Source organism: Neomonachus schauinslandi, chromosome 5 (assembly GCF_002201575.2).
Source record: "Neomonachus schauinslandi chromosome 5, ASM220157v2, whole genome shotgun sequence".
NCBI lineage: Eukaryota > Metazoa > Chordata > Mammalia > Carnivora > Phocidae > Neomonachus > Neomonachus schauinslandi.
This window is the reverse complement of record NC_058407.1, coordinates 20464959-20609137: the sequence shown is the minus strand read 5'-3', so window position 1 is coordinate 20609137 and position 144179 is coordinate 20464959. Positions and strand designations below refer to the sequence as shown.

General features: G+C 37.7%; 2 protein-coding genes across 2 annotated transcripts in view; one reads left to right on the top strand and one right to left on the bottom strand.

Moving 5' to 3' along the window:
• Positions 1–40067, top strand: part of ANO4 (anoctamin 4) — a 207167-nt gene extending 167100 nt beyond the window's left edge. The window contains exons 22-27 of the mRNA XM_044914740.1: positions 10208–10360; positions 11306–11453; positions 17849–17968; positions 28825–28930; positions 30347–30542; positions 39919–40067. Coding sequence (XP_044770675.1) covers positions 10208–10360; positions 11306–11453; positions 17849–17968; positions 28825–28930; positions 30347–30538 — 719 coding nt within the window. The 3' untranslated portion in view covers positions 30539–30542; positions 39919–40067. The remainder of the gene's footprint in view (positions 1–10207; positions 10361–11305; positions 11454–17848; positions 17969–28824; positions 28931–30346; positions 30543–39918) is intronic.
• A 25247-nt stretch (positions 40068–65314) lies between these two features.
• On the bottom strand, positions 65315–134497 carry SLC5A8 (solute carrier family 5 member 8). The gene is made up of 15 exons (XM_021687557.1): positions 134147–134497; positions 128440–128505; positions 126916–126967; positions 120553–120620; positions 119384–119538; positions 110666–110806; positions 107580–107709; positions 104306–104394; positions 103322–103434; positions 99354–99421; positions 79343–79429; positions 76011–76216; positions 69344–69447; positions 66003–66079; positions 65315–65744 (listed from the first exon to the last, which is right to left on the bottom strand). The coding sequence occupies exons 1-15, from the start codon at positions 134495–134497 to the stop codon at positions 65619–65621; spliced, it is 1833 nt and encodes a 610-aa protein (XP_021543232.1). The 3' UTR covers positions 65315–65618.
• Between the last annotated feature and the right edge of the window lie 9682 nt (positions 134498–144179).

Sequence of the window (144179 nt, the reverse complement as noted above, 5' to 3'; positions counted from 1 at the left end):
TATTCTGTTCCATGGATCTATATGCCTATTTTTGTGCCGGTACCATACTGTTCTGATTACTATAGCTTAGTAGTATATCCTGAAATCTGGGATTGTGATGCCTTCAGTTTTGTTCTTCTGTTTCAAGATTGCTTTAGTTATTCAAGGTCTTTTGTGGTTCCATACACATATTTGGATTATTTTAGTTCTGTGAAAAATGCTTTTGGTATTTTGATGGAGATTTCGTTAAATCTGTAGATTGCCCTGGGGAGAATGGACATTTTAACAATATTCATTCTCCCAATCTATGAGCATGGAATAAATTTCCATTTGTTTGTGTCATCTTCAGTTTCTTTGATCAATGTTTTATAGTTTTACAGTATAGGTTTTTCACCTCCTTGGTTAAGTTTATTCCTAGGTATTTTATTATTTTGGGTACAATTGTAAATGGAATTGTTTTCCTAATTTCTCTTTCTTCTACTTCATTATTAGTGTATAGAAATGTAACATATTTCTCTGTATATTGATATGACATCCCACAACTTTACTGAATTCATTTATCAGTTTGGGTAGTTTCTTTGGTGAAGTCTTTAGGGTCTTCTGTATATGGTATCACGTCATCTACAAATAATGTTTTACTTCTTCCTTAGCAATTTGGATGCCTTTTATTTCTTTTTCTTGTCTGTTGCTGTGTCTAGGACCTCCAGTACCATGTTGAATAAAAGTGGTGAGAATGGATATCCTTGTCTTGTTCCTGACCATAGGGAAAAAGCTCTGTTTCCACAATTAAGTGTGATGTTAGCTGTGAGTTTTTCATATATGGCCTTATTATATTGAGATACATTCCCTCTAAACCTACTTTGTGGTGGTTTTTTTTAAATCATGAATGGGTGTTTTATTTGTTGAATGCTTTTTCTGCATCTACTGAAATGATCTATTTATCCTTTTTCTTACTGACATGATGAATCATGTTGATTGATTTATGAATATTGAACCACCTTTATATCCCAGGAATCCCACTTGATCATGGTGATTGATTTTTTTATGTATTGCTGGGTTTTGCTAATATTTTGTTGAGGATTTTTACACTATCTTCATCAGAGCTACTGGCTTGTAGTTCTCTTTTTTTGTAGTGTCTTTATCTGGTTTTGGTATCAGGGAAATGCTGGCCTCATAGAATGATTTTGAAAGTTTTCCTTCCTCTTCTGTTTTTTGGAATAGTTTAATTAAAATTCTCTTCCTTATATGTTTAGTAGAATTAATCTGTGAAGCTGTCTGGTCCTGAACTTATGTTTGAGAGTTTTTTGATTACTGATGCAATTTCATTGCTGGTAATCAGTCTGTTCAAATTTTCTGTTTCTTCCTGATTCAGTTTACAAGCGTATATATTTCTAGGAATTATTCATTTCTTCTAGGTTGTCTCATTTGTTGGTATATAATTTTTTATAGTATTTTCATATAATCCTTTGTTACTTCTGTGATATTGGTTGTTATTTCTCCTTTTTCATTTCTGATTTTGTCTATTTGAGTCTTTTTTTTTTTTGATGAGTCTGGCTAAAAGCTTATCATTATGTTGATCTTTTCAAAGAACCACCTCCTGGTTTCATTGATGTGTTCTAGTATTTTTTTTAATTTTATATCTATTTCTGCTCTAATCTTTATTACTTTTTTCCTTCTACTGGTTTGGGGTTTTGTTCTTTTTCTAGCTCCTTTAAGTATAAGGCTAGGTCATTTATTTGAGTTTTTCTTGCTTCATGAGTTAAGTCTGTATTGCTATAATCTTCCCTCTTAGAACAGCTTTTGCTGCATTCCAAAGATTTAGGACCATTGTGTTTTCATTTTCATTTCATCTTTGATTTCTTGGTTGACTCATTTATTGTTTAGTAGCATGTTATTAACCTCCATATATTTGTGTTCTTTCCAGATTTTTTTCTTGTGGTTGATTTCTAGTTTCATGGCATTGTGGTCAGAAAGGAGGCATAATATGATTTCAGTCTTTTGAATTTGTTGAGTTTGTTTTGTGGCCTAACATGATCTATTCTGGATAATGTTCCATATACACTTGAATTTCAGAATGTGTATTCTGTTTTAGGATGGAATGTTCTGAATATACCTGTTAAATCCATCTGTTCCAATGTGTCATTCAAAGCCACTGTTTCCTTGTTGATTTTCTGTTTGGACGATCTATCCATTGATATAAATGGGGTGGTAAATTTTTCTACTATTTTATTATTATTGATTACTTCCTTTATGTTAATAGCTGCTTTATGTATTTTGGTGCTCCCATGTTAGGTGCATAAATATTTACAATTATATCTTCTTATTGAATTATTCCCTTTATAATATGTAGTGTCCTTTTTTGTCTCGTTACAGTCTTTGTTTTAAAGTCTATTTTGTCTGATACAAATATTGCTACCCAGCTTACTTTTCACTTCCATTTGCATGATAAATGTTTTTCCCTTTACTTTCAATCTGCATGTGCCTTTTCATCTGAAATGAGTCTTTTGTAGGCAGCAAATGGATGGGTCTTGCTTTTTTATTCTTTCAGTCACCCTATGTCTTTTGATTGTAGTGTTTAGTCCATGTACATTCAAAGTGATTATTGATATTTTGGTACTTATTGCAATTTTGTTACTGGTCTTATGGTTGTTTTGTAGTTCTTCTCTGTTCCTTTCTTTACTAGCTCTCTTTCATAGATTGATGGCTTTCTGTAGTGATATACTTGTATTTCAATTTTTTATATCTATTACTGATTTTTTATTTGTGGTTACCATTAGGTTTATATATAACATCTTATGCACATAGCAGTCTATATTAAGTTGATGGTTGGTTAAGTTTGAACCCATTCCAAAAGCACGAAATATTTTCCCCTCTCCCCCACCACATTTTAGGTATATTGTGTCATACTTTACATCATTCTATTTTGTGAATCCTTTGATTTTTACAGATATACTTAATTTTACTGCTTTTGTGCTTCCTACTTTTACTCTTGCTTATGGTCTTTCCTTTCCATTCAAACAGTCCCCTTTAACATTTCTTTTAAGACTGATTTAGTGGTAATGAATTCCTGTAACTTTTTATTTTTAAGATTTTATTTGACAGAGAGAGAGCGCATAGCAGCAGAGGAGAGGGAAAAGCAGACTCCCTGCTGATCAGGGAACCTGACACAGGACTCGATCCCAGGACCCGGGAATCATGACCTGAGCCAAAGGCAGACAGTTAAACAACTGAGCTGCCTAGGCACCCTGTCTTGGAAATTCTTTCTCTCTCCTATTTTGAATGATAACCTTGCTGGATAGAGTATTATTGGTCATAGGTTTTCCTTTCAGCACTTTGAGTAGATCATGCCTCTCTCTTCTGGCCTGCAAAGTTTCTGTTGAAAATCAGCTGATAGTCTTATGGGGTTTCCTTTATATGTAATGGTTTTCTTTCCTCTTGCTTTTAAAATTTTGTCTTTATCACTACTTTTTGCCATTTGATTATTATGTGTCTTTTTGTGGACCTCCTTGGGTTAATTTTGTTGGGGTCTCTCTGTGCCTCCTAGATCTGGATTTCTACTTCCTTCCCCAGATTTGGGAAGTTTTCAGTTATCATTTCTCATATTTTCTGCACCCTTTACTCTCCTTTCTCCTTCTGGGATCCCTATGATGAGACTGTTATGCTTCATGGTGTTGCTGAGTTCCCTTAATCTATTCTCATTTTTTTTAATATTCTTTTTCCTATTCAGTTTGGTTGCTTTCTAGTACGCTGTCCTCCAGGTTGCTGAGTTGTTCTTCTGCTTCCTTTAGTCTACTGTTTATCTCCTCTAGTTTATTTTTAATTTCAGTTACTGAGTTCTTCATCTCTGATTGGTCATTTTTTATATTTTCTTTCTTTCTTGAGGGTGTCACTGAGATCCTCCACTTTTAAGTCCAGTGAGTATATTTATGACCATTACTTTAAATTCTTTATCAGGCATATTGCTTATCTCTGTTTTGTGTAGCTCTTTTGCTGTGATTTTCTTCTGTCCTTTCATTTGGGACATACTCTTCTGTCTCATTTTGTCTAACTCTGTATCTGTTTCTATGCGTTAAGAAAGTCAACTACATCTCCCGGTCTTGAAAGTAGTGGCCTTTTGAAGAAGAGATCCTGTACTGACCTGCAGTGCAATGTTCCCTGTTCACCAGAACTGGGCACTTCAGGAGTATCTCCTATGTGTGTTGTGTGTGCCATACTGTTGGGGCTGAACCATGTTTGTCTTCAGTCCAATCATCTTCAGTGCCTCTCTTTGACTATTGTGGGGATCATTTAGTCCCTATGTTGTTAGTGGGCCAGTTTGGGGCCACCTTGGACTTGAGTGAGTCAGACTAGGCATTTGCCACAGTTGTAGTTGCACCAAACTGCAGGTTTACTCCTCTGTTGTCCCCTGAGAGGCTTTGTGGGCAGGGCCTGCAGTCAGACCAGATGTCTGCCCCAAGACCACTGCTGGGGTGGCAGTTGGACTGGTAAGTGTGGTTTAATCTTCCCTCTTCCCAGGGAATGAGTCACTTTGGAGTGCTGCTGGCCACTGTGGGTGCTGCTTGCACAATGCCACTGCTTTCGATGGACTCCTGCCAAAGGTGGATTGGATGGGGTGGGTTCATAGGAGAGCACAGGGGCAGGGTGAGTTGTTAGCAAGCTAGGTGGAGGGTGTTCATGCTGATTTTCACAGGTGTCCATGTATCTAGGCTAGGGGACAGGGAGAGAAATGGCACCCGCCAGTTCTTTTGTTCTTGGAGAAGTCTCCTAAAGATCCCTGCCCTTCCAGCACACATTTTGAGATAAGTAAATAAGTCTTCCCATATACCCCAGGTGTTTTTAAAACTGCTGTTTCTATGCTAGATCTGTGGGGTTGTTTGTTGTGCTGTCTCTTTAAGGGCAAGGACTGAGTTTCCTATCACCCTCTAACTCTCCCAGAGCTGAGCTGCTCATTTTTAAAAGTTCCAGATGTTAGACCCCACTGATTGAAAACCACAGGCATTTAACTTAATGAGTTTTTAGAAAGCCAAATGTTATGGGGATTCATTTCCCAAAGCTGGTCCACCATTCCTGGGATGCCTCATGTAAGGTCTCCTCTTCTCCCTTCTCTATACCTGTGATGTCACTCCCTCCAGTGGACAATCTCACAGGTCAGTTTGGTTACCAATTGTGTCTTCACTCTTCCTACCATTTTTGATGTAGCCTCTCCTATAGGATTAGCTGTGGAGAGTGTTCTTTCCATCTTTGGGTCATTTTCTGGGTTACTTACACTGATGTGGGTGTTAACTAGGTATATCTAGGAACAAGGTGATCTTAGGATCTTCTTACTCTGCCATCATTCCCAGAAGTAATAAACACAGTTTTTGAGAATAAAGTTTATAGCAATAAATGCATGTATTAAGAAATTTAAAAGATCTCAAATATCCTAACTTTATACTTCAAGGAACGAGAAAAAAAAAAAACTATGCCCAAAGTTACTAGAAGGAAGGAAATAAAGATGAGAGCAGAAATAAATGAAATAGAGACCAGAAAAATAGATAAGATCAACAAAACAGAGCTGCTTTGTTGAAAAAATAAAATTGACAAACCTTTAGCTAGACTAAGAAAAAAGAGAAGACTCAAAATTAGAAATGAAAAAGGAGATAATACAATAGACACTACAGAAATACGTAGCTTTATAAGACGCTATAATGAACAATTACATGCCAACAAATTAGGTAACCTAGAAGAAATGGATAAATTTCTAAAACTGTACAGCCTACAAGAGTGAATCAGGAAGGAATAGAAAATCTGAACAGACCACAAACAAAGAGATTAAGTCAGTAATAAAAAATATCCCACCACAGCAAACCTGGGGCCATATGGCTTCACTGGTGAATTCTGCCAAACATTTAAAGAAGAATTAATACAAACCCTTCTCAAACTATTCCAAAAAACAGAAGGAGAGAAAACACTTTCAGACTCATTTTGCAAGGCCAAAATTACCTTGATACCAAAGCCAGGTAAGGACACTACAAGAAAACTATGAGCAAATATCCTGGATGAATATAAATGCAAAAATTCTCAACAAAATATTAGTAAACTAATCATTTTAATGTCTTCTTGAATTCAAACACCATGACCAAATGGGATTTATCCCTGGGATGTAGACTGGTTGAAAATAGGCAAGTCGAGGGGCGCCTGGGTGGCTCAGATGGTTAAGCGTCTGCCTTCAGCTCAGGTCATGATCCCGGGGTCCTGGGATCGAGTCCCGCATCGGGCTCCCTGCTCCTTGGGAGCCTGCTTCTCCCTCTGCCTCTCTCTCTCTGTCTCTCATGAATAAATAAAATCTTTAAAAAAAAAAAAAAAGAAAATAGGCAAGTCGAATGTAATACATCAGTAGAACGAGAAATAAAAATCATATGATAGTATCAATAGACTCAGAGAAAGCATTTGATAAAATACAACTTCCTTTCATTATAAAAACCCTCAACAAATTGGATATAGAAGGAACATACTTCAACATAATAAAGGCCATAGATGATAAACCCACAGCTAATATACTCAGTGGAAAAAAACTGAAACCTTTTCCTCTAAGATCAAGAACAAGACAAGGATGCCCACTCTCCCTACTCTTATTCAATATAGTACTGGAATTCCCAGCTAGAACAATTAGGTAAGACCAAAAAAAAAAAAAGGCATCCAAATCAAAAAAGAAGTAAAATTTATCACTATTTGCAGATGAAATGATTTTATATATAGAAAATCTCAAAGACTCAACCAAAAAAAACCGTCAGCACTAATTAATAATTTCAGTAAAGTTGCAGGATATACTGTACATTAAGAATGAAACATCTGAAAGAGAAAGAGAGCTATTCCATCTTGAATAGCATCAAAATCAATACCTAGAAATAAATTTAACCAAGAAAGTGAAAGATCTGTATAAATGGAACCTACACGACTTTGCTTAATGAAACTGAAAAGACACAAATGGAAAGAAATTCTTCTAATCCATGAACAGAAGATGAATGTTAAAATGTCCATACTCCCCGAAGTCGTCTGTAGATTCAATGCAATCCCCATTAAAATACCAATGGCATTCTTCACAGAAGCAGAAAAACAACAACAAACAAACAAAAAACCAGGGTGCCTGGGTGGCTTAGTTTAGCAGGTGCCTTCAGCTCAGGTCATGATCTCAGGCCCTGGATTTGAGCCCTGCATCAGGCTCCCTGATTAGTGGGGAGTCTGTCTCTCTCCCTCTCTCAAATAAATAAAATCTTTAACCAAAAAATGTAAAAGAAAAACCTAAAATTTGTGTGGAACCACAGAAGAACTCAAATAGCCAACACAGTCCAGAGGAAAAAGAACAAAGTTGGAGATATCACACTTCCTGATTTCAAACCATATTATAATCTGTAGTAACAAAACAGTATCTTTCTGGAGTAAAATTAAACACACAGGCCAATGGAATAGGATAGAAAAGCCAGAATTAAACTCCTTCATGTATGGTCAAATAATATTCAACAAGAGAACCAAGAATACTTAATGGGGAAAGGGTAGTCTCCAACAAATGGTGTTGGGAAAACTGGATAAACACATGCAGAAAAATTAAATTGGACCCCTGTCTTATATCGCTCACTAAAATTAACTCAAAATGGATCAAAGACTTAAACATAAGAGTCAGTACCATACAGGGAAAGAGCCATAAAATCAAGACAAAGTAAGTTCTCCAATATAAGTAGAGTTGCAGAAGCTACTGAGGAAGCAGTAATTACGAGAGGTTCCAGCAGAGGCCACATCAAGCTTACCCTTGAAGGAAGAATAGAATTTCACCAGAGTATGAATAAAAACACTAAGTATATGACATGACCCCATAAAACCAGAAGTCTCATGTGGCCAAAGTAGAGGATTGTTTGGAAAGCTTGTCTAGGCATGAGGTAATTTTGGACATGAGGCTTGGAAGATCCTTGAATGGCACAGTGAAAAGTTGGGGATTTAGTCTATAGGCAATGAGAACCTTCTGAAACATTTGGAATAGGGAAATGATTAATGATTGATTACGGGCTTTAACCAATATTGACAGCAGTGAGATGGCGGAGGGAGGTGAAAGTCTGAAGCAGAGAAGTCAGTTAGAACATGAGTCTGAACTCCAGTGGGGAGAGTGGAGACTTGGAGGCTAATGGTCATGAAAAGTGAGCTAGAGGAGACCTGGTTTTTTTGCAAGACAAATCTGAAGGGAAGGAAGACATGAAAGGAGGAACAGATTGAAGGATGAGAGATTGAGGTTTAAAATTGAATCAGGGTTTGGACAGTGCGGCTTCTGTAGCATAATAGCAGACAACTAGAAATTTCCTGATAAGATTCAGAGTAAGAGATAGGGAATTGAGAATCCTTATCAGAGAGATAATAATGAAGTCATGAGAGTAGATGGACTGACCTAAGGAAAGAAGAAAGTCAGCAGAAAGAGGAAGCCAAGGGGAAAACTAAGGGAGATGCTTGTGTCTGTTGGTGGGTGAAGGGCCAGCAGCATAGGCATAGAGTATGAATGTGACCAAAGACAGGTGACACCCTGGAGGTGGCAGTGCCAAAGAGATGAGGTAAATGGACTGACTCTTCAGGACTCTTGAACCACATTACCCACATTAGCAATTGCTTCTTAGTTGTGTGTCAGCAAGTTACCTGACCTCTTAGTGCCTACAATAGGGTAATTGTGAAAACTAAATGAGCTAATATATGTGAAGTAATTAGAACAGTGGCTGTTACATAGAAATGGAATATGTGTTAGTCATTATTTTGTTACTTTCTAAAATAGTCTAAAAAAGCAAAAACAAACTATGTAGTCATCCATTTAGCCAAGTACTTTTTTGCAGTCCACAATGCCCAATAAATTGTATTTTTAAATTTTCTATTATGCTCTCTGGTTGCTTTGCATCAGGGACTGCCTTTTTCTTTCTTTTTTTGTTGTTTCGGTTTGTTTTTAACATTCTATTTTGCAAAGTTGCAAAATACGGAGCTCCCATATAGTCTTCACCTTGTTTCCCCTAATGTTAATATGTTATATATTTATTAAAACCAGAAAATAAACATTAATACAACACTATTAACTAATCACAGACCTTATTTTAATATTACCAGGGTTTTTTGTACTTTTTATTGTCCTTGACTGTCCAGGATCCAACATTGCATTTAAATGTTGTGTCTCCTTAGTTTCTTCCAATCTATGACAGTTCTTTGTTTTTCATGATCTTGATACATTTGAAGAGTACTGGTTTAGAGTTCAGTAGAAGGTCCTTCAATTTGGGTTTATCTAACGTTTTCTCATGATGCCTTTTTGGCAAGATCACCACAGAAATGATGTATCCTCAGTACATCATATCAGGGGCATGAGATGTTGTCAATATGTCTTATTATAAGTAATATTTACTTGGTGAAGGTGATGGCTACCAGGTTTTTCCACTATAAAGATAATGTTTTTTTCTTTGTAATTACTATCATGTATGGAGATACTTTGAGAATATATAAATGTCCTATTTTTTTTTTTACTATAATTCCCCCTACTAATTTTAGCATTCTTTGATGGTTCTTGTCTGCAATAATTACTGTGATGTTGTTGACCAATGGTAATTTTCTACCTTTACCATTCTTTTTACATTTATTTTTATGCATTTATTTTCTAATTTGTTAATTAAAATTCTACCATAGGGAGGAGCTATCCCTTCTCCTCCATTTATTCAGTTATTTATATAAGCATTTATATCAGTATGGACTTAGATATTTAGTCTTTGGATTTAACCCAATACTATCATTATTTATTTTGTTGTATATATTGTTTCAGGTTTTGCCATTGGTAGCTCCTTCAAGTTTGTCCTGTGTCCTACTGATATGCTCCCCATTTGATTTCAAGGACTTCCTAACTTTCTGGCATCATGAGATATTCCAGCTTCCCCTTGTATTTTCCCTGCAATGGCTGTGGAATCAAACATTTTTTCAAGGAGCCCTGTTATTAGAGAATGGTAGTTAGAAAACAAGATCTGGATCCTAGGTATGATCATTGCTAGGATGTCATTCCTTCCAGGCCCAGGTAGTACCTCTTTTTCCAGTGTCCTGGCTATCTTTCTGGAAGAGATATTTCCTGGGCTTCTATATTGGAAAAAATATGGGCGAAGACAAGGACACATTAAGATTATTATCCTTTTGAAAATAGTAATGGAAAACCAATATTCTTTGTTCTTTTTCCTTTTTTCTTCCCTAGTTCTTCAGTTTGGATTCACAACTATCTTTGTGGCAGCTTTTCCCCTAGCACCACTTCTGGCCTTACTGAATAACATAATTGAAATTCGACTTGATGCGTACAAATTTGTCACACAGTGGAGGCGACCTTTAGCTTCAAGGGCCAAAGACATAGGTAAGTTGGATTTGAAATTTTTTTAAGATATTAACCATCTGGTGGATAAAATAAAAACAAACATCAACTTTAGATTTTTACTATGGTTTCCATGTAAGATGACTTAACTTATTCTTGCAGAAGAATAATTATGTTAGCTTTAAATAATATGAGACAAGAAGTAAAGCTGTCTATTTGGAAATTTATAATTTCCAGTACTAGAGAATTTGTGCTTAAATAGATTCTCGATTTTATTTGAACTTGGAATCTAGAATTTTGATTATCACTTATTTTCCTTTTTAAAGTAATCTTCCATTTGCTTTACTTTGTTTTGCCCAAATGTTTCCCTGAGTCACAGGGAAAGACAGAGATGGCCTTTGGTCTTTGACAAGAGAGGCTGAGTCGAACCAGGTGCAGCCTCTTGTGCACCACCTGAGATCAGAGACCATCTTTTATTCATTTCTGCATCAAATGCTTAGAACAGAGCCAGCAGGTGCTCAGTGTGTATAGAAGAGAATTGAATATGGATGTACTTGACTCACAGCGGTCTTTAACCTCCCTATGAAACAAACCCACATTCAGTGAGTACCTACCCTAGGTCAGTGCAGCAGGGACTGGGCCCGCCCAGAGGTCAGCACCCTTCAGGAGCTCCCAGCCTGGTAGTGGTTTAACAGTGTGAGCGCTCATCTTATTGGATAATGTATCAGTGCCTTATCGCTGACCAGAACTCTCTGACTTAAGTCTGATCCTGACTGAGTCATTAAGTCATGAGCATTGGCACTTTCCCAGAAACTCCTCTAATGCCAAGGTGTTTGCAAGTACAAATTCTTACTCTTGGTTACAAGTGTATTTGGGAATTTGAAAGGACCCATGGAAAGGACTATTGAAATGAGTTACCCCAGTTGTTTTTGTACCATTATCTCTGCTGTTGTGTCTGGAACTAATATAACACTTCTCTTTGAATAGGAATTTGGTATGGCATCCTTGAAGGCATTGGAATTCTCTCGGTTATTACAAATGCATTTGTCATAGCGATAACATCTGACTTTATCCCTCGCTTGGTGTATGCCTATAAGTATGGACCTTGTGCAGGCCAAGGAGAAGCTGGACAAAAGTAAGTTTGTCATAAAACTATCATGAAATCCCTACTCCCTATGCACTGTATGATGCTGGTACACTCAGACAGAAGCTCCTGCATTGGAGCAACCCAGGATGAGAAGGATGGTAGTGGGAGAGGTAGAATTATGAGGACGCTTTCAGCCAAAGAAAACACATCATGATCTACTGAAGAGATGGGGTTCAATATAAGTAACACAAGTTTTAGGTGGAATTAATCATTTCCCCTACCCCTGAGCCCTGCCCACTATGAATTCAGAAATGTATGGTATGCTAATGTGCGTAGCCCAAAAAAGTAGCACATGATATACAGTTATGCCATTTTTATGAGTTTGTAAGAGGAACAGTTAGAATCTGATTCCTCTTGTGACATCATATGGAGACTCTGCAAATTCTGCATGGGAAATATGCAACCATGCGTTAAGTACCCTGTTAGGTACTCAATAAATATTTGTGGAATAAATAACTGAATGATTCTTTCCTGGCTATTGACCTGACCAATGTACATATTACCCCAGGCAAATTCAATTCTGTGGCATCACCTAAGTGATTCCCAAAAGCCAGGGCTTTCTGGGTATTTCTGGTCAGGTAAAGTCCAGGCAAAATTATAACACATCGCCTAGATTTCCTTCCTATACCCTTGGAAAGAGACAAGAAATTTAACCTACTTTAATGGGAGAAAAATCCTTGTTTGGCTAAAGTAAAAATAATCCAATTCTAATTGTGGGATTTAGAGGTCTGTAGGTCAGAGTGGAGTATGTTTTGGGAGACTTTTCAATGCCCCAGAAATCACCCCATGTGGGCTAGGACTACTCACACAGGCGGCCCTACCTCCTGGTTTACTAGTCAGAACTAAACTAATCTGTATAACCACTGTAGTTCAATTAGCCCCAAGGAATAAAGTGCTACCAAATCAAGTCAGCCAAATTCATGCACCCCTGGCCTAGCTCCAATTTCATTATTAATCCTACATTACTGCTCTAAGGCATGGATGGTTGAATGCAATAAAGCTTACAATCCAGGTATTTGAAGAGGCTTCTATAAAGTTCTTTACTATAATAACCATGTGGCCATTAGACACTAATTATCAAGCAACTTTAAGTGAACCTACCATCCCATTTTAAGAGATTTAAAGGCTTATGTTGTACTACTCACATATTGTTTCTGACTGTAGCCAACAGTCTCTGCTTGACTGAGCCTAGAAAAGCTTGCCTTTGTTTAAACCACTTTCCCACCGTTTTGCATTTGATTCTAAAAACAACCCCCCGGCAGTGGGACATGCATTATTACCCTCACTTTGAAGAGCAGAAAAAGATTGAGAGGTTAAATCCAGAATCACAAGGCAGAGTAACTGATAGAATCCACATGAAGGCAAAGCCTAGAGCCATACAGTGCTCTCCATCCTGAACCACACAGCCCTGGGGGCCATTGTCAGTAAATGTTTATCCAGCTCATCTAACAGGAGAGAACTCCCCGAGGGTTTAAGTCCCAATGGTTATTTAAATTCTTTCTGGACCGCAAATATAATGAAACCTGTTTTGGTTTGGGGGGAGCCCAAAAATAAAATGGGAACATTTATGTGCAGTTGATAGTGAATCAAAGCTTTAGAATGTAGGGGCGCCTGGGTGACTCAGTCAGTTAAACATCTGCCTTTGGCTCAGGTCATAATCCCAGAGTCCTGGGATAGAGCCCCGCATCGGGCTCCCTGCTCAGTGGGGAGTCTGCTTCTCCCACTCCTGCTTGTGTTCCCTCTCTCGCTGTGTCTCTCTCTCAAATAAATAAAATCTTAAAAAAAAAATTAAAATTAAAAATTAAAAAAAAAGCTTTAGAATGTTGACAGATTTAAGACAATATTCAGAGATTAAAATTTAACAGTCTCCTTAATTTAGGTTTATTGGGCTCCCCTGGGCTATTTTTTATGTATAACCTTTCATGTAAGAGCCTTCTGCCACTTTGAATATTTATAGATCTGCCTTCTATCTTCTAATCCATTGGTCATTTTCCTTGTTTTCAAATAGTTGCATTTGTATAAGTTTCTTCATGAATCTTATTTTCTGCCCCACCAGCTACTCTATTATCCCTTTTAAGGGTTTTTTTTTTTCCCCCCAATTTGGAAATGCTTTAGAAATGATTTCATAGAGGAGCAACGTTGTCAAATTTTAGAATGTTACAGGCTTTTGAGGTAGTATGTGCATAGTCAAATTCCACTTATTATGATTTAGTTCACCTGTAGAAATGCCTCATTTCAATTGAAGCTGACTCTAAATCAAAAGTACTCCAACCAAACCAACCTCCAAAACCCCAGACTACCTCAGGGCCTCCTTCTTACCATTTTTTCAGCTTTCCCTGACTTCTCCAAAGATGAGAATTTCATGCATATATCCAGTCACTCAGTTCCCATGACCATTATATCTATGACAAGATGTGTCAGCCATTCCTGGCTGTGCCTTCCAACCAGCGTCCCTACTATCATGAGTGTTCAGTGAATGCATCTTCAGGGGCATAGAGGGGAGGACGTTCTCATTTTCCAGCCAGATCTGAACATGGGAGGAATACTGTGAGTTAAGGCAATGTACTCCACACAGTGGGTACACAGGCAGTTTTCAAGTGTTTCATTTTTCCTCTTAAGACATTTCTTCTTTTTGGCTGCAGCCTGCCTAGGTAGATTCCTGGACCAATGCCCATGCTCAGATTGTTCATTGTTTGCAAAATGAAATCACTTCCTCTTTCAAGTGATTTTCATATGAGCCCTCTAGAAAAGTGCTTAGAGAACTAAAATCACCTCTGGATATGCATTAGGAGACAAATTATGAAGCAAAATTGAAGGTGTATACTATGAAATTTAACTCTGACAGAATAGTTTTAATCGATAAATTATTTTTCAAATAGCACAAAAAATCATTTTGAGCCCCCCCCCATCCATTGAATGTTTTAATAAACTAATTACTTCGTTATCAGGCTAGAGATGTGGAACATTCCTTAAGAATATGTGCAGGCCTTAGGATTATTGTAAGGTATATAGCTGGTTTTCATGTAGAAATAGTGAAATATAAGGACTTAGAGACTTGATCAAGGACACATGCTCAAACTGTCACAGAATGAACCACAAATATCTTAATAAAGTAATATATTTTTGCAAATTGTAAGTCAGTAGATCACCAACATAACCAATTGCAAAGTTTCATTTAAAAACATAAAGCCAACTGTACAGAGATTTAATCTTTCTTTTTTCATAATGTCTGGCATTTTTATTGCAATAAGTCAGAAGTCCACTTTCCACTTTCTTCTGTTATCTCATTAGCCTAATTATAAATTTATAAATTTGTCATTTATTATCTATAAGGCACATTTGACTTTAAATGCATAAACCAGATCTTATTTCTTCTAGCTTTTTCATCATTTGAGCCCTATCCGTATTCTGTTTGTGTCACTATATCTAAAACCTCAAAGGCAAATTTAATAGCAAAATTCAAAGACACTGCACAATAAGTTTGATCTGGAATCTACAAACTCAAAAGTCAACTTCAGGTTCTTTTCTTTTCCTTAAAGTTGATTACTAATGATCACTAGTTCATCTTTTTCATTAAAGGATTAAAACAGTAAGTCATGAATGGTTTTAAAACCAGAATTCTCAAATTTAAATGAATATGGTCTTTACAGAAGTTACTTGGAAAAGGCATGCATCCTAATTCAAACTTTCTGAATCTCCTTTTTTGGAAATGCCTTCAGAAGCCATCTACCAGTCCCTTAAGAAAATTAACATTTTTTATATTTACAGAAACCCTTCCTTTGTCTGATACTTTTCTCTCTCTCTCTCTCTCTCTGTCTGTCTGCCTCATCATCAGTATAGCTTCATCTTTCCTCTAACTTGGAGCTGGTGGTGTGCCACATTGAGGGTATAGTGATCTCCTGCCAGCAAATAGGGATGGACATGGGATCTACTGCTGCCTATGGCCTCCGAATTCACACATGAATGCCATTGGCTGAACTTCATACAGGGAACTGTGGGAAATCTCATTTCCCTGACTTGATGAGTGCCTCCACTATTTATTGTGGGCAATAGATAAGATTCTACCACAGTGAAAAGACTTTGAGAAATGCCCAGACAGTTGAGTTTAGCAGTCCCTCTTCTTCCCTGATTATGGAAAGGATATGGAAGGAAGACTTACACAGCTGATAACTATGTATACATGTCTTATGTCCATGTGTGATGCTTTGTACGCAGGAGTATAGAACCACCAAAGGCACATTTTTAACTTGGATTTATGACTGACATTACATGAATATGCTTAATAAATAGTTCAGAGATACATCCTCTTTACTTTGAAAGTAGAGTGTTGTCCATGAGACTGATATTTTATTTAAATTTAGATTTTTCTCAATTGAGTTTTTGGACAGGACAGCCATTAGGCCACAGCTTTAATTTCAATAAAGCCGCAGGGCTGCTTTGGGAGATGAGTGCGGGAGGGGTTGTGAATACTTCATTTCAATGTTGGGCCTGTTTTCTGCCAGTTTCCAGAGCACCTTTCCTTTCCCACTGTTTGGCTCCTGAGAAAACTCTGCCACATTCTATAGTTCACAAAAACTGGCTCCTTCTCTATGACAGCTAATAATCAAAGCACTAATTTGCTTTCATGTCATGTTCTAGGCAGTTCAAAGAGGAGGGAGACATTATTCCAAATTACCCTTCCAAGGAGTGGTAGGGGAGACCTGCTGCCAGTTGGATTAAGGCATATTACATACCCACTGACCATCTGTTTCCCCCCTAAGTGGCTTGACAAATGGGTCCTTCTGCTTGGTTCATTTTTTTAAGGCCATGATAAAACCTCAGTGATTTGTCTTGATCAAGACAGCACACAGAACTCATGTTCTCTCAGAACTGCGTTTGTGTCCTCATTTTGGTTTGGTGTTCAGCAGCTTGGAATAATCATGCCAGACAAGTTAATGAAGAGAATTTGAAAGCTATGATTTATTCATTAAATCACTAATTATTTATTGACCTTCTGCAAGGTACAAGAAATTAATGATAGCCACTCACATTTAATTAAGATCTTCCTATAGGCTAGGCACTCTCACTCACTTTACATGTATCATTTCATTTAATCCCCACAATGACTCTATGAGGTAGGCACTTTCGTTGCTTAAAGAAGTTACATAACTTGTAAAATTTGCATGGCTAGAAAGCAGAAGAGCTACAATTTGACCCTCAAACCCAAGTTTTTAGTATTTTAATACACGGACTCCTAGTACAGAATAGAAGCTATGTCCTCAAGAAGCTTATTAGCCCTGGGCGCCTGGGTGGCTCAGTTGGTTAAGCGACTGCCTTCGGCTGAGACCATGATCCTGGAGTTCCTGGATCGAGTCCCGCATCGGGCTCCCTGCTCGGCAGGGAGCCTGCTTCTGCCTCTGACCCTCCCCCCTCTCATGTGCTCTCTCTCTCATTCTGTCTCAAATAAATAAATAAAATCTTTAAAAAAAAAAAAAGAACTATTTAAAAGAAGCTTATTAGCCCTGGGGTATGGAGGCAATAGTTTTATTCTTGGTCCATGCTTAAGACCTTGATAGAATCTCTGATGCTTTAGTTTTCCTCAAATAAAATCAATTGAATTTGATATTTAATGGATTCCTACACTACACAAGACATAAAAAATACTTATAACACCTGTTCTGCTCCAAAAACAACTACAGTCTAAAGAAGACCTTCATCTATGCAGGTAACTCTAGCACAAGCTGTATGGTAATGTACCTAATGTATTAGGTACAGCAGCACCATACAGAAGAGGGAATGAGTTTTTTTCTGGGGGGATTAGGACATCTTCCCAGAAGGGGTGCCATTTCAGTTGGTCATTGAAAAATGAGCACTATTTCTACTTAGAAGGAAATGAATAGGGAATCCCAATAGAAAAGACAACCTGAACAGAGGCACGAGAGCATATGGTATATGTAAGGAATATAGTCTAGCATGACTATAGCAAGGGATGTGAGTTTGGAGGAAGGTCATAGTAACACCAGTCACATTCAGGGCATTATGAGAGAATATAGATATTCGTTAATAAAGGAATGTGTGTGTGCATGTGTGTTTACATCATCAAGGAAAGAAACAGTGATTTGCCTACTAATAATGCAATGCTGTCTCTCCCCTATTTCACTGAAGTATTGATTGGGGTAGTGATGTTCTGTATGATGGTTCTGAACAAGAAGAACTAGAATAAAAGAATGACTTGTTTCTGATTCCACATACCCAGGGTTTTTCAGTATATCCTAACTTGAGTGCTTATGACAAGGCGGAGCCAGCTAAAGGCATTTACAAGTGCAAGAGCTTCTAGGAAGTAAAACCTTTAGTGAACTGGATGCAGAGGTGATCAGAGATCTAGTTATAGAATTCTTTTTCAGGTGCATGGTTGGCTATGTAAATGCCAGCTTATCTGTGTTTCAAATTTCTGACTTTGAGAACCGATCTGAGCCTGAGTCTGATGGCAGTGAGTTCTCGGGGACTCCTCTCAAGTACTGCAGGTGAGTATGGCACTCTTAGCCAAACCTGGGCTGGCTCTGCCATGGGGAAGTTTTGCCCTTTCTGACTGAGTGGTTTTAAAGCAGTGGTTCTCAACCTTGATCATGCATTAAAATCCACTGGAGAATTTTAAAATCTCCTCTTGACCAAGCTATGACCTAGAAAATTAAAACAGAATCTCTGGGGTGGAACCCAGACATCCAGATCCAGGGAGCCAAATAAGAGTAACCCAAAGAGAATTACACCAAGACATTATAATCAGAAGTTATAGGAATATTAAAAGCAGCAAGAGAAAAACAACTTGTTACGTACAAGGGGAACCCCTCCCACACACGTAAAACTACAGATTTCTCAGTAGAAAACTTATAGGCCAGAAGGAAGTGGCATGATTTATTCAAAGTGCTGAAAGGAAAAAAACAAAACAAAACTGCCAACCAAGAATATTCTGCCCAACAACAGTGTCCTTCAAAATTGAAGGGAAGATGAAGAGTTTTCCAGACAAGCAAAAGCTAAAGGAGTTCATCACTACTTGACCAGCCTAACAAGAAATGTTAAAGGGACTTCTTTAAGTTGAAATAAAGGGGCACTAATTAGTAACAAGAAAACAGATGAAAGTATAAATTTTACTGGTAAATATATAGAAAAGAAGTGGAAATGATCACTTAAAGTTAGTATGAGCTTAAAAGACAAAAGTAGTAAAAATCATTATAACCACAATAATTAGTTAAGGGATACACAAAATTTGGAAATTATGACATAAAAACTAAATGTTGGAGGGAGAGTAAAAGTATAGAGCTTGAGAATGTGATCAAAAATAATTATCAACTTAGACAGTTGTTATATGTAAGCCTTCTAATAACTACAAAGCAAAAAACCTATAGTAGATATATGAAAGAGAAAGGAATCTAAGCCCACCACTGAAGAAAGCCATCAAATCATAAAAGGAGAGATCAAGAAATGAATCGAGAGGAACTCCAAAACAGCCAGAAAATAATTAACAAATGGTGGTAAGTACATACCTATCAGTAACAACTTTAAATGTAAATAAAACAAATTCTTCAATCAAAAGACAGAGTAGCTGAAGGGATAAAAAGACAAAACTGATCTATTTGCTACCTAGGAGACTCAATTCTGATATAAGAATATAAATAGACTGAAAATAAAGTGATTGAAAAAGATATTCCATGCAAATAAAAAACCTAAGGAAAGCTGGGAAAACTATATTGCCTGCTTTAAATATAGATTTTTAAATAGATTTTTTTTTTAAAAAAATGTAATAAACAAAGAAGATCATTATATAATGATAAAGGGGTCAGTCAATCCAACAACTTTCCCAAACATACCCAACATGGGCACCTGGTATATAAAACAAATATTAATAGACCTAAGGGAGAAATAGATAGCAAGACACTTATAGTAGAGAACTTTAATACCCCACTTACATCAACGGATAAATCATCCTGACAGAAAAATAACATTGGCCTATACAGCATGTTATAGATATATACAAAACATTCCATCCAAAAGCAACAGAATACATAATTCTCAAGTGCACATGAAACATTCTCCAGAATACAAATCAAAACCACAATGAGATACCACCTCACACCAGTCAGAACGGCTAAAATTAACAAGTCAAGAAACAACAGATGTTGGTGAGGATGAGGAGAAAGGGGAATCATCCTACACTGTTTGCAGGAATGCAAGCTGGTGCAGCCACTCTGGAAGACAGTGTGGAAGTTCCTCAAAAAGTTAAAAATATGGCTACCCTAAGATCCAGCAATTGCACCACTAGGTATTTACCTAAAGGATACAAACATAGTAATCTGAAGGGAGACCTGCACCCCAATGTTTATAGCAGCAATGTCCACAATAGCCAAACTATGGAAAGAGCCCAGATGTCCATGGACAGATGAATGGATAAAGAAGATGTGGTGTATATATATACAATGCAATGTTACTCAGCCATCAAAAAAATGAAATCTTACCATTTGCAACGATGTGGTTGGAACTAGAGGGTATTATGTTAAGCGAAATAATTCAACCAGAGGAAGATAATTATATGATCTCATGCATATGTGGAATTTAAGAAACAAAACAGAGGATCATATGGGAAGGGGGGGGGAAATAAGATGAAATAGGAAGGGAGACAAACCATGAGACTCTTAACTCTGGGAAACAAACTGAGGGTTGCTGGAGGGTAGGTGGGTTGGGGGGGTTGGGGTAACTGGGTGATGGGCATTAAGGAGGGCACTTGATGTAATGAGCACTGGGTGTTATATGCAACTGATTAATCACTAAACTCTACCTCTGAAACTAAAATACACTATATGTTAACTAAATTGGATTTAAATTAAAAAAAAAAAAATTTCCAGGATAGATCATGTTCTGCCACAAAACAAGTCTTAATAAATTTAAGAAGATTGAAATCACAGGGCGTGTGGGTGGCTCCATCATTTAAGCGTCTGCCTTTGGCTCAGGTCATGATCTTCAGGTCCTGGGATCGAGCCCCACATCGGGCTTCCTGCTCAGCAGGGAGTCTGCTTCTCTCTCTCACTCTCTCTTTCTCTCCCTCTGCCCCTCCCCACTGCTTGTTCTCTCTCTCTCTCTCTCTCTCTCAAATAAATAAATCTTAAAAGATTGAAATCACATGAAGCATCTTTTCTGACCCCAATGGTATAAGATGAGAAATTACAAAAATAAAACTGGAAAAATTCACATATATGTGGAGATTAAACATGCTACTGAACATCCAGTGGGTCAAAGGAGAAATAAGACCTAGCTTGAGACATTCGGAAATAGAAATACAATGTACCAAAACGTATGGGATAAAGCAAAAGCAATCCTAAGAGGGAAGTTCATAGTAATAAATGCCTACCTCAAGAAACAAGAAAAATCTCAACCTAACTTTATACCTCAAAGAAGAAAACAAAATGAAAAAGAACAAATGAAGTTAGTAGAAGGAAAAAAGTAACAAAGATCAGAGCAGAAATAAGAGTAAAAACAAATAGAAAAGATCAATGAAACTAGGAGGTGGTTCTTCTTTGAAAAGATAAATAAATTACAAACCGTTAGCTAGACTCTCCAAGAAAAAAAGATTGGAATGAATGAGAAATGAAAGAGGATACATTATAACTGACACCACAGAAGAACAAAGGATAAGAAACTAGTGAACAATTATATAGCAAAAACTTGACAACCTAGGGGGTGCCTGCGTGGCTCAGTTGGTTAAGCATCTGCCTTCGGCTCAGGTCATGATCTCAGGGTCCTGGGATTGAGCCCCACATCGGACTGCCTGCTCAGTGGGGAGCCTACTTCTCCCTCTGCCTGCTGTTCTCTCTCTGTCTCTGACAAATAAAGTCTTAAAAAAGAAAAAGAAAAAAACTTGACAACCTAGAAGAAATGGATAAATTCCTTGAAACATACAAATTACCAAGACCAAATCAGGAAGAAACAGGAAATCAGAACAGAGCAATTACTAGTAAAGAGATTGAATCAGTAATCAAAAACCTCCCAACAGGGGCTCCTGGGTGGCTCATCCGATTAAGCATCTGACTCATGATTTCAGCTCAGGGCATGATCTTAGAGATGGATCCCAAGTGGGCCTCCACACTGGGCATGGAACTTGCTTAAGATTTTCTGTCTCCCTCTGCGCCGCCTCCCAACTCTCTCTCCCTTTCTAAACAAACAAACAAACAAAAACTCCCAACAAACAAAAGTCCAGGACCAGACAGTTTCACTGGTGAGTTCTACCACACATCCAAAGAATTGATACCAATTCTTCTCAGAATCTTCCAAACAATAGAAGAGGAGTGAATACTTCCTAACTCATTTTACATTGCCCTAACTCCAAAACCAGACAAGGACACCACAAGAAAAGAAATTACAGGCTAACATCCTTGGTGGTGTTACTTAGGACAGCATGGATGAATCTTAGTAGCATGGTAGCAAAAGAAAAAAAAAAAAAAAACTCAGAAGAGTACATACAGTATAATATCCTTTCTATAAAGTTCAAAACCAAAACTAAACAGTATAATATTCAGACAAATGAATATTGATACAAACATTTGTTAATAATAAAAATTAAATTCAAGATAAGGAAAGCAAGAGGATGAGAAGGAAGAGCACAGAGGGTAAGGTATAAATTCTTGAATAATGTTTTAATGCTTATGTTACATGGTAGATATGAGAGTTCATCATATTAAGTATTAAATAAATATAAAGGTTAGAGAAAAGAACACGAATGGATCAATGAGGTTAAAAAAATTAAATATAATTAGGCCAATTCTGTGTACCTGAGGTTGAAGATAATGTTATATGGAAATGCCAAGGATGAGAATAGTCAAGATACTTTTGAAGAATAATAAAGTGGAGATTTACCTTACATTAGAATTAGTATAAAATTAAAATAGTCTAGTGGTGTCACTGGATCAAATAAACAGAAAATGGAATAGATTTGAGAATTTAAAAATTGCATATTAAAGATGTAATAAAAAATAACATATAATATGATTTAATTTATATAGAGTTCAAAGCAGACAAAACTAAGCACTGTTTTATTCAGGAACACTTGTATAAGTAGTATAACAATAGAGAAAAGCAGAAAATTAAATAGTAATTAACTTTTGGGTATCTGGGATTGCCAGTGAGGCATTTCTAAGTTACTGACCATGTTCTATGTCTTAACTTGGATGGTGGTTATGTGAAGTTCAGTATCATTCTTTTAAAAGTACACATACTTTTAGATCTTTAAAAATGGGAATGAATTAACTATACTTGGCACTGGAAAAAAATGTTTGCAAGCCAATAATCCATTTCCTGAGAAACAAAAGCAGCTTTAGAGAATGCACTAACTTAAGTCAAGTGGGAACGTCCTGCCTTTCCTTCATGTAAAATTGAAGCCAAGAAACTACAAGTGTTACTTTCTGAAAACAACTCTGACTCACTTGAAAAAATTTCTCCAAACATTAATGCCACTGGACCACTTAGTTTCTTTGAAGATAGTAAGATGAGAGGAGTAAAATGTTGATTCAGTTAGCTTTGAAACTGGTCTTTCTGTCTCTTTCTATAGCAGGACCAGGGAAGTGTTTTCTTTGCACAAGTAAACATGTAGCCAGTCATTTGGCAAATAAATAGCACTGCATCAAAAACAGACACATAGGGCACAAATGACATCTGAGCACCTCTCAAACCTCTGCCTCATTTGAAAAGGCCAGTGGGATCAGGAGTAGGCTGGCACATCAACTGAGAGCTCCACCTCAAAATTCATCTGCAAACTCAAAGAAGAAAAGAGAGTCCAAAATTATAGAGCCTGGTGACATGGAGAGACCTTAATTGTCTTACTAGGGAAAACTGATGTCCAGAGAAGCTTCATGAATTACCTAAGATCATAAAGTCAGGTAGACCCCAAATTTGGTTTCAGCGTGCTTTCCAGTGCATAGTTCTGGAGACAGCTGAGGGCAGTGAAGCAGATGACAGCCAAACTCATTAGCACCACTGCAATTTAATTGCCTTAGGGTAGCAGTAAGGAGTTTTCTAGAGAGAAACTTGACTTTATGATACAATAGCTTAAGAGAGTAGGAAGGCCAGAAACCTGCTGCTTCTGAAAACTGAAACTTCTTAAAAATTTCATAGATTCTGAGAACAAGAATCAGAAGTGCCAATGTTAGACACATTGCATTCCTTTGTGCACAAATTAGCAGAACTCTGTGATAGACCCACAAATGGATGTATACTATACAGAGGCTGAACAAATAGATGCATATTCTCAGCAACTGGATCTCTGTATATTAATTATCTGATATATTGTCAACTCACCATAGCTATGAATAGAAGTGCTTTCTAACTATTAAAAATGTAAAGAATGTTAATTTTTTATTATGTTAATCACCATACATTACATCATTAGTGTTTGATGTAGTATTCCATGATTCATTGTTTGTGTGTAACACCCAGGGCTCCATTCAGTATGTGCCCTCTTTAACACCCATCACCAGGCTGACCCATTCCCCCACACCCCTCCCCTCTAGAACCCTCAGTTTGTTTCTCAGAGTCCATAGTTTCTCATGGTTCGTCTCCCTCTCCGATATCCCCCCCCCTTCATTTTTCCCTTCCTCCTATCTTCTTTTTTTCTTTAACATGTATTATTTGTTTCAGAGGTACAGGTCTGTGATTCAACAGTCTTACACAATTCACAGCACTCACCATAGCACACACCCTCCCCAGTGTCTATCACCCAGCCACACCATCCCTCCCACGCCCCACCACTCCAGCAACCCTCAGTTTGTTTCCTGAGATTAAGAATTCCTCATATCAGTGAGATGTGATACATGTCTTTCTCTGATTGACTTATTTCGCTCAGCATAATACCATCCAGTTCCATCCACGTCATTGCAAATGGCAAGATTTCATTCCTTTTGATGGCTGCATAATATTCCATTATATATATACTACATCATCTTTACCCATTCATCTGTCAATGGACATCTTGGCTCTTTCCATAGTTTGGCTATTGTGGACATTGCTGCTATAAACATTGGGGTGCACGTACCCCTTCGGATCCCTACATTTGTATCTTTGGTGTAAATACCCAGTAGTGCAATTGCTGGGTCGTATGGTAGCTCTATTTTCAACTTAAGAATGTTAATTCTAAAAATATATAAAAATCATTAATTAAAATGTAAGATCACCACCTAAAAACAAGTGTTTTCATATTTGCATAATTCAGTAGTCCTCTCTTATCTGCAGGGGATCATTCCAAGACCCCAGTGGATGCCTGAAACTGTGGGTGGTACCAGACCCTATATATACTGTGTTTTTCCTATACGTACTTACATAATAAAGTTTAATTTATAAATTAGGCACAATAAGAGATTAGCAACAATGTAACAATTATACTGTAGGAAAAGTTATGTGCTATCTCTCAAAATATCTTCTAGTACTGTACTCACCCTTCTTTTGATGATGTAAGATGATAAAATGCCTACATGATGAAACGAAGCATGGCGAATGACATAGGCATTGTGACCTTGCATTAGGCTACTATTGACATTGTGACAACAGACAGAGGATCATCTGCCTCCTGACTGGTAGGGAGGGTGCGGTAACTGAAACCACATAAAGCCAAACAGCGAGATAGGGGTGGGGGGCAAACTACTAGTCATATATGTACAATTTGACAAATAGAGTCACGTTTGATAATCTGTTTCATCATTGGATCATAAAAAGTATTTCATCTTTCTAGTCTTCATACTTTTATTTAATGAATGCTTATGTTTGATATATAAATGAATTCATTTATTTGCTACAAATTTGTAGCAGAAATTTAAGAATGATACATCTATATTGTGTCTTTGGAAACAGTCAAGGAAAAACCATGATTTTCTACCCAGTGAATTTAGAAGGGATCTAGGGAGGGAGAGACTTACTAACATTCTTCAAATGAAAAGCTGAACAAGGTCTAAGAAGCTAAGAGATGGAGCAGTCACAATGAAGGCTAAAAGAGCAGAGCTGAGGCATAGTAGGAAAGGAGCAGTAGGTTCCAAAAGGAATTTTCTGTTTTAATGAATGCTGTCATGTAAAAAGTTTAAGAAGTTAATGAGGGTAACTCTTGAAACAATTTTTATAAATTGTTCTTTATAAATATACTTTGGTCTAATAATCATATGTATAATAAAAAGCATACTGCCATTTTTTTTCTAGAATGTTTACTCAGACTATATTTGAAGTATAGCTAAAGACAAACACAGGAATCACATTTATTATCTTAATTGCAGAAAACACAGTTCCTGATTCTTGACTAGTGCTCTGCAAAAAGTAAAAGAAAGAATAGTTCATGTAAACTTTTAGTCCTAAATAAATTGGACCTTTGACAGGAACCATTTATGTAACCATATATTAGAATAAAAGTGTTCTAGACAGTTACCTAATCCTCATCATTATAAATAGAACCAACAGCTTGAAGGTAGCTCTATTTTCAACTTAAGAATGTTAATTCTAAAAATATATAAAAATCATTAATTAAAATGTAAGATCACCACCTAAAAACAAGTGTTTTCATAGCTTAATTCTTAATTTCAGTACCAGATATGCATCATAAATATAATTTTACTGACAAAATAGATAATTATCATTAATACTTAAAGTATATAATGAATTAAGATGATGATTGTGATGATAATAGTGACAACTCATTCCTATAGTACTTGATACTTTTCAAAGATGCTCTGCTTAGGAGAAAAATTGACCTATAGGCCAATGGAATAGGATAGACAGCCCAGAAATAAACCCACACCTATATGGTCAATTAATCTATGAAAAAGGTAACGCATACAGTTGAGAAAAGACAGTCTTTTTAACAGATGGTGTTGGGAAAACTGGACAGCTATATGCAAAAGAATGAAACTGGACCACTTTCTTATAACCATATACAAAAATAAAGTCAGAATGGACTAAAGTCCTAAATGTGAGACCTGAAACCATAAAATTCCTAGAAGAAAACATGGGCAATATAATCTCTTGGACATCAGCCTCAGCAAAATATTTATGGGTAGGTGTTCTCAAGCAAGGGAAACAAAAGCAAAAATAAACTATTGGGACTACATCAAAAGAAAAAACTTTTGCACAGCAAAGGAAATCATCAACAAAACAAAATGGCATCCTAGTAAATGAGAGTATATATTTGCAATTGATACATCTGATAAGGGGTTTATATCCAAAATATATAAAGAACTTAAATAACTCAACACCAAAAAAGAAAATATTAGGGGTGTCTGGGTGGCTCAGTTGTTAAGTGTCTGCCTTCAGCTCAGGTCATGATCCCAGGGTCCTGGGATCGAGCCCCTCATCGGGCTCCCCGTTTGGTGAGAAGCCTGCTTCTCCCTCTGCCTGCCACTCCCCCTGCTTGTGTTCCTTCTCTTGCTGTGTCTGTCAAATAAGTAAATAAAATCTTTAAAAAAAAGAAAATATCAGATTAAAAAATAGGCAGAGGATCTGAATAGACATCTTCCCAAAGAAGACATACAGATGGCCAACAGACACATAAAAAGGTGCTCAACATCACTAACCATCAGGGAAATACAACTCAAAACCACAAAGAGATATCACCTTACACCAGCCAGAATGGCTAGTATCAAAAAGACAAGAAATAAGTGTTGGTGAGGATGTGGAGAAAAGGGAATCCTTGTGCACTATTAGTGGGAATATAAATTGGTGTAACCACTGTGGAAGACATTATGGAAGTTACTCAAAAAATTAGAAATACCATATAATCCAACAATTCTACTACTGAGTATTTACCCAAAGAAAATGAGAACAAAAATTCAAAAAGATACATGCACCCTTATGTTTATTGAAGCATTATTTATAATAGCTAAGGTATGGAAGCAACCTCAGTGTTCATTGATAGATGAATGGATAAAGAAGAGGTAGTTTATATTCATACAATGAAATATTACTCAGCCATTAAAAAGAATGAGATCTTGACATTTGTGACAATATGGATGGACCTAGAGAGTATTATGCTATGTGAAATAAGTCAGGGAAAAACAAATACTATATGATTTCACTTATATGTGGACTCTAAAAAACAAATCAAATGAACAAAAAACCAGACTCTTAAACACAGAGAACAAAGTGGTGATTGTCAGAGGGGAGGTGGGTAGGGGGATAGGCTAAATAGACAATGGGAATTGCAGATCTCCAGTTTTAAAATAAGTCTCAGGATGAAAAGTACAGCATAAGGAATATAGTCAATATTGTAATAATGTTGTATGATGACAGATGGTGACGATACTTATTGTGATGAACACTAATGTATAGAATTGTCAAATCAATATGTTCTACACATGAAACTAATAGGACATTGTATGTCAAATACACATAATTAAAAAAGGATACTCGGCATAGGAGTTATCTTGTATCCTCATACACAAATTAGTGCTGACCTTGAGGTTAGGTACTATCTTACATGAGAGCCTGGGTAATCATAACTTTTCCTCAGATAAGGGAATTTGGTATGTTTACACATAGAACTGGAAATTAGCATTTCCAGACCTTTCCTCATTTCTGGGGTTATTGAAAAGAATACTGGGCTCAAGACACATGAAAACTCTGTAATACTGAGAGTCATTTTTCAATTTGCCCACCTGTAGTAATAGTAATGATAATGGCAAAGATAAAATGGAGCCAAATGATTTTAGGTTCCTAGGACAGGTGCCTGGTTCCTAATAGGTATTTAACAAATATTTATGGAATTTGATGCTGACTCAAAAGTTATAGTGGGAACATATATTAGGAAGGACTCCTTAGTGGCAGAAATCCAGTATAAATGGACTTAAAAAGAAATTAATTGGTTCCGGTAACTGGGAGATTGGCAGGATGATACTAACACTACTAATGGCTGGATCTCAAGCTTCCAGCAGTGTCAGCAAGACAGTGCCTCTCTACTGGCTCTGTGTTCAGATGACTTCCTTTTCAAGCAATCTCTCTCTACACTGTCTGTAATGGCCAGCAGGAGCTCCAGGCTTTTACCTTCTGTGGACTTAGTTATAATTCAGTAAATGATCATTTTAGCAGAAGTCCTGGTGAGGGGTCTCACTGATCAGGTCTGACTCATCTTTTGAACTGGGGGGGGGGGGGGGGGCGGTGAACCCTGCCTAACTCACATGGACAATTCCCCAGAGAAGAGATATTCTTTTATAAGAAGAAGAAATCATGGACAAGTGACAAATGTCTAGGATAGAGAAACTTTTTAAACTATCTATCATGAATGAGGACTACATAGTGGGAATGGATGAGATTTGGGAGTCGGGAAAATCATGGTTTGGAATGTAACATTCATTCTCCTGTATATTTATAGATACCGAGACTACCGTGACCCTCCTCATTCACTGGTGCCCTATGGCTACACACTGCAGTTTTGGCACGTCCTAGCAGCTCGATTGGCTTTTATCATTGTGTTTGAGGTAAGTTCTCTTAACCAATTCCTTTGCCATAATTAAGTAACTAAGAATAATACATAAATGTAAGTGTGAGAACTTTCAATGTGACTATGTCCAGAAGTATTATAGTGATATTATACACCCTCTTTTTAAAATCTTTTTCTTCCCCTTGAGTTGTCCAATAAACAATTGAAACTCCATTGTTGAATGTTAATGGATAAGTCAGAAATCATCAGTCCTAATGTTCTAGGGCCATTGTTCTTCAACTTTAAGAAAATTGCAGTTTTCATCACTACTCCTAGAGACTCAGATACATCATGTCTGTAATTCGCTTTTCACAAGCCCTCCAAGATGATTCTTTCTGATGTAGGTGTTCAAGGACTGTAGTTTGGGAAACACTAAACTGACTATTGTACAAGTGGTAGCCTCTGGTTGTGTGTCATCATGACATTACTCATACTCAAGACACAAATAAGTGTTATCTTAGACTCAAAATTGACTTTTAATTTACCTACCTATTACCTATATTCTTTTAGTCTTTAAGAAAATTGCTACTAAAAATCATTTGCATTTCTAGGACTGTACTTATAAATGGAAATTTCATCTCCCGTCACATATATTAAAGCCAGATTAATGCAAACCAGGACTGCTTCTTGGCTTGGACTAGACATTTCCTGTACCTCTTCCTCCATTGTTTTTTTCCTTCATTCCAGGTAATCAAGAGAAGACAAGCTGTTCTTCCCTGGGAATTCACTTATTTAATACTTTAGAATAATGAGCACCTTTAAATTATCATCTGGTACTTTCCTGGTCATCATCATATAGACAAACAGAAATGACAGTGTTTCTAGAGTTTCAGCTGTTACTAAGTCAGGTAAAAAATTTGTGGCAGTTTACCAGAAAAAAAGTTTCTTCCTGAAATGATCACTTCCTTTAGGCCTCCTGATCATTCTTGCAATAAAAATTTGCAAAGCAAATTTAGCAATCTGCAAAGCATTTTGAAACATTTTCTTATAATTTTCACAATAATGCCCAGTTTATACATAAGCAAATTGAAGCTCAGAGTGACTTATTCCCAGGTAAGCAGACAGCTCTTTAGTGGTAAAAACTACAGAACCAGGATTTAACCCTGGGTTTCCTGACTCCATGGTATAGGTACTTCTGGCTCTCCTTTGCATTCTCTGACCACTCCTTCTCCACATTCTTACCTGATTCCTTTTCTCATTCCCTGTGAAGTGTCATCAGACCAAGTTCAGTCCTCGCCTATCCCTGCGATTTATCCTCACATACCTTCCCTGGCCTCCTTCCACTTTCTAGACACTCAAGAGGCTCCATATCCCTGGAGTGAGAGGAGTTCTTGCACCAAGTTCCAGAGCTCTTTCCAGCTGAGGGTGGGCAATAGACCTAACTTGTTGTATTCATTCTCCTTTATGTTTTTAGCATCTCGTGTTTTGTATAAAGCACCTCATTTCATATCTGATCCCAGACCTCCCAAAAGATCTAAGGGATCGAATGAGAAGAGAGAAGTACTTGATTCAGGAGATGATGTATGAAGCAGAACTGGAGCGTCTCCAGAAGGAACGAAAGGAGAGGAAGAAAAATGGAAAAGCACACCACAATGAGTGGCCATGACCAGGTAGGTGAGAGGTGTGCTCATGGTCTAAAACCTCTCCTTGGGTTGAAGGGTGAGCTTTAAGTTCACTGAATCAAAGCTTGTCATTGTCCTACTGATAGAAATCAAACTCCTTAGAAGCTTCCCAAACCAGCTTATTTCTTAATTGCACAATTGAACTTTATCTTCCCTTTGCACATAATTTCTGCAACTCTTCTCTACCTCCATGCCACTCTTGGCCTGACAGTCAAGGTCTTTAGGAGTTGGTCTCGGTGTTCCCTGAAATAAACCTTCCTCTCTCCCTTCCAGTCTGGCAATTCTCTTTAAACAGAAAGAAGAATCATGTTGCCTTGGGGATATTAAAGTCACCTTTTTATCTCACCCAAGATTGCCTTCCCTTCATCACCCATTTATTGTTCCCTCCCAGGCTGGTGCATGTCACATCATACCCTCTAAGAAGTTTTCCCCAGACTCATCAGCCCACTGAGACTCATTTCTTATAAACTTCTCTGGTTATTTCATCAGTGCTACATGTATTGACATATATATGGATCTGTATCGTTAATTTATGATTTTCAAATAGTTATCAGGCTTCCCCAGCACAATTTTAAGCATCTTCAGGAAAGTCTTTATGGATGGTAATTTTATTCTTCCAGCTAGTTAGCATAGTGTTAACTACATGGCACTCATTAAATGCAATTGTTAATAAAAGTTAGGTGGATTAAGGCTAAAAATATTGTAGGAAAGTTTCATAATGTTCCCACATATCTTATCAGATAGTTTTTCTGAAATCTCTCTGGCAGGTCTATTTGCTGTGTGTCCTTGGGCAAGTCAGTTAACCTCTAGGCCTCCATTGCTTCAGTGATAAAATAATTAGATGAGTTCTCCATTTTGGTGTTCTGTGAATCTAGCATTATAGCATTTCTTTTGCCTTCCTCACCCTTCATTTCTCTTTCTCCACTTAATTGAAGACTAACTTTGAAAACATTGTTCAAAATTTGGTCTCCAAAAGAAAAATGAGATATACAGGGGCAAAAAGTTATGTTTTTCATTTTTTGTATTGGTTAAGATGTAACAGATATCTGCAGAGATGTTTGTTAAGTTAGTGAATTAGTGTCACCCCTTATCTGTGTAAAGAGTCCAGGAAGCTACCATGAGTTGGATATGAGGGTAGACTGGGAGGAAATCACCCAGACCCCAGACCCACAGGGATAATGGTGGTATATAGATATTGAATGATGCCCCAACCCTCAATTCCAAAGTAGGCCTTGGTTTCATAAAGGCAAGACATTTTTTGCAACATAATAATTTTGCCATTTCCCAGATCTGCCATTTGGCTCTGTGATTTGGGGGAAATTGCCTAATTTTTCTGAGCCTGCTTGTTTGGCAGAACTAATATGCAGCTCAAATAAGGCAAGACACATATGAAACAATAAAGTGCTATAGAATACTCTAGGGGAGGGGGAGGAGCAAGATGGTGGAGGAGTAGGAGACCTAAATTTTGTCTGGTCCCAGGAATTCAGATAGTTAGGGATCAAACCATTCTGAACACCTACAGACTCAACAGGAGATCAAAGAAAAGAATAGCAGCAACTCTGAACAGAAAAGCGACCACTTTCTGGAAGGCAGGACGTGTAGAGAAGTGAATCCAAGGCAATATTCAGGAAGATAGAAGGCGGGGGAGGGGGCCTCTGTCAGCTGTTACCAGCAAGTGATAGAGCAGCAGAGCACAAAATTGGAACTTTTAGAAGTCGGCTCTGCTGAGGGATGTCACTCCAGTGGCTAAGCAGGGGGGGTGGAACCCTCGCTGGGACAGTGTGGTCGCAGGACCCTCGGGGTCACAGAAAGACCGGGGGTGCCTGAGTGTGGCAGAGCTCCCAGGTATCAGAGCAGGGAAGCTGGCTGCAGAGACGGAGCCGAGGAGTGGGCTCTCAGCTCAGGGTTGCCATAAACCGTGATCCGCGGCACAGTCGGGCCACTGTTCCTCCAGCAGGGACCCAACAAGCAGCAGATCCAGGGAGACTCCCCTTCCTCCCCCAGGAGGAGTGGTGCGGGAGCTCACTGCAGGGATCTGCTGGGTTTGGAGACTCTACACGGGGTCATGTGCCAGAGATAGAAACACTCGGTCACAGGCCAGGTGAGCACTGAGTGAGGCCAGAGACCAGGGAGACAGGAGTGACTGACTGCTTTTTTCTGGGGGCTCACTGAGGAGTGGGGCCCCGAGTTCTAGGCTCCTCTGGGGTGGAGATTGGGAAGCCGCCATTTTCACTCTCGGCCTCCAAAGCTGTACGGAAAGCTTGCAGGGAACAAAAGCTCCGGAGAGCAAACCTGAGCAGATTACTTAGCCTGGACTGGGCAAGGGCGGTGCAGTTCCGCCTCCAGCAAAGACATTTGGGAACCACGGCAACAGTCCCCTCCCTCAGAAGATCAGCAAGAACAGCCAGCCAAGACCAAGTTTACTGATCAATGAGAACGGCAGAACTCCAGAACTAAGGGAATACATCACATAGAATTCATGGCTTATTTTCCCATGATTCTTTAGTCTTTCAAAGTTAATTTTTTTAATTTTCTTTTTTTTTGAATTTTTCTTTTTCCCTTTTCAACCAACATCTTATCAATCGCTTTTTTAAAAAATCGCTTTTTATTTTTCATTTTTAGGGTCATATTCTAACCCTTCGTTGTAGTTAACCTTATTTTTTGTATATATATAAGTTGTTCTCTCTTTAAAATTTTGGGATACAGTTTCTTCTAACAGACCAAAATATACCCTAAATCTCTATAGTGTATGGCTTTGTTCTAGTCTCCTGCCTGATCACATTCTCCCCCCCCTTTTTTTTAAATCTTCTTTTTTCAACCAACTTCTTATCAATTCCTTTTATAAAATCTTTTCTAATTTTCATCTTTACAGGCATATTCCATCCCTTCATCATATTTACCTTTATTTTTGTACATATATAAGTTTTTCTTTCTTTAAAATTTTGGGAGGCACTTTCTTCTAACAGACCAACATACGCCCAAAATCTGTGGCACTGATCTATGCACCAGCCTGATCATATTTGATCATATGCTGTTTTTTTGTTTGTTTTTTCTTTTTCCTTTTTTCTTTCTTTCCCTTTCATTTCCCCTGGTTTCAGGTCTCTTCTGATATGTTTAGTGTATATTTTTCTGGGGTCATTGTACCCTTTTAGCATTTTGTTCTCTCATTCATCTATTCTCCTCTGGACAAAATGACAAGACGGAAAAAATCAAAAAAAAGAACAAGAGGTGGTACCGACTGCCAGGGACCTAATCAACACGGACATTAGTACATTCTGAACTAGAGTTCAGAATGACGATTTTAAAGATACTAGCTGGGCTTGAAAAAAGCATGGAAGATATAGAGAAACCCTTTCTGGAGAAATGAACTAAAATCTAAGCAAGTTGAAATCAAAAAGGCTATTAATGAGGTGCAATCAAAATTGGAGGCTCTAACTGCTAGGATAAGCGAGGCAGAAGAGAGAATTGGTGATATAGAAGACCAAATGATGGAAAATAAAGAAGCTGAGAAAAAGAAAAACAACTACTGGATCACGAGGGCAGAATTCGAGAAATAAGTGATACCATAAGATGAAACAATATTAGAATGATTGGGATGCCAGAAGAAGAAGAGAGGGGCAGAAGGTATATTGGAGCAAATTATAGCAGAGAACTTCCCTAATTTGGGGGGGGGGGAACCGGCATCAAAATCCAGGAGGCACAGACCCCCTTCAAAGTCAATAAAAATAGATCAACACCCTGACATCTAATAGTAAAACTTACAGGACTCAGAGACAAAGAGAATATCCTGAAAGCAGCTCGGGAGAAGAGAGATGTAACCTACAATGGTAGAAACATTAGATTGGCAGCAGAACTATCCACAGAGACCTGGCAGGCCAGAAAGGACTGGCAGGATATATTCAGAGCACTAAATGAGAAAAATATGCAGCCAAAAATACTATATCCAGCTAGGCTGTCATTGAAAATAGAAGGAGAGATCAAAAGCTTCCAGGACAAACAAAAACTAAAGGAATTTGCAAACACAAAACCAGCCCTACAGAAAATATTGAAAGGGGTCCTCTAAGCAAAGAGAGAGCCTAAAAGTAACATAGACCAGAAAGGAATAGAGATAATATACAGTAACGGTCACCTTACAGGCAATACAGTGGCACTAAATTCATATCTTTCAGTAGTTACCCTGAATGTAAATGGGCTAAATGCCCCAATCAAAAGACACAGGCTATCAGATTGGATAAAAAAACAAGACCCATTGATATGCTGTCTGCAAGAGACTCCTTTTAGACCCAAAGACACCCCCAGATTGAAAGTGAGGGGGTGGAAAACCATGTACCATGCTAATGGACACCAAAAGAAAGCTGAGGTGGCAATCCTTATGTCAGACAAATTAGATTTTAAACCAAAGACTGTAATAAGAGATGAGGAAGGACACTACAAAATGGTCTATCCAACAAGAAGATCTAACAATTTTTTTTTTTTTTATGTTTTATTTATTTATTCATGAGAGTCAGAGAGAGAGAGAGAGAGGCAGAGGCAGTGGGAGAAGCAGGCTCCCCGCCTAGCAGGGAGCCCGATGCGGGACTCGATCCCAGGAACCCGGGATCATGACCTGAGCCGAAGGCAGACGCTTAACCATCTGAGCCACCCAGGCGCCCAAATCTAACAATTTTAAATATCTATGCCCCTAACATGGGAGCAGCCAATTATATAAGCCAATTAATAACAAAAGCAAAGACACACATTGACAACAATACAATAATAGTGGGGGACTTTAACACCCCCCTCACCACTGAAATGGACAGATCATCTAAGCAAAAGATCAACAAGGAAATAAAGACTTTAAATGACACACTGGACCAAATGGACTTCACAGATATAATCAGAACATTCCATCCCAAAGCAACAGAATACACATTCTTCTCTAGTGCCCATGGAACATTCTCCAGAATAGATCACATCCTAGGTCACAAATCAGGTCTCAACTGGTACCAAAAGATTGGGATCATTCCCTGCATATTTTCGGACCACAATGCTTTGAAACTAGAACTCAATCACAAGAGGAAAGTTGGAAAGAACTCATATACATGGAGGCTAAAAAGCATTCTATTAAAGAATGAATGGGTCAACCAGGAAATTAAAGAATTAAAAAAATTCATGGAAATAAATGAAAATGAAAACACAACTGTTCAAAATCTTTGGGATGCAGCAAAGGCAGTCCTAAGAGGAAAGTATATAGCAATACAAGCCTTTCTCAAGAAACAAGAAAGGTCTCAAATACACAGCCTAACCCTGCACCTAAAGGAGCTGGAGAAAGAATAGCAAATAAAGCCTAAGCCCAGCAGGAGAAGAGAAATAATAAAGATCAGAGCAGAAATCAATGAAATAAAAACCAAAGAAGAGTAGATCAATGAAACTAGGAGCTGGTTCTTTGAAAGAATTAACAAGATTGATAAACCCCTGGCCAGACTTATCAAAAAAAAAAAAAGAGAGAGAAATGACCCAAATAAACAAAATCATGAATGAAAGAGGAGAGATCACAACCAACACCAAAGAAATACAAACAATTATAAGAACATATTATGAGCAACTCTATGCCAGCAAATTAGATAATCTGGAAGAAATGGATGCATTCCTAGAGACGTATCAACTACCAAAACTGAACCAGGAAGAAATAGAAAACCTGAACAGACCTATAACCATTAAGGAAATTGAAGCAGTCATCAAAAATCTCCCAGCAAACAAGAGCCCAGGGCCAGATGGCTTCCCAGGGGAATTCTACCAAAATTTAAAGAATTAATACCTATTCTTCTGAAACTGTTCCAAAAAATGGAAATGGAAGGAAAACTTCCAAACTCGTTTTATGAGGCCACCATTACCTTGATCCCCAAACCAAAGACCCCATCAGAAAGGAGAACTACAGACCAATATCCTTGATGAACATGGATGCAAAAATTCTCACCAAAATACTAGCCAGTAGGATCCAACAGTACATTAAAAGGATTATTCACCACAACCAAGTGGGATTTATCCCTGGGCTGCAAGGTTGGTTCAACAACTGCAAATCAATCAGTGTGACACAATACATTAATAAAAGAAAGAACAAGAACCATATGATCCTCTCAATAGATGCAGAAAAAGCATTTGACAAAGTACAGCATCCTTTCTTGATCAAAACTCTTCAGAGTATAGGGATAGAGGGGGCATACCTCAATATCATAAAAGGCATCTATGAAAAACTGACAGCAAATATCATTCTCAATGGGGAAAAACTGAGAGCTTTCCCCCTAAGGTCAGGAACGGGGCAGGGATGTCCACTATCACCACTGCTATTCAACATAGTATTAGAAGTCCTAGCCACAGCAATCGGACAACAAAAAGAAATAAAAGGCATCCAAATCTGCAAAGAAGTCAAACTCTCACTGTTTGCAGATGATATGATACTTTATGTGGAAAACCCAAAAGATTCCACCCCAAAACTGCTAGAACTCATACAGGAATCCAGTAAAGTGGCAGGATATAAAATCAATGCAGAGAAATCAGTTGCATTCTTATACACCAACAACAAGACAGAAGAAAGAGAAATTAAGGAGTCGATCCCATTTACAATTGCACTCAAAACCGTAAGATACCTAGGAATAAATCTAATCAGAGAGGTAAAGAATCTGTACTCAGAAAACTATAAAATACTCATGAAAGAAATTGAGGAAGACACAAAGAAATGGAAAACGTTCCATGCTCATGGATTGGAAGAACAAATATTGTGAAGATGTCAAGGCTACCTAGAGCAATCTACACATTTAATGCAATCCCTATCAAAATACTATCAACTTTTTTCAAAGAAATGGAACAAATAATCCTAAAATTTGTATGGAACCAGAAAAGACCCCAAATAGCCAGAGGAATGTTGAAAAAGAAAAGCAAAGCTGGTGGCATCACAATTCCAGACTTCAAACTCTATACAAAGCTGTCATCATCAAGACAGTATGGTCCTGGCACAAAAACAGACACATAGATCAATGGAACAGAAGAGAGAGCCCAGAAATGGACCCTCAACTCTGTGGTCAACTCATCTTTGACAAAGCAGGAAAGAATGTCCAATGGAAAAAAGACAGTCTCTTCAACAAATGGTGTTGGAAAAATTGGACAGTCACCTGCAGAAGAATGAAACTGAGCCATTTCCTTACACCACACACAAAAATAGACTCCAAATGGTTGAAAGACCTCAATGTGAGACAGGAGTCCATCAAAATCCTAAAGGAGAGCACAGGCAGAAACCTCTTCGTCCTCAGCCGCAGCGAATTCTTCCTAGAAACATTGCCAAAGACAAGGGAAGCAAGGGCAAAAATGAACTATTGGGACTTCATCAAGATAAAAAGCTTTTGCACAGCAAAAGAAATAGTCAACCAAACCAAAAGACAACCGACAGAATGGGAGAAGATATTTGCAAATGACATATCAGATAAAGGGCTAGTATCCAAAATCTATAAAGAACTTATCAAACTCAACACCCAAAGAACAAATGATCCAATCAAGAAATGGGCAGAAGACATGAACATTTTTCCAAAGAAGACATCCAAATGGCCAACAGACACATGAAAAAGTGCTCAACATTGCTCGGCATCAGGGAAATCCAAATCAAAACCTCAATGAGATACCACCTCACACCAGTCAGAATGGCTAAAATTAACAAGTCAGGAAATGACAGATGTTGGCAGGGATGCGGAGAAAGGGAAACCCTCCTACACTGTTGGTGGGAATGCAAGCTGGTGCAACCACTCTGGAAAACAGTATGGAGGTTCCTCAGTAAGTTGAAAATAGAGCTACCATACGACCCAGCAATTGCACTACTGGGTATTTACCACAAAGATACAAATGTAGGGATCCAAAGGGGTACATGCACCCTGATATTTATAGCAGCAATGTCCATAAGAGCCAAACTATGGAAAGAGCCGAGATGTCCATCGACAGATGAATGGAATAAGAAGATGTGGTATATATATACAATGTAATATTATGCAGCCATCAAAAGGAATGAAATCTTGCCATTTGCAACAATGTGGATGGAACTGGAGGGTATTATGCTGAGCAAAATAAGTCAATCAGAGAAAAACATGTATCATATGATCTCACTGATATGAGGAATTCTTAATCTCAGGAAAGTGAGTGTTGCTGGTGTGGGAGGGGTGGGAGGGATCGGGTGGCTGGGTGATAGACATTGGGGAGGGTATGTGCTATGGTCAGCACCGTGAATTGTGTAAGACTGTTGAATCACCTGTACCTCTGAAACAAATAATACATTATATGTTAAAAAAAAGAAAAAAGAAAGCAGGAATGGAAAAATGAAGTGGGGGAAATTGGAGGGGGATACTAACCATGAGAGACTATGGACTCTGAGAAACAAACTGAGGGTTCTAGAAGGGAGGTGGGTGGGAGGATGGGTTAGCCTGGTAATGGGTATTAAAGAGGGCACATTCTGCATGGAGCACTGGGTTTTATATGCAAACAATGAATCATGGAACACTACATCAAAAACTAATGATGTAATGTATGGTGATTAACATAACATAATAAAAAAATGAAAAAAAGAAACCTACGGTAAAAAAAAAAAAACTAATGATGTAATGTATGGTGTTTAATATAACATAATAAAAAGAAAAAGAATACTGTAGGGGATTTGTATTGTTAAACATTTTGTTACAGTCTGCCAGATACTAGACCTCGCTTTTCCATTCTCTATCTGTAGGATCTGGAATGGAATATTCATGTGGATTTGATTTCCACATTTGCAAAAGTAAAGTTGGACTGAACAAATCTTTAAGAGCCTATCCAGCTTTTAACCTTCTGGGATCCTAGAATTTGTTCCAAACCCCTGACCCCGACACCCATTCAAATCACCTCTTCTCTGGCTCTGGTCAGCTGTCAGAGGAGAAAGACTAACTATCCAAATGGCTTTGTTTGGGGGTAGGAGGCAGACATTAGTGAAGAGCACTGTTCCTAGGAGCTCTAGAAGCTAGAGACCAGGGTGCAGCCAGGGGCATTACCTACACCTAGGGGCTTCATTGTAGGGCTGGTAACCAATTGGGAGTTTCTTCTGGTCTCATCACCATTTCTGATTTTTGCTTGAAAGTATAGTGTTTGTCTGTCTCTATTCTGCCAACGGTTGGCAGGGTGTCACCTTGCTTCAGACTGCCTTTCTGACTCAGTCTTAAAGCAGGTACAATAATGTTTATACCATACCTGACTCAGTTTGGGGTTACAAATTCTTTGAATGCCTTTGATTCATGTGAGTACAAACCAGCCATTGCACACTGCGTTCTTAAGCCACTGTGTATACATAGGGTTTTAATGCCTTCTTTTCTCTTTCTAGGTAATAGTTCATTTCCAAGCCAAGGACCTGAATTCTATTTCCTTCTCCCAGCTGTGCAAAAGCACATTCAAGTGAATGACTAAAACGCAACCGCAGTGCATGTCGCAGACATTGGCAGCATCGGGGGGGTCAGCACCCTTAAAGGACTACCTGGGAAATCATGCTGCTGTGAAATCACATTGCAGCACATAATTGCTATCTATCCATAGACCATTCTTGACCAAGCAAGCATGCACGTCATGGGCAGTTACATTCTCAAGTTTTTAAAACCAAGGGGAACTTGTATACTGGGCCTGTTTTTCAGCCTGTTTGCTACCTTTTTTGCATTCTACCCCATGTGAATTTTACAGACACTGGGCTAATAATAGGTATTCAGACACCTGGACACACATTCCTAGAATGTCATCATATGGTCCTAATTCCATGTCACTGAACGATACAGACAAGACCCTGTTTACAACTTTTTCTTTTTTTTTAATTTCAGATCTTTCTGAGGAGATTATTATATATGACATATCTATAGCTATGTGTATGGCCATAGATGTATTTCTGTGTGTACATATGTATAGTCATGTATTCTTACATATGTACATACAAATACAGAGATATATAAAGTACATAGCAATTCCTTACTTGTAAATAGCCAAAGGGTACTGACATGAATGATAAATTTTCACGTTTAAATAGTCATCAACATGAAGCCATGTTTAATGCTTGTATAATGTGATGGAATAAAATTTAAAATAAATTTATGCACATGGAATATTTTCAGTTGGGTCTTCTGAAATTCTGTTGTATTTTTTTCTCCTAGAATAAGAGAAATCAGAGTGGGATCTTTAAAGAAAGCTTTATGGGCGCCTGGGTGGCTCAGTTGGTTAAGCGACTGCCTTCGGCTCAGGTCATGATCCTGGAGTCCCGGGATCGAGTCCCACATCAGGCTCCCTGATCAGCAGGGAGTCTGCTTCTCTCTCTGACCCTCCCCCCTCTCATGCTCTCTCTCTCATTCTCTCTCTCAAATAAATAAATTTTTAAAAATCTTTAAAAAAATAAAGAAAGAAAGAAAGCTTTATTACTCCTACATACTCCTGAGAAATCACTTCACCCTTCAGAGAGACTATATATATTTTTTCTAAATCCACCTTTTCCATCTTCTTTCTATGCTACCTTTTTAGAGTACCAAGCCACCTAATTAGAAATCTCACAGAAGAACTTGGAAAATGCCATTGACATACTTTGAAGAAGAAATATGAAATATAGCCAATGACACTTATGCTGTTTTGATTATCCAGCTTACTAGTGTGGTCTGCTAATCCTTGGAAGAAAACATACCCTGGGGGAAAAATTTTTTTTTCTAAGCATGCCTGTTGTGGTAACTTTTTCTGGAGATAGCAGAACCTGCCATTGAACAATGTTATCATCTTACCTGTGTCGGTTAGGGAGATGAGAGTGCTCCCATTACCGTATCTATCAAACACTATCCTCTTTCAGATGTGTGTTCTCTTAAGCTGATTGATTCCCAAAGACCTTAGATGTTTTCTTAGTCTGTATGGAAACAGGCAGTCAAGAGTGGCTTTGGGCAGGCCAGAACTTCAACCATTTCTTGGTTTTGTCTTTCCATGACCTAATGTTCTTAGGAATGAAATTCTAACCTTAGCAGGGCCTAAACTAAGGAGATGCACTTTATGGAAACTGAAGACAAAAGGACATTGAAGGAATTTTTTTTTCAGTCTTTGGCTAAGAAGTCTGTGAAGTACTTTGCAGTAGCCCCTGGGAGAGGAATTTCTATGAAAAGTCTCAAGAGATGAAATGCAAAGAGACATTCCAATAAGACAAAACTTGCTCTACTGACTCAGCTTGTAACTTTTGTTTGCTATGCCTCTCCAAGCTCCAAGCATCATGGCCCACTAAATCCTTGGGTCAGGGAAAGTAGCAGGGGCAAAGGAAAGAATTGCGAACCCCTCTTTGGGTCTGGGATGGGCCATGAACATTCAGAGCTAGGTAGAGGACTACCACACACACTGGTCGGGATAAAGAAGTAAACATTTAAGTACCACTTTCTACCTGGTCTGAGCATAAACTGAACTTAAGACAGCTCTATAGCCAGAATTGTTTTCTGCCTCTGGAATTCTGCCTTTGCTATTACAAGTGCTTCTGACAATCACAATTCCTGATACATTTCTGGCATACAATTCTCTTCCTCTCTTCCTCCTATACTCTCTCCCTCCCTCCCTCTTTCCTCCCACCGTCTTGCTTGCCCACTCTTCTTCCCTTCATTTCTTTCTACCACTACAGTGAATGTACTTATTTACTTTCCCTGTTTGGGGTACAAGGAAAATGTGGTGAACATCTTAAGGTGGTTTTAGGTTTGTTGAGGGGAGAAAGGCAAAGAAGGTTATAGAAGAGAATTTCTGATGTACTTTACAAGAAATCAAGTGTCAGGAGTAACATCACCAAGATGGAGACATAGGTTCCCGACTTTGCTCTTCCTCACAAAATGAAAACTAACAACTATTCATGGATAAGACCACTGAGAGAAACTTAGAATGCAGGGGTAATGCTGAAGTACCCTCTGTACCATGGAGACCAAAAAAGGACCACATTAGAAGAGTAAGAGGAGCAGCTACATGCTGACCACATTGCCCCTCCTCCAGGCTGGTACTGTGCTATGCCAAGAGGTCTTGCCTGAGCCTACAGTTCCTCCAGGGGAGGGAAAGAGAGCCCAGTGTGGACAACCAGCAATCCCAGTGCTGTGGGTCACTTTTCATGAATCCCCATTCCAATTTTGCCCCCAGGAATTGCAGGGGAATCTGCAGGACTTGACCACTGGGAATCTGATTGTGATGGAGAAGTGGGGAGGGGCTTGCAACAACCAGCAGTCAGATCTTGGAAAACTGAGTTCCTAGCTGCAATGCCCAAAAAGTAGTCCCAACCAGTGGCTTTATCTGCAGAGCCATGACCAGGGAACTCGGTGGGATGCAGATCTGCCTGATTCAGGTTCTTAAAACACATAGAATGGCTGAATGCATAAAAAAAAATCCAATGATATACTGCCTAAAAGACATACATAGACTGAGTGAAGAGATGGAAAAAGATATTTCAAATAAATGGTAACCAACAGAACAAAATCCAAGAGTAGCTATACTTCCGTTAGGCAAAATAAGTGTTAAGCTAAAATAGTAAAAAAGAGGCAAAGAAGGTCACTATGCAATGATAAAGGGGTTAATCCATCTAGAAAATGTAACAATTGTAAATATTTGCACCCAACATTCAGAACACTCAAATATATAAAGCAAAAGTAATGGAGCTAAAAGGAGAAATGAACAGCAATACAGCAATACAGTACTAGTTGGGGACTTCTGTACCCACTCTCAATAATGGAAAGATCATCCAGACAGAAAAATCAATAAGGAAATGGCAGATTTGAATAACACTATAAACCAAATGGACCTAACAGACATATAGAGAACATTCTATCTGACAACACCAGAATACACATTCTTCTCAAATGCACATGGAACATTTTCTAGGATAGACTATATGTTAGCAAATTCAGAAAGCCTGAAATCATAACAAGTATCTTCTCTGCCCATAATGGTATGAAACTAGACCTCAATAAAGGAAACTGGAAAATTCATGAATGCATGGAAGTTAAATAACAATCTCCTGAACGACCAATGGATCAAAAAAGAAATTATCTTGGGACAAATGAAAATTGAAACAAAATACTTATGGGATGCAGCAAAGCAGTTCTAAGAGAGAAGTTCATAACAGCAAATGCCTACATTAATAAACAAGAAATATCTCAAATAAATAACCTAACTCCACACCATAAGGAACTAGAAACAGAAGAAAAACTGAGCCCAAAGGTAGCAGAGAAAGGAAATAATAAATATTAGAGCAGAAATAACGAGAAAATTCAAAAGATTATCTTTTCATAAAACCAACTGTTAGTTTCGTTAAACAAAACTGACAAACCTTTAGCAGGACTAACCAAGGAAAAAGAGGACCTAAATCAACAAAATTATAAATGAAAAAGGAGACATTACAACTTAATCCACAGAAATAAGAAGATCCTAAGAGGCAACTAAGAACAACTACATGCCAACAAACTGGAATACCTAGAAGAAATGAAAAAATTCCTAGAAACATGCAACCTACCAAGACTGAATCAGGAAGAAATAGAAAAATCTAAACAGACTAATTTCTAGTAAGGTAATCAAATCAGTAATCAAAAATCTCCCAACGAAGAAAAGCTCCAGTCCAGATGGCTTCAATGGTCTATTTTACCAAATATTTAAGAATTAATGTCAATACTTCTCAAATCTCCACAAAAAAAGAAAAAGAAAAAGAAAAAAAAAATCAAAGAGGATGGAAGACTTCAAAACTCATTTTGCAAGGTCAGGATTAGTCTGATACCAAAACCAGAAAAGGACACTATAAAGAAAGAAAACTACAGGCCAATGTCCCCGATGAGTAAAAGCAAAAATTCTCAATAAGGTACTAGCAAGCTGAATTCAGCAGCACATTAAGAGGGTCATTTACAGGGGCACCTGGGTGACTCAGTCAGTTAAGCATCTGCATTTGGATCAGGTCATGATCCCAGAGTCCTGGGATCAAGCCCTGCGTTGGGCTCTGTGCTCAGCACAGAATCTGCTGGCCCCTCTTCCTGTGCCCCTCCCCCCTGCTCATGCTCCCTCTCAAATAAAATCTTTAAAAAAAAAAAAAAAAGAGGGTCATTCACCATGATCAAGTGGGATTTATCCCTGGGTGCAATGATGGTTCAACATACACAAATCAATATAGTGATACATCTCATCAATAGAATGAAAGAAAAAAATATGATTATTTCAATAGATGCACAGAAAGTTTTTGACAAAATTCAACATTTGTTCATAATAATAACTCCTAACAAATTACGTATAGAAGGAACATACTTCAACATAATAAAGGTCATATATGGCTATCCCACAGCTAACATCATACTCAATAGTGAAAAGCTGAAAGCTCTTCCTCTAAGAGCAAGAACAAAGATACCAACTCTCACCACTCCTATTCAACATAGTTCTTAAAGTCCTATCCAGAGCAATCAGACAAGAAATAAAAGACATCAGAAATGCAAAAGAAGTAAAATTGTTTCTATTTACAGATTTTTTATCGAGAAAATATATAAAGTCTGACTACAATTACTAAAAAAATCAATGAATTCAGTAAAGTTGTAGGAAACAAAATTAACATAAAAATCCATAGCATTCCTCATGGGTTGGAAGAACAAATATTGTTAAAATGTTCATACTACCCAAAGCAATTTACAGATTTAACGCAATCCCTATGAAAATACCAACAGCATTTTTCGCAGAACTAGAACAAACAATCCTAAAATTTGTATGGAACCACAAAGGCACTGAATAGCCAATGCAATCTTGAAAAAACAAAACAAAACTGGAGGTATCAGCTGGAGAGCCTTGGGAAGATGGTGAAGTAGGAGAACCCTAAGCTCACCTCATCCTGCGTTTACAACTAGATATCACTCACATCCAAGTAAATAAAATGGAGAGTGATCCAAAGACTGGCAGAACAAACTCCACAACTAAATGTATAGAAGCTGCACTGGGGAGGTTAGGAAGGGGAAGAACAGTGGTCAGGAGCTGCCTGCAGGAGGGAGAGAGCTGTAGTCTTGGAAAAGGGAAAGCACCAGAGAGCCCACATGGGGAAAATGAATCCCTATAATGTTGGCTTTGAAAACTAGAAGGGGCTAAATTCCATGAATTTGTATAACCACTGGGACTTGGAGCCTGGCACTTTAAGTCAACTGACTCAGCAATGGGAAGGTGAGTGATAGCCAGTCTCCTGGCTTAAAGAAACAACAGCCCAAGGAGAGGCAACATAGTTGGGAGGGAAATCTGTTTATACTGATTTTGGAGCATGTTGGTGGACTTCTTGGGGAACAAAGGAGCTGGCAGGTGACATTTTCCTGCACAATGGGAGGGAAATCTATTTATACTGATTTTGAAGCATGTTGGTGGACTTCTTGGGGAACAAAGGAGCTGGCAGGTGACATTTTCCTACCCGTGCCCCCCCTCCCCAGCATAAACACAGAACCATGTGTGGGAAGCAGCACTGCACAGACACTTGCTACCCAACCTGCTCACAGTGAGCCCAGCTCATGAGTTCTCCTGAGGATTCCAAGCCTGCTGGCCTTGGCACTGGGCTCAGTGTAAATTTTGTTAATGCCACATGTACCTCACCCAGCCACTGCCTATGTGTGCCATAGACCCATGGCCACCATACTTCAGGAGATCTGGCCTAGGACTGGTGCTCAGCACAAATTTTGCTAAATCCCACACAGCCTATGCAGCCACTGCATGCACAGGTGTTGCACACCCCAGCTGCACACTTCTTACCCAGTCATTGCTCACATAGACACGAGGAGCACAGATACCATACCCAGCCACTTCATGAACAGATGCTACAGGCCCCTGGCCACTTCAGCTACTGCATGCTGCACTCCCAGCAGCTACTGGGCTGTAGGGGATAGGGCCAGGACTAGCAACTCAGTGCACTTTGCTAACATCACCACCCAGAAAAAGCCCTTCTGCTGTCATGGCCTCTCAGAGGCAGCATGCCTGGGTCTCACTAACATCACAGAGAGCAAACACAGCCCACAAAAGGCAAAGAGTCAGTGAAGATGTCTGGACTGAAAGGTAAAGTGACTCAGATGCAATAGCAGAATGCAAGCAACAAACATAAGAGACTCCCCTGAAGAGCCAGGTTCTGGTAAACAGGGGACACTACACTGGAGGTCACTACAGGACCTCTTCTTCATGTGTCTTCTACTTTCAAGAGATTTTCCTAATACAGAAATAGATACAGAGTGGTAGACAAAATGAGACACAGAAATATGTCCCAAATGAAAGAACAGGACAAAAATCACAACAGGAGATAGAAGTGAAAGACGAAATAAGTAATATGTCTGATACAGAATTTAAAGTAATGACCATAAAGATACTCACAGGACTTCAGAAAAGGATGGAGAACATCAGTGAGACCCTTGACAAAAAGATAAAAAAATAACATATCTGAAATGAAGAATTTAATAAATGAAGAACTCAAAAAATACAATAGATAGAATAAATAGTAGGCTACAGGAAGCAGAGGAATGTATCAGTGATCTGGAAAATAGAGTAGTGGAAACTTACCAAGCTGAACAGGTGAGAGACAAATACTGCATAATAAGAATAGACTTAGAGAACTCAGTGACTCCCTCAAGCATAAAAATATTTGCATCATAGGGATTCCAGAAGGAGAAGAGAGGGAAAGGGGAGGAGAAAATGTATTTGAAAAAATAATAGCTGAAAACTTCCTAAATTTGGGGAGGGAGAGATCCAGATTCAGGAGATACAGAGAGCCCCCAACAAATTCAACCCAAGCAGCTCCACACCAAGACACATAGTAATTAAAATGGCAAAAATAATAGTGCTAAAGAAATAATTTTAAAGTTTGCAAGAGGAAAGAAGACAGTCACATACAAATGAAGCCCCATAAGGCTATCAGCTGATTTTTCAGCAGAAATTTTGCAGGCCAGAAGAAAGTGGCATGATGTATTCAAAGTGCTAAAAGGGGAAAAGCTGCAACCAAGAACACTTTCTCCAACAAGGCTATCATTCAGGATAGGAGAGATAAAGAGTTTCCCAAACAAAAGTGAAAAGTATTCATGACCACTAAGCCAGCCGTACAAGAAATGTTAAGTGTGACTGTGAGTGGAAAACAAAAACCATAAATAAGACTAAGAAAAATAAAAGGCACAAAAGCAAAAAAAAAAAAAAAAAAATTAAGTAAATCTATAAAAATCAGTCAAGAGAAGTACAAAAGGATGTAAAAGATGATACCAAACATCTGAAACATGGAGGGGAAAGGTGTAAAGAATGAGTTCAAAATTAAGCAACCATCAGCTTAATAAAGACTGCTATATGCAGAAAATGTTCTATATAAACTGAATGGTAACCACAAATCAAAAACCACTAATAGATATAATAGATACAATAAACCTAATCAAAGAGGTAAAAGACCTGTAGTCTATAAACATTGATGAAAGAAATTGAAGAGGACACAAAGAAATGGAAAGATATTCCATGTTTATGGATTGGAAGAACAAATATTCTTAAAATGTCTGTACTACCCAAAGCAATCTACACATTTAATTTAATTCCTATCAAAATACCACCAGCTTTGCTTTTCTTTTTCAAGCTTGCTTTGGCTATTCGGTATCTTTTGTGGTTCCATTTGAATTTTAGGATTGTTAGTTCTAGTTCTGTGAAAAATGCTGGTGGTATCACAATTCCAGACTTCAAGTTATATTACAAAGCTGTAGTAATCAAAACAGTATGGTACTGGCACAAAAATACATACATAGATCAATAGAACAGAATAGAAAATCCAGAAGTAAACCCACAATTCTGTGGTCAATTAATCAACAAAGCAGGAAATAATATGCAATGGGGAAAAAGACAATCTCTTCAACAAATGGTGTTGGGACAAAAAGAATAAAACTGGACCACTTTCTTACACCATACACAAAAATAAACTCAAAATGGATTAAAGTCCTGAATGTGAGACCTTAAACCATAAAAATCCTAGAAGAGAACACGGGCAGTAATTTCTATGACATTGGCAGTAACAACATTTTTCTAGATAGGTCTTCTGAAGCAAGGGAAATAAAAACAAAAATAAACAATTGGTACTACATCAAAACAAAAAGCTTCTGCACAGCAAAGGAAACAATCAACAAACTAAAAGACAACGTACAGAATGGGAGAAGATATTTGCAAATGACATATCCAATAAAGCGTTAGTATCCCAAATAAAAAACTGATACAACTCAATACCCAAAAAACAAAAAACAAACTAAAAATGGGTAGAAGACATGAATAGACATTTCTTCAAAGAGGACATATTGATGGCCAACAGACACATGAAAAGATGTTCAATGTCAGTCATCATCAGGGAAATACAAATCAAAACTATAATGAAATATCACCTCACACCTGTCAGAATGGCTAAAATCAACACAAGAAACAAAAGGTGTTGACAAGGATGTGGAGTAAAAGAAACGCTCTTGTACTGTTGGTGGGAATGCAAACTGGTACAGCCACTGTGGAAAACAGTAGGGATGTTCCTCAAAAAGTTAAAAATAGAACTACCCTAGGATCCAGTTATCACACTACTGGGTATTTACCCCCAAAATACAAAAACACTAATTGAAGAGGATACATGCACTCCTATGTTTATTGCAGCATCATTTACAATAGCCAAATTATGAAAGCAGCCCAAGTTTCCATTGATAGATGAATAAAGATATGGAATGTTATATATAAATATATAATGGAATATTATTCACCCATTAAAAGGAATGAAGTCTTGCCAGTTGCAATGTCATTGATGGGGCTAGAGAGTATAATGCTAAGTGAAATCAAATACCGTATGATTTAATTCATATGTGGAATTTAAGAAACAAAACAAATGAGCAAAGGGAAAAAAATTTAAAGAGAGACCAAGAATCACACTCAATTATAAAGAACAAACTGATCATTACCAGAAAGAAGGTGGGTGAGGGAATGGGTGAAATAAGTGATGGGAATTGAAGAGTACACTTATTATGATAAGCACTAAATAATGTATAGAATTGTTGAATCACTATATTGTATACCTGACACTAATAATAACATTGTATGTTAAATATACTGGAATTAAACAAAAGACAGACAAAAACACCACAAAAAGAGAAAACTACAGGCAATGAACATACATGCAAAAATCCTCAACAAAATATTAGCAAACTGAATTCAACATACATTAAAAAAATCATTCACAACAATCAAGTAATATTTATCCCAGGGATATAATGGTGGTTCAATATTCACAAATCAACCAATTTGATACATCACATTCACCAGAAAAGATAAAAACCATATTATCCTCTCAATAGATGCAGTAAAAGCATTTGACAAAATACAACATCCATTCATGATTAAAAACTCTCAAAGTGGGTTTAGAGAGAATACACCTCAACATAATAAAGGCCATGTATGGAAAAACCCACAGCTAACATCATACTCGATGACAGCCTGAAAGCTTTTCCTTTAAGATTAGAAACAAGACAAAAATGTTCGCTCTCACCACTTTTATTCAACATAGTACTGGAAGTCCTAGAAGCAACAATAAGACAAGAAATGAAAGGCATCCAAATTGGTAAGGAGGAAGTAAACCTGTCACTATTTGCAGATGACATGATACTATATATATATATATCCCTAAAGACTATACCAAATAACTATAAGAAATGATAAATGAATTCAGTAAAGTTGCAGGATACAGAATATACAAAAATCTACTGTGTTTCTATACACTAATAATAAAGTAGCAGAAAGCAAAATTAAGAGAACAATCCCATTTAAAATTGCATCAAAAATAATGAAATACCTAGGAATAAACTTAACCAAGGAGGTGAAAGGCCTGTACTCTGACAACTATAAAACACTGATGAAGGAAAATGAAGAGGACACACATAAATGGAAAGGTATCCTATGCTCATGGACTGAAAGAATATTGTTAAAATGTTCATACTACCCAAAGCAAACTACAGATTCAATGCAATCCCTATCAAAATATCAACAGCATTTTTCACAGAACTAGAACAAATAATACTAAAATTTGTATGGAACAACAAGAGACCCTGAATAGCCAAAGCAATCTTGAGGAAAAAAAGAACAAAGCTGAACTATCATAATCTCAGACTTCAAGATATAGTATGCAGATATAATAATCAAAACAGTATGGTACAGCACAAAAATAAACACATAGATCCATGGAACAGAATAGAGAGTCCAGAAATAAACTCATGCTTATATGGTCTGTTAATCTATAGCAAAAGACGCAAGAATATACAATGAGGGAAAAACTCTCTCTCCCATAAATGGTGCTGGGGAAACTGGACAGCTACATGCAGAAGACTGAAACAATCACTTTCTAACACCATACGCAAAAATAAACTCTAAATGGATTAAAGACCTAAATGTGAGACCTAAATATGAGACCATAAAACTCCTAGGGGATAATCTCTTAGACATGGGTATTAGCAACATTTTTCCATGTCTCCTGAGGCAAGGGAAACAAGTGCAAAAATTAACATTGGACTATAATCACTAAGTACCAGAAATGCAAGTTGAAACCACATTGAGATACCACTTTACACCTGTCAAAATGACTAGAATCAAAAAGACAATAACAAATGTTGGCGAGGATGTGGAGAAAAAGGAATACTTGTGCCCTGTTAATGAGACATGGTTGCAAATTGGTGCAACCACTATGGAAAACAGTATGGAAGTTCTTTTAAAAATTAAAAATAGAAATACAATGTGATCGAATATTTCCACTACTGAATGTTTACTGAAGAAAACAAAAACACTAATTTGAAAACAATATGTGCATCCCTATGTTTATTGCAGGATTATTTACAATAGCCAAGATATGGAAGCAACCCACAGGTGTTCATCGATAGATGAATGGATAAAGAAATGGTATATATATAATGGAATATTATTCAGCCATAAAAAGGATGAGATCTTGCCATTTGTTACAACATGGATGAACCTAGAGGATATTATGCTAAGTGAAAAAAGTCAGAGAAAGAAAAATACCATATGATTTCACATGTATGTGGAATCCAAAAAATAAAACAAACAAAAAGCAAACCCTTAAATACAGAGAACAAATTAGTGGTTGCCAGAGGGAAGGTGGGTAGAAAGATGGGTGAAATAGATAAAAGAGCTTAAGAGGTACAAACTTCCAGTTATAAAATAAGCCATGGAGATAAAAAATACAGCACTGGGAATATAGTCAATAACTATAATAACATTGTATGGTGACAGATGTTGACTACATTATCATGGTATTGAGTAATGTATAGAATTGTCGAAACAATGTTTTACACCTGAAACTAATATAATATTGTATGTTATTTATACTTCCATTAAAAAATACAATAATCATAAAAAATCTAATTAAAATCAGCCAAGGATCTGAACATTTTTTCAAAGAGGACATGCAGAAGGCCAACAGATACATGAAAAATTGCTTAACATCACTATTATCAGGAAAATGCAAATCAAAACCACAATATCACCTCACACGTTAGAACGGCTATTATCACATAGAAGAGAAATAACAAGCATTGTGAGGATGTAGAGAAAACAGAACAACTTGTGCACTGTTGGTGGGAATAAAATTGGTGTAGTCACTATGGAAAACAGTATGGAGGTTTCTCAAAAAATTGAAAATAGAACTACTATATGATCCAACAATTCCACTCCTGGGATTTTATCCAAAGAAAACAAAAACACTAACTCAAAAAGATATCTGCACACTCACGTTTATTATGGAATTGTTTATAACAGCCATGACATGGAAGCAACCTAAGTGTCCATCAATGAATGAATGGCTAAAGAAAATATGTCTATATCTATATACATATATATAGCTGTGTGTGTGTGTTACCATTTGCAACAACAACAAGTGTGGACCTTGAGGGCATTAGGCTAAGCAAAATAAGTCAGAAAGACAAAGACAAATACTATATAATCTCACTTAAATGTGGAATCTAAAAAAACAAACCCCCCAAAACCCCCAACAACTGAACTCATAGATAAGGAGAACAGATTGATGGTAGTCAGAGGGTGGAGGATGGGTGATATGAGTGAAAGTGGTTAAAAGTACAAACTCCAGATATAAAATAAATAAGTCCAGGGGATATAGTATATAGATATCATGATTATAGTTAATAATAGTGTAGTGCATATTTGAAAGTTGCTAAATAAATCTTAAATTTATCTTAAAATTATAAGTAAATGTGGAGATGGATGTGAACTAGACTTACTGTGCTCATTTCACAATATATATAAATACTGGATTATGTAGTATACCTAAAACCAATATAATGTTATATCAATTATATCTCATTTTTTAAAAGATAAATAAGTACTAGGGATATAGCGTACAATATGATGACTATAGTTAATATGGTTTTATGGTCTATTTGACAGTTTTTAACAGAGTAGATCTTAAAAGTTATAAGGAAAACAACATTTAAAAATTTTTTTGTATCTATATGAGATGATGGATGTTAACTAAACTTAAATCATTTCAACAATATATGTAAGTCAAATCATTATGCTGTACACCTTAAATTTATACAGCACTGTATGCCAATTATATCTCTAACTGGAAAAATAAAAAAAGAAATCAAATATTTATTGGATGAATGCATGCAAAAACAAATAATATAACCATCAAAATATTAGCATATATTTATGATGAACTTTCCTTCTCTGTCTTGATGGTAGAATATTTAAAATATCATGCATAATGAATATGCCATAATTTGAGGATTTTCTAATCAATGAATCTTATGAGTCTCCGTAAGACTAGAATATTAGAAATATCCTACTTCAACACTGTAATCTTCATTAAAACTTCAGCCATCTGGATCCTTCAAGAAAGTAGGAATTCTAGATACAAAGTTATCCAAATAGTTAGCAAGGGTGGTTCATCTTGGAACTGACAAAATTTTGTTTTAGCTGATTTTTTAAATGGACATCTTTCTACAAATGGACCAAACTTTCCAGGGGTTCTTAAAGGAAAATGAAACCCATTTATCCTTCCCTTGTTGATTCAGTGTCAGCACTGTAAATATATTATTCTAATATACAGTAGAGACAGATTTAGAATATAGCAAATGCCCCTGCCAGGCAACAGACCCTTCTAGATTCAACACTCCAGAACCTCAAATGATTCTCAGGAAAGTGCTGGTAAAAGGCCTAACTTTGCATCTTGGCCTTCAGAGCTGCCACCCTACTTATACAACTTTCTTCACCTTAGTCCCATTTCCATGCTAGCCAGGTCTACCTCCTCATATCCCCCAGAAGAGCAAATGCCTTCACTCCTTCCAAAGCGTTCTTTATACTCTTCCTCTGTGCACCACACTCCCTGACAAAACATATTTCCTCTCTTCTTTGCATATTCAAATCATCTCTAGCTTCAAGGTCTAGCTCAAACTCCAACTGTTCCACAAGTATGTCTCTCAACAGGTCCTGTCCGTGGGTTCCCCTCTTGCCAGAAGTCTCCTATTAAACAATCTGCCCCATTCACTCAGACTCTTTCCTTAGCTAGTGCATGGATGTCTGTCATATCCTCACATAGCTTCTAAGTGATAGAGGTCAAGAACCACACCTTAACTTTCTCAATGCCTAACAGAGTGTGATGCCTACAGTCAAGTGTTCAGTGCTTCTTAAAATAAATGAAACTGAAAGGGAGACACTGTTGTTTATAACATGCAATCAATTTAAACTAACTTGCCTGTAAACACATTTCATCATGAAAGGGACAAGTGTAAGACATTAACTTTAATCCTCTAGTGAAGAAGTTAAAGTCACCAGATTTAAATGACAGCTATTATTTTTCCAACAGAGACAGAGTAATTTCTCCAAATTGCCCATTGATTGTCCAAATTTGGATACCAATTTTATAATATTTAACAAAAAAAATTTAAGAAGGCTTGCTTAACATCGCTTTCATTACACAAGTGATTTTGAATACTTCATATACTCAATCCTCTAGTAGAGAAGGGTAAATACTAAAGCTGTTATTAGTGGTACCCTCTGTAGAGCTGCACTCACTTTGCCTAGACATCAGCCCCCAAGGAGGTAGTCTTTAATTTTCATTAATTCAGACCTCACTAATTAGGAAGTTGTGATCATATGGAAGGGCTGAAGTCAAATATGCAAAGAAAATATTGTGAACAAAATAGAGTAAATATTTGAAAATTTTTCAAAGGAATCATTTATATAGTTTATTTACTAGTCATAAACCCAGTTGGTTTTTCCTACTAATTATCATTATCATCTAGTTCAGTAGTTCTCAAACTAATTCTAGTATGCATCAGAATCACCTGGACCCTACCACCACCATTCCTGATTCAGGTGAGCCAGAGAATTTTAATTGTTACAAGTACCCAGGTGGTGGTAATACTGTTGGTTGGGGATCACTCTTTGAAAACTATTGATCTGGTCAATATTTTGCTGTAATTTGAATTACTTTAATATACTCTACAATTCAAGCTGAACTTAATCAGTTTTCTCTGACTGTGTAATATTTTAGAGAACATCACCCTGGTGGAAATTTAGGTGGGTAGCAATTTTAAACTGTGATCTTAGTATCATAGCAGTTATCAGTTAATCATATCATTCAATACAAAGCACTGCTACTACATGGTCCTAGCTGAGCAGAGCACTGGGCATTTCTTGAAGGATTGATCAGTGCCACAAAAGGTCTTTTACCTTGACCTGCACTTTGTATCAACCCAGGAGCCTGAGAATAAGTTCTCCCAACTCCAACCCTTCACTCTCACCAATTTAGGAATGAGCTTACGTTAATATGTACAATGAGCAAAAATATTAAGATTATACACTCTGGAGTCAGACAAAACTAAGTTCAGATCCAAGGTGTATGACCTTGGGCAAGTGATTTAACTTCTCCAAGACACAGTTACCTCATGAAGTGGACACTTCAGTACACTGCTGAGATCCTCCTTCGATGAAGGACTTCTTGCCATGGTGTTGGGAGTGGTAAAGCCAGACAACCTTTATCTCTCAGCCCCTTCTTAATTGCCTCATTGCAGAGGATCACCTGCTCCATGACCACACCCCTTCCTGTGACAGCGCATGTCAGTGACTAACTGATGCAGGAATATCAAAGTCTGGTTGTCTTGGCCCAGCTTGGGATAACTCTAAAGGGCTCCTCTCACTTCAGAATATCTGGGGAAACTGTCCTTGGATCAACACTGCAGCTCAAACTTCACCTGTTTCCAAATCTGCATTTTTTTTCAGTCTTTCTTCCACAGGTGTTAATCCTAAAGGCTCTCCTTAATAAACATTAAACACAACTAAACTCCATCTCAGACTCTGATTCTCAGGGAATCAAACAAGTGACACTCACTTAAAAACAAACCAAAAAGTGGATGAAAGCTCTAAGAAGCAGGAATTGTATAGATTCATTCATTTAATAAGCATTTATTTGGCCAGACTCTGTTCTGGATGCTAAGAATATAGCAGTGAATGCAGATGACTAAATTTAAGAAAAGAGATCATGAAAAGCATTAAGAGATTGAAATCAATTTTTAGCTACGGTATTGACTACTTGCTATAAAAAGAGAAAAGTATTTCTACCTCCCATCACCACTCCTTCACCTGCCTAGGTTTTTTTTTAATTGTCTAAGCTTATAATATTCATGTTCTGTTTGGAAACCATAAAATCCTTGATTGCTAGTCTAAGTAGTTCTTATCCTGTTTGAGCCTAATTCCCATAAGAGTTTCCTTCCTAAGCTGCCCTTGGGAGCTTAGAAATCATTATGTTGCTCTTCTACTACACTAAATTGTAGGAAATTGTGACACTATTTAAAGTCCTATTCATCTGGACACCTCATACAGTAATTTCTGCTTCAGTGCTTATGAAACACTGTAAAGTTTTTCTAACTAACTTTTCTAAAGTTTTCTAACACCCCAAGGCCCCAGGCCTGCCCAGACACACCACTTAGCTAAGTGTTTACATACTGGGATCTTATGACTCTAAGCTCTAACCAGGAGCTGGGGCATGAGTTGTGTTGGTTTTCAAACTACATAAGCCTATGATGGTTTGCTGCTGCCATCCCTGGCTCAGTACATAGAGTAGAACACAGAGACCCTTCCTCAAAGGCTCACCAATGTATTAAATCTCATTGCTTCCTTCTGACCGTCACAGCTTAGGGGGTCCATTTCTACTCTAGGAGTTCCAGAACCAAGCTCTTACCTTCTAAGATATTTTATCCTTACCAACCTAAGAGGCTAGACTTCTGACACTCAAAAGCCAAGAAGAAATCCCTCTGGTATTTCTCTGGTATTTCCTGAAGCCTCCCTTTTCTGAGCTATAAATATCAAAGACCTGATTATTTGAATGTGAAGAAGAGCCAAGGAGGCAATAGAATGCTCCAGGGAGTAGGGGGGTCACTGATTAAATTTTCTGAATATCTCACCATTGTACTTCCCTCAGAATCTCCTCACATGCCTTTCTTCTGTTTGATTACTTCCCCTGTAGATGGCCTCCTTGAGCCAGCCCCTTGCCTCTCCAACATTGGTTTTTGTTTTTTTTAAGATGTATTTATTTATTTATTTATTTATTTATTTATTTATTTATTTATTTATTTTTATTTGAGAGAGAGAAAGAGCGAGAGAAAGAGCATGAGCGGAGTGAGGAGCAGAGGGAGAAGCAGACTCCCCGCTGAGCAGGGAGCCCGATGTGGATCCAGCTCAATGTGGAGCTCGATCCCAGGACCCCAAGATCATGACCTGAGCTGAAGGTAGACACTTAACTGACTGAGCCACCCAGGCGCCCCAACCTCTCCAACACTGTAAACCAAGAAACTTCTTGATTCTTACCACTTTTTTGCAGTCTTGCCTTTGCCTAGGTAGTCTAGCTTCTACCCAGTGTTACATAGTGATGCCATGTATGGCCTCAGCAGGAAGGTAAATCTATGTATTTACCTCTCTCTCCTATCTTTTGTTTCTCCACCTCTTTCCTTTCTCCCCCTCCATCTATCTTCACAACTGGTTCTATTATAAATTGCACTGTACTTTACATGCCTTATTTACTGAAACATCATGTTTCCTACTCTGCCTTAAGTATGTGAATAGGAGGCTTTATATTTTTCTAAAATCATGTATTTACTTCTGTTTAGCTCTCAAACGACTTTTCTCTGTAACTCACTTTCAATTAAGAGAAAACTCCAACCCTCAGAATGGAAGAAATGTTTGCAAATTATTTATCTGATAAGAGACTTATATCTTGAATATGCAAAAAAACTCTTACAACTCAATAATAAAAAGACAAGCCAATTAAAAATGGTCAAAGGGTCTAAATAGACCTATCTCCAAAGAAGATATACAGATGACCAATAAACATAAAAAGATGTTCAACATCACTATCAGGGAAATGCAAATCAAAACCACAATGAGATATCACTCCACACCCACTAGAATGGCTATAGTAAAAAATATAGTTAATAACAAGCACTGGTCAAGACGTGGAGAAGTTAGAACCCTCAGATAGTGCTGATAGAAATGTAAAATGGTGCAACCATTTTGGAAAACAGTCTGTCAGTTCCTCAAATGGTTAAGCATAGAGTTACCATATGACCTGGCAATTGCACACTAGGTACATACACAAGAGAAGTGAAAATATATGTCCACACAAAATCTGTACACAGGGTTCAGAGCAGCATCGTTGATAATAGCCTAGAAGTGGAAAAAATACATCTTTCAACTGAGAAATTGATAAATAAAATGTGGAATAGCCATACAATAGAATATTATAAGGCCACAAAAATGAAGTATTGATATATGCTACAATATGGATAAACATTAAAAACATGCTATGTGGAGGAGCCAGTGACAAAAGGCCACATATTCTGTGACTTCATTTATATGAAATGTCCAGAATAGATAAGTCTGCAGAGACAGAAAATAGATCAGTGACCACTTGGGCTAAGGGGTCTGGGAGAAAATGGGGAGTAAATACAATGGATATGGAGCTTCTTTTGTGGTTGATGAAAATGTTCTAAGATTGTGGCAATGGTTGTATAACTCTGGGAATATAATAACCATCAAACTGTACATTTCAAATGGTATGACTGTTTGGTGTGTAAATTACAACTCCATAAAGCTTTTATATAAAAACAAAAGACTCTCCATGTACCTCAGCATTCATGTGTTCAGTTTATAACAGATTATCCTATTTTGCACATTGTTTTGAAATTGCTATGAGTGATGAGTATCTCCTCATGCCTCCACAGCCTAGGATTAAGCAAATGAAAAGAATAATAATAACAACAGAACTTTCAAAAAGTTATGGTCCGTACTCAGACAGATTGGGCTCCTCTTGCTAGAAACATACAGAAATTCTGGATAAAATGTCACAAAACAAAAATTTTAATACATAGTCAAACTTGTAAGAATGAAAAGGGAGGGGCACCTGGGTGGCTCAGTTGGTTAAGCGACTGCCTTCGGCTCAGGTCATGATCCCAGGGTCCTGGGATTGAGCCCCACATCAGGCTCTCTGCTCGGCGGGAAGCCTGCTTCTCCCTCCCCCATTCCCCCTCCTTGTGTTCCTCTCTTGCTGTCTCTCTCTCTCTGTCAATTAAAAAAAAAAAAAAAAAAAGAATGGAAAGGGAAACACCAGGTCCCAGTATTGAAAAGGAAAATGATTGATGGTTGTCAGAGAGGAAGAGGGTTGGGAGGTGGGCAAAAAGAGTGAAGGGGCGCAACTGTATGGTGATGGATGGTAAATAATATGGTGATCACTTTGCAGTGTATGAAAATGCCAAATTATGTGGTACACCTAAAACTAATTATATACCAATTTGACTTCAATTTAAAAAAAGTTGAAACCATAGCAATGGTACCAGCAGATGTTGAATAACCTATGAAGGTATAGTTCTTGATGAGTTCGTGGGTCCTCATGGGGACAGAGGTTTCTGCTTCCAAAATGTGGAAGAGTGAGAACTCTATTCCAAGTATCACCAAAAGCCTGAAGCCTTGAGGAACTGCGCCATTATTTAAAAGGGAATTTTATGGGGCGCCTGGGTGGCTCAGTTGGTTAAGCATCTGCCTTCAGCTCAGGACATGGTCCCAGGGTCCTGGGATCGAGTCCCGCATCGGGCTCCCTGCTCTGCGGGGAGCCTGCTTCTCCCTCTCCCACTCCCCCTGCTTGTGTTCCCTCTCTCGCTGTCTCTCTCTGTCAAATAAATAAATAAATAAAATCTTTAAAAAAAATAAAAAATAAAAGGGAATTTTATTTTATTTATTTTATTTTATTTTTTGTAAGTACAACTTTTTATTGACCAGAATCCTGTGATCTTGCTAAACTCAACATTAGTTTAACAGCAGTTTGGCATCCTCCTTAGGATATTCTACATTGACAGTTACTTTATCTTTATTTATTTATTTTTTTATTATGTTATGTTAATCATCATACATTACATCATTAGTTTTTGATGTAGTGTTCCATGATTCATTGTTCGCATATAACACCCAGTGCTCCATGCAGTACGTGCCCTCTTTAATACCCATCACCAGGCTAACCCATCCCCCCACTCCCCTCCCCTCTAGATCCCTCAGTTTGTTTCTCAGAGTCCATAGTCTCTCATGGTTTGTCTCCCTCTACGATTTCCCCCCCTTCATTCTTCCTTTCCTGCTATCTTCTTCTTCTTCTTTTTTTTTTAAAGATTTTTTATTTATTTATTTGAGAGAGAGAATGAGATAGAGAGCATGAGAGGGGGGAGGGTCAGAGAGAGAGGCAGACTCCCTGCTGAGCAGGGAGCCCGATGCGGGACTCGATCCCAGGACTCCAGGATCATGACCTGAGCCGAAGGCAGTCGCTTAACTAACTGAGCCACCCAGGCGCCCTCTTTTTTCTTTTTTTAACATATAATGTATTATTTGTTTCAGAGGTACAGGTCTATGATTCAACAGTCTTACACAATTCACAGCACTTACCATAGCAGATACCCTCCCTAATGTCTATCACCCAGCCACCCCATCCCTCCCACCCCCACCATTCCAGCAACCCTCAGTTTGTTTCCTGAGATTAAGAATTCCTCATATCGGGGCACCTGGGTGGCTCAGTTGGTTAAGCGACTGCCTTCGGCTCAGGTCATGATCCTGGAGTCCCAGGATCGAGTCCTGCATCGGGCTCCCTGCTCAGCAGGGGGTCTGCTTCTCTCTCTGACCCTCCTCTCTCTCATGCTCTCTCTCTCTCAATAAATAAATAAAAATCTTTAAAAAAAAAAAAGAATTCCTCATATCAGTGAGGTCATATGATACATGTCTTTCTCTGATTGACTTATTTCGCTCAGGGAGAAAGTTTGCCTCTCTCCCAGTCTTTGATGGCGAACAAAGTACCTGAGACTCCAACCCTAAACCCTGTGCCATGCATAGATAAAGGATGAAAATTGATCCTGTGAACCTAAGACAGAAGCCCTAACCTGAGATAATGATGTAAGATTGGTAGACAGCAATTAAAACACGGGCACAGCCAAAGCTGATTTAAAACTTCTCTGTAAAGACTCACTAACCAGAGCCCAAGGAACTCTCACTAGAAAAAATACAACCCCTACTGAAGATAAACTTTCAGTTAAATGATCAACTCCACAAGGAAAGAAACCACCATGATGAAGAGTAAGCAAATGAGCAAGTAGAAGAATTAGCACATCAAGAATTTCAGATAACATAAGAGTAATAAATATGGTTAAAATTATTAGAGATAAAAGAATAATTTGGAATCATAATGAAAGAATCCAATGTTAGGAAAGAATAGGAAACTGAAAAATTTGAAAAAGCACATCCAACTCTAAAAATGAAGAAAAGTCATTGAAATGGAAAATTCAGTGGACAGATTAAGTAGCAGATTAGGAAAAGCTGAAAAGAAAATGACCTTTCATATATATGTATGTGATGCATCTTGAAATTTTTAAATATAAAAAGATAAAAAATATGAACCAGATTAGGAGACATGGAGGATAGGATAAAGAGGTATTCCCCCAATAGGAGTTAAAGAGTTACAGGACAGAGAAAATGGGAGGGGCAAATATTCAAAGAAATAATGGCTAAGAAATTTTCAGTACTGAAGATGTGACTTTTTATTTTCAAATACAGTGTTAATTACTTAAAGCATAAAATATTCTTCAGCGACAAAAGTTCTGCATGTTTATTTGCTTACACTTTTATAATCTGCATGTAATATACAGAAAGAGTCCTTTATGTGGTAGAGTGGAAATAACTCTGTAAAACCTGATAAACTTAATTATATTCAATTTGACTTTTCTTCCCCAAGAACAGACAACTGCAAAGACACTTGCAGAGAGCTTAATCAGCAAGTTGAAAAATCAGAAATGCAAACATGTTTTACACTATAATGTTCAGTTCCCTCAAGATTTTTCACAATGGGCACACAACTTATATATAAAAGTAAATTTTACAATAACTAAATTATGTGGTGAATTTTCAGTAACTGCACATGCATTCGGTTGACTCTGTATCAACAACTATTATTGGAAAAAATGAAGAATTTCCTACAAGAATTGACACAGAGAGTCATTCTCCTGATCTCAAGCCTATCCCTGTCCCTTGTGTCTACATCATGGACAGAAACTGAGTTGTTAACAAATAACCTATACTTCCTGGGGTTTTCAAAAGTAAAACAAAATTATGAAATCTTCATATTCATATATTTGATATTTCCTTCATCTTAATGTGCGTTAATGTTGGAAATCATGTTGCAAAATGAAACTTTCATAAGAGTTGTTTTTATAATTATTCACAATTTTATATTCCTTAATATTTTCAAAGTGCTATGAAAATATATGGTCATTATTCTGTATCCTAACATTGTGTATGCCAGTGAAACTTTAATCCTTACCTGTAGATGAGAATGATCAGATAGAAGAGTCAAGGGAATTGCCCTAAAGGAACAAAACCAGCATGTGTAACTTCAGGAAAATGAAGATTGCAACCTTAACCTGTCAGGGAGGAGTTCTTAAACCCAACACTATTGATACTGGGGCAGGATCATTTTTGTTGTGAAGAGGGGCTGTCCTATGTATTACAGGAGGCTTAATAGTGTCCCTAAATTCTATCCACTAGATGCGAGTAGCACCTCATCACCAGCTGTGACAACCAAAAATGTATCCAGGTATTTCCAAATGTTCAGGCAGGAACTGCCCCATTAGAACCACTGGTCTAGAGAGAAAATTAATGCATAAGCAATCAAATAGATGCATATATATTTATACCATTTTACATCCTACATATAAAATTTTCATTTCTCTATGGAGTGAATACGATTGGTCTGTAGCTTTATTTAAAGTAAAGTTTCCATTCTCTCTGTTTGAATAATTCTGCTGATTCCTAAATAGAGTTCAATATTTCTATGGCACATATTTTTTAGAGATGGAACTATCTCCACATCATTACATTGCAAATTATTAACAGTTTGTCTTTTTTTAAAACTAGCAAGTGACCTTTGTCTCAAATTTTGATTTCCAATCATATTAAAATTTTAAGTAACACTATTTGAGCGAATAAAGTGCTATCTAATCTTTTATACTCACATTATTTCTGTGAGGTAGTTAAGTGTTTAGAGTTAAATTCCATCATTAGAGTAGCTTAAGGATAAATTCAAGGTCATATAATCTGTCAATGACAAAATGAAAATAGACTACTTACGTGGCTTTTCCCTTTTGTTGGGATTGTTGTAATTCAGAAATAATTAAGAACATTAGATGATTTCATTTATATTATGATATATTAACATTTTACCTCTTTTTGGTTTCACCCAAAGATTCAGATAAGATAAATGATTTTTCATAATTAATGACAGTATTTTGATTTCTTAAGAATCTGGTCTGGCACTCTTATGTGTTCATAAAGGTAAAATATCAACAGTTCCCAAAGTCACAAAGATATATTTAGTTAAATAAAGTGGACAAGAATGGAAGTATCATATCTCTCATTAAGAATCCATTGCATAGGGGTGCCTGGGTGGCTCAGTCGTTAAGTGGCTGCCTTCAGCTCAGGTCATGATCCTAGGGTCCTGGGATTGAGCCCCGTATCAGGCTCCCCACTCTGCGGGAAGCCTGCTTCTCCTTCTCCCACTCCCCCTGCTTGTGTTCCCTCTCTCGCTGTGTCTCTCTCTGTCAAATAAATAAATAAAATCTTAAAAAAAAAAAAGAATACATTGCATAATCCCTTTGCAGTTAGATAAGGAAAAAAAATTATTTATATAACTGGACTTTGATTTCCAAAATTGATTTTTTTAAATTTTATTTTATTATGTTAGTCACCATACAATTGAAGCATTCTACACACATGTGCATTTACACTTATTAAATAATAGTTCAAATCACACTTGCATAAAACAAATAAGATTATATCTTCCTACTCATTAAAAAATGTAGAAAGATTTACAGTTTGATGCATGCTTACAAACATATTGATTAAAAAAATAACATCTATACACATATGAAATATATGAACACATCATTAATTTAAATGTTATATAAATCTTTCTTTAGACAAATGCTACTTCCTATTTTTTTATTGCTTCATGTTTTCAATTGGCAACCTTTAAAAGTACAGAGCATACTTACCTAAATACCAGGAAATAAGCAAAAAAGTATTTAATTCTAAAATATATTTAATGTACCTAAATGTTTCTCACGTTATTTTAAAACATTGTAAAGCAAGCAAATAAACAAACAAAAGAAACACATTTCTAAACAGTATCTAATGTGGGAACTGTAGAAATAAATGTTATTGATAAAAGTCTGTGACCAAACTCTTAGCAATTGAGATTGCTACTTGAAGTTTTAAAGCATGGAACAAAGCATATAGTTAGTAATTCAGAATATTAAAAAAAAAAAGTAGTGTTTGCCTTTGTAATTTAGCTCTTTAAATGGGTGAATACACTGGAATTCAAGACTTCTAAGCATATGCACTTTAAATTCAATTGACTGCAAATTAGTTGACATTCAAATTAATATCATTCAACACAATCATGTAATTCCACATAGCTTAACCATTTTAATTATGTAAATGTTCTTGGGTCACCAAATCCACAAGTACCTATGCTGAAAGTACTTTAGTCAGTATCAGGCTCATAGGATTTCTAATTTATAGTCTGGGACTTAGTGAACCAGGATCTGGGTAGCATGATTCACATTGGGTATCTCAAGACATAGAAGCCCAAGGTAACACAGTAGATAGGAAACTAGGAAGGCAAGCAAAGTAAAGTGTACAACAAAACCTGAGCTGATGGGTAAGAAACTAGGATTGCATGTAAAAACCAGAGTGTAAGGCAATATAAGCAGCCAATGGCCAGGAGCTCTAGACAATTAGCAAAAAAGGCACAAGAATAGATACATAGCACCAAAAAGACCTTGATCATTGGGGCCATGTTCTGTCCCAAACAGGATGCTTCTTGATTACCACCTTCCTGAACCAGAATTGGTTCCAAGGTTAATAAGCTCCCTGATAGGGCTGATATGAATCAATGAGAAGCAAAGATCTAAACAACATAGATCTGTCACCTCATTATTTCCTAAAAATAGAGTATGTTGAGGAGAAAAGGTCTTTTCAGTATTACTTCTGATTTTGGCAAACCCCAAAACTTATATGCTAGCATCAAATGCATGGAAAATATTTTTAATAATGCCCAAATTTAAAAATACTCTTTTTGACCATCAAGTATGTGTGTATATGTGTATGTTAATCCTTCAGCATATATGTGGTCATAACTTTCATAATGACAGCTTCATTAAAATAAAAGAGAAATAGAGGGAAATGCCAATGCTGAAACTCTTAACTCCAGAGCAGCATCAATTAATGAGTTTAGTAAGTGAAGAGTTTGCACTTTGCTTTAACAAAATTTTACCCCCAAAAGTTTCCCCAAAAACTTCACTCATTATAGAACCCTCCCCCCAAAAAGAAATCTAAACCTGATCCAAGTATCTTAGAAAACATATATAACTGGGTCACTGTTTAAGATCATCTAGTATCACAGATGTTTCACAAACGAGTCCCACTCATCTTGCCACTTTGATCTGGGAAGTTCAATTCAATATGGTTGAAGGCAGGATTATCAGTTCCACCGTCTTCTACTGGGTGAGATTTACAGCTTAAAATATGCTTCTTCTAAAAGAAAATGTTAATATAGTGATTGGAAAACAAAGGAACTATTCAATTCTAAATAATTGTTACTGCTTTTCTTTCTCTAAATCAGCTTTGTAGTCTATTGAAGACAAGATATACAACAGAAATAGACCATCAAAGAATAGGGCAAATACCTTCCTTGTCCGTCAGAGTTCAAAAGAGTCTGAGGACTAACTGGTATTCTATCCTGGTGATAAAAGCACAGTTTTACTAATTTAAGGAGAAAGAAAGCCAACTTACTTTCAAAATGTCAAAATTGGATAAAAAGTCCTCTTTGGTTAATAGGAATCTGCGGTCTAAGTTTTGTTTTCTTCCTCCTGAAAAACATTTACGTCATTTACAATGTTACAAAAATATCTGTAACTACCCAGTGATGGCCCATCATACAAGCATTTAACTTGTGCACATTCATCTCTAGGCACTCATAAAACACACAGAGAAAGAGAATCTTTTACATAGTGCTGAAGACTTGGTTCACCATTTCCCTTCTTTTAGTCTTAGATCCTGCAAGCCCCTCACTATGACAAATGAGTATACTATTTAAAGATGAATGAGATGGTTCTTAAATGCAAGTAACCTGCCTCAATGGTACTTAACCTAAGAGCCCAATACTTGTAGGGAAACTGATTTAAAAGCATCCTCTGTGATCTACCAATAAAATATCAAGCCATCTGCCTCTGCTTCAGACAGAGGAGTTGCCTTCCCCTAGTTTGATGACTACGAATGTAGATGTGCATGAAGAAATGCAGGAAATTATGAATTATTGAATAAATTAGTTAAATAAAAATCAATATAATGATTGGTGTTTCAACTCCTCTTCCCTAACATTCTGTTTTATAAAAATTTTTCTTTGTTTTGGTATTTTATTTGTAGATCAAAGACAAAGCTTTTTAAAACTGTGGGTTCTCAAACTACTTTTGTACAAATCATCTAGCAGACGTACTTCAAATGCAGATTCTTAGACTCCAACCTGGACCAACCCAGTTAGAAACTCTGGAGTGGGGCCACTGAATCCTGATTTTTACCAAATTTCTAAAGTGATCTTCATGCTCTCTAATATTTGGGAACCACCACTTCAGTACAAATATTAGGCTTTTAATTATGGGAACCTCTGCTGTTCTGGAGACAGGATCAACTTTAAGTTAATTCATTCAACATTGTTGAGTGCCTACCATCCACTAGAGACTCTACTAGATGCTGGAGAGACAGAGATGAGTAAAACAATTACTCTACTCATAGCTCGTGGTCTACTTAGGGCATTATTTACCGTATTTTACTAATGAAGAGACAGACCCACTCACGGTATACAGTACATGGTTAGGTGAAACTGAAATGCCAACCAAGTCTGTATGGCCGAATTCTTACTGAGTCCTAGTATTCCTATTTATTTCCCAAGGATTTCATGTTTCTAGATTATTTTTTCAAGGTGTTCATTGCTGCTGTGAAGTGGAAATAAGTCATTTATGAAATTAATGAAGTTGAATTGTTTTTTATCACTGGATGCCTGCTCACCTAGGTAAAGCATGACTTTATAAAACAAAAGAAGCAGTCATATATGGTCATCAGAATAAAAACTTTTAAGGGAAAAAAAAGGGAGTGCTCAAAGGGAATGCTCTGATACTCCATTTTCTTAAAGAAAAAGGAATGGGTTGAACAAGGATCTAGGTCAAATAGTACAAGGAGATGGTTTAGGTGTATTCCTGATCTGAATAATTGGGTTACTGGTAAGAAAACTTTAAAATCTGTCTTAAAATATATCAAAACAAACAAAAGAATAAATTTACTGTGTTGGTAATTTAATTTATGAAGAAAGGCACAGTCCTCTTTGAAAAGAAACAGAATAGATTAAAACAACTGTTTGACAAGTAATAAATAGCTACAAACTTTATTATAAATGTATAATTATGCATTGCAATATATAATAATTATAATTAATATAATTGTTGATATGATTATATTAATATTACTGCTAATTATTAATATAATTTATTAATTATAAATACAAGTATCACAGAATTTGAAAGGCAGTGCTATTCAGGAGCCACAAAACAGGATTGATAAGAATTCCTTCAAGTGGCACAGTGCTGTAGCTTTGTAGCAGAAAGCAAACAAAGACATCAGACATACTAGGACAAAGTATAGGATTTCTGACTAGTTACTGCACATTTGATGAAGAGGGCAGTGGGGCTACCTTCCCCCGCTCTGGTTGTTATGGATGTACATGGGTGAGGGAATGCAGGAAATCAGGGAGCCCAGCACTTCTCACTAGCTCTACATTACTACCCTGCTTCAAGCCACCATGATCGCTCACCTGGATTACTGCAATAGCCTCCTACCTGCCCTCCTTCCCTTATAGACTATTCTCAAAACTGGATCAGAGTGCTCCTTTGAGAGTTATTGGAAAAGAAATTGGAAAATTATCCCATGTAGTCACCTAAAAGACACAGTGATGGAAAATAGGAGAGAAAAGAGAGGAAAATTAGAATAACTATCTGAGACTCAAACATTTGACTAACAAGAGTTTCCAGAGAGATAAAACAGAAAATCACAGGAAATTACAAAAGAAATAATATAGGAAAATGTCCTCGAACTGAAGGGTCTTCGGGCAAAGCAGTCATTGTGAAATGGGTCACGTGCAAAGGGCCAACAGGTAGCATGGCACTGGCATTCTAAATAACAACATAATGAGCTAGGAGAAAATTAAGACATCCTCTCAGAAACAAGAAAGGTGTTTTCTTTTTAGGATTCTCTAATCAAACAAATGATCAATCAAGTATAAGGGATAATTAAAGGAATTTTTTTCCAGAGATACCCCATCTTCAAAATCTCTGTCTACCCTTTCTCAAGAACATGGTAAAGGATGTGCTCCATTCAGTTAAGGGGATAAACAAGAATTATAAATAATGCAATACAGGCAACAGGGAATCCAACACAGGAGGGACACCAAGGGAATTCACAGAATGAAGACAAAATGAAGTCCCAGAATAACAGCTCTATAGCAATCCCAGAGAGCAGTGTATACGATGTGTATTATCAGTCTGTTTTTTTAAATAATGTTTTTAAAGTTTATGGACATGTGAAAAAAGCCTCACACTATGTTCAAATGTAAGGATAGTAATTATCATTCCTTACGTGTGTATTCTTCTTTACAGTTTACAAAAAGTCAGCATAGGACAATGAAAAGATCATGACACAGGATCATTGTAATAATACATGTAAAATCCTAGCACTGTAGTAGCTACATAGGATTTTGTCAAGCACTTTATTTTTATCTTACAGCAACCTGTGAGATAGGCAAGTCAATTGTCACAATTCTCATTTTATACATAAGATAGCTAAGTCTCAGAGTAGCCATATGGACTTCCTTAAGTCTATGCAGCTAGTAAATGGCAGAACAAAGGTTCAAATAGAATCTTCTGCTTTCAAGTCCAGGCACTCAAATTTCCCATGAGGAAAATGGAACAAGTAATTAAACTAGTTGTTAACAGGACTATAGAAAAATAACATAAATAGCTATAAAATAGATACAGAAAAAGCTGATATAGAGGTAAATACAACAATACTAATGCTTAGATAGTTACCTGTTGGTAAACTGATTAGCATTCCCATGAATACCGTTACCAACGTTCCAAGAGTGCTGAAGTATAGATATGATAAAGAATACCAGTTATCCATCAGTGGAGTCCTAAGAGAGAACAAAAGCATAACTGTAAGATTTCATGTAATGCTACTAGCAACCAGAGCAGTCTCGAAAATCTTCATGCATGGCAAAAGTCAAAACAAAATATTTAACAATGTTTTTAATGTCATAATCTACTGTTCCAACTTGATCTTGTTGGATCAAGAATTAAAAGCCTGACTTAACCTTGACCATACACTATAATACTAAATGTCCATGTGTATTCATTCAACTCTGCTTTATGTCCCAGGCCCTGTTCTTGCCACTGGAAAGTCTACCATAAAAAAAGGTTGATAAGGCTCCTGCCCTCATAAAGTTTGCATTCTAATGGAGGGAGAAATACAATAAATAATTAAACAAATAAATATAATAATTTCCACTGGTGGAAGTACTATAAAGAAAATAAAACAAGGTAACATGAAACAGAATGGAAAGAAGAAACTACACTCTAATGTGTGGTCAGAGAAGGCATTTGTGAAGAAGTGACATTTGAACTGAGATCTGAATACCAAAAAGTTCTTGAAGAAAGCATCCTAGAGAGAGGTAAACACCAGCTGACTAAAGCATAATGAGCAACATAAGAGTAATACAAGATGAGAGGAAGGCAGAGGTCTTTTTTTTGTTAGATTTGTATGAAGTTTGGATTTTTACTCTGGGCAACGGCACTTGTGGCAGTATTTTAAATGGAAGGGTGACATGACCTGATCTGTTTCAAAATGATTGTTTTAGAATCCCAATTTCAGCTTTAGTAGAGTAGCTTGATTTAGAACACCCATCTGGCTAAGAACAATGTAAAAAAAGTGGAGGAGGGGTGCCTGGGTGGCTCAGTCGTTAAGCGTCTGCCTTCCGCTCAGGTCATGATCCCAGGGTCCTGGAATCGAGCCCCGCATCGGGCTCCCTGCTCCACGGGAAGCCTGCTTCTCCCTCTCCCACTCCCTCTGCTTGTGTTCCCTCTCTCGCTGTGCCTCTCTCTGTCAAATAAATAAATAAAATCTTTTTTAAAAAGTGGAGGAATGGGGCAGGCAGGCTTTTTTTTTTTTTTTAAGACACCAGAGAGTCACAACAATTAGGACTTGAGGGGCCAAGATCCCAGAAAGAAGGGAAACACATTGAAGTGAGCTATTGAAGTTAAGATCATGTGGTATTACCGGGGGAAAAACAGACAAAATAGAGCAGAATAGAGAATCAAGATACAGACGCACAAGAAAATAGTATCTGGTTTACGTCCAATTTGACACTGCCTTGCAATGGGGCAAAGGAAATGTCTTTTCAATAAGTGGTGTTTAGTTAATTGAATATCCATATGGGAAAAAATGAGTCTTGATTACAGCACCTACAGAAATCAATTCCAAAGTGTATTACATTTCATTAATGGAAATAGTTAACAATAAAGCTTTTAAATTAAAAATTAGAGGAATCTCTTTATGACCTCAGGAAAAGCAAAGATTTCCTAATTGGGACACACAAAGGATTAAAAATATAAGAAAAGAGTGATAATTTATTCTTTAGTAGGATGTTCTTTAACCTCTATGTATTTGTGGTCTTTCCAAATTTTTCTTATGGTTGACTTTAAGTTTCATAGCATTGTGATCAGAAAATATGCATGGCATGATCTCAATCTTTTTGTACTTATTGAGGCCTGATTTGTGACTTAGTATGTGATCTATTCTGGAGAGTGTCCCATGTGCACTCAAAAAGAATGTGTATTCTGCTGCTTTAGGATGAAATGTTCTGAACATATCTGTTAAATCCATCTGGTCCAGTGTGTCATTCAAAGCCATTGTTTCTTTGTTGATTTTCTGCTTAGATGATCTGTCCATTGGTGCAAGTCGTGTGTTAAAGTCCCCTCCTATTATTGTATTATTATCAATGAGTTCCTTTAATTTGTTATTAGTTGTTTTATACATTTGGGTGCTCCTGAGTTGAGGGCATAAATATTTACAATTGTTAGATCTTCTTGCTAGATAGACCCCTTTATTTTGATTTAGTGCCCTTCTTTATTTCTTGTTACAGTCCTTGGTTTAATTCTCAAATGACATAATACTCTATGTAGAAAACCTGAAAGACTCCACCAAAAAACTGCTGGAATTAATACACAAATTCAGTAAAGTCACAGGATGCAAAATCAATGTACAGAAATCTGTTGCATTTCTATTCACCAATAATGAAGCAGCAGAAAGAAAAATCAAGGAATTGATCCCATTTAAATTGCACCCAAAAACATAAGATACCTAGGAATAAACCTAACCAAAGAGGTAAAAGATCTGTACTCTGAAAACTATAGAACACTTATGAAAGAAATTGAAGATGACACAAAGAAATGGAAAAACATTCCATGCTCATGGATTGGAAGAACAAATATTCTTAAAATGTCTATACTTAAAGTAACCTACACACTCAATGCAATCCCTATCAAAATATCACCAGCATTTTTTTACAGAGCTAGAACAAACAATCCTAAAATTTGTATGGAATCACAAAAGACTGCAAATAGCCAAAGCAATCTTGAAAAAGAAAAGCAAAGCTGGAGGTATCACAATTCTGGACTTCAAGTTATATTACAAAGCTGTAGTGACTAAGACAGAATGGTACTGGCATAAAAACAGACATATAGGTCAATGGAAAAGAATAGAAAACCCAAAAATGGACCCACAACTATAGGGTCAACTAATCTTTGACAAAGCAGGAAAGAATATCCAATGGAAAAAAGACAGTCTCTTCAACAAATTGTGTTGGGAAAACTGGATAGCAACTTACAAAAGAATGAAAGTGGACCACTGTCTTATACCACACACAAAAATAAATTCAAAATGGATGAAAGACATAAATGTGAGACAGGAAGCCATCAAAATCCTAGAGGAGAACACAGGAGCAACCTCTTTGACATTGGCCATAGCAAATTCTTACTAGATATATCTCCAGAGGCAAGGGAAACAAAAGCAAAAATGAACTACTGGGACTTCATCAAGATAAAAAGCTTCTGCACAGTGAAGGAAACAATCAACAAAACTAAAAGGCAACCTTTGGAATGGGAGAAGATATTTGTAAATGACATACCTAATAAAGGGTTGATATCCAAAATCTACACAGAAATTATCAAACTCAACACCCAAAAAACAAATAATCCAGTCAAGAAGACATGAAAAGACATTTCTCCAAAGAAGACATACAAATGGCTAACAGACATGAAAAGATGCTCAACATCACTCATCATGAGGGGAATACAAATCAAAACTACAATGAGGTATCACCTCACACCTGTCAGAATGGCTAAAATTAACCACTCAGGGAACGACAGATGTTGGTGAGGATGTGGAGAAAGGGGAACCCTTCTACACTGTTGGTGGGAATGCAAACCGGTGCAGCCACTCTGGAAAACAGAATGGAGGTTCCTCAAAAAGTTAAAAATAGAGCTACCCTATGATCCAGCAATAGCACTAGTAGGTATTTACCCAAAGGATAAAAAAATACTGAATTGAAGAGGTACATGCACCCCGATGTTTATAGCAGCATTATCAACCAAATAACCAAATTATGGAAAGGGCTAAAAAGTCAATCAACTGATGAATGGATAAAGATGTGGTACATATACACAATTGAATGTTACTCAGCCATAAAAAAGAATGAAATCTTGTCATTTGCAACAATGTAGATGGAGCTAGAGTATATTATGTTAAGCAAAATAAGTCAGCCAGAGAAAGACAAATACCATATGATTTCACTCATATGTGGAATTTAAGAAACAAAACAGATGAACATGGGGGGGGAAGAGAGAAGCAGACCATAAAACAGACTCTTAACTAACAAAACAAACTGAGGGTTGCTGGAGGGGAGATGGGTGGAGGGATGGGTTTAATGGGTGATGGGCATTAAGGAGGGCACTTGTGATGAGCAATGGGTGTTATATTTAAGTGATGAATCAATAAATTCTACTCCTGAAACTAATATTACACTATGTGTTAACTAACTGAAATTTAAATAAAAACTTGAAAGAAAAAAAAAAAAGACTGATAAGTTGAACTTAATTAAAATGAAGAAATTCTGACCACCAAAAAGTATCATTAAGAGAGTAAAAATGCAACCCACAAAGCAGGATAAAAATATTTCAAAATATATTTTGTACCTAGACTATATCAAAAAGTCCTAAATAAATAAGAAAAAAACTGAGAATCCATTTAAAACTGGATTAAAGATTTCAATAGCTGGTGCCTAGGTGGCTCAGTCAGTTAAGCGTCTGCCTTTGGCTCAGGTCATGATCCCAGGGTGCTGGGATCGAGTCCCACCTCGGGCTCCCTGCTCCATGGGGAGCCTGCTTCTCCCTCTGCCTCTCTCTGTGTATCTCTCATGAACAAATAAATAAAATCTTAAGAAAAAAAAAGATTTCAACAGCCAAGTTGCAAAAGTAAATATCCAAATGGAAATGGCCCAAAAAACATATAATAAAAAGGTATTGAATGTAATTAATCATAAAGGAAATGCAAATTAAAACTACGACGAGCTATCAGTATATACCCATCAAGCATTGGGAACTTAAAGAATAAAAACTAAATGTAGGTAATGGAAACATGGTATCTAGGCAACCAAAGGGTATTTTGTTTCATCTTCAGCTGTGTAGTTTACTTCCTTTGTACTCTAGGGACACTGAACTATATATGATTTCCTAAGATACCATGTGGCTTCAGACCTTCATGCCTTTGCATATACTTCTTCTCCACTGTGCAATATACACTTCTTTCTGTCCCTTCTGCCCAACCCTGTTCACCTGATTAATTCCAGCTCACATAATCCTCCCCTAAGGTTTCCTTGACTCCACCAGGAAGAGTTAGGCTCCTCATCCCTCTGGCTCTCTTGATCGCCTATGAATACTACCTATCACAGGGTATTGTTTAAGTGTTTATTTTCTTGTCCAACTTCCCTTCTGGTCATTTTGTGACTTTCCAGACCCTCTCCTTCTAGCCAACCTCTGTATTCTTCAAGTAGTACTACCTCTCTAAAGTCTTGATGCTAATCATTCCAACTTTGTTTATATCCATTCTTTTAACAGATATTTATCAAGTCTTTATTACTATTTACCATGTGCTAGTTTTATACTTACTGTGCTTACTGAATTAATTGTTTTGTGTATATTAGCACACTCTCTCCATATAGACTATAACTTCCTGGAAGGCAGGAACCACAGTGAATAAGAGGTGAAGACTTTCTTGGGATACTACATAAATGGCCAGCCCAGAGCTGAGTATATAGTTCATTCTTAGAAATTCTTGTTTATTACCTGTTATTTTACAAATAAGCTAACATGTAAAAGTAATTATTATGGTACCAGGCACATACTAAATTTATTTCAGCTAATTTATTTGTTTCAGAATCAAAATAACTATTTTGCTTCAGACTCTTTAATAAAGAGATTTATACAATCAGGACAAATGCTAAGCAAAATTGTGAAACAAGAAGTATATCCTGAACGTCCTCCCATGTACCCTTTTATTTTTTTTTCTCCCTTTCTGACTCAAACAACTACCCTCCCCCCACAAACATTAGTGTGTTCATGCTTGTCCAAACTGCTTCTGGCATTTCTCTGCCCCTCACCCCATGGCACCCCACCTAGTCAAACCTCCCCCAAATATGCCTCAGGCTCTGGAACTACCTTTTCTCTCTACTCATGCAGCATTTACCAGCATTGAACTTCCATTGGCAAGCATTCTCATAGTTGGGTTTTGTTTGGAACATGAATCATTAATAATAAGTCACATTCCTTCTCTCAGGAGTGCGTCCAGTTTAAAAGGCAGCCATCATGTCTTGACCCAAAGCGGATGAGTCTTTAATGGTTTCATTCTAGGAAAGCTGGAACTGGGGGCAATAATTTAGGGGCAGCAACCTCATCTTTGTATTCCTTGAATATCTCCAAGGGGTTTATGCTTTAAGGCTAGACATTTAATTGTCCACTAAAGAAAGTCTTGCCCTATATCCACTATATTATAGAACACTCACCTACCCATAGATCTACATCATTTCATTAAATCAGATGAAATAAGGATCCAGAGCCCAAAATATACTGCATACAGAAAACTCTAGCAAGTGAGTTGATCATAGCTGCAATCCATTGCCAGTGCTCTAAAGATCAGGAATTTTTAAATCTAAACAAATAGGAATGATCTAACATGTTTAGATGATTGTAGCTTTTAGACTATAAAGGCTATACTTCAAAACCTATATAAGCAACGTTTCTTTTATAATTTTGCTTTTCATTTAAAACAGTTTTAGTTCACAAAGCTGATTTTTCATTCAACTAGAGCTGATATTCTGGTAGCATTTACCCATAATAGAATTTTTTTGTTATTATTCAAGTCTTCTCCAGATCTGTGAGGCAGAGGTTTCTACCAAAATTAAGAACATACAGTAATTTTTGTTGTTTCCAAACAAAATATTATAGCCAGAAAGCCACAAGGGCTCTACCCATTTCAGAATTAGGGAAAATCACAGCACTGTAGGCAAGACAAAAAGCAACTGGGGTTCTCTACCTGTCACATCCACTTCTTTAAAATATGACATTATAAAGCTTAATTCAATACCTTCCCACATTGTGTACTTGAAAAGCACTAGTAGAAAATGGCATTTCTGTAGTTGTCACCCAATTTGTCACATTGTATGTGCTGTTACAGCCAGAGGTTTCAAGGCTTAGTGGCATAGTTCTTTCAGGCAGTGGAGGATAAAGTTGAGCTCCAATTCCGACCCACAAAGAAACAGCAAATCCAGCCATCAGGCCAACAAGTGCTCCCTGTAAAACAAGAATGCTTTTAAAAGAAAAATAATATAGTTTTCTTTGAGATAGAAATTAACATCAGAAGATTAAGCTCAGCATGGTCCAAGCCAGATTTACCATCTTCTCTCCTAAAAGCATTCTCTCTCCCAAGATCCTTGCTTCTTGTCAAGGGTGGTGTGGGCCACTGGACCCTCAGCCCAGAGCCCTGGGGACTCAGTAACTCCATTCCCTTTTCATATCCCTATCTCACCCTGCTCATTTTTCTTTTTGTCAATCTCATAATTCCATCCCTTCTACTCTGTTTCCATGGCTAGCACTCTGTTCTGGCCTCCTCCTCTCTTCACACCCAAAGAACTACAACAATCACATGGTTGACCCCAGGCCAATTGCCCCCTCTATTTTTGCTTAATCTGTGAACAAATGGTATGCCAAATGAGCAACAGACTATGAAGGGGAAAGCAGACACAGAGTTCATTTCCATACTTAACAACATGCATGATTGTAACTGTGCTTCAGGGTAATTAGGGAGGAAATAGGAAGCAGTGTTCACAAATGACTGCAATGTTGCATACAACCACACCAAGTATTTCTAAAGACAAGAAGAGATGTCCCCTCTGAAGACATTTGGTTTCTCAATCTTTGGAAAACTTGGGTTCCCCACTTCTGTTTTTAACCAGCAGTCCAGGTGTTCTGCCGGACCTTGAATGATTTAAGCCCTAGTTCCAAATGAGTGGGCCAAAAGCAAACCTCAAGCTGGTAGGCCTCTTCTTCTGTGGTGAAAACTTCCCCCTTCTTTTAAGAATACTGACCAGACAGAGCAGCTTTTGCCTTGGGCTCACCATAGAGAAGACAGGGAAGAATATTTGAAGTAAGGGGAAAAACATAAGCAAAATCACAGGGCAGGAAAAAAGAATGGTGTGTTGATGGGATAAGATGAAGGCTGATGACAAGATCAGATGATTTATGTTGGGGACAAACACTATGAGCTCTTTCATTAAGCTGTGAACCTTGAAAGCAGAATTAGATATTTTTGGTTTTGGTACCCCAGCACCTACAGTGCTGGACATATAGCAGGCATGCAATAAATATTTTTTCAATAATATGAGGTTGGAATAGTAGTGTGGCCAGCTGTTGACAGCCCATACTTGCTTATTCTCAGCATTGTACATGGCTTGATCAAAAATCCACAAAATTATAAAGCCCATGAGGGCAGAAATATTCAGTGTTCTTTATTCCCAGGACAGTGCTTAGCTCATAAATATTCAATGAATGAAAATGAGAGGAAGGGGGGAAGGAGGGAGAAAATGAGGGAGGATGAAAAGCAACGGAAGAGAAGGAGAGAAGGAGAGGAAGGGAGAGAAAGATGTAGGGAGAGAGGGAGACAGGGAGTCCATTTCAAAGCAAGAGTAGATATTCTGCTAATGAAAAATGTGGGTACTGTAAAAAGAGGTACCTCCTATGACAGGAGTAATAATATCATACTTCTCCTGAGAAAAGGTTATGTGAGACCTAGTCTGCTACAGCTTTTCTGAAGGCAACCCACGGTAGTAGTAAATGTCAAAAACCAAGTCAGTCTTTCTTAATATTTCAGACACTCAACAAACCACTGTGCATTTCATAATGCAAAGAGTCTAATCAAAGCTTCAACATTCCAAGGTAGATACAAACTATTCTTCCATTGTGATTAATTTCTACCAAACTAGCTTTTCATATGATACTTCATTGACAATTATTTTTTTGAGAATAATAATTATTATTTTAAATATTTTATTTATTTGACAAAGAGAGAGAGAGAGAGCACAAGCAGGGACGTGGCAGGCAGAGGCAGAGGGAGAGGGAGAAGCAGGCTTCCTGCTGATCAGGGAGCCTGACACGGGGCTCGATCCCAGGACCCTGGGATCATGACCTGAGCCAAAAGCAGACGCTTAATTGACTGAGCCACCCAGGCTCCCTGAGAACAATTATTTTTTAAAAAAATTTTATTTGAGTACAGTTGATACACAATGTTACATTAGTTTCGGGATACAACACAGTGATTCAATATCTCTATACACTATGCTATGCTTACCACAGGTGTAGCTATCATCTGTTAAAATTATTTTCCTTAAGAATTGTTATAAATAATAATGGTAATAGCCCTTATTAGTAGCTGCCTTACCAATCCCTAATGCTTCATGAGGAAAATGGAATTCTAAATGCAAAGTCATGGTTCTGCTTTTATTCAACGTCTGCATGAAACAACCATATATACATTATCAGTTTTTCCTGAACTTCAGCTTACAGCAGGACTGACCCTGTTTCTCCTGGCTTTCAGAGAAATAATTTCAATTTAATTTATTCCAAACAAAATTTAGTACTTCAAAGCACAGAAATGTCTCTGTAGAAAAGAGATATTACCTCATTCTGGATACCATTCCCAATTATGATCACCCCTTTGGGGCCAGAACCATGATATTGGAACTACAGCTTTAAATATCAGGAATATAAACTCTCTGGTCAAGGTGGTGAAACACTTATTGCTTCTCTTTGTTGTACTCTGGCTATTCACAGGTATCCTCAGCTCTTTTTCCCTTAAATCTTTTCACATCTGAGCCTGTTGATTTCCTTTCCTTAAATCCTAGTGATTTTCAGAGGTAGAGTTTAGTGACCTCTGAAGCTAATAATATACTATATGTCAATTAATTTACTTTAAATTTAAAAAAATGTTTCTAGAAATCCTAGTGATTTTCAAGAAGGGCAAAAAGATAAATGTACAAAAAATGTTGCTCCTTTAGTTATATTATATACTATTCATAATATATACTATATATAGTGTACAATATAATATATATTGTTTCATTATATATCTTTTAGTTATGTTATATATTCTATATTATATGGTTAGTTATATAATTATAATATTATGATTTAGCTATATAATATTTATAATATATATTATTTTGGCAGTTTCCATTTAGTTTCATATATGCAAAGTCCCATTGCATAGCACTTTACTTTATACCCCAGCAAAGACAATATGAGTAATTTAAGTCATCAAGTCACTAATGACAGAAACTATATCTTTCCAATTGAGAAAAAACTATAGAGCTGCTACTATAGTTGGGAAAGTAAGCTTTACACATACTCACTCTTTATACTTACAATTGAGTTGGCAAAGGGAACCAAAATGCCCAAAGCAAACAAGCCCAGAAGTGGTCCACCAACCATGCCAAATATGCTGAGTGCTGCCTAAAAAAATAAATAAATAAATAAAGTCAGCAACTAGCAATCTCAAATACCAAGTTAAAGTGTTTCAAAGTAATTTCATCAGAATGAGGATTTGAAGTAATCAATCTCTTCCTGAAAATCATGGCAACCTTGTAATTGGGAAATAGGTAATCAGAACTTGAATGCTTCTGTTTCTCTGTCTCAACTATTCATCTGTTCATGGAAAAATGCAAAAGCTGAAAATCCCAAGAGATGTGAGTTCCCAATAAGCCAATGGATAATTTTTAAGAGTGGATAGAACCATAAAAGAAGGATTAGAGGACACCTTGGTTTGTCTACAGAGTAAAGGGGCTTGATAACAGAATAACTAAATCAAAGAAAAAATATCAAGTCAAGAAAAATTTTATAGAATATAGATGGCAGTCCTACGTTAAAAAAAATAAGAAGCCTACCTTGTGGACTAGGGAAAGGAGTGTGGATGGAGATGACAAATAACTAGTGTTTGAGGAGGATATGGGTTCAGAATGTAATCCTAGGGAGTCATTTCATAACTTCTCTTGAACCAAAGCCGAATAGGAAGGAAGACAGACTTCACTGCAAAATGTGAAATAAGTCACATGGCCCATGAAGCAGGCTATGATGGTGTGACTTGTGGAGCCAGTTTTGGAGGCACAAAGAATATATCCCAAAAAAGGTCTGTCTCAGGAAATAATACTTTGGTTAGAAATGAAGCAAGGAAGAACTGGCTTGGAGTTATGGTGACCCTACTAGAACACCTCAATGTATATACTCAGGCCAGAGTTGATATATGAAAAAAAGGGGACTCAATCACAATAATAGTTATAATCAATAATGCAGACTATGGAGAAAAGCACATTCAGAGGAGTTTTATTGATTTGGCTTAGATGTGCTAGATAAGCTTAGAGCTTCTGGATATCATTCATTCATTCATATAATCAGGAGGAGATCAAACTATTTTAACAACTGGTATGCCACAAGCAAACAAACCAGAATGGACCCAAGCTTTACATCTAAAGCAGGAGTTTGGATGACCTGCTTTGCTCAGTATTGACCTTCAACTTTCTGGATCATGGGGAGGTCCAGGGGTCCCAGATAGCCATGACAAAACTGCTTCAGTAATTAAGACATGCTTGAAATAAATGAAAAAATAGGTCTTAGAAAAAAATAGAAGGTCTCAGCAAAAATATAGCAGATATAAAGAACCAAATGGAAATTTTTAGAACTGAAAAATACTAACTGAAATAAAAATCTCAATAGATGGGCTCAACAGCAGAATGGAGGAGAAAGAGGAAAGAATTAGTGAACTGGAAGATAGGCCAATAGAAATTACCCAATCTGAACAACAGAGAGAATATTGACTCTAAAAAAATGAAAGGAGTGTCCAGGGTCTGTGCAAGTATAACAAAAAATCTAACATTCATGTCATCAGAGTCCTAGAGGAGAAAAAGGGTGAGGCTAAAAAGTACTCAAAGAAATAATGTATGAACTTCCCAAATTTTACAAGAAATATAAACCTACAGATTCAAAGCCGAGCAAACTCCAAATAGGACAAACCCAAAGAAATACATGCCAAGACACATTGAAATAAATTTCTGAAAACTAACAACAAAGACAAAATTTTAAAAGTAGTCAGAGAAAAATGATACCTTGCCTGCATGGGAAAATAATTACAGTGGCAGCAAAATTTTCATCAGAAATAATGGAGGCCAGAAGAAAGTGGCACATACTTTTCAAGAGCTGGATAAAAAGAACTGCTGACTCAGAATCTTATACCCAAGCAAAAATATCTTTAGGAATAAAGGGGAAATCAATACATTCTCAGATGAAGGGAAACGAAGAGAATTTTTTGCCAGCAGACCTATCCTAAAAGAATGGCTAAAGAAAGTTTCTAAACAGAACAGAAATGATAAAAAGAAGGAACCCTGGAACATTAGGAAGGAAGGAAAAATACAGTAAGTGAAGATATGGCTAAATATAATAGGCTTTCCTTCTCCTCTTGAGTTTTCTAAGTTATATTTGATTGTTGAAACAAAAATGATAACACTGCTTAATGTAATTCAAAATGTATGTAGAGTAAATATTTGACAACTGTATTAAAAACTGGGTAAACAGACATAAAGGGAGGTAAGGGTTCCATACTGTACTCAAACTGGTAAAATGACAAAACAAGTAGATTATGTTATGTTTATATAACGTAATACCTAAAGCAACAATTGAAAATGCTATTCTAAGAGGCAAACTCAAAACAATACAGATAAATAAAAATGGATTCTAAAAAATGTTCATGTATCCTATAGAAAGGTGGGGGGGGGAAGAAAATAGAAAGAACAAACATAAAACAAAAAATGGCAGACTTACACCCTAACATACCCATAATTACAGTAAGTGTAGAAGATGTTCTAATACATCAATAAAAAGACAGAAATTGGCAGGGTATATTTAAAAACATGGCCCAATCATATACTGATTGCAAAAAACTCATTCAAAATATAATGATTAGGCAAGTTCAAAGTAAAAGGATGAAAAAAGGTGTATCATGCAACCATTAGTCAAAGGAAAATAACTACATTAATATCAGATAAGTTAGACTTTAGATAAATAAAATTATCAGAGAGAAACATTATATAATGACAAAAGAATTAGTTCACCAAGACATAGAACTCTTAAATATATATGCACCAAGTGAGAACTTCAAAATACATGAAACAAAAACTGATAGAACTAAAAGGAAAATAGACAAATACACAATTATAGTTGAGAATTCACCACTCCACTCTAACCAATTGATAAAAACAACTAAACAGAAAATCAGAAGATATAGAAGAACTCAATGACACCATCAATGAACAGGATCTAGTTGATACTTTTAGAACACTACACCTAACACCTAAGAATACACATTCTTTTTAAGTGCCCATGGAACATGTACCAAAATGCCATATCCTGGGCTGTAACATAGACCTCAACAGATTTAAAGAATTAAAATCATACAGAGTGTGCTCTTTGACCACATTGGAATGAAACTATAAATCAATAGCAGAAAAATAACAGGAAAATTTCTAAACACTTGGAAACTAAGTAACATACTTTTAAATAATTCATGGGTCAAAAGGACATCTCAAAGGAAATTTAAAAATACAAAATATGATAAGTTGTGGGACACAGCTAAATTAATGCTGACAGGGAAATTTTTAGCAATTAGTGCACACACTATAAAAGAGGAAAAGTCTCAAATCAATAATCTAAGGTCTCATGTCAAGAACAGCAAAATAAACCCAAAGCAAACAGAAGAAAAGAATAAAGATAAGAACAAAAGGCAATAATTGTAAATAGAAAACAATACAGAATATTAGTGAAATGAGAAGATAGTTTTTCAAAAATATCAATGAAGTTGACAAACTTTAAGCAAGACTGAAAGAAAAAAAGATAAAATTACCAATATTAGGAATAAAACAGGCAATAACACTACAGGACCCTGCAGACACCAAATGTATAATACTATCAACAACTCCACACACACAAATTTTACAACTTAGATGAAATGAACCAATTTCTTGAAAATACAAACTATCATAATTCAATCAATATGAAATAGATAATTTGAATAGCCCTATAACTTATGGAAATTTAATTTTTAATTTTAAAACTTCCAAAAAAGGAATACCTAGGCCCAGATGGTTTCACTAGAATATACTACCAAACATTTAAATCATTAACACCAATTTTATACAAGCTCTTTAAGAAAACAGAGAATAATTCTTCCCATTTTATTTTATGAAGCTAGAATGACTGTGATACCAAAACCAGACAAAGCTATTACAAAAAAAAAGAACTATAGACCAATATTTCTCATGATGTAAAAATCCTTAACAAAATATTAACAAATAGAATTCAGAACTATATCAAAATAACTACACACCACGACCAAGAGAAGTTTATTCCAGGAATTCAAGGCTGGTTAAGCATTTGAAAATCAATCATGTAACTGATCATGTCAAAGGACTAAAGAAGACATCATATTACCATATCAATCTGCAGAAGAAGCACTTGACAAAATTCAACATTCATCCATAATAAAAACTCTCAGAAAGATAGAAAATAGGGAAATAAGGGATTTCCTCAACTTTGTAAAGGGCATCTACTAAAATCTTACAGCTAACATTATATCTAAGAGTGAAAACCTAAATCCTTTCCTCATCCAGACTGGGGAACAAGGAAAGGGTATCTATTCTTACTACTCTTATTAAACATGATGTGGAAGTTGAAGCCAGTGCAATAAAGAAATAAAAGCTATACATACAGATTGGGAAGGAAGAAATAAAACTGTCCCTATTTGAAGATGACGTGATTGTGTAGAAAATCCCAAGAACTAATAAGTAAATTCAGCAAGGTCTCAGGATACAACACAAATATACAAAAATCAATTGTATTTCTATATGTTAACAAACACATGGACACCAACATTAAAAGTACAATATCATTCATAATCACTTAAAAAATTAGATACTGGGATAAGGAGGGAGATGGTGGCAGGGCAGGAGGAATCTAGGCTCCCCTTGTCCCATGAATACAACTAGATAACTATCAAGTCATCCTACATACCCCAGAAATTGACTTTAAGACTGGCAGAACAAACTCCACAACTAAAGGTAGAGAAGAGGCCACATGGCAGAAAGTAGGAAGTGTGGAGACATAGTTTGGGAGAGAAACAGATTGTGGCCACTGTGGTAGGGAGAGAGCTGTGGTCCCAGGCAAGGGTAAGAGACAGACTAGCACACAGGGGAGTGCACAGGGAAGATGATTCCCAACAGCAATTGGCTTGGAAAGTGAGAGGGGCTGAACTTCACGAGTTCTTGCAACCAGCAGGGCTTAAAGCCTGGAGTTTTAATGGTCAGTGGGCTTGGCTCGGGAGAGCCCAGGGGCATTGGGGCTCCTCTTGGAGAGAAAGCAGGGCAAATAGCCTGTGGACATACAGCATGGAAACAACAATCTGAAGAGTGCCTGGGGCACATAGTGGGGAGGTTATTTGCTCTTCTTGGAGCATGTCCCAGAGAGGCAGCATTCATGGAGAGACCCCTCCAGGAACAAAGATAACTGGACTCCACTGCCCCTCAGCATAAGCACAGGGCCACCTGTGGGAACCAGTACAGTGCTGACACTCACTACCCAACTTGCTTACACCAAGACCCTCCACTCCAGTGGAACTGCCCATCTCAGTCATGCTTGCCTCAGTCCCAGCACAGTGGGCCCTCTCTCCCAGAAGACTGGCCCAAACCCCTGCTCACACCACGTCTCCCTATCCACGAATTCTGCAGGGCTTCAGTTCTGACAGCTGTGGCAACAGGACTCATTTCATAAGCAGACCAGAGTACACCTAGTTAAAATTCCCCACATTCAGGTCGGGAAACAAATACTGCTCACAGTAGGCAAAGAGAGCCTCCACAGACAATTGGCCTGAAGGGTAAAGTGGCCAGTACACAATAGCAGAGTGCATGCAACACAGAGAAGCAGGCAGAGAGACTTAGACAAAAGAGAGGATAGAGGAATTTGTCCCAAATGAAAGAACAGGACAAGGCCACAGCTAGAGATTTAAATGGAACAGATACAAGTAACATGTCTGATAGAGAATTTAAAGTAATGATCATAAAAATACTTGCTAGACTTGAGAAAAGGCTGGAAGGCACCAGTGAGACCATTAACATGGAGATAAGAATAATATAGCAGAGATAAAGGGCCCAATAAACAAAATCAGAAACATGCTGAAGGAATGAACAGTAGGCTGGAAGAAACACAGGAACATATCAATGACCTAGAATACAGAGTAATGAAAAGTAATCAAGCCGAACAAAAGAGAGCGAAAAGGCTTATGAAAAATGACAACAGACTTAGAGAACTCAGTGACTCCATCAAACACAGTAACATTTATATTATAGGAATCCCAGAAGAAAAAGAGAAAAGAAGGCAGAAAATTTATTTGAAGAAATAACAGCTGAAAACTTTCCTAATCTGGGGAAGGAAACAGATATCTAGATCCCAGAGGCACAGAGAACCCCCAACAAAATCAACAAAAGCAGATCCACACCAAGACATATTGTAATTAAAATGGTAAAATATAAAGAAAAAAATCTTAAAAGCAGCAAGACAAAAGGCAACAGTTACATACAAGGGAAACCCCATAAGGCTATCAGCAGATTTTTCAGCAGAAACTGTCCATGTCAGAAAGGACTAGCATGGTATATATTTAAAATGCTGAATGGGAAAAATTTGAAGTCAAGAATATTCTATCCAGCAAGGCTATCATTCAGAATAGAAGTAGAGATAAAGAGTTTCTCAGACAAACAAAAACTAAAGGAGTTCATGATCCCTAAACCAGCCCTGTGAGAAATACTAAAGGGGACTCTATGAGTAGAAAGGAAAGACTAAAAGTAACGGTATGAAGGTAGGAAACACAAAAACAGTAAAAATGAATATTTCTATAAAATATCAGTGAAGGAATTCACAAAATAAAGGATATAAAATATGACAACATATACCTAAAACGTGGGGAGGAGAGGAGTAAAGAACAGGTTCAAACTTAAACAACCACCAACTTAATATAGACTGCTATATGCAGAAGATATTATATACAAACCTAATGGTAACCACAAATCAAAAACCACTAATAAATATGCAAAGAATAAAGAGAAAGAAATCCAAATTTATCACTAAAGAAAACCAGCAAACCATGAAAGAAAGACAAGAAAGGATCAGAGAAAATCTTCAGGAACAACCACAAAGGAACAACCACAAATAAAATGGCAATAAGTACATATCCATCAATAATTACTGTGAGGGGTGCCTGGATGGCTCAATTGGTTAAGCATCTGCCTTCGGCTCGGGTCATAATCCCAGGGTCCTAGAATCAAGCCCTGCGTTGGTCTCCCTGCTCAGTGTGTGTGTGTGTGGGGGGGGGTCTGCTTCTCCCTTGCCTTCTGCCCCTCCTCTCTCTCTCAAATAATTAAATAAAATCTTTTAAAAAAATAATTACTGTGAATGTAAATGGACAAAATGCTCCAATCAAAATGCAAGGTGACATAATAGATAAAAAAACAAGACCCATCTATATGCTTCCTACAAGAGACTCACTTTAGACCTAAACACACCTGCAAATTGAAAGTGAAAGGGTAGAGAAACAATTATGCAACTGGACATCAAAAGAAAGCTGGAGAGGCAATACTTATATCAGACAAACTAGACTTTAAAAAAAGATTCTAGGACACCTGGGTGACTCAGTAGGTTAAGCGTCTGACTCTTGATTCCAGCTCAGGTCATGATCTCAGGTTTGTGAGACTGAGCCCCATATCAGGCTCCATGCTTAGCACAGAGTCTGCTTGAGATTCTCTTCCTCTCCCTCTGCCCCCCCCCTCAAATAAATTAATTAATTAAATCTTTAAAAATAAAAATAAAAAAAGATTCTAAAAAGAGACAAAGAAGGACACTATATAATAATAAAGGGGATAATCCAACAAGAAGATATAACAATTGTAAATATTTATGCATCCAACATGGAAGTGCCCAAATACATAAAGCATTTAATAACAAACATAAAGGCACTAATTGATAGTAATACACTAATATTAGGGTATGTTAACACCCCACTTACATCAATGGACAAATAATCTAAACAGAAAATCAACAAGTAAACAATGGCTTTGAATGACACACTACAGATGGATTTAACAGATATATTCAAATCATTCCATTGCCAAAAGCAGGATACACATTCTTTTCAAGTGCACATGGAACATTCTCCAGAATAGGTCACATATTAAGCTACAAAACAAACCTCAACAAATTAAAAAAGATCTAACTCATACCATGCATCTTTTCTGACCACAATGCTATGAAACCAGAAGTTAACCACAAGAAAAAAATCTGTAAGAATACAAATACATGGAGGTTAATAACATGCTACTAAACAATGAATGGGTCAACTAGGAAGCAAAAGAAGAAATTAAAAAGTACATGGAAACAAATGAAAATGAAAACACAATGGTTCAAAATCTTTGGGATGCAAAAAAAGTGGTTCTATTTAGAGGGAAATTTATAGCAGTGCAGGCCTACCTCAAGAAACAAGAAAAATCTTAAATAAACAACCTAAACTTACACCTAAAGGAGCTAGAAAAAAGAATAACAAAGCCTAAAACCAGCAGAAGGAAGGAAATAATAAGGATCAGAGCAGAAATAAATGATAGAGAAACTAAAAAAATAGTAGGACAAATCAATAAAACCAGAAGCTGATTTTGAAAAAATTAATAAAACTGATAAGCCTCCAGCCAGACTTATCAAGAAAAAAGAGAAAGGATTCAAATAAATAAAATTACAAATGAGAGAGGAGAAATAACAACCAACACCACAGAAATACAAATAATTATAAGAGAATATTATGAAAAACAACAAATTGGACATCCTAGAAGAAATAAATTCCTAGAAACATATAACCTATGAAAACTGAAACAGGAAGAAATAGAAAATTTGAACAGACCAGTTACCAGCAAAGAAATTGAATCAGTAATCAAATAACTCCTAACAAACAGACGTCCAGGACCAGATGGCTTCATAGGTGAATTTTACCAAACATTTAAAGAAGAATTAACACCTACTCTTCTCAAACTATTCCAGAAAATAGAAAAGGAAGGAAATTTCCAAATTCACTCTATGAGGCCAGCATTACCCTGATACCAAAACCAGATAAAGACACCACAGAAAAAGAGTACAGGCCAATATATTTGATGAACATAGATGTAAAAATATTAAAAAAAAAATACTAGTAAACTGAGTCCAACAATACATTAAAAAAATCATTTACCACAATCAAGTGGGATTTATTATTGGGTTGTAAGGGTGGTTCAATATTCGCAAATCAATCAATGTGATGCATCACATAAATAAGAGAAAGAATAAGAACTAAATGATCATTTCAATAGATGCAGAAAAAGCATTTCACAAAGTACAACATCCATTCATGATAAAAAAAAAACAAAAACCACTCTGAATGAAGTAGGTTTAGAGGGAACATACCTCAACAAAATAAAGGCCATATACAAAAATCCCACAGCTAACATCATACTTCATGGGGAAAAGCTCAGCTTTTCCCTTAAGATCAAGAACAAGACAAGGATGTCTCACCACTTTTTTTTTTTAAGATTTTATTTATTTTAGAGAAAGAGGAGAGAGTGCACAAGTGGGGGGAGAGGGAGAGAGAGAATCCCAAGCAGACACTGTGCTGAGCATGGAGCCCGACATGGGGCTTGATCCCACGACCCTGAGATCATGACCTGAACTAAAGTCAAGAGTCAAATGTTCAACTGACCGAGCCACCCAGGTGCCCCCACTTTCACCACTTTTATTCAATATACTTATGGAAATCCTAGCCACAGCAACCAGACAACAAAAAGGAATAAAAGGCACCCAAATCAGTAAGGAAGAAGTAAAACTTTCATTATTTGCAGATGCCATGACACTATATATATAAACCTGAAAGACTCCACCAAAAAAAAAAAAAATGCGGGGCGCCTGGGTGGCTCAGTTGGTTGAGCGACTGCCTTCGGCTCAGGTCATGATCCTGGAGTCCCTGGATCGAGTCCCACATCGGGCTCCCTGCTCGGCGAGGAGCCTGCTTCTCCCTCTAACCCTCCCCCCTCTCATGTACTCTCTCTCTCTCTCATTCTCGCTCTCAAATAAATAAATAAATCTTTAAAAAAAAATGCTAGAACTGATAAACAAATTCAGTAAAGTCACAGGATACAAAACCAATCTACAGAATGTATTGCATTTCTATACACCAGTAATGAAGCAGCATAAAGAGAAATTAAGACAACAATCTCATTTACAGTTACACCAAAAATAATGAAATAGCTAGGAATAAACTTAACCAAGGAGGTGAAAGACCTGTGCTCTGAAAACTATAAAACACCGATGAAAGAAATTGAAGATGACACAAAGAAATGGAAAGATATTCCATGCTCATGGATTAGAAGAACAAATATTGTTAAAATGTCTATACTACCCAATCTACACATTTAATGCAATCCCTATCAAAATACCAACAACATTTTTCACAGAACTAGAACAAACAATCCTAAAATTTATATGGAACAACAAAAGACCCCAAATAGCCAAACAAGCTTGAAAAAGAAAAGCAAAGCTGGGGGCATCACAATTCCAGAGTTCAAGTTCTATTACAAGCTGTAGTAATCAAAAGAGTATGGTACTGACACAAAAATAGACGTTTAGATCAATGAAACACAATAGAAAATGCAGAAGTAAACCCACAATTATATAGTCAGTCAATTTTTGACAAAGCAGGAAAGACTATCTACTAGGAAAAAGACAGTCTCTTCAACAAATGGTGTTGGGAAAACAGGACAGCAACTTGCAGAAGAATGAAACTGGACCACTTTCTTACATGATACACAAAAATAAACTCAAAATTGATTAAAGTCCTAAATGTGAGACCTTAAACCATAAAAATCTTAGAAGAAAGCACAGGCAGTAAGTTCTCTGACATGGGCTGTAGCAACTTTTTCTAGGTAGGTCTCCTGAGGCAAGGGAAACAAAAGCAAAAATAAACTATTGGGACTACATCAAAATAAAAAGCTTCTGCACAGGGAAGAAAACAATCCACAAAACTAAAAGGCAACCTACTCAATGGGAGAAGACTTTTGCAAATGACAGATCTGATAAAGGGTTAGTATCTAAAATATTTAAAGAACTTATAAAAGTCAACACCAGAAAAAAAAAAACTAATAAAAAATGGGCAGAAGACATGAACAGACACTTCTCCAAAGAAGACATCAGCCAACAGACACATGAAAAGATGCTCATCATCACTTTTCATCAGGGAAATGCAAACCAGAACTACAATGAGATATCACCTCATAACAATCAGAATGGCTAAAATCAACACAAGAAACAATAGGTGTTGGTGAGGATGTGAAGAAAAAGGACCATTGTGCACTGTTGGTGGGAAAGCAAACTGGTGCCACCCTTGATGGTAATACATATTTGGAAACTGTATGGAGATTCTTCAAAAAGTTAAAAATAGAACTATCCTATGATACAGTAATTGCACTACTGGGTATTTACCCAAAGAACACAAAAACACAAATTCACAGGGATATATTCATCCCTATGTTTATAGCAGCACTATTTACAATAGCCAAGATATGGAAACAGCCCAAGTGTCCACTGATTGGAGATTATATATATATATATATATATTAGCCAGCCATAAAAAAGAAAAAAGAATGAAATCTTGCCATTATTAATGACGTGGTTAGAGCTAGAGAATATAATGCTATGAAAAATAAGTCAGTCAGAGAAAGACAAATATCATATGACTTCACTCATGTGGAATTTAAGAAACAGAACAAAGGAGCAAAGAAAAAAAGAGAGAAAGAGAGACAAACCAAGAAACAGACTCTTAACTATAGAGAACAAACTGATGGTTACTAGTGGGGAGGTATGGATGGGGGGATGGATTAAATAGGTGATGGGGATTAAGGAGTGCACTTGTCATGATGAGTACAATACCAGGTAATGTATGGCATTGTTGAATCACTATCACTATATTGTATACTTGAAACTAATACATGACTGTATGTTAACCAACTGGAATTAAAATTAATACTTTAAAAAAATTATGGGGCACCTGGGTGGCTCACAGTTGGTTAAGCAGCCAACTCATGATTTTGGCTCAGGTCATGATCTGATGAGTCATGGGACTAAGTCCCACTTTGGGCTCCACACTCAGTGGGGATCTGCTTGAGATTTTCTGCCTCTGCCCCTCCCCCCAATTAAGCTCACTCTCTCTCTCAAATAAATGTCTTTAAAAAAACTTAAAACAAATTTTTAATTATAAGGTATAAATCTCACCAAATATACACAGAACTTGTATTCTGAAAATTACACAATGGTTATGAGAAAAATCAGAGATCTAAATAAATGAAGAGATATACTATATTCATGAATTCAAAGAGTCAACATAGTAAAGATGTCAATTCTCCCCAAATTGATATATAGGTTTAGTACAATTCTATCAAAATTAAGCATCATTTTTTTTAGATATACAGAAGATTATTCTAAACTTTATATGGAAAGGCAAAGGAGCTAGGATAGCTAAAACAATTTTGAAAAATAAGAATAAAGTGGAAGGAATTAGTTTACCTGAGAGGGGAGAAGCAAGATGGCAGAGGAGTAGGAGACCCAAATTTCGTCTGGTCCCAGGAATTCAATTAGAAAGTGATCAAACCATTCTGAACACGTACAAACTCAACAGGAGATCGAAGAAAAGAATAGCAGCAACTCTCTGAACAGAAAAGCGACCACTTTCTGGAAGGTAGGACGTGCAGAGAAGTGAATCTGAGGCGATATTCGGGAAGATAGATGGCAGGGGAGGGGGCCTCCATCAGCTGCTGCCAGCAAGTGATAGAGCAGCAGAGCACAAAATCAGAACTTTTAGAAGTCTGCTCCACTGAGGGATGTCACTCCAGTGGCTAAGCGGGGGGGGTGGAACACTTGCTGGGACAGTGTGGTCACAGGACCCTTGGGGTTGCAGAAAGATCGGGGGCGCCTGAGTGTGGCAGAGCTCCCAGGTATCAGAGCAGGGAAGCCGGCTGCAGAGATGGAGCCAAGGAGTGGGCTCTCAGCTCGGGGTTGCCATAAACCATGATCCGCGGCACAGTCGGGCCACTGCTCCTCCAGCAGGGACCCAACAAGCAGCAGATCCTGGGAGACTCCCCTTCGTCCCCCGGGAGGAGAGGCGTGGGAGTGCACTGCAGGGATCTGCTGGGTTTGGAGACTCCACACGGGGTCGTGAGCCAGAGACAGAAACGCTTGGTCACAGGCCAGGTGAGCATGGCGTGGGGCCGGAGACTGGGGAGACGGGAGTGATTGACTGCTTTTCTCTGGGGGCTCACTGAGGAGTGGGGCCCCGAGTTCTCAGCTCCTCCGGGGCAGAGATTGGGAGGCCGCCATTTTCACTCTCGTCCTCCAAAGCTGTACGGAAAGCTTGCAGGGAACAAAAGCTCCTGAGAGCAAACCCGAGCAGATTACTTAGCCCAGACCAGCAAGGGCGGGCAATTCCGCCTCCGGCAAAGACATTTGGGAACCACGGCAACAGGCCCCTCCCCCAGAAGATCAGCAAGAACAGCCAGCCAAGACCAAGTTTACCGATCAATGAGAACGGCAGAACTCCAGAGCTAGGGGAATACTGCATATAGAATCCATGGCTTTTTTCCCATGATTCTTTAGTCTTTCAAAGTTTTTTTTTTTACTTTCTTTTTTTTTTTTTTTGAAATTGTCTTTATCCCTTTTTCAACCAACATCTTATCAATCCCATTTTTAAAAAATCTTTTTATTTTTCATTTTTAGAGTCATATTCTATCCCTTCATAGTAGTTAACCTTATTTTTGGTATATATATATAAGTTGTTTTCTCTTTAAAATTTTGGGATACAGTTTCTTCTAACAGACCAAAATATACCCTAAATCTCTAGTGTATGGCTTTGTCTAGTCTCCTGCCTGATCACATTCTCTCCCCCGCCTTTTTTTTTTAAATCCTCTTCTTTCTTTTTTCAACCAACTTCTTATCTTATCAATTCCTTTTATAAAATCTTTTATAATTTTCATCCTTACAGTCATATTCCATCCATTCATCATATTAACCCTAATTTTTGTACATATATGTTTTTCTTTCTTTAAAATTTTGAAAGGCACTTTCTTCTAACAGACCAAAATACTCCCAAAATCTAGTGTGTGGCACTGATCTATTCACCAGCCTGATCATATTTGATCATATTCTGTTTTTTTGTTTTGTTTTGTTTTTATCTTTTTCTTTTTCTTTTTTTCCTTTTCTTTTTTCTTTCTTTCCCTTTCTTTTCCCCTGGTTTCAGGTCTCTTCTGATTTGTTTAGTGTATATTTTTCTGGAGTCATTGTTACCCTGTTAGCATTTTGTCCTCTCATTCATCTATTCTACTCTGGACAAAACGACAGGATGGAAAAAATCACCCCAAAAAAAAGAACAAGAGGCAGTACTGACTGCCAGGGACCTAATTGATATGGACATTAGTAAGATGTCAGAACTAGAGCTCAGAATGATGATTTTAAAGATACTACTGGGCTTGAAAAAAGGAGGGAGGATATTAGAGAAACCCTTTCTGGAGAAATAAAAGAACTAAAATCTATCCAGCTTTCACTGCTAGGATAAGTGAGGCAGAAGAGAGAATTAGTGATACAGAAGATGAAATGATGGAAAATAAAGAAGCTGAGAAAAAGATAAACAACTACTGGATCACAAGGGCAGAATTTGAGAGATAAGTGATACCATAAGACGAAACAATATTAGAATAATTGGGATCCCAGAAGAAGAAGAAAGAGAGAGAAGGGCAGAAGGTATATTGGAGCAAGGTATAGCAGAGAACTTCCCTAATTTGGGGAAGGAAACAGGCATCAAAATCCAGGAGGCACAGAGAACCTCCCTCAAAATCAATAAAAATAGGTCAACACCCTGACATCTAATAGTAAAACTTACAAGACTCAGAGACAAAGAGAAAATCCTGAAAGCAGCTCAGGATAAGAGGTCTGTATCCTACAATGGTAGAAACATTAGATTGGCAACAGACCTATCCACAGAGACCTGGCAGGCCAGAAAGGACTGGCAGGATATATTCAGAGCAGTAAATGAGAAAAATATGCAGCCAAAAATACTATATCCAGCTAGGCTGTCATTGAAAATAGGAGAGATAAAAAGCTTCCAGGACAAACAAAAACTAAAGGAATTTGCAAACATGAAACCATCCCTACAAGAAATATTGAAAGGGGTCCTCTAAGCAAAGAGAGACCCTAAAAGTAACAGAGACCAGAAAGGAACACAGACAATATACAGTAACAGTCACCTTACAGGCAATACAGTGGCACTAAATTCATATCTTTCAATAGTTACCCTGAATGTAAATGGGCTAAATGCCCCAATCAAAAGACACAGGCTATCAGATTGGATAAAAAAACAAGACCCATTGATATGCTGTCTGCAAGAGACTCCTTTTAGACCCAAAGACACCCCCAGATTGAAAGTGAGGGGATGGAAAACCATGTACCATGTTAATGGACACCAAAAGAAAGCTGGGGTGGCAATCCTTATATCAGACAAATTAGATTTTAAACCAAAGACTGTAATAAGAGAGGAGGAAGGACATTATATCCTACTTGAAGGGTCTATCCAACAAGAAGATCTAACAATTGTAAATATCTATGCCCCTAACATGGGAGCAGCCAATTATATAAGCCAATTAATAACAAAAGTAAAGAAACACATTGACAACAATACAATAATAGTGGGGGACTTTAACACCCCCCTCACTGAAATGGACAGATCATCTAAGCAAAAGATCAACAAGGAAATAAAGACTTTAAATGGCACACTGGACCAAATGGACTTCACAGATATATTCAGAACATTCCATCCCAAAGCAACAGAATACACATTCTTCTCTAGTGCCCATGGAACATTCTCCAGAATAGATCACATCCTAGGTCACAAATCAGGTCTCAACTGGTACCAAAAGATTGGGATCATTCCCTACATATTTTCGGACCACAATGCTTTGAAACTAGAACTCAATCATAAGAGGAAAGTCGGAAAGAACTCAGATACATGGAGGCTAGAGAGCATCCTACTAAAGAATGAATGGGTCAACCAGGAAATTAAAGAAGAATTAAAAAAATTCATGGAAACAAATGAGAATGAAAACACAACTGTTCAAAATCTTTGGGATGCAGGAAAGGCAGTCCTAAGAGGAAAGTATATAGCAATACAAGCCTTTCTCAAGAAACAAGAAAGGTCTCAAATACACAACCTAAACCTACACCTAAAGGAGCTGGAGAAAGATCAGCAAATAAAGCCTAAACCCAGCAGGAGAAGAGAAATAATAAAGATCAGAGCAGAAATCAATGAAATAGAAACTAAAAGAACAGTAGAACAGATCAACGAAACTAGGAGCTGGTTCTTTGAAAAAATTAACAAGATTGATAAACCCCTGACCAGACTTATCAAAAAGAAAAGAGAAATGACTCAAATAAATAAAATCATGAATGAAAGAGGAGAGATCACAACCAGCACCAAAGAAATACAAACAATTATAAGAACATATTATGAGCAACTCTATGCCAGCAAATTAGATCTGGAAGAAATGGATGAATTCCTAGAGATGTATCAACTACCAAAACTGAACCAGGAAGAAATAGAAAACCTGAACAGACCTATAACCACTAAAGAAATTGAATCAATAATCAAAAATCTCCCAACAAACAAAAGCCCAGGGCCAGTTGGCTTCCCAGGGGAATTCTACCAAACATTTAAAGAAGAATTAATACCTATTCTTCTGAGACTGTTCCAAAAAATAGAAATGGAAGGAAACTTCCAAACTCGTTTTATGAGGCCACCATTACCTTGATCCCAAAACCAGACAAAGACCCCATCAAAAAGGAGAATTACAGGCCAATATCCTTGATGAACATGGATGCAAAAATTCTCACCAAAATACTAGCCAATAGGATCCAACAGTACATTAAAAGGATTATTCACCACTATCAAGTGGGATTTATCCCTAGGCTGCAAGGTTGGTTCAACAACTGCAAATCAATCAATGTGATACAATACATTAATAAAAGAAAGAACAAGAACCATATGATCCTCTCATTAGGTGCAGAAAAAGCATTTGACAAAGTACAGCATCCTTTCTTGATCAAAACTCTTCAGAGTATAGGGATAGAAGGTACATACCTCAATATCATAAAAGCCATCTATGAAAAACCCACAGTGAATATCATTCTCAATGGGGAAAAATTGAGAGCTTTTCCCCTAAGGTCAGGAACACGGAGGGATGTCCACTATCACCACTGTTATTCAACATAGTATTAGAAGTCCTAGCCACAGCAATCAGACAACAAAAAGAAATAAAAGGCATCCAAATCGGCAAAGAAGAAGTCAAACTCTCACTCTTTGCAGATGATATGATACTTTATGTGGAAAACCCAAAAGACTCCACCCCAAAACTGCTGGAACTCATACAGGAATTCAGTAAAGTGGCAGGATATAAAATCAATGCACAGAAGTCAGTGGCATTCCTATACACCAACAACAAGACAGAAGAAAGAGAAATTAAGGAGTTGATCCCATTTACAATTGCACCCCAAATCATAAGATACCTAGAAATAAATCTAACCAAAGAGGCAAAGAATCTGTACTCAGATATGTATAAAATACTCATGAAAGAAATTGAGGAAGACACAAAGAAATGGAAAAACGTACGATGCTCATGGATTGGAAGAACAAATATTGTGAAGATGTCATTTCTTCCAGATCTAATTGCTACCTAGAGCAATCTACACATTTAATGTAATCCCTATCAAAATACCATCCACTTTTTTCAACGAAATGGAACAAATAATCCTAAAATTTGTATGGAACCAGAAAAGACCCCGCATAGCCAGAGGAATGTTGAAAAAGAAAAGCAAAGCTGGCGGCACCACAATTCCGGACTTCCAGCTCTATTACAAAGCTGTCATCATCAAGACAGTATGGTACTGGCACAAAAACAGACACACAGATCAATGGAACAGAATAGAGCCCAGAAATGGACCCTCAACTCTATGGTCAACTCATCTTTGACAAAGCAGGAAAGAATGTCCAATGGACAAAAGACAGTCTCTTCAACAAATGGGGTTGGGAAAATTGGACAGCCACGTGCAGAAGAATGAAACTGGACCATTTCCTTACACCACACACAAAAATAGACTCCAAATGGTTGAAAGACCTAAATGTGAGACAGGAATCCATCAAAATCCTAAAGGAGAACACAGGCAGCAACCTCTTCGACCTCAGCCGCAGCAACTTCTTCCTAGAAACATCGCCAAAGGCAAGGGAAGCAAGGGCAAAAATGAACTATTGGGACTTCATCAAGATAAAAAGCTTTTGCACAGCAAAAGAAACAGTCAACAAAACCAAAAGACAACCGACAGAATGGGAGAAGATATTTGCAAATGACATATCAGATAAAGGGCTAGTACCAAAATCTATATAGAACTTATCAAACTCAGCACCCAAAGAACAAAGAATCCAATCAAGAAATGGGCAGAAGACATGAACAGACATTTTTCCAAAGAAGACATCCAAATGGCCCACAGACACATGAAAAAGTGCTCAATATCGCTCGGCATCAGGGAAATCCAAATCAAAACCTCAATGAGATACCACCTCACACCAGTCAGAATGGTTAAAATTAACAAGTCAGGAAACGACAGATGTTGGCGGGGATGCGGAGAAAGGGGAACCCTCCTACACTGTTGGTGGGAATGCAACCTGGTGTAGCCACTCTGGAAAACAGTATGGAGGTTCCTCAAAAAGTTGAAAATAGAGCTACCGTACAACCCAGCAATTGCACTACTGGGTATTTACCCCAAAGATACAAATGTAGGGATCTGAAGGGGCACATGCACCCCAATGTTTATAGCAGCAATGTCCACAATAGCTAAACTATGGAAAGAGCCAAGATGTCCATCGACAGATGAATGGATAATGAAGAATTGGTATATATACACAATGGAATATTATGCAGCCATCAAAAATATGAAATCTTGCCATTTGCAATGATGTGGATGGAACTGGAGGGTATTATGCTGAGCGAAATAAGTCAATCAGAGAAAGACATGTATCATATGACCTCACTGATATGAGGAATTCTTAATCTCAGGAAACAAAGTGAGGGTTGCTGGAGTGGTGGGGTGTTGGAGGGATATGTTGGCTGGATGATAGACATTGGGGAGGGTATGTGAGCGCTGTGAATTGTGTAAGACTGTTGAATCACACACCTGTACCTCTGAAACAAATAATACATTATATGTTAAAAAAAAAAAAAGAAGAAGAAGAAGATAGCAGGAAGGGAAGAATGAAGGTGGGGAGATCGGAAAGGGAGACGAACCATGGACTCTGACAAACAAACTGAGGGTTCTAGAGGGGAGGGGTGTGGGGGAATGGGTTAGCCTGGTGATGGGTATTAAAGAGGGCACGTTCTGCATGGAGCACTGGGTGTTATATGCAAACAATGAATCATGGAACACTACATCAAAAACTAAGGATGTAATGTATGGTGATTAACATAAAATAATAAAAAAAATAAAAAAATAAAAAATAGACGGAATTAGTTTACCTGATTCTAGACTTATTATAAAGCTACAAAAATCATGACTATCTATTACCGGCAGAGGGACAGACACATAGATTAATAGAACAGAAAAGAGAAACCAGAAATAAGCCCACACAAATATGCCTAACTGATTTTTTTAAAGATTTTATTTATTTGAGAGAGAGAGAGCACACGTGCAAGTGGGGGATGGAGCAGAGAGAGAGGAGCATGCAGACTCTGTGCTCAGGGCAGAGCCTGGCAAGGGGCTCAATCCCATGACCCCAAGATCATAACCTGAGCTGAAATCAAGAGTCACACGCCAAACTGACTGAGCCACCCAGGCAGCCTAACGGATTTTTGATATAGGTGCAACTCAATGGAAGAAAGACAGCCTTTACAATTGTACATCTATAGAGAAAGGGGGAAAAAAGAACATCAATCTAAATCTCACACCATTAAGGAAAATTAGGTAAAGGGTATATGGGATCTTTCTATATTATTTCTCAAAATTGCATATAAATCTACAATTATATCAAAATAGAAAATTTAATTTAAAAATTTTTAAAGAATTTAGTCAACTCTGTTCCTTGATATGGCTATGTATAGATGGATAGAGAAGTCTGGAAGGATGGTCACATTAACATTTAAAAAAAGGACAAATTCAGTGTTTATGACTCAAACCCTGCAGAATCAGCTCTTACCTGCAGCAAAGCTCCCATTAGTGATGCCAGTGCAGCCATTCCAATGCACAGAGCTCCAAACAGCACACCTAGATGGATGATGTAGAAGCCAGTGTAAAATTCAGACCCAGAGGATTAGAATTCTCAATAGAATAAGCTACCCACCTTTGATTCAAAGTAATTAATATGATTGTGGTGAAAAATGGCCACATACATCAGAGCCAGCCAAAAAAAGGGAAGGGGTGTTTTCCTACAGGATCAGCAGTGTGCAAAGGGGAAAGAAAACTCTGATATTGTGTCCTGGGATTAGTGACAACATTAGGTTAGATAAATAAAAAAATCCCTAGCATTAACCATAGGGATTTTAAGGCTAAGAACTATTGTGTCATTAATCTAATCCTCCATAAACATTTGTTTATAAAGGAAGGCTCAGGTCTCTGTTTTCAGTTTGCCAGAAACAGGACACAGTCCAGCTCTGCTCTGTATGACATTATGGGGGAGGGGAGTAATGAACTTCAGAAATTAGAGTCATCTGATTTGATGTACTCATTTCTCCTGGGAAGTTACAATCCACACCAAGGGGTGTTTTATGACCTTTAGCCCTTTTGTAATCTCCATCAACATCTCCAAGCCTTTCCTGTAAAATTACAAAGAAAGATAGTATCAAGTATGATATTACCCATTCTACAAATTGTTTTTCCAAACTTTATAGAAATTCTCAAGCCACCACAGCTGGTCAGATTACAAATTATAGAATTTTTTTTCTCTTTTGGCTTTCAATACTTTCCAGATTTTCTCCAAATACATTTTTAAAATAATTCTTATGACTTGTTTGGTCAGTAATATTTTTTTATTATTTTATGTTAATCACCATACATTACATCCTTAGTTTTTGAAGTAATGTCCCATGAGTCATTGTTTGCATATAACACCCAGTGCTCCATTCAGTACGTGCCCTCTTTAATACCCATCACCAGGCTAACCCATCTCCCTACCCCCCTCCCCTCTAGAACCCTCAGTTTGTTTTTCAGAGTCCATAGTCTCTCATGGTTCGTCTCCCCCTCCGATTTCCCCCCTTCATTTCTCCAAATACATGTTTTACTTTTTAAACTATAGGAAAATTTACACACATGCCCCCAGATTTTTATTTTTGAAGATTTCCATTTAGCACAAATCACCTGAAATCAGTCAATATAACTTCCCACACATAAAGATCAAAACACAAAAAAAGGAATGATAAATCTGCTTATATAATTAGTGCATTCCTTATATCTATCTAATTTACACCAGCACTCACCCCTTTGTTAAGTATATTGGGTAAATAACCTTATTGCACCTGAATAGAAACCTTACATTAAATTTGTACATAGAGCTCATGTCGCAATGATTTTTTTTTATGCCTCCAAATCCTAATGTAAATAGTATTTCCAACATATTTATCTTGAGTCTTCTCTATCTGATAGCTCATAAATGGTCACCACTGTGGGTTTTTGGTATTCAAAGTTGATGGAAACACATACAAATTATTTGCCATGTTCTTCTCTATGATGTCCTTACTGTACAGACCTCAAAATAATGACTTTATATAACCCTTCAAAGTAAATGAAAACCTCATCCACACTAGCAGAGTTAATTTGTTATTAATGATCATCAACATCCTTCCTTGAGCACCAGCTAGTGCTTCCTATTTTATATGTATTATCTCTAAACCTCATAGTACCTGCAAGATGAATATTTTTTTTTTATTATTTTATTTGACAGAGAGAGACACAGCGAGAGAGGGAACACAAGCAGGGGGAGTGGGAAAGAGAGAAGCAGGCTTCCCGCCGAGCAGGGAGCCCGATGCGGGGCTCGATCCCAGGACCCTGAGATCATGACCTGAGCTGAAGGCAGTCGCTTAACCAACTGAGCCACCCAGGCGCCCCAAGATGAATATTTTTTGTAACATCTTTCACACAAAAAATTCAAGCTGTATTGGGTTATTGGGTTTGTTTGAGATTAGTAAACTGGTAAAGCAAGACGGTCTGTCTGGCTTCAAAAGCTTCTATTTAAAACCATATAGCTTCAATAATCCTATAATGAATCAATCTAAATACTCTTTAGGAAGAATGGTATCATTCTGAAATTATGCTCCAGGATTAAAATTGGGCACATAATAAGATGATGCAATGTTATTTAAATTCAAGGGACACTGAAGAATATAAATTAAGTATTCCAGGCTATCATTAAGACAATTACATGTAGAATTGTCGTTCAAAATAGAATATTATTCACTGTTTCTTTGACAGTCTAGTGTTACTGGGTTGAAGTTAAACACTCTTTTTCAAAAACAAGTTTGTTAGTCATTCATTCCAGAACACATATAACCAAAATGTCAAACACAAAGAATGAAGTACACTAGCCAGATTTCTTTGAGTCAGATTGTTATATTTGGGATATCTGGGAACTGGGGTCTTTAAACCTTTCCATTCACCTGATGTTTAACCCCTAATAAGGTCCTACAATCTATCAGTAGAAGTTGAACATTCCTTGTACAATTTAATTGACTATCTTCAGGGCAGTCTATGTGTACAGATAGAACAGACAATAAAGATGGGTCAAAAACCACAACACTCTGTTTCTTTATCTTCAATTCATACATACAGACTATGTATTCTATTTTTTCGCTTAGGCTTTTTTTAATTTAATTTTTTAAATTTAAATTCAATTAGCCAACATATAGTACATCATTAGTTTCAGATGTAGTGTTCAATAATTTATCAGTTGTGTGTAACACCCAGTGTTCTGTACTTTAAACTGACAGTGCCCTCTTATATAATAAAGAAGAAGTGTGGCTCTTGGCTCCAAACTAAGGGTATTTCTTAAAACTGTTGGCTAAAGTTTGAAAAGGAAAAGTGTTGAATTTTTTTCTGTGGCTAAGAATTTTAACATAGATTCAGGAAAGGAAGAAGTGAGAAAAGAAAGACAGCCAAATAAGGACCTCTGAAAAGATGTTCAACATCACTCATCATCAGGTAAACAAATCAAAACCACAATGGGATACCACCTCACACCTGTCAGAATGGCTAAAATCAACAACACAAGAAATAACAGGTGTTGGCAAGGATGCGGAGAAAGGAGAACCCTCCTGCACTGGTGGTGCGGATGCAAACTGGTGCAGCTACTGTGGAAAACAGTATGGAGATTCCTCAAGAAGCTGAAAATAGAGCTACCCTATGACCCAGCAATTGCACTTCTAGGTATTTACCCAAAGAATACAAAAATGCTGATTTGAAGGGATACACGCACCCCAATGTTTATAGCAGCATTGTCTATAATAGCTAAATTATGGAAATGGCCTAAGTGTTCATCAGCTGATGAATGGATAAAAAGGATGTGGTACATATATACAATGGAATATTACTCAGCCATAAAGAATGAAATCTTGTCATTTTAACGACACGGATGGAGCTAGAGTATATAATGCTAAGTGAAATAAGTCAGAGAAAGACAAAAACTATATGATTTCACTTGTATGTGGAATTTAACAAACAAAACAAATAAGCATGGGGGAAGGAAAGAGAGAGGTAAACCAAGAAACAGACTCTTAACTATAGAGAACAAGCTTTTGGTTACCAGAAGAGAGGTTGGTAGAGGGATGCATGAAGTAGGTGATGGCAATTAAGGAGTACACATGTTGTGATGAGCACCAGGTATTGTATGGTAGTGTTGAATCACTAAAACTAATATTACACTGTATGTTAATTAACTGGAATTTAAGTTAAAACTTAAAAAAAAAAAATAAGGACCCCTGAAAATTAGTTGCTTGAAGTGTCTCTCAAATCTGGATTGCAAATATGGCATAACTGCATTTAGTCATAGGCATGCATATGTATATGTACATTTACACTTGAAGGTTCTTACTTTGTATCTTCCATGGAAAAGATTTCTGGTGTTTCTAAAAAATAATCTCCTGGAGGTAAAAAGGAATTGTGAAAATGGAAACTCACTCATTCCTTGGGAAATCCAAGAGAGAGACCTTTCTGAGAGCGATCTGAAGTGAGGTTTAATTAGATCTTCCACAGTTACTGCTGCTAAAGCATTAATACTGGAGGACACTGTGCTGTAAGAGAAAAATCAATCTTTTGATTTATAATATTTTAACTTTAATAATACTTTAAGTAGGAATAAGAAAGGGGGAAACAAACTGTCATTTCTGAAATATAACCAGATTTCTACTATATTTTAACGATCACAACATCCTCTTTCTGGAAGCTGTTATCATCCAAGAATGATTCAGGTAACATCCATAGGCTTAATAGTGAGAAAACAATTTTATGTTGCTTCCGCTTTGCAATAAATCCTCAGTGTCTATGGAAAGAATCTACACAGACTACATAGTACTAATATATAATGACTTCTTTGTGCATAGAAAGGACTGTCATAAATCCTCACAAACATATGCCATTAATATCAATAATATTAATTTCCTGGATCCTTACTAACATACACTGTACATGTTAACAATAAGAATTCCCTGGCACAAACACTGGAAGAAAGTGCAATGAATAAGTTGAAACACAGAACAAGATTCTTTGGACAGTGTATATTATTCAGCACATAATAGGAGATTTTAATTATAATTTTCCATTTGACCATGCTTTAGCTATACATACATTTTAAACCAAGACTATAGGTACCCATTTTTGATAATCAGTGAGAACTACCATCAACTGATCATTATTATGGTGACCCTACAGAGTATGTAATGATGTATTACAGTAGAGACCAAGTTAAAAGTGGAGACTGAGGATAATAGACTGATAGTCCACATGGATAAAAGTGAGACCAACAGAGAGGATACATGGAGTAGATTACCCACTTTGGGCCATTTGTGCTCATGTCCAGAATTCAGCTTTATCCCCCAAAATATCCAATAACAAAAGAAAGATCCCAACAGGGAAACCATGTATTGTTAGAGTTATAGTTCATACCTTAATGTTCCACTGTAAGCACAGGCCACAAAAAGTCCAGGAAGTCCCGGAAAATCTTGCAGAATGTCCAGTACCAAATAAGGCATGAGCTGAAAAATTCCAAAATTGACTTCTGAGTGCTATTTGCTATCAAATAAAATTAATTAATGCCTCATTTATCTTGTGTTCTTTAAGAACTAAAGGAACCTATTCCATATAATTGAAATTTCCAAATATGAAAAATCAAACTCTTTTATTGCTAACACTTAAAAGAATAGCAGAGTAGTTAAGGATACAGGGTCTGGATTCAGACAGAAGTGGTTTTTGTTACTTCTCTAAAACTCAGTTCCCTCATCTGTAAAGTAGGGATAATAATACTAACCTCATAGACTTGCTATAAAAGTTAAATGACATCATCTATGTAAAGTTTTAATATAGTACATGGGATATTGTAAATGCTTGATAAAAGGCAGCTGTTCTCGTTCTTTGGAATAATAAATCAATTTAAAGGAAATATTGTACACACCTCTATGCTTATGTAATAAGAAGCATTCACTTAACTTGATGACTCAAAGTTCACCTTTGAGAACATTAATCACTACCCAGGACTGAAAGTGTAATTATAGTTGCATATAGTATGAGACATAGTGACAAGTGGAGAGTAACCTTGGGAAGTTCCTGAAACTTGCTTCTTTTTAAAAAGTTCCTGATACCAACTTACCTTTTGATAAGTTACTTTTTAAAAAATAAATATTAAATAAGGATGGGAAGGTGTACTACTTCCATACTATGTCACATGACAGTCTTTTGGCAAAACTGATTTTTAAATCAGAAGGGTCCTAAGAGGATAATTTTCTAGAAAAAGTCCCCTCACTTGCACTGAAACAGCCTCGAGTCCTTCTCCGATAGTATAGAGTGGATGTCATGTCCTCTCTTATTAGCCTCTTCTGATTTCATTTGACAATAGTTTGTTATGGGATGTTGAAGAACATCCTCCACTGTGGCAAGGATCTGTGTTGAGTTGTTTTAAGAATGTCTCCACTTTATCCAAAGCTTACTAATTTTTTATTCTCAGAAAGAGAGAATAGAACTTATCTCTATATGAAATCAAGTTCCAGTTTTCCCAAGGTATCTTAAAAGTGTAACTTCAAACAGTATTCCATACATAAGCAAAAGTCAAAGTTTCCGTCGTTACTGTGATAACAAGATCTAAAATCCTCTACCATAACATCAACTTTCTCAAAAGTCTTTGGTATGATATTTCATATTCTGAGTGGCCCCCTCAGGTATAGGTAGAACCAGCAAGGTGAGACTGATAGATAGAAAAATAGTAAAACTCTATCTAGACACTAATCTTGCTTCCTCAGGGTGAGCTCCAGCAGTGTTGCAGAAATATATCTTTGCTCTCCTTGGGTTAAGATTTTGACCTGACTTTCTACTACTGTGCCTTATGTGCATTGTATCCCTAGGGAAATGTTAATTGAATTAACTCCTCAATAATCAACATAATACCAGAATCATCCAATTAGGAGGAAACCTCTTTCTTTTTAAAAATTTAGCACAGGCTCTCTAAAGGTGCATGCATGCAAGACCCCACTGAATGCGTTCTATGACAAGAAGTCTCAAGGATAGGAAGTTGTAGATATTTTTTGTTGTCTAGGGATCGGGGAAGATATATGAGAAACATTTTTAACATCCCTATTATCTTCATGATATAAACTACAGACAAAATATTCCTCACCAGAAAGAATATAAGGAAAGAGTGCCTCCATCTTCAGAGTAAACATGATTATTAGATTCTCTGAGCAAATAGGAAAGATCTATTTATTAACAGGAGGACACATGTGAATACAGGGTTGAGATGCACAGCTCAAGGAGGTTCTCATTTTCTAACCCCACAAAGTTGCTTTTTTTTCCAGGAGTATGTGATGCATTTATGTCAGCATACATTTCAATCTATCTTCAATCTAATGAGTACCCTGGGCACTTAATTTACAAGCCAGTCTTAGAACATAATTTTGGCAAGAACTCAAGCTTCGGAGTCTAACACTGAATTCTAGCTATACTTTCTGAAAGGTGGTATATGGCATAGAGGTTCAAAGTTAGGACTCTGGGGGTGCCTGAGTGGCTCAGTCGTTAAGCGTCTGCCTTTGGCTCAGGTCATGATCCCAGGGTCCTGGAATCGAGCCCCGCATCGGGCTCCCTGCTCCACAGGAAGCCTGCTTCTCCCTCTCCCACTCCCCCTGCTTGTGTTCCCTCTTTCGCTGTGTCTCTCTCTGTCAAATAAATAAATAAAATCTTTTAAAAAAACCCAAAAAACAAAGTTAAGACTCCAGTGGCAGACTCCCTGTGCTTGAATTCTGGTTCTAGGTTTACTAGCTATTACACAGTTTGTCTGGGCCTCAGTTTCCTCATCTTTGAAAGGGAGATAATTATAGCACCTACCTCCGTGTGTAGCTGTAGGGATTCAAAGTTGAAGTTTATATAAAGCACTTATGACAGTATGATGAATGCTTGTGGCTATACTTATTTATCAGCTATGTGACCTTGAGCAAGTAATATAACCTTTCTGCAAGTCACTCATTTCCTCATCTCTAAAATTAGAATTACCAGGTTACGAGAATTAAAAGAGATAAAGCACGCAAAGCTCTGGGCACAGAATCTCACCACATAGTTGGTACTCAATAAATGTTCACTCATTAGATCTGTTTCTCTATCATTTAAAAACTGGAAGGTAGGGACGCCTGGGTGGCTCAGTCGGTTAAGCGTCTGCCTTCGGCTCAGGTCATGATCCCAGTGTCCTGGGATCGAGTCCCGCATCGGTCTCCCTGCTCCGTGGGGAACCCTGCTTCTCCCTCTGCCTCTGCCTCTCTCTCTCTCTCTGTCTCTCATGAATAAATAAATAAAATCTTAAAAAAAAAAAAAACTGGAAGGTAAGCTGTTGATAAAAAAGTGATCTAAGAATACCCACAAAATATTTTACACTACCATGGTTTACATATGTTTTTTTTTTCTTTAACCGTGTTTACATTTCTACTCCCAGTCTTGACCTAATTCTATTTAACAATTGGCTTGAAATTTTCCAGGTATTTCAGTATTTTAATCTTGGATACAGCATTCTTCATTCTTGCTATATCTGCTAAAATAAATTTTGCCAAATGCTTTTGAGAAATTAAAGATGATTATATTGTTCTCATTTGCTGTTTCTCTATAAAAACATGAATACTCTTTCCTCCCAACTAATCAGCTTTCTGGATAACATTAATGCACATGTAAGAAAGACATGGTACTGAACCTGGTCTGGTGCAGATACTTTCTTGGCTGTCCAAGGATCACAGTCACGGTACCTGGAATATAGGGCAAGCCCACATAACACTGAGCAGGCGAGGATTGCCCAGAGCCCCAGAAGATTGATGTAGAGAGACCTAAGGAAGTGAAAACAAACCAGCAAATGTCAATTGTAATTTCCATCCCAAAGATTAGGAAACTTGTTACACAAACAGAAGAGACCTTCATGATTACTCAACAAATGCACATTATCAAAAATGCTATCTGTTTTATTCTAGACTAACCGTCTGCTTATGCTGTCAATCAACACTGTATTTGGAAATACTTGGAATAGATGGGGGATTCTCTATTGAGTAAATGTATCCTCCTGGTCAGAGTTCCATGGGCACTGTCAGCTTTATAATGGTATCTAATTATACTACTTCAGGTCTTCTTGTCATGAAATAAGGATTTTTTAATGGTCAACAGAGCAGTAACTATTATTCATTTTGCTTTTAAAAATAATGCAGTTATAGACTGCTAAACATTGTTAGCATCTACACAGAAACTCATTAAACTTGTTTAAATGTGGTTTGTAATATCACCTAATAAGTATGAGAGGCAAACCTGCATTCCTTGAACAGGTCTCTTCCCAAACAATGTTCAGCATCATAATACATGGTGTGTGCTCCAGGAGATTGTAAAGGTTTGTATAACAGCACTGGAGTCAGACCTGAACATAAATCTTGGTTCCATCTACCATATGTGACCCCGGGCAAGTAATTTAGCTTATCTGATCTTCAGCTTCTTCATGTACACCTATAGATAACGATGCCTACCTCGCAGAATTTTAAGATTAAGTGAAATAGTATGTATCATATACACAGTGCTTGGCATGTAATAACATTTGTTAAATGGTAATTATTGACATTATGAGTGCTAATGGCATTGAGTTCTATGTCTTAATAATCAGTTGAATAGTAAACATTGTTCTCACTAAGGTGTCTACATTTTTTTCCCAGGAGTGCTGTAGTGGATATTGTAACAAGCTGCCCTAGGCTGAAGAGAGGTACAATCCCCAATGTCATGCCTCCTTCTTTGGGGCACCTGTGTCCAATGACTACTGGATTCAGAATCTTAAAACCCAGTCTCCTTACCCTAACCTGGGACAAAACTGGAGTCAGTTCAGCATTAGGGCTTCCCCTAAGGCCTTGGCTGAGAATGCATTACAATCCAACTTCTCTCTCGGGCCAATTCTGCTTCCTTCTCTTCTCTTTCTTCTACAGGTGGTGATTCCCTCACAGACTCTGGAATGCCAACCTCCATCTCAGAGTCTGTTTCAGGAGAACTCACCTTCAACAGCTACCAAACAACAGATTGCTAGCCTTTTCCCTTGATTGACTAAGTTTACTGTATGTTTTGCTATTGACTAAAAATAGTATAAGTAACTACAGCTCATCTCCAAATCATCAGAAAACATACCCAGACACTTTCCTGCTCAAATACCCTTGTTCATATATGAGGTTAATACTTTATTATATAGTTTTATTTAACTTTAGTGCCACTCAAATAGATCACTTATCAATAACATCTGATACTGTCCCCAATCAATGTCAGTAGGTCTTAACTCTTTGACTGGGATTCATTCTTCCTATGGAGCCAGTGTTAAAAAGTAAGAGAAAATGGTTCCTCTCAGCACAGGGAGTCTGCTGAGGGCCATTCCAAAGGAAATTGCTTCTTATTAAGAAAGCTCTAAAGCTCTAATGTTGGTCTCTTAGTTATAAAATTGGGCCCTTTGAGTTTCATGTTCCCAAAGAAACAGAAGAGCATATGCACAATTAATTTTGGAGAAGCATCAGCTCTAATATAGATTTAAAGTCCAGTGGATTATTGGATGGATAAATTACATTCCTTCAAAGTTCCTTAAAATACCAGAACTCCTAAGCTCACTTTTGGGGATTCTATATCCAGTTACTGTGCTGATATTTGTGTAGATCTTTTACTATGGAATTTTCCAAAGACAGATAATGTCTAAACCAATTTACTCTCAATATATTGAGTTTTAACATGTGACATAACAATATTTTCATGTTCTTCTTTGAATAGAAATAGAATTGCCATTCCTTGTCCTACTCCAATCACCCTGTTACTCTTAATCTATTTACAATTTTTAAGTTCCTAAATGCATGTGGGTCCAGTCAGCTTTATTTATCAGCATAGGGAGTGGTGGTCACCACACTGATCTGAGGCCTCCTGAGAAAGAACCAGCCACCACTCATACTCTTTCCTCAAGCCAAGATGGGCTTGACCATGTCATCCTTCTGACCTCTGGGCTGTGTCCAAATCAATGTATATCTGGAATTCTTTCCCACTATTCTCCACCTGCCCACATATGGTCATTATTCAGGATCTGCTTGGTTGATAGGAATCTCTCACCCATTTTCTGCCTTCACGTCCTATGATTTGAGGTCACATTTATTGGATCCCTACCAAGTATTTGCGAAGCATAATATTTTACAATACCTCTCATGAGATATATAATATTTCTTATGCTCAATTTATAAGTTTAGAAACTGAGATTCAGGGAGACTAAGTAACTAGCCCATTCAAATAGCAGGTATTAGAGCAGAGTTATAAACCCATGACTGTGTCTGAAAATAAAATATACCAGCACATCTGGCAATATAATGTCCTTGACCATTTATTCTATCATTATATAGTTCCATGGTACTGTCATACCTTTCTAGTGTTATTTCACTTTTTGCATACTTGTATATATTTTCCTAACTAGATGTTAAGTTCCTTCATTATAAGAGCCATATAATTCTAATTTTTATCCTCCATAACTCCTTATACAAATAGATACACAATAAATGCCTTTTTATTTAATAAGATTTATTTTACTTAATAAATCATATAAATATTTCAAATATCTGATTTAAAATATAAGTACCACTTTGTTTTACTTGATCCTTTTATAACTAAGTATATCATTTATTTCTTGGAATTTCATGATGCAAAAGGCTTAAACCTGAACAAAGCTTGACTAATTAACAAGTTTCAATAAAGACAACTGATGGTTATTAATTATTTCCATACCATAGTTTGGCTTACATTTTTGCCTGAAATCTGCTTTTACAGGAAATATATCTCTGCACTTGGGATTGGTTGACACCATAGATGCTGGTCCATGTAAAGGTCCCTCCTATAATAATTGTCCAGAATGTATGTCTTTGCAAAGGATTGGGATCAAAACTAAATGAAAAGAAACAGAAAACAAATTTTAACTATCAGCAAAAAACTACAGAAAATTCTCCTAGAATATTTTTTGGAAGCAAGCAATGTATATCTATGTAAATATGCATACAGATATAAATATGTACAAATTTATTAAATAATAAAAAAGGCAGAAATATTCCTAACTTAAGTTCAATGAAATAAAAATGGATACTTTCAGAGAATTGGAAATTCTGGATGGGATTGAAGAAAAATGAATGTTCTAATTATTCTGAGCTTTCATAAAAATTGTTCTCCTGTGGCCTTAGGAAACTGTTATTTAAACAAGTCTGCTATGCTGAAATCAGAGAAGAGCATGAAACTAAGAAGAGAGAGAGCGGTAAAGACAGTAAAGTTCCTAAGTGCATCAGAGCAATAGATATGGTACTGAAATGAACACAAAATTGACACATTTTGCATATATAATTTCTCTCCTGGCACATGTACAGTCATATTTCTAATTTATATTCAAGCTCAAGAACTCAGTCAATTAATGCAATTTAAAGGTTTCATCTTCTAAAATTACCATGTCATTATAATCATGCTTTCTTAAAATGCTGTGTGCACAAGTTAAATGCTAATAGTGAAAAGTCACTTTATGACATGTACTTAAATCCAAAATATTGCTACAAAGAAAGTTCAACTTCTGTATTTAATATTTCTTTGACTCTTCTTAATGCATTATCTTGGAAGGAATGATTCTGTTCATCCATGATGAGTTTGACAAATTTCTGCAAAATTGGCTTTCATAGAAACTTTCTAAAAATTATGAAATTCTGCAAATCCATTTCAATCTTATATTTAAGATTAGTTGAGTAAAGTGTTCTGATTTCATGTATATCCCAGCATTCCTATGGAAATATAAGAGCCTCTATTCTATTCTTTAACACTTAATATCAAAGTTTAAGTGTTTCAAGGGTGTTGACCATTTAACCCATAGAGAAAACAGCTACTATATTAGCTAATGGAAATCAAGAGACAAAAGGATTCAGAAATCTACTCGAGGGAAGTAAGACAAGATTTAGAACACCCAATTTAGTGGTTTTAGGCCATACAGAATATATAAGACAACTATAGACCATACAGAAAATACCAACACAAAATCCTTCTCTTGGTTTATCACCACCAGAGCAGATATTTTGCCCACCATATTCTCGAACATATCAGACTCACAAGGAATATACAATAAGGCTTTTCATTATTATTTAATGGTTGGCAGCCTCCAAAGTAAAAGTCACAAAAGTGTCTAATCTTTTACTTTTAAGAATCTCTTATTGGTGTACAAGTTGTCACTTCAGTGCAGCAATATGGATTGCCTTTGTACAAAGTGACAGTTATCTTGCAGAAAAATGATTGGTTCCATACCCCCTCCCTTCAATCTCGCCTACTAGGAAATTTAGGAGTAATCAAGATCTTCTGAGTGGCCACTGGTTGTTTCTGCTTCTTGGTATCCATTCTCCTGTCCTCTAGTAACAGCAACCCAATTTACTTTGGGGAAAAGACCATTTCACCATAAAATAGTCTAAATGGTTGTCAATAAAATGTCCTGCTCCACCCCTACTAAGGGATGGAATAATGCCCAAGCTAGGACAACTGGAGGTGCTCTTCCTTGGAATCTGAATCCTGAGGTTAAAAAAAAAGATTATTGAAAATAGTTGAAGTTGATTCATCATAATTCAACTTTCTCTGCAAATTAACACATTGTCCCAGTCCAATTTCTGAAAAGGCTCTTCTCAAACATTAGCACCATTTTCAGAAAACTAGAAGAGAGTCACCAAGTAAGAAATTTTTTTTCTTTCTCCTTGCCAATGATTTCGGCTTGCCTATCTCAAAGTAGGACTGCTTAAAGAGGAAATAAGCCAGTCCATGTCAAAATGAGCCCCTCCCCATATTGAACATGATAACAAGAATGACACTACTGATCCACAGTAGAAGGTGTTTTAAATATTCTTCTAAGGGAGAAGGAAAGATGGCGGAGGAGTAGGGGACCCTATTTCAACTGGTCCTCGGAATTGAGCTGGATATCTACCAGACCACTCTGAGCACCCACGAAACCAGCCTGAGATGTAAGAAGATCTGGATCTCTACAAACAGAATATCGCAGGCGGTTGGTTTTGAGTTACGAAGCGGGGAGCCCTGATTCTGCAGGCAGATATCTGAGGATAAACGGCAGTGGGAGGGTGCCTGGCCGTGGGGATCCTACACCGCCAGTGAGTGACAGCCTCATGCGCTGCGGACAGGACACAGACTTGCAGACTGGTAGCGCAGGGAAAGGACTTTAGGGCAGCCCCTGGGGTGGAAACCCGGACTGGCGGGGTCACGCATGCGTGAACTGGGAGCAGCTGGTGGTTTTAGAAGCACAAAGGGCAGAGACATGCTCCAACCTGGAGGCAGGACTGGGGGTGCTGTGGAGGGGCGAACAACTCAGGCCGCTGCAGTTTATAGCAGCATGGACAGAAACAGAGACAGTGTGGCCTGGAGAGCTCACTGAAGAATAGACTGCGATCTCTCTGCTCTGAGGCAGAAGGTTGGAAACGGTCTCTTCTGCTCTGACTCGCGGAAGAGATGTGAAAAGCCGCCAGGGAAAGCCGCCAGAGAACAAAAGCCTCAAAGACTGATTCCCACTGAGCCCATCCCCCGCCACAGGGGGGCAGGGCAACTCCGCCCAAACAGGGTTGCCTGAGTAACAGCGCAGCAGGCCCCTCCCCCAGAAGACAGGCTGGGAAAACAAGCGGCCAGCAACCCTAAGGTCCCAAGAAAACAGGTGCATCTTGCTTGGGTTCTGGTCAATAATTTGGACTCTATACATTCCCTCAAACACCCATCAACAGAATGACTAGGAGGAGACACCCCCAAAATAGAAAAGATTCGGAGATTATGACTTATGCTGCAGATTTACAAATGGATGCAGGTATAACCAAGATGTTGGAGATGGAATTCAGGCTAGCAATTGTGAAGACAATAACTACAATGGAGAAATCAATTAATGACAACATAGAGTCTCTAAGGGCAGAAATAAAAGGTGAATTGGCAGAACTTAAAAATGCTATCAATGAGATCCAATCCAATCTAGATAATCTAACAGCTAGGGTAAGTGAGGCAGAAGAACGAATAAGCGACCTGAAAGACAATATAATAGATAAAAAGGGAAAAGAGGAGGCCAGGGAAAAACAACTCAGAATCCATGAAAATAGAATCAGAGAAATAAGTGACACCATGAAGCGTTCCAATGTCAGAATAATTGGAATCCCGGAGGGAGTGGAGAGAGAGAGAGGACTAGAAGATGTATTTGAGCAAATTGTAGCTGGGAACTTCCCTAATCTGGGGAATAAAACAAACATTCGCGTCCTAGAGACAGAGAGGACCCCTCCCAAGATCAAGGAAAACAGGCCAACACCCCGGAATGTAATAGTAAAACTTGCAAATCTTAGAACCAAGGAAACCATCTTAAGGGCAGTTAGGGAGAAGAGATTCCTTATGTACAGAGGGAGGAACATCAGAATAATGTCAGACCTATCCACAGAGACCTGGCAAGCCAGAAAGGCCTGGCAAGACATATTCAGGGTACTAAATGAGAAGAACATGCAGCCAAGAATATTTTTACCCGGCAAGGCTGTCATTTAGAATGGATGGAGAGATGCAGAACTTCCACAACCGGCAGAAACTGAAAGAATATGTGACCACTAAGCCGGCCCTGCAAGAAATATTAAGGGGGGTTCTATAAAAGGAGAAAGACCCCAAGAGTGATATACAACAGAAATTTACGGGGACAATCTATAAAAACAATGTCTTCACAGGCAACATGATGACAATTAATTCATATCTTTCAATAATCACTCTCAACATGAATGGCCTAAATGCTCCCATAAAATGGCACAGGGTTGCAGATTGGATAAAAAGACAGGACCCATCCATATGCTGCCTACAAGAGACTCATTCTGAACCTAAAGATACATCCAGACTGAAAGTGAAGGGATGGAGATCCATCTTCCATGCCAGGGGACTTCAAAAGAAAGCTGGGGTAGCAATTCTTATATCAGACAAATTAGATTTTAAACTAAAGTCTGTAATTAGAGACACAGAAGGACACTATATCATTCTTAAAGGGTCTATCCAACAAGAAGATCTAACAATTGTAAATATCTATGCCCCCAACATGGGAGCAGCCATCTACATAAGCCAACTGTTAACCAAAATAAAGAGTCATATTGATAACAATACGTTAATTGTAGGAGACCTCAATACTCCACTCTCAGCAATGGACAGATCATCTAAGCAGAAAATCAACAAGGAAACAAGAGCTTTGAATGATACATTGGACCAGATGGACCTCATAGATATTTACAGAACATTCCACCCTAAAACAACAGAACACTCATTCTTCTTGAGTGTGCATGGAACTTTCTCCAGAATAGACCACATACTGGGTCACAAATCAGGTCTCAACCAATACCAAAAGATTGAGATTATTCCCTGCATATTCTCAGACCACAATGCTTTAAAACTGGAACTCAATCACAAGAAAAAATTTGGCAGAAATTCAAACACTTGGAAGCTAAAGACCACTCTGCTTAAGAATGTTTGAGTCAACCAGGAAATCAAAGAAGAACTTAAACAATTCATGGAAACCAATGAGAACAAAAACACATCGGTCCAAAACCTATGGAATACTGCAAAGGTGGTCCTAAGGGGGAAATACATAGCCATCCAAGCCTCACTCAAAAAAACAGAAAAATCCCGAATTCACCAACTAACTCTACACCTTAAAGAACTAGAGAAAAAGCAACAAATGATGCCTAAGCCATGCATTAGAAGAGAAATAATTAAAATTAGAGCAGAAATCAGTGAATTACAAACCAGAAACACAGTAGATCAGATCAACGAAACTAGAAGTTGGTTCTTTGGAAGAATTAATAAGATCGATAAACCACTGGCCAGACTTATCCAAAAGAAAAGAGAAAGGACCCAAATTAATAAAATTATGAATGAAAGGGGAGAGATCACAACTAACACCAAGGAAATAGAAACAATTATTAGAAATTATTATCAACAACTATATGCCAATAAACTGAGCAATCTGGATGAACTGGAGGCCTTCCTGGAAACCTATAAGCTGCCAAGACTGAAACAGGAAGAAATTGACAACCTGAATAGGCCAATAACCAGTAACGAGATTGAAGCAGTGATCAAAAACCTCTCAAAAAAACGAGAGTCCAGGGCCTGATGGATTCCCTGGGGAATTCTATCAAACATTCAAAGAAGAAATAATACCTATTCTCCTGAAGCTGTTTCAAAAAATAAAAACAGAAGGAAAGCTTCCAGACTCATTCTATGAAGCCAGCATTACCTTTATCCCCAAACCAGGCAAAGACCCAATCAAAAAGGAGAATTTCAGACCGATATCCCTGATGAATATGGATTCCAAAATCCTCAACAAAATCCTAGCTAATCGGATCCAACAATACATTAAAAGGATCATCCACCACGACGAAGTGGGATTTATCCCCGGGTTGCAAGGGTGGTTCAACATTCGCAAATCAATCAATGTGATAGAACACATTAATAAGAGGACAGAGAAGAACCATATGGTCCTCTCAATTGATGCAGAAAAAGCATTCAACAAAATACAACATCCTTTCCTGATTAAAACTCTCCAGAGTATAGGGATAGAGGGAACATCCCTCAAGTTCATAAAATCCATCTATGAAAAACCCACAGTGAATATCATCCTCAATGGGGAAAAGCTGAGAGCCTTTCCCTTAAGATCAGGAACACGTCAAGGATGCCCACTCTCGCCACTATTGTTCAACATAGTGTACTAGAAGTCCTAGCAACAGCAATCAGACAACAAAAAGAAATAAAAGGTATTCAGATTGGCAAAGAAGAAGTCAAACTCTCTCTTTTTGCAGACGACATGATACTCTATGTGGAAAACCCAAAAGACTCCACCCCCAAATTATTAGAACTCATAGAGCAATTCAGTAATGTGGCAGGATACAAAATCAATGCACAGAAATCAGTTGCTTTCTTATACACTAACAATGCAACTGTAGAAAGAGAAATTAGAGAAATGATTCCATTTACAATAGCACCAAAAACCATAAGATACCTCGGAATAAACCTAACCAAAGAGGTAAAGGATCTATACTCTAGGAACTACAGAACACTCATGAAAGAAATTGAAGAAGACAGAAAAAGATGGAAAAATACTCCATGCTCATGGATCGGAAGAATAAACATTGTTAAAATGTCTATGCTACCCAGAGCAATCTATACCTTCAATGCCATCCCAATCAAAATTCCAATGACATTTTTCCAAGTGCTGGCACAAACAATCCTAAAATTTGTATGGAATCAGAAAAGACCCCAAATCACCAAGGAAATGTTGAAAAAGAAAAACAAAGCTGGGGGCATCACATTGCCCAATTTCAAGCTATATTACAAAGCTGTGATCACCAAGACAGCATGGTACTGGCACAAAAACAGACATATAGACCAAGGGAACAGAATAGAGAACCCAGATATGGACCCTCAACTCTATGGTCAAATAATCTTTGACAAAGCAGGAAAAAACATGCAATGGAAAAAAGACAGTCTCTTCAATAAATGGTGCTGGGACAACTGGACAGCCACATGCAGAATGAAACTCGACCATTCTCTAACACCATTCACAAAGATAAACTCAAAGTGGATGAAAGACCTTAATGTGAGACAGGAATCCATCAAAATCCTAGAGGAGAACATAGGTAGTAACCTCTTTGACATCGCCCACAGCAACTTCTTTCAAGATACATCTCCAAAAGCTAGTGAAACAAAAGCAAAAATGAACTTTTGGGACTTCATCAAGATAAAAAGCTTCTGCACAGCAAAGGAAACAGTCAACAAAACAAAGAGGCAACCCACGGAATGGGAGAAGATATTTGCAAATGACACTACAGATAAAGGGCTGGTATCCAAGATCTATAAAGAACTTCTCAAACTCAACACCCAAAAAACAAATAATCAAGTCAAAAAGTGGGTAGAAGATAGGAAAAGACACTTCTCTGAAGAAGACATACAAATGGCTAACAGACACATGAAAAAATGTTCATCATCATTAGCCATCAGGGAAATTCAAATCAAAACCACATTGAGATACCACCTTACACCAGTTAGAATGGCAAAAATGGACAGGGAGAGAAACAACAAATGTTGGAGAGGTTGTGGAGAAAGGGGAACCTTCTTATACTGTTGGTGGGAATGCAAGTTGGTACAGCCACTTTGGAAAACAGTGTGGAGGTTCCTCAAAAAATTAAAAATAGAGCTACCCTATGACCCAGCAATTACACTACTGGGTATTTACCCCAAAGACACAGATGTAGTGAAACGAAGGGCCATATGCACCCCAATGTTCATAGCAGCAATGTCCGCAACAGCCAAACTGTGGAGAGAGCCGAGATGCCCTTCAACAGATGAATGGATAAAGAAGATGTGGTCCATATATACAATGGAATATTACTCAGCCATCAGAAAAGATGAATACCCAACTTTTACAGCCACATGGATGGGACTGGAGGAGATTATGCTAAGTGAAATAAATCAAGCAGAGAAAGTCAATTATCATATGGTTTCACTTATTTGTGGAACATAAGGAATAGCATGGAGGACATTAGGAGAATAAAGGGAAAAATGAGGTGGGGGGGAATTGGAGGGAGAGATGAACCATGAGAGACTATGGACTCTGAGAAACAAACAGGGTTTTAGAGGGGAGGGGGGACTGGTTAGCCAGGTGATGGGTATTAAGGAGGGCACGTACTGCATGGAGCACTGGGTGTTACATGAAAACAATGGATTGTGGATCACCACATCAAAAACCAATGATGATTGTATGGTGATTAACATAACATAATAAAATTTTAAAAAAATAATAAATAAAAATAAATATTCTTCTAAGTTGTGTGGTATATATGTGATAAAATATCTAGTTTCTCCACTGGTCTTTCTCTAGGAAACCTAAATAGCTGTTTAAGAAATGCTATATCATACAATATACTGACACTTTAGGCATTAGTCATAACTTTCTAGTCAATCCTCTAGAAATAATATAGAATATTATAAAATATTTATATATAATATCAATAGAAAAATTCTCTAGGCTATTTGAGACAAAGAACTGTCAAAATGACAGCATGGCCCTTTAGTGTTTTTCTCTTAAGAGGTTTCCTTATCTTATTTCTCCACTATCTCTTCCCTAATTACCCTACCCCACCCTTTGACCAATCCCAGATTTTAATATCTGGAAGAAAAACACTCTTTTGCTATCAATCCTTTCTCAGGAGGAAGTTACATTCCATGTACCTAAGTAACCATCTGACTGCTTTAACCCCTTAAAGACCTGGTGGAAACCCCTCACACATTAACTTACCAGCTTCAATTTTTTGTACCACATTCTTAGCCATCTATTTGTTTTCTAATGTAAATCTACTACTTCAATAATGAGATTATTTTTACAGAAACAAAAACAACAACAACAACAAAAGGAGTGATCTATTGACCAGGAGATAAATAGCAACTTACTTCCAGAAGTTTAATCTTCCACCCTTATAGCAATCATTTAGAATAGTGCTGATCCCACCTTGAATCACTGTAGCCTGTATAATTACAGATGCAAATCCAGCCACCATGATCCCAACTTGAAAAACATCTGTCCAGATAACAGCTTTAAGACCACCCTTTGAGGAAAAAGTATATTAGGATTAATGCTCTTATCAGACATTATTAATCATCTACATGGTTATATACTATGCTGGACAAAAGTAATGAAAACATAGATCTTGGCTAAGGAATAGACTCAAGGTGGTAGATAGTAAGGTTGGGAGAACCTTCAAGAAAAGGTGTGATTTAAGCCAAGCCTCCAGACAGAAGTAGAGGCAAAGATGGAAGGTCATCCCAGAAGAGAAAACAGCATGGGCAAAAGCATAAAGAAGTCAAAGTGCATGACATGTTGAGTGTGGCCAGATATACCTTTTGGAGCAAAATGAAATGGTAGAGGGAGATTGCTGGGAAGAAAATTCAGAGTAAAATTGCAAAAGGCAAAATAATCATAGATTTTATCCTATTGGCAGGGATGCTATTCAATCAAGTATGCACATAGAAGGTCATACCAGTTGTTGAAATACTAAAATTGTTTTGTACTAGCCACTGCCAAAAACTTCCCAAGTGTCTCCCTCCAGGTCCTATGTCCTTGGCTGAACCATCCCCTCCCTGAGATCCCCATCTTCTAAAAAATCCACTAAAGTCTTAAGACCTAGTATGTCCCATATGCCATAAGAGTTGTACAACTGCTAGGGACTAGCATCCATAATAATATCATTGTCCATAGTATCTGGTTGTTACGTATTTTGACTGTGATTCCTGCTTATAGGCAATGGGAAGTTAGGCTTCTAAGCTGAGGAATAATATGAATGCAAATATAATAATTTAGCAATAGTAAGGATTAATTAGGAGACAACACTGAGGACCACTGCAATGGTTCATGTAAAAGAAAAAAGTTTCAGTTATGATCAATGTTCTATAAAGAATCAAATTTTTCCCTAGACGGAATATTTCTTATAAAAAGTTACACTGTGGGAGGTAGGAGTAGGGGAGGACATATGAAAAACCTAGTTTGCAGAACACAACTATTGGAATTTTCAACTTTGGAAAACAGTTGGTAGAGTAAAGAAGAGATAATGTTTTTGACATACCAGTGTGCAGTAGAATGTACAGACCACCCCTGTTGCCACTACTGCGCCCCATAGATCAAATCCTGTGACTGTAAAAAGAAAAAAAGAAAAGAAAATGTCTGCATAACTGCGAAACATGTATAATAAAAATGTTTTTCAAAAAATCATCAGTAGGAAGCTATATCATTTATGGGGCACTATCTTTCTACATACCTCTCTACTCTTGCCTAGAACTAGGTCCAAATCTCATAAAATGCCCCCAAACAAATTTACTCAATAAGTTAAATGGAACTGGTTTCTACCCTCAGAGAGCATACCTAGATCCAACATTGCCTAAATTAAATACATGAAAAAGCATTTATATTGTAATGAAGCTAAGAAACAACTTGATACTATGAGGTAGTTATCCAGACTGAATGGGGTCATAGAGTATGTGTCATCATGGTTCAAATAAACACACTATTCTACCAGTGCTTGAAAGACAAGTTATGCATGTAACTAAGATGAGACCAAGAAAGAGAAAAGTTGTATAATTTGCTACCATTTATCTAAGAAGCAGAGGGGCATATTATATTCTTTTTAAATGGAAGGATAACAACTCTACCCACATATGTGATAATCTATATAAAATGGACCAATTCCTTGAAAGACAAAATAGGCCAAGACACTCATGCAAAAAGAAATAGATTATCTAAATAGGCCTATATCTATTAAAGAAATTGAATCAATAATTAAAAACCTTCCAAAACAGAAACTCTAGGCCCAGATGGGTTGACTGGTAATTTCTACCAATTTAAGGAAAAATTACACCAATTCTCTGCAATCTCTTTCAGAGAATACAAGCAGAGGGAATACTGCCCAACTCATTCTATGAAGCCAGAATTGCTCTAATACCAAAACCAGATAAAGACATTACAAGAAAACTACAAACAAATATTTCTCATGAACACAACTGCAAAAATCCTCAACAAATTGAAGATTAGCAAATTGAATCCAAAAGAGTATAAAATGAATTATACACCGTGACCAAGAGGGATTTATCCCGGGTATGCAAGGCTGGTTCAAAATTTAAAAATCAATTAATGGAATCTATCATATTAACACACTAAAAAAGAAATATCACATGATCATATCAAAAGATGCAGAAAAAGCATTTGACAAAAGGCAACATCCATTCATCATAAAAACTTTCAGTAAACTAGGAATAGAGGGGAACTTTCTCAACTTGATAGACTGTCTACAAAATTCCTACAGCTAACATCCTACTTAAGACTGAGAGACTCAAAGCTTTCCCACTGAGATCAGGTCCAAGACAAGGATGTTCCCTCTCACTGCTCCTTCTTAACATTGTACTGGAAGTCTTTGTTAATGCAATAAGGCAAGAAAGGAAATAAAAGATTGGGAAAGAAGAAATAAAATTCTCTTTTGTTGATAGATGACATGATCACTGATGTAAAAAAAAAAAAAAAAACTGGAACTAGTAAGTGATTAGAGCAAGGTTGTAGGATACAAGGTTAATGTACAAAAGTCAATTGTTTTCCTATAAAATAAATTAGCCCCAAATGTGAGTGACATAATTGGTAACTTTAAGATGTACCTTGATTCAAAGCCAGGGCAGAAGCACAACTGGAGTAACTTGGACATGCATACATTGTGGAGTAGGCATGTAAAATGGTACAACCATTTAGAAAAAATATTTTCCAGTCTCTCTTAAATTTTGTACCTGCATCTGCCCTGTACTGGGCTATAATAGGTGTTATGTTTAACTACACTGCTTCCAGGTATTCACCCAATAGAGATAAAAATATGTGTCAAAAGCAAATCCTCAGATACATGCTATCAGGATCTACAGGATGATTAAACTTGGTCTTGGTATTGACGAAGATGACACTACTTCTCATGATAACAATGTTGTCATAGCCGAAGAGATGCTGTTCCTCAAAGGGGATGACAACACATCGTGCATGGAAGAAGTAAACTAAGTGCTGTCCCAAGAATTATTTGTACATGTATTCAATACTTTATCTTTATTCCCTCTGGTAATATATTTTCAAGAATGTTTTTCTTTGGGCGCCTGGGTGGCTCAGTTGGTTAAGCGACTGCCTTCGGCTCAGGTCATGATCCTGGAGTCCCTGGATCGAGTTCCGCATTGGGCTCCCTGCTCGGCAGGGAGTCTGCTTCTCTCTCTGACCCTCCCCCCTCTCATGTGCTCTCTCTCATATAAATAAATAAAATCTTTAAAAAAAAAAAAAAGAATGTTTTTCTTTGTTTTTGTTAACATTTTAAAAAATCTATATGATGTGACAAGAACTATTTGAGGAGAAGATAAGATTTCTTTCTGAGTGTGATGCTGTGGTATTTAGGAACTAAAGCCCAGCTAGTTTTTTGTTCCTAGTTCCACATTGGCTTATTTTAACGGAAGGAGTTAACATTTGTTGTAAGATGTATGTAACCTAATGTTAACTGTGTGGTCTAAAGTGTTTAGCAATCAAACAGATTTCTTAGTAAGACCAAATTTTTTTGTCAGTGAAGTGTTCTGAGCTATACCTTGATGTTTAGAAGAAAAGTATTGGTTAAAACAATTTTCACCTTCTAGGATCTACTTTTTAAGTCTTCTATCCCCTGTAGTTATCAACTGCATGTACCAGGCATCTAGAAACTAGTATGTTAAACTGAACCAACTTGATGGGAATAACTATCTATAGGGCTTGTTTTCCAAAGAAGAGCATTGTTTAGAGTAGCAAAATTGTAAGCCTATTTAGGTGTGTTGTAAAGCTGTACAAAAAGTAACTCAGCAAGTTTTGTGAGTGGAAATGTAGTGCTCAAGTCACATTCTGCTTTAAAAGGTTGTAAGAAATGCAAATGAATTAAAAAAAAAAAAGCAAAGCAAGACAAAACAAAACCTGTACAAGAATGATCTTAGTAGTCTTAATTCATAACTGCCTAAAACTGGAAACAACCCAATGTTGTTGATGGATAAACAGATGTAGAGATACAGATGATGAAATATTGGCAATAAACAGGAATGAACTACTGAAACACGTAACAACATGAATGAATCTCAGAAACATTTTGTTGAGCAAAATAAACCAGTTACAAAAAAGGCACCGTTTGATTCCATTTATATAAAATCTAACAACAGGGAAAACTAATCTATGGTGATAAAAATCAGAAAGTGGCAGCTTGGGTTGGCAGGGGCGTTTATTACAAAGAAGCATAAGAAAATCTCCTAGGATTAGATGGTGAAAATAGTCTGGGGGCGCCTGGGTGGCTCAGTCGGTTAAGCGGCTGCCTTCGGCCCGGGTCATGATCCCAGGGTCCTGGGATCGAGCCCCATGTCGGGCTCCCTGCTCAGTGGGGAGTCTGCTTCTCCCTCTCCCTCTGCCTGCCTCTCTGCCTGCTTGTGCTTTCTATCTCTCTGTCAAATAAATAAATAAGTAAAATCTTAAAAAAAAAAAAAAGAAAATAGTCTGTATCTTGAGTTGTGTGGTGGTCACACAACTATGTACAATTGTTAAAATTCATCCAACTGTACACTTAATTTCTGTACATTTTATTATGTATAAGCTGTATTTCAACAAAAAAGGGTTTTTAATTTTAAAAAGCAAAAGGGGTGCCTGGATGGCTCAGTTAGTTAAGTATCTGACTCTTCATCTCAGCTCAGGTCTTGATCTCAGGGTTGTGAGTTTAAGCCCTGCACTGGGCTCTATTCTAGGTGTAGAGCAAAAAAAAAAAAAAAAAGTTTTAAAAGCAAGAAAGAGAAATTTAAGAGACAAATCGACTAATTGCAATTACATAAACTTATTTGAATCCTAATTCTAACAAACACTGAAAAAAATCAAGGAAATCTGAACATTGACTTCATATTGATATTTTTAAAAATAATGTTAATATTTTAGATATGAATATAGTATAATTGTGTTTACAAAACACATCCTGGTACAACCTTCCAGTTATAAAATACATAAGTCATGGAGATGTAATGTACAGCATGGTGACTATAATTAATAATCCTGTATTGCATGTTTATTGAAAGTTGCCAAGAGAGTAAATATTGAAAGTTTTCATCATAAGAAAAAGAACTTTTTTTTTTTTAGATTTATTTATTTATTTATTTATTTGAGAGAGAGGATGAGAGGAGAGAGAGAGCACATGAGAGGGGGGAGGGTCAGAGGGAGAAGCACACTCCCTGCCGAGCAGGGAGCCCGATGTGGGACTCGATCCAGGGACCCCAGGATCATGACCTGAGCCGAAGGCAGTCGCTTAACCAACTGAGCCACCCAGGTGCCCAAAAAGAACTTTTGTAACTATGTATGGAGACAGATGTTAACTAGACATAGTGGTGGTCATTTTGCAATATATGCAAATCTTGAATCATTATAATAGAATACAATGTTATATGTCAATTATACCTCAGTGAAAAAATTAGCTTATTTTTAAAAGACATTGAATTCAGATGAAATGATGAAATACTTCAGATTTACAGCAAAATAATCTAGTGAGGGAAACAGAATGAATTGAACCAAGAGTTGATAATTTTTAGCATAGAGTTAAGGGTACATTAGAGTTCAATATACTGTTCTCTTTTTTTACTAGCATATGTTTGAAGTTTTCTATATATTTATATTTTTTAATTTTATTTTTTTATAATTTTTTTTAAGATTTTATTTTTTATTTATTTATTTGACAGAGAGAGGCACAGCAAGAGAGGGAACACAAGCAGGGGGAGTGGGAGAGGGAGAAGCTGGGAGCCCGATGTGGGGCTCGATCCCAGGTTCCTGGGATCATGACCTGAGCTGAAGGCAGACGTTTAACGACTGAGCCACCCAGGTGCCCCTCTATATATTTTTTTAAAAAGGTAAAAGGAAAACGATTGGGCCTAGAGAACGTTAAGATCCATTTCAGTTAAACAAGTTTCTGTGGAGCATCTGTTGCACACCAAGTACTATATTTACCCTTGGTCACAGTAAAATACGCAGTTGATATTCAAGTGGTCAAAATGCAGCAGCCTCTTGGGTTCTAATTTCTAGGGAATAGTCCAATAAACTGATAAGAGCAGAGCCCTTGAGTTCTTCATAGATAGAAGGCAGTACTCTCTTACTGCCAGAACTGTACTTTAAAACCCTAAAGCCACAACTTTAATTACACTTACATTATACTTACAGCCAATAGGTAACTTATGAAGTTTATAGCTCAGCTCTTTATAAACGAAATGACCCATTCATGATGTTGGTAATATTGACATGGAACATGCCTGACATTCAGAATTCAAGAGCATGTTATATAATGTTATATAATAATATCGTTTGTAACGATACTATTGTACTTTATAAACTTAGGTAATAATTACTATCTATTTACCATGAAAGCAGGAAATTAGAGTGTGGGTTTAGCAGGGCTTTTCAATTTTATATGAACTCCAGGAACTACATCACATTTTTCCCATCAGAGTTCACTTGTACATTTCATAAGGAAGCTTTAGAGATAAACTCACATCTAATTGATAAGAATTCAAAGGATATGGGGTTTTCCCAAAGCTTTTTTTTTTTTTTTTTTTTTATTTGCGAGAGAGAGAATGAGAGATAGAGAGCATGAGAGGGAGGAGGGTCAGAGGGAGAAGCAGACTCCCTGCTGAGCAGGGAGCCCGATGCGGGACTCGATCCCGGGACTCCAGGATCATGATCTGAGCCGAAGGCAGTCGCTTAACTGACTGAGCCACCCAGGCGCCCCTTCCCAAAGCCTTTTGAGGATATGACTAAAATGCACTTTTGCCGAAGTAAACTATTCCAGTTTCATGGCTTTTATCTGCTCAAAACCAAAGAGTATAGGAGTATGTCAATCACACCATCTTCACATATTTGTTTAAAAGGACACCATAGCCATCTTTCATCTTGTCGCTAGGAGCAAGATGATATTTCAAATTACACAGATCTCCTTCTCTTGCATTTTGGACCACATTAGAAATGGAAATAAGAAAAGCTCTCTCCCTGCCATATTTTACAATGGAACTGAGCTGAGTAACTCAGAAGCCTCTTGACTATGGGCTCCAGATTATAGCCGCCAAGGAAGAAAGTGCAGCCATTCATGTTTGAGGTGATAGACCATAGGGGCTGTTCATTCTGAACTAATGGAGCATGGCGGTTTGGCACTTCAGAGATTCACTCCTCAGGGAGGTCTGCCCTTCTATTAATCATAGATCTTTTGGAGCTATCGATCCAGGAATGCAAAGAAGCTGCTAAACACTAAGCCCATCTTGTTCCCCTCAAGTTGATACAGGTTCCTGGAAACATCCCTTCGTTTCCCCATCTCCCCAAAGAGGGAATAGGGTCTATTAAAAGTGATCCCCAAAATGTGAGTGACATAATTAGTAACTCTAAAATGTACCTTGATTCAAAGCCAGGGCAGGGGCATAAATAACAATTCCAGTATACAGAATCTATGGGAAAAAAGAAACCAAATAAACTGTATGAATTATAAAATAAATTATCGATTTTTTCTATAAACTCAACAACGAATTAAAACAGTAGTTTCAATATACTTAATGAAATATGTTTGTAACTTGAAAATGTTATTTAAGTAAAGTTGATTCTCCTTTTCTGTTTGTGGTGTGGTCATAGGTTACAAATATCTTTTATGACCAATTTTGTTAAAATTATGGACTTTTCACACAGTGCTTAATGCAGATAGTCACTGATCTATCACCTCAAACTTGAAATCAATTCTCCTCAATCTAAACAATTAGAATGAAAGAAAGAATACAAATTTAAAAGGAGATGGTCCCTCATTCATACACTTTCAAACTATTATTAATCACTGCATAATTAACTGGGAAAACTGAAAATTTTAGAAACTGGTTTTAAAACGTTTGCATGCTCATTTATTAAACAAAAGTATAAATTTGCACTAAAAAAATCCTGAAAGTCAACAAAAACTGTATTCCATCTTTTGTATATGTTATTTTTCACTCATACACCTAACAAATATTTATTAATCCAGGGTACAACAGTATGAAAAATATGGTCTTTTTTCTCAGAACATCATTTTTACTGCATTTGATCTTTCAAATATATCATATATATTCTATGTGATTTGTTCTATAAAAATGTATTATGATTCTATGATTTTATGTTTATTCTATAAAAACATATTATGAAAAAAGCCATATTATATAGTATTTGAATGTCTGATTATATTACATGGGTAGATCAATGGAAGTAAGTCCTTCAAGTGGGAGATGCTTTCCTCTTTTTTGCAAGAATGAACCAGCCTTCCACAGCCATTACCCTGACCAAGTTGAAGATTTGAAAACATGGCCATGTACCATCTTCCTAACACTTGTTCCCCACTTCCCATTTCTGTAGGCATTTCTAAAAATGATCCAAAGAGGGTCTGAACAGTTGATAAATGCAAGCTACGAGGTTCAGTTCTTTGGCAGGATCTTTACCAAACCCCAAAGGGCTCCTTCCTTTTACATTGGAAGTGTTAATGACCAATTTAAGTTATGCAATTTACAGAGACATAAAATGGAGTCAAGTTAAATAATTTACAAAGGTACTCTGTTACGCTTTTGCAAATGCTTAGGTAGCTTGCCATTGGAGAAGAGAATTACAAATAGGGATGAGAATGAAAACTCCTTCCTGGACCTCCATTATCAAACCCATCCCTAAAGCACTCAGCTGCCAAGAGGAAGATCGATGTAAATGAAGTGACAACCATCATGACAAGCCTCCAGCAACTTGAATGAAGAACGGAAAATAATGACAAGGGCTTTCCCTTTTTGGTTTCCTCCTATTTTCAACACCTCTTTTTTATCTTTCATGCATTTACCAAATAAGCTTAGCCCAGATGCCTTGGCTGAAAACATTTTAGACAACAAAAGGTAAAGCAAATTAATGGAGAGTGACTTACTGTTTGAACAATGAAGAGGACTGTTCCACAGAGACGGACACCTTTGTTAAATCGGAGCTCTAAATACTGTTTCCAAAAAAGGAAGAAATGGTTACTATGTGAAAACTTTATACACTTTTCAAAAATCAGCTGCTTAACAAGTAAAGGGGTTAGAAATTTAAAGGAACTTCAGTCATCAAAAAGAATGAAATCTTGCCGTTTGCAACGACATGGATGTAACTAGAGGGTATTTGCTAAGCGAAATAAGTCAGTCAGAGAAAAACAAATACCATATAATTTCACTCATGTGGAATTTAAGAAACAAAACAGATGAACATAAGGGAAGGGAAGGAAAAATAAAATAAGATAAAAACAGAAAGGGAGGCAAACCATAAGAGACTCTTAACTACAGGAAACAAACTGAGGGTTGCTGGAGGACAGGTGGGTGGGGGGATGGGGTAACTGGGTGATGGGCATTAAGGAGGGCACTTGAAGTAATGAGAAGTTATATGCAGCTGGTGAATCACTAAATTCTACCTCTGAAATTATTAATACACTCACTATATGTTAACTAAATTGATTTAAATTTAAAAAAGAAATTTAAAGCAATTTCATAAATGTTTGTATTCTGTATTCCCACATTGCTACTATTTTTCTTTACATAAAGCAAAATTACTCTTGCTTTAAAGTACAGTTCATTGGGTTTTAACACATACAGGACAGTTCCACAACCCTCAGAGAACTCTGTTACGTTGTTCCTTTGTGGTCAAACTCTCCCCCAACCCCTAAACCTTGGCAATCATTGATCTGTTCTCCATCCCTAGTTTTGGCTTTTGCAGAATATCATCTAAATGGATTATATTCTGCAATTTTAAAATGAGCAAAGTGCTGTTCTCCCCTTTCTCTTGGCATCTACTTCAGACATTTCCCTGATTCACTTGGGAATCAGCCCTTTCCCACTGAAGGCAATTGTGATAGAATTGTCTATCAAGGTGCCCTGCCTCTTTTGACTAGGGGGTGGTCACCTGACCCAGCTCAGCCAATCAGCTCCTCTCTCCAATGGATATTTGGATCTTGGAGGTATAATATCAAGACAGAAAATGATTGGAGCAGAAGCAGACTGATCTGACAGTGGCCTGAAGAGGCTTCCCTGGCTTCTGTCCTTTTCACAGCCTATTTGTTCAGCTCTTCACTCTGTTCTATGGGTTACCCCTATATCCTCCCAAATAAATGATTTTTTATGTAAATCGGCCTAAGTCAGTTTCTGTTCAGATCCAAAACCCTGCCAATTTTTCCTACTCTCCTTGGCATCTGCTGTATCTTAAAATATAGTCGACCCATCTCCTATATTATATGTCATAATATAGAGTTAGAATCATAGAATTTTAGAGCTGGAAGGAAGCTGGGGTCTCAAACATTCTTTAACTTGAATATTATTACTCACGTAGGGAGAATTTTAAAGCTGAAAACAGTCTTTATACCAGAAAAAAAAAAGAGGAAAAACTGACATTAAGTAATAATCTGGGGAAACGACACTAGATATTTTTGCTCCAAAATCACAGGTAACAGTTATAGAATACTTGCTGTGTACACTGTCCTCCCAACAACTCCCTGAGGCCAGTACTACCTGTTACGGGGGAGGGTACCGGGGCTCAGAGAGAACACCAAAGCTGCAACCTAATAGCTCTCAGAGCCACAATGCAAGTCTAGGACCATTTAATGCCCAAATCTGGGCAGGGAACAACTACATTATTCCACATAAATAAGTAAGCTAACTGACCATGGCTTTGAGTGAGTAGGTGGCACTGATATATAGTAACACCTTCTGAAACAACTGAAATGTAAAAAATATGCACCACAGTATAGTTTTGGGGAGGAGTTCCAGCCCTCAACCCAGTCCTACTTGTAACTGCACAAGCTTGGGGCAGTCACTGAAGATCTTAGGCTCCTCCTCTTAAAAATGAGGATCACAGTATTAACTCTTTCCCCTCTTACTTTGCAGGGGTTTGGAGACTACTGAATGATATAAATGGATGGGGAAATATTATAAACTGTTATTCAAAACTAAGACATTAAGAAGGTGGTATTCAGGGACGCCTGGGTGGCTCAGTCGGTTAAGCAGCTACCTTCGGCCCAGGTCATGATCCCGGGGTCCTGGGATCAAGTCCCGCATCGGGCTCCTTGCTCAGCGGGGAGCCTGCTTCTCCCTCTCTCTCCCTCTGCTTGTGCTCTCTCTGTCAAATAAATAAAATCTTTAAAAAAAATAAAAAAATAAAAATAAATAAATTAAAAAAAAAAAGAAGGTGGTATTCAAATCCACAGATAAATATAATTCACAATTATAAGCATACATATATAGGGCGCCTGGGTAGCTCAGCTGGTTAAGCGACTGCCTTCGGCTCAGGTCATGATCCCGGGGCCCTGGGATCGAGTCCCACATCGGGCTTCCCTTGCTCTGCAGGGAGCCTGCTTCTCCCTCTCCCTCTGCCTGCTTGTGCTCTCTCTCTGTCAAATAAATAAATAAAATCTTTAAAAAAAATAAGCATACATATATATTCATAAATATATATGAATAATATATATACAAATAAATATAATCCACAAATATATATATAAACATATATATTTATATACACACATATACACACGCACACACACACACACACACATATTCTGGACAACTCAGTTCCAATACACAGATTACATAGATCCAGAAAGATCCCAAAAAAGTGGGGAATGAAACTGGATTCCTGCATTATACTTCTTATCTGTGGGTTTGGAAGTGGCTAAACACCTATCAGGCCTATACTTTGAAGGCAGGGATAAATAGATAATAAAAATGCTTCTGAACAGTCAATTCTAGCTTAAGAAATGTAAGTAGGAAGAGATGTCATATTTGAGCAAGAATGCCAGGGTATCACTCAATGCTGGACTTCTTATTCTGTGTACATGTTTCCACCTCTCAGCATAAAACAAAAATTGCTCACAAGAAAGTGTTTGCTATGGCCAATTGTCAGGGACAAAGCATGTTATCTAACTTCCCTGACCCCCCACTGCTGGGCATCCACCAGTCATGGACACCCCCAGCATGCCCACAACTCTAGGTGTTCTGTTCTACTTCTCTTGTTCTCTCTGCACTCTTCTAAGCCCCGCCCGAGGATATAACAGACTTACCAGAGCCTTCAGAAGCAACCAGTAGGCACCACTGCCTAGCTTCCAGGCATGTGTCTACTTTGCCTCATACTCTCTTATGTAGCTTAACTTTGTCTGCAACATGGGGCTCTCATAGTACCTCCCTTATAAGGATTGTTTTGAGTATTGAGACAGATAATGTGTGTATGTAAAACATGCAGCCCAGCACCACACATGTATTAAGCATTCGGTAAAAGTTAACTTTTTGCCATTTTTAGCTGGAACCCTGCTAACAGCCTCCACCGCGGGAAACGTGTGGGAAATCTGTTTCTGGTTGAGTTAATGTTGCTGCCCCCAAGGAGGAATGGGTCAGTGCTTATTAAGAGGAGCATTCCTCTCTGGGGACTGAAGTCTTCTTGCCAGGTTCTTGAAACCCTTTCTGAGTTCTGGAATTCGTTAACTACAGATCAGAGCTCACGGACTCAAACTGCCTAACGGCTCATCAGGGAACATACACCAGTGGATCAGCCAGGTGTTCACATATTAAAATGTTGGAATATTCCTCATATCCACTAAGAAATATGTCCTCTCACATGTCTCTCAAAACCAAGTATTCCCTTCACCCCTGTCCATTTTCTCTTTTGCATTTTTGAGGAAGACAAAAATGCAGATAAAGATTTCTCTATCATAAGAAAGTAACCATGCACCTACAATGATGAGGCCTCAATATAGAAATTAACAGGGGGTGAGAGCAACGGCCTTATAACTGGAGTTCCTGCATCACAGGGAATGTGAGCCCGGTGTCACCAGTCTTATAAATTTTTGTTGTTGGGGGCGCCTGGGTGGCTCAGTCGTTAAGCGTCTGCCTTCGGCTCAGGTCATGATCCCAGGGTCCTGGGATCGAGCCCCACATCGGGCTCCCTGCTCATCAGGGAGCCTGACATGGAGCTCAATCCCAGGACCCTGGGAGCATATCCTGAGACGAAAGGCAGAGGCTTAACTGCTTAACCGACTGAGCCACCCAGGCACCCCCAGGCTTCTAAATTTTCAAAAGAAGCTAGAATCTGGAATTTTATTTGACTTCTCAACATCATAAATGCTAAATTAATTTTCTTTCAAAACACCATAAGGGTCAAAAAAAAAAAAAAAAGACAGAAAACAGAGTTTGGTCTGGGACAGCCAGTTTGTTACCTTTCAGCAAAACAGAGAAATTCCATCCTGCTCACTTCTGGGATGATGACTGAACTCTCCCAAACACAATGGCCAGAGTGAGTGGAAGGCACTGCTGCCCCAGGGGTGCCTCGCCCTGGGTGGCGTCACTATAGCCCAGGCATTTGTCACCAACACTTGAGCCATTGAGGCCCTGTAGCCGGCACCAGTTGAACCAGCCTCACTAGGAAGCCACCTTTCCAGTGGCTCTGGAGTAGAGCACACAGTACCTAAACTCAAGGACTGAGGTGGTTGCTGAGAATGAGTATCAGCACCCTCTGAATCATGCTCTGTGAGAGAGGAAACTTTGCCAGGTTTGTCCATGTTGCTCATGGGTTAGTACCTGGGGAAAGGAGACCAGTGAGGGCACTGAACAGGCCCCCCACTCCCCTGAGCTTTTATTCCCCCATCCCCACCCTGCACTCCCATTCAACAGCTCTTTAACCTAAACCAAACATTCCCCATCTTTGCAAAGCCCTTTCTGCAGACAACTGAAGAAAATCTATAACCAGTGGAGCTATGCAACAGGAAAGATCATTTTCCTTAATCATCTTTCCACATACAGAGAAGGTAGGCCTGTTTAAGAACCTTGCAGCCAAATCTTCCTAGTGACCCCAAACAAACCACCTCTGCCACTACCACCACAAATCCTTAGGGTCAGCGTCTATCCAGCACTCACCCTGCTCCAGACACTATTCTGAATGCTACACTTGAATCATCTCATTTAATCCTCCCAACAACTGGGCGAGGTAGTTGATATCATTTTCATTTTGAGATGAAAAAACAGGCACAAAGGTTAACTGAATCACCCAAGGTTACCCAGCTAGTAAATGGTAGAATCTGGTCTCAAATGCAGGGACTGAGACTAGAGTTACAGTACCTCAACCATTTGGGAATCTGCCTCTCCAGGGAATGTGTGTGTGTGTGTGTGTGTGTGTGTGTGGAGGCACGGAGGGGAGAGTGCAAATTCTTCTCCAACTATCCTGGAAAAGTGAATGGTGCCTGGGGACCTGGGACAGGGGATTCCTTTCAAGGAGGAGGGGCTGAGACTCGAACAACTTGCCCTCCCCCAGATAAGAAGTATTAAAATCTTTCCCTTTGACTCCGAATCAAAGATATTAAAGGAGAAAGGGCCTTTGTGAGCACTAGTCCAAATCATTCCGTTTACTTTGGAAGCCTCTCTTTTTCACTGAGCTCGTGAGAGTAAGCCCCAAGATTCTGTCGCCTTCACGGGACACCTCTCCCCAAAAGGGGGGCGGGGCAGGGGAGGTGATGGACATGGACAGGGAGAGATTTCAACGTGGGGGTGAGTCTGCCCCCAGGAAAATCCGTCCAAGATCCTGAAAAGCTCTGTCCCTTCCACCCCCACCCCACCCCCGCCCTTTACCTCGTAGGTGCTGGTAATTCCCAGTTTGTAGAACACGGGGAGGAACACCTCCGCGCTGATGGTCACTACAAAGAAGTAGGTGATGGCAAAGATGCTGAATATGGCTCCAAAACGGTAGACCTCCGAGGGGGTGCCCAGGACGGTGACGGCCGACATGAAGCTGGCGGTGAGGGACAGGGCCACGGGCACGGCAGTCATTCTGCGGCCGCCCATCAAGAAGTCCTTGGAGGTCTGCTGGCCACCCCCCGCGAAGGCGTAGTAGATGCCGATGGCAGCTGAGATGAGCAGCATCCCCGCGAACACCACGTAGTCCCACACCACGAAGGTGCCGATGCCCCGCGTCGCGTCCATGGTCGCTCGGTCTCCTGGGCCCTGCGTACAAACTGTGGCCCCGCGACGCTCTGCCGGAGCCCGAGCTTTACCTCTGCGGCTCCGCGCTCTGTTCTTATTCCCGGCGCCCCTGGCGCGGCGGGCGTGGCGCCCGCGGGGATTGGAGGCGTCCTCCAGTTATCCGTCCCCCCACCCACCCCGAGCAGCCCCGAGCGGCTCCGCGAAGGTGGGAAGGCGGGAAGGCGCCGTCAGTGGCCTCTGCGCCCACCGCAGCAGCCCAGCTCCTCTAAATGGGACTTCGGGGAGCACCTCCCCCCCTCACCTGGTGCCGGACTCGGGATGGCCGGGATCGCGGAGCGCCGCGGACACCTGGGAGAACTGGAGCCTCCAGCTGCGTCCTGCCGCGAATCCGCAAGGAGCTCTCCGCCTAAAGGTTACCAACTGGCACCTGCGGGGACGCACCATTTAAATAAGCAGGCGACCTATGGGGGAGTGTGGGTCGAAGGGTAATTGTCACGCCTGTACTTTCAGCTTTCCAGTTCAACAGTCCGGGTCCTTAGGAGAAGATACACCTAGAGTTTTTAGATTGCCTTATTTGATAAATTAATGGGCGATTCTGGTGACAGTGTGCAGTGAGTTGATTCCAGTCCTTAGGCAGGTAAGCAATTACAAAGGAGAGGAAGAAATCTGTGCTATTGGGGACTGCCTTTTCATTCAATAAACATTTCTGATCCCCAACAGTCTCTCCTAAACATGACAGTTTCTGTAGTATTAATAAAATACCTACTATTAAGGAGTCTTATCATGTGACATAGAACATGCTTGGCACCTTGCACATTAACTAGTGTGATTCTCCCAATTACCCTTGAAGTAGGAGTCATCTCTATTTTTCAAATGAGGGAACTGGCATAGGAAGATGAAAACACTTGCCCAAGGAAATGGTGGCAATTAAGATTTTTATTCCAGGTCTGATCTCAGAATTTGTTCTTCGAATCACATATTTTGTAGAGTTCAAATGTAGATAGAGGTTAAATGTAGGCATAAATATGTACACTTAAATGAAGACACTTGAAAGCATATGGAAAACAAGATCATTTCCAGTCCCCAGGACATATTTTAAGTGGCTTGTCTTGAAATATTACTAACAATACATGAGTCAGCCTTGCAAAGCAATGTGACTCCCAGGTTTTTCCCGTAAAATAGACCCTCCAGTTAAAAGTACCCTGGCATAGGTCTATTTCAGGCCACCCTTGTTCATTGTCATACATCTTTATAATTTATGAGGTGATCCTTGGTAAACAATCCACAGAATGCATTTAGCCCAACCCAGTATGGAAGGAAGAAAGCTATCTCAGATTTTATTTTTTGTGAGCTGGCATTATTTGTATAACATTTTCATAGGGAACTAAAGAAGGAAATAGAAGCTAAATACAAGCAATTCAATCCTTTAAACAAATATGTGGCTTGGAATTAAGTCCCAGCTGTGTAAAATTTACTATCTTTGCACTTATGACTCTCTTGGACAGAGACAGCATTTCCTCCTGTTCTCACTGCCTGGCACTCAAACTCATCAGGAAACAGCATCTCCTAATCCCACCTGCTTTACAACCAGCTGTACTCTCTCACCTACCTTAGTCCTCTTAGCATGTTTATACTCATTTGTTGGCCTTCATGGTGGTACAGTATTGCAGTTGTTTTGATCAAGGCTCTTAATGCAGGAGTTATCTTATGATTTCCATGAGTCCAAAAGCAGCAAATGGAAAGCCATTCTACATGCCTGCTTCATTTTCCCCCTCTCTTTCTCCAGATGTGTTCTCTGCATTGCCACAGGTGCATGGTAAAAAAATGCCCTTAATTCAGTGGACCACAGAAACCCATTAGCAACTTTAAATTCTAATTCTCAATCACTGGGTGCTCCCTTTGGCAGCATATATACTAAATTTCAATCACTGGGAGAAGAAATCCATTTGGTGCAGCTTTGGTCACATGTCCCCAGACCTCTAATCCAATCATCCCTGGCCAGAAGGGCAGGGTTCTCATTGTGGGCTGCACGGATTCACCCTGAGGGTAGGGAAGGGGGACTAGTTCTCCAGTAAGAGGATGGTAAGCTCTGCAAGGTGTCTCCTCAATTAAATGTCTGTCATTTTATTATCTCCTGTGGGTGGAACATAAGCTCCTTGGGAAAAGGGACTGTGCTTGCCCATCTTTGTAAACCTCCAGAACCTAGCACTGTTTGTTGCCTAAAAAATATGCTAAACCTACTGCATTGATCCTACTTTACAATGCTTGTTGGCATCCAGAATCTCCCCCCAAATTTCTAAAAGTGAAATTTGGAAATCTGAGAGTAAAATCGTATTGGATCCTGAATCTAGATTTACTCATATACTTATCTATGGGCGGTTTCTTCTTGTTTTTGAAAGGAAAAGTAAAGGAAAGTGTACTACCAACATAATTCTCTGCTGTCTGCCTATTCTTTACCTTGAAATCACAATTGGTTACTGGGGGACTCTAAGAATATCCTTCTGAATTGGCAAAGGAAGATAAGAGCACACGAGTCTTCCTCTACATGGTACTTTCTTAACATCCTTCCACCTAGGAACATTGAGTGAAGTTGGAAATTTCAGGTCAGTACAATTGCCATTTTGTCACATGGCTTGAGTTGGGAAAGATGTATATGAATCAGTACTTAGCATCTATACACTCACACACATCTTTTGTTTCTTTCTTATCTGGGTCTCACTCTAACCAACTCAGTGTTATCAATTCTGAGTTGTAGTACTAGGTACTTTTATTAAGTAATGGGATCAACCAACCCAATAAATTTAGTAGGAGAAGTTTTATCTGATGTTCTGGTATGCTTCCTGCTAAATAATAAGGGCTATGAAACTCATCATATTTCTCCTTCTCGCAAAACTGCCATAGCAGCTTAGTAAGGCCAACTTTTGTACTATCATAGCCCAGACCCTTAGCCTATACAGCCCGGACCCTTAGCCTAGTACAGATATTTCCCTCCTTTTGCTACTTAATTTTTGTTGTTTACCCCAAGTTTCAACCTTTCCTGCATATTTATCTTCTATTGCAAATAATTGCAAATCTTCTTTTGGATACAGAAAGTTATACACAAAGAAGGAAAACCATGTACTAGAATATATTCTTTGTGCATACACCAGTACCTCCTAAATCACCACTAACGTGGCATCAAAGGAGTAAAAAAAGGTGTCAGCACATAGGACAGAGAGAAGGCAAGATGAGATGATCGCCAATAAAAAGTCTGCCACAGTTTGGGAAGAATGAATGTAGATAGACAAGTGGAAAGTGACATAGGTTTCAGCTTTCCTCACTTGTGAAATACCTTAAGGAAAGGAAGCTGACAAAGCAATTTGTACAATAATACCCCTGAGAAAAGTCAGAAATCAGAGAGGCCATATACTTCTAAAGGTAGAGTAGGAGGTAGAATGAAAAACCAGCAGACTCATATAAGGAGTGCTTTGGGACTGGCAGTCAGGTAAGTGTCTCTCTTTTTTCCTGGTGGAAAACTACAGATACCTTCTGGAGAGGTTAAAGTAAAAAAAAAAAACTCTGGCTAAGGATACCTGTCACAGCTAAGCACTAGAGTGAGGCATTTTCCTAGAAGACAGGGATTAGAGAAAGTTTGTCTACTGAATGGCGAGACACCCTCGCTATCCTTTTCCGGCTAGGCTCCCAGCATGAGGACTTCCAAATTTGTATACTTTCTCAGGCAGGACCGGAGAGGATTTCTTTCTGAAGAAACCAAGCAGCCGAAGAGAATGCTGGCATTTAGGGGTTCTATAAAAAAGCAGGGCCCCTACCTGACCATTCTAAAGTGAGGCCCTTCCATTAATGAGACCAGCCTCCCCACACACTTTCCTGCTGGCTTCTATTGCCTCTCTCCTTAATATGAATGGATAGTCAGGGATCAGTATCCATTAGAGAAAAACCTTTTGCATGAAAGACAGAGACAAAAACAAACTAGAAAAGAAACATTACAGGGAGCCTGGGTGGCTCAGTCAGGTTAAGTGTCTGCCTTCGGCTTACATCATGATCCCAGAGTCCTGGGAGGGAGCCCCGAATCAGGCTCCCTGCTCAGCAGGGAGTCTGCTTCTCTCTCTCCTTCTGCCCCTCTCCCCTGCTCCTGCTCTCTCTCTCTCAAATAAATAAAATCTTTAAAATAAAAAAAGAAACCTTAAAAAAACAGAGTCAATGCACGAAGCAAAGGGAAACCCTAGAAATCTAGAGTTACTATTTTCTGAGAAAACAAGGAAAATTCTGCATGTTGTGAAATGCAAAGAGTTTGCTATTAATTTCACAGAGGATAAGAAGGTGCTCTTGGAAATCAAAAAATATAGAAGCAGAAATTAACAATTAGTGAAAGGTCAGAAAATAAAATTGAAGAAACCTTCTATAAAGCAGGACAAAAGTACAGAGTGATGAAAAATAGCTAAAAGAAAAGAAATTTAGAAGTTCAATCTTGGGAGTCTAAAACATGACTAAAGGAATTCTAGAGAGAGAATAGAGGAAAGGAAATTATCAAAGGAAAATTCAAGAAAATTTCCCCAAATCTTAAGAACATGATTTTTTTATTTAAATTCAATTAATTAACATATAATGTATTATTGGTTTCAGAGGTAGAGATAAGTGATTCATCAGTCTTATATAATACCCAGTGCTCATTACATCACGTGCCCTCCTTAATGTCCATCACCCAGTTACCCCATCCCCCCACCCCCCTCCCCTCTAGTAACCCTCAGTTTGTTTCCTATGATTAAGAGTCTCTTACTGGTTTGTCTCCCTCTCTGATGTCATCTTGTTTATTTTTTCCTCTCTTCCCCTATGATCCTCTGTTTTATTTCTTAAATTCCACATATGAGTGAGATCATATGATAATTGTCTTTCTCTGATCGAAATATTTCACTTAGCATAATACTTTCTAGTTCCATCCACGTTGTTGCAAATGGCAAGATTTCATTTTTTTGATGGCTGAGTAGTATTCCATTGTGTATATATACCACATCTTCTTTATCCATTCATCTGTCGATGGACATCTGGGTTCTTTCCACAGTTTGGCTATTGGGGACATTGCTGCTATAAACATTGGAGTACAGCTGCCCCTTTGGATCACTACATTTGTATTTTTGGTGTAAACACCTAGTAGTGGAATTGCTGGGTCATAGGGTAACTCTATTTTTAACTTCTTGAGGAATCCCCATACTGTTTTCCAGAGTGGCTGCACCAGCTTTCATTCCCACCAACAGTGTAAGAGGGTTCCCCTTTCTCTGCATCCTCACCAACAACTGTCATTTCCTGACTTGTTAATTTTAACCATTCTGACTGGTGTGAGGTGGTATCTCATTGTGGTTTTGATTTGTATTTCCCTGATGCAGAGTGATGTGGAGCATTTTTTCATGTGTCTGCCAGCCATTTGTAGGTCTTCTTTGGAGAAATGTCTGTTCATGTCTTCTGCCCATTTCTTGACTAGATTATTTGTTTCTTGGGTGTTGAGTTTGATAAGTTCTTGATAGATCTTGGACACTAGCCCTTTATCTGATATGTCATTGCAAATACCTTCTCCCATTCTGTCAGTTGTCTTTTGGTTTTGTCAATTGTTTCCTTTGCTGTGCAGAAGCTTTTTATCTTGATAAAGTCCCAATAGTTCATTTTTGCTTTTGTTTCCCTTGCCTTTAGAGACCTGTCTAGCAAGAAGTTACTGCGGCTGAGGTCAAAGAGGTTGCTGCTTGTGTTCTCCTCTAGTTTTTTGATGGATTCCTGTCTCACATTTAGATCTTTCCTCCATTTTGAGTTATCTTTGTGTATGTTGTAAGGAAATGGTCCAGTTTCATTCTTCTGCATGTGGCTGTCCAATTTTCCCAACACCATTTGTTGAAGAGACTGTCTTTTTTCCATTGGATATTCTTTCCTGCTTTGTCAAAACTTAGTTGACCATAGAGTTGAGGGTTCATTTCTGGGTTCTCTATTCTGTTCTATTGATCTATATGTCTGTTTTTGTGCCAGTACCATACTGTCTTGATGATCACAGCTTTGTAATAGAGCTGGAAGTCCGGAATTGTGTTGCCCCCAGCTTTGCTTTGCTTTTTCAACATTCCTCTGGCTATTCAGGGTCTTTTCTGGTTCCATACAAACTTTAGGATTATTTGTTCCAGCTCTGTGACAAAAGTTGATGGTATTTTGATAGGGGTTGTACTGAATGTGTAGATTGCTCTAGGTAGCATAGACATTTTAACAACATTTGTTCTTCTAATTCATGAGCATGGATTGTTTTTCCATTTCTTTGTGTCTTCCTCAATTTCTTTCATGAGTGTTCAATGGTAGATTCTTCAGATTGAAAGTGCTCACCAAGTGCATAGAGAGCAAATTTAAAAAGACCCAGATTAAGGAGCTCCTGGGTGGCTTAGTGGGTTAAGTGACCGACTCTTGATTTCGGCTCAGGTCATGATCTCAGGCTCCTGGGATCGAGCCCCACATTGGGCTCCATGCTCGGTGCAGAGTTGGCTTGCAATTCTCTCTCTCCCTCTTCCTCTGTTCCTCTCCCCACTCATATGTGCATGCTCTCTCTAAAATAAATAGATAAAATCTTTTAAAAGAAAAGACCCACATCAAGACCCAACATTCTGAAACGTCAGAACCCCATACATAAACAATCCTAAATGCTTCCAGAAATTAAAAAAAAAAAAAAGGAAGAAATCACATACAAAGATCAGAAATCAGAATGGCATCAGACTTCTCAATAGCAACATTGCAAACCAGAGGACAATAAAGTACCTTCAAAATTCTTTAGAAAATTATTTCCAACCTAAAATTTTAACCCAATAAAACTATCAAGTAAATATGAGAGGTGAAGAAAGATGTTTTCAAATACGCAATGTCCTCAAAATCGTATTCTCTACACACCATTTCTTATAAAGCTTCTGGAGAATGTGCTCTATGAAAACAGGGATAAAATGCAGAAAGAGGAAGACAGGAAGATCCAGGGAGACTAGGAAGCTCCATGTGGAACATATCCAAAAACAAACAAACAAACAAAAAAACAATGAAATATATAGATTGCCTTGCAGTTTGACCTTTATGAGAGAGGAGTTTTAAAAATTCTTTCAAAAAGTGGGATGATAAAGTGATGCCAGGTACATGGAAAACTAAGCAAAATACAGTTGACTCTCAAAAAATGTAGGAGGTAGGGGCACTGACCTTAACTGCATGGTGGAAATCCACAGATAACTTTTGACTCCCTGAATAATAGCCTACTATTGACAGGAAGCCTTACCAATAATATTAACAGCCAATTAACACATATTTTGTATGGTATATGCATTATATGCTGTATTTTTACAATAGAGTAAATTAGAGAAAAGAAAATGTTAAGAAAACCATAAGGAAGAGAAAATACATTTATAGTACTGTTTTGTATTTATTGAAAAAATAGCATATAAGTGGACATGCACAATTCAAAGCCATGTTGTTCAAGGGTCAACTGTATTTCCTGCTAAGTATGTTAGGTTGTATAGCTACCAAATTGGTAAAAACTAAAGTCAGATAATACCAAGTGTTGGTGAGAACATGGAGCAGTGGGAGCATGCATATAATGTTGATACAAATACTTTGGAAAATGATTGGTAATATAAGGATGAAGATATTCATGCACTGTGACCCCAAATTTTCACTTCCTGTTCTATACCAAATGAAATTTACGTATCTGTGTACCAAGGAGTATGCAAAAGAATGTCTACATCTATAAGACTTACTTCTAACTGAAAACAACCCAAAAGTATATCCACAGTAACATGGATTAATAGTTTGTGGTATCCTCACACAATCAAAATGGATGTGTGCAACGATATGGTAGAATTTTATAGAGTTAACTAAAAGAAGTCAGACACAAAAGAACATGCACTGTATGACTCTATTTATATAAAATTCCCAGACAGACCAAACTATACTGTGTTGTTTCACAATGATTGTAAATAGTGGTAAAACCATAAGGAAAAAGAAGGAAGCTGTAATCATAAAAGGTAGAATAGTGTTATCTCTGGGGAAAGGTAGCGAGTTGCCATCAGGAAGAGATACATAGAGAGCTTTCAGGGTGCTAGCAATGTTTTATCTCTTGATTTGAGTATTGGTCAATGATTTTTCACTTTATAATTATTCATTAAACTGTATGCAAATATTTTACAATTTAAAAGAAAACTAGCTTTTAAACAGCATGACAGATTGAACACATATTTACCCTTTGTTCCCTCTCAAACCTCACTGACATGACTGCCATGGAACAAAAATAGTATAAACCATAAAAGATAAACAGAGTGAAAGACAAAAGAAGAATAAAATTTTGGAAGCCAAAAAGCAGATGAGTAAGTAGAAACTTACTTAGAAAACCAGAGGAAGCTCAAATTCAAGCCAACAGTGTAGGAAGCCTGGAAGCAGGCTTAGTTGTGCCTCAGAAGCCCCCAAAGATCAGGAATTGGAGGTAGCAATAATTCCTGAAGGGGAGAGGGTGCTGGGGAGGGGCAGCTGAAAATAGAATTGGTTAAAAATCTATATATGAGGAAATTTTATCCCTACCCTGGGCAGCTGGGCAATAGCCCCTCCCCCACCCCAGCAGAAGACTTAATTTCAATTCCAGAAGAGATTAAACCGAGAGACTCTAGACAGAGGACACTGGATACAACTGTAGCCTAGCTGTTATACTGAAAACTGGGGGACTAAGGGAATATCTATATACTCAATAAAAGAAGACCCTCTGCATCCTTCTCCCAGTCATCTCTTTCCCAAACTCTTCCTCAAGAATGTAAATCTCCACTCAATATGTCTCAGTACATCAGGTCATCACTGTGGACTGTTTGCCCTCTAGAATTGCTACATAGTTGTTGCCCTGGGATCTCAGTTTATCATACTCCAGGGATTTTCCCAGTCTTTTTCCAGTTGATCTCTTATTACCTAATCTCATGGGTCTTCTTTGGTATACTCCTTTGTCTTGGCTGCACACACCACCCAGTAGCTTCCTGAATGACACTTTAGTCATATATATACATACATATATACATATATATATTTATTAAAATATATTAAAATATATTTTTATTTTTGTTTCCTACCACTTATCACTACCTGCCATTATTCTATTCAGTCCTGCTGTCCTGGATAGAACTGTGTTTGCAGTGAGGGTGGAGGGAATGTTACAAGAACTAATACCTTCATTTCAGCTTATGAGTCATTCTTCACATTCAGGAAGATGGATTTGGACTTCCTGGGCTAGGAAGTCACTGGGCACATTTGGCATAGCACCCATGTGTCATCCTTGGAGCCTTGAAAATGATGTGGATTGCTTTAAGTTTCTCCCTTTAAAATAGTTCCAAATATATGGAAATATTCATTTTGTGCATTGTTTTCATTCATGTCTTTATTCTTTTTTTTGTTGTTTTTCCATCACCGGGCTAAACCATCCCCCCAACCCCCTCCCCTCTAGAACCCTCAGTTTGTTTCTCAGAGTCCATAGTCTCTCATGGTTCGTCTCCCCCTCCGATTCCCCCCACCTTCATTTTTTCCTTCCTACTATCTTTATTCTTCCTTTTTTTTTTTTAAGATTTTATTTATTTATTTGACAGAGAGAGAGACAGCGAGAGAGGGAACACAAGCAGGGGGAGTGGGATAGCCAGCTTCCCACAAAGCAGGG

Coding starts and splice junctions, on each gene's coding strand:
- SLC5A8 (XM_021687557.1), bottom strand. CDS start 134,497: ATGGACGCGACGCGGGGCATCGGCACCTTCGTGGTGTGGGACTACGTG. Junction 110,807..119,383: donor GGAAGATTAAACTTCTGGAA/GTAAGTTGCTAT, acceptor CTTTTCATTTAG/TTTTGATCCCAATCCTTTGC. Junction 107,710..110,665: donor AGCAGATTTCAGGCAAAAAT/GTAAGCCAAACT, acceptor TCACTTCCTTAG/GTCTCTCTACATCAATCTTC.